The following is a 111,378-nucleotide window of genomic DNA, read 5'->3' on the forward strand; positions in this document are numbered from 1 at the left end:
CAGCCTTCAGCCAGGTCAATTACCATTCATATTTTTCCAGCCCCGCTCCCACCTCTGTCGAAAAGAAGGATGCAGGGAATCTGTGTGTCCAGTGCCCCGGCTGCAGCGAGGGCAGAGCATCCCTGCATCCCGCCCTTGGGCCACCCATAGCACCGTGCATTGGGGTTTTGATGGCAGCGGAGAGGCACAGTGTGCTTTCCAGGAACAGCTTTTACGGGAGCCATGTGTTTCGCAACCGCGCAGGTGCGATGGCAAGGTGAGAGGTGCTGGTGCGGCACATCCACCCACAGCGTGCAGCTCCGGGGAAATTTTGCCATTGGCTTCCAAGGGGAGCCCTCCCAGGCACCGATGCGTGTTTGGCAAAGGATGAGAGACTCAGACGACATCTCCCCAACAACTGGCGGGGAGCCAGCAAGCCACAGCAGGGCCAGAGCACAGCGGACGGGGTTAAAGAGAGACCAGCACGACCACTGGGTTACAGCGCCAGCAGGCAGCAGCGCATCGCTCTTGCCCAGTTTCCTACCACAGCACCCCATGGTCCTCCTCATTTCACAGGGGTCACTCCTGCTGTCCTCCTGACGCTCAGCCCTGTGTGGCTGGGAAAGCTCTGGGGACAGGCAGGGAGGAGGGAAGGGGCAGGTGTCTTTCATAAAATGTCTGTGGGGCATCTTGACCCTATCTCAGCCCAGCCCAGGGCCGTCAGTCCCTGCCCCAGCGATGCTGTGGGACGCCAGATCGCAGCTCTGCCACAGCCCTCCCCACCACGGGCACTGCGGAGCCAGGACAGACACGCAGGCCGATGTCCCATCCCATCCCTACAGATGCGTCCGATGCCCAGGGCTGCTCCAGTCCCTGGCTGGGGGCACCCAGCCCTCGCTCCCCAGCGTGCACCTCCAAACCTGAGACCCCATTCGGTAGCCCAGCAATGGGATGCAGCAGCCCCGTGCTGGAAACCCCTACATCCCCTGTGGGAGCCGGGCTGAAGCCAGCCAGCATCGGCTGCGTCACAACCCACCCGGTCCTCTCCCAAACAAGGGGCGAAGCTGGAGCTTTCCACCCCATTGCAGAACAAATCTGACACCAGGGCAATAAGGAGAGGTGGGTACACCACCCACCCCACGAACCCCAGCGCATTTGTCAGAGGGATTAAAATGGGGGCAACAACACGGGACCAGCCAGCCTGCTGTGGCAGAGCCTGGAGGCTTGTGGAAACATCACAGGTTTTTTTTTTTATACATCCGTGCCCAGTTTCAGACAAAACCTTCCTCGTTGCACTAAAGAGATGAGGGTGGGAGGGAAGAGAAGCAGGGCCATCGGCCAGGGGAGTTATCCAGGCTGCATTAGAAACACCATTTGCACTGACCTTGGGGATCCAGCATTCCCCCCCTCCTTAAACATCTTGGAGCTTTTGTGCATTGTTGGGCCGAAGGTAAGTTTTCGGCTGGCAAACAGCAAGCCCCGTCCCAAAGCATCACGTGTACACGCAACGGCCCGGCTAACGAGCAAGCCCACGTTACAAAGGCCAGCTTACTGCTTCGGCCGGTGGCCCAGCTGCCTTCTTGTGCCCCCCACTCCATTTGCATAACTATCCATGGGGGGAGCGGGGCAGCCCCGCAGCCGAACAGCTGGCCATTGGCAAAATGGATTATATCACCCTTTTGTCCCCACGTCTGGCTCGCTCCGCTTGCATATTCAAGCTTTTCCCCCCACTCCCGCATCTCCCGTGCTGGGGATCTGCAGCGGCACTCAAAGTGCTCCCAGTTCAGCCCCTCTCCAGCAGTTCGGTTCGCTCGGGAATACATGCGTCCCGGGAAAGAAAATGAAAACAGATCCTTTGGGGCAGAGCCCTTAGGGAGAGAGAAGTTTAAAGAAATGCAGGGAAACGAGGTTGGATGGTACCATTTGAAAGTGGGTTTAGGAACAGGTGTTGCACTGAACACTGGAGTGTGCGAAAATGCAGCATTAGACAAATTGGCTAGGGGGAAAAAAATAAATATATATATTTAGGAGTTGCTCCTTTCCTGGCTGAGAGCCTCTAGGGTCACTGCTACCGTTCTGAACGGCTCTTACTAGGCAAGATACACACATCTTCAGGAGTTCGAGGTCCAGATAGCTTTATGTATGCACATACAAGTCTTACAGCCCCGGTCCTTTCCTGCTTATGGGTTAAAATCACATTATTTTTTTCCTGAAGAGCAATGGTTTTAGGAAACTTCTTGGTGAGAACTCAAAGAGCCTGGTGCCTAAAGACTAGCCCAGCTGTTCCCACTAGCTCTAAGGTAAACTGACAGAAATGCCTTTAAATAATGGTCTCCTATATTAGATATTTTTTTTTCTATCCAAATGTCTCTTGTTCTGTTGATTTCTGTGTTTTTTCACTCTTTTTTTCTGTCCCCATTTTCTCATTTGCCCTAGACGGACACCAATATAACGACATTTGAAAGCAGAACATTCACAGTGGACAGGCAAGGCAGACACACTCACCTTGCCCTACATGATGGAGAAGAGCTCCCAAGATCAGGTCACCCAACATCTTCCATTACAAGATCCTGATTTTAGACTTGTTTCCAATGGCTTTAAGGTGTTCAGGCTGAAGTTCCTTTATCTCAGGTATTTGCTTTGGGTTGATTCCTTCCATTTATTAAAAAAAAAAGCTAAATTAGTTCAACATTTTTCATACAAAGATAAGGGAAAAAAATACTTCGCTTTTCTCAATTAAAAAAAAAAAAACCCACAAAAAAACCCCAACAAAAACCAACCAAACAAAAAACAACACAAAACCCCAAAACAAACCACCAATCATCTAGCTAAGTGACCTTAGCATCTATAGGGACTTTGTCAGGGTTATTGTGATCGTCACAAAGCTAGTGTCACAAATCAGCATTTGTGATTCCTGTAAAATTTCATCCAATTTTGACCTTGTTTTAAGGGCTCAAAACCACACCGGTTATAAACTCTTATTTGAGATTTGAGAGATCAGCATCTCAACTCTCTAAACATTTCATAAGTGCTGGGCACGCGCCTGCCATCCCAGCTGCCTGCTGCTGCCCGGATAACCCACACACCACCCAAACCCTTCCGACAAACCAGCTCTGGACATGATTTTCCAAGCTGAGAGAGGACGATGGATGTCACTGAGCAGCAAGGAGGGCAGAGCAGCTTGATGGGGAGGCATTAGGGATGCTAATGAGTCAGAGGGGAAAACCAGAACTAGATCATCTTGCAATAGCCAGACTTAAAAAATCCAGAGCAAAAGCCGTGCTCCCTAGGCACGGACATTGCTTTCTTGGTAAGTAAAACGCTATGAAGACATCTGCAAAACATGCATCTCAGTTCCCCTCTGGTGGATCCATGTTATCAGGCAATAAGCAAAGTAGCAGGCTGTTAGCTTGCACAGTGAGTGACTTTGTTGTGGGTCTTGCGATCATGACAATGCTGATGACCCAGACTGGAGAATTAATATATTTTCCTACTTTTTTTCAGTGGAGGAGTTGTATCACATAGTGTTTTTAAAACTGTGTGTTAGAGGGAGATGAAAATTGCTAAATCCCTCAGAATTAGCAAATGGCAGATGCAAAGCTGCCTACGCACTCGTAATTCGCTCTCGTGCACCTTTCCTTTCCGCATTATGAAAGATCCTCCATTCATGTGGCGATGTGCTCCGTCTTCCACAGGAACACGTCTCCTTCAGTGCGTGGAAAGAGCCATCGGGAGGATGAAGCAGGGTCACGCGGCACAATCATGTCGTCGTGTGCTGGACCGCAGCCTCATTAGCTGCAAAAAAAGCTAAAGCTGCAGACAGTACGGGGCCATCCTCCGTTTCTCTTTTTCCAAGATCTCCCTCCTCTTCTACCTAAGAATTGTATGGGAATGGATTTCGAGGAATATCCGCTTCCCTGAGACGCGAGCAGCCCTGCGTGTTGATGAGCGATCCCACTGCTGCTGCACGTCACAGGGGCCGCAGCACTGCCCTTCCCCTTGCTGTAGCCACCCCAGCCACGAGCCACAGCGCTGGCGCTTCCAGAAACTCATTCAGACGGGGTCTCAGACCCCCACCCGACGCGGAGCAGTTGTAAGATGAAGCAAGGAAGAGCAAAGGAAAAAAAAAAAAGGCAGCTGGGGCAGTTGAACATCACCCCAGCCCACAGCTGAGCGCTCCGGGGATCCGTTCTCAGCTCACGCTGCTGCAGGGAGGAGTTCAGCCAAGTCTGTTCTGGAAAGCGGGACACAAGTTTTGAGCGCTCAGCAGAAATAGCCCTCACTTTAAGTTCCCATCGTCGCTCACATCAGATGAGTTTACCTGAACGGGGACACCGCAGCTCTTTGACCAAACTGAGACATCATAAAACATTTCATCTTGTGGCTTGAGTTTTAAAGAGTCTAAGAAGTGGAGTGCTGAGCTATGGAATTTTTAAGTTTGTTTCATAGAGTTCATGCAATATTTCCGTAGTTCAAATCGCTCACAGCATAGATCTCTAAGTCGTTCTGCAGTAGCAAAAACCCCACAAAAGCGGTACTGCTGGATGGGTCTGAGACGCTGCAGATAGCGAAAGCACCCCCATTTTCCCCTAGTAAATACCAGCTTTGGGCATACCAGTGACTATTGTGCTGGCCAGATGGTGGTGGGAGCAGTAACTTGGATGATGTTAATTACACACAAACTCCAAAACAACTGATGTCAAAGCTCACTTTGAAAACACACCAGAATGGGCTGCTGAGCATATGGCAGCAATGCTCCTCTAAAACCGTATTTTGTGTGCGTTAAACAACTAACAAGCTCCACCAAGGGGTCCAAGGATAAGCAGCCACAGCAGCAGGGCCCCAGATCCCAACTATTTGACGCTTGTCCCTTTATAACGCTGAGGAAAAGGTAGAGAGACGCGGTAGAAGTGGCAGCCCACAGCTCCTGGACCAGGTCATTTGCAGGGTGAGCACACACAACACGTGCCACCCAGCCAGGTCACCTCTTTTAAGGACAAGCCCTTGAAGAAGACATCCCAGGTGATCCGCTGAGCAGCACTGGATGATTTCTAACGAGAGGATGAGCCTTGCTACGAAAGCTCACTGTGCAAGCACACTGATCTATACTCCAGAGCTTTTAAAAACGAACACTGTGAAGCTTGCAAAATAAACACAGGGAACAGATTGAGAAAAATCATTCCAGCGCCTGCCAACCACCAACCGAGGGCTTTCCAACAAACCCGTGTGTTTTGAGAGGTTCTGCAGAGGCTAGCTTTGCACCAGCGGGTAATCAGCATCTTTACCTACCATTTGAAAGCGAATGTAAATTCAGTAGGCACCTCCCCACCAGAATGGGCTTGTGTGCAGACAAATACATATTGATGTTTTTCAGAAAGATGATTTAGCCCAAGCGTGCAACATAGGGGCCCAACTCTGAATAGGATCTACAGATTACAGCTGAAGCGCGTGCTGGGAGCTCCTACCTCTGCTCCAGGGCGCTTGCCTTGCCACGCTATTCTCAACTCCTCTTCCTCCAGCCGTTATTTCAGTTGTTACTTTTAGGCTTGCTTGTAGATACAAGTCGCACAGATCCGAAGGAAAATGGGACGTGAAAGGACTGTGGGAAGTCAGCCAGCCTTTTCCCCTGCCCCAAAGCAAGCTGAGATGTAGCTACGGCTCCTGACAGATGCTTGCTCTTAACAGATCTCTGTTTGTGGAAGAGCTACTACCATCTCCCTGCACATCTGTTCAGCGATTCCCTGTCCTTTTTTTTTTTATATTTGGCCTTAGAAGAAACCATCACGCATCCTAGCTGCAATTTAAGCTCAGTCTCCCGTATGATTTCAAGCTCAGTTCTTTCACCGCATCCTCACAAGCGCGTTTTCCCACATTTTCAAGATCTCAGTTATGCCACTCTCCACTCTTAAGTGCAGGCTCTCAAGTTGTATGCTTACAGGTGCTCCTGTGAAGCACAGGATTATTTTGAGTCTCACCAAATACATCGCCATTTGTGAACTTTAGCCTGAAGCTTGCCGTTCTACCACCAGCAGGACAAACTGCCAGATCCCTTACTTGAAATAATGCTAAATAGCCGGCGTGACTATTGTGCAGTTGTTTAACCCCGTCTATATTTAGTACCTTGCTGAAAAGGATCTTGTCTTCCCCCACCATCTCCTCCTGGTCGCAACCATTTCTACATGTTGCCAAGATGACTTTGAATTCTAATGCTATCTTATCTTTCACATCTGTCCAGCTTCCTGTTGACTGCAAATTTAACGCGCGTACTACTTTTGTTAGCCAGGTTGCTAATAAAAATGAAAGATAAGTGACCCAGAGCAACTCCCACAACCCCATGCAGTACCGCCTTCCGTTCTGACGCTGGGTGCAAGACAGAAGGAAACCACTCCCAGAGCAGAGCTGCTTACAGCCTCGTTCAGCCCACTTCCAAATACAATTCAATCTCTGAAACCATGCTTTCCCTCTTTTTTTTTTTTTTTTTTTTTTTTTTTTGCAAACCACCATCTGTATTTGCCCAACAGCCACGACAGATTTTTATCCTATAACCAAGTGCAGCAAGGGTGCCAAATTCGTCATCTGCGAAATTTCTTTCGGAGTAGGACTTACAGATCTTGCAGGGGACGCAAAGCCAAAGCCTGCCCCATCTGAAGTAAGTTTTAAGCAATAATTCCTTTCACTCTTAGTTCTCAGGGGGGATTACATTAGCATCCGTAGACAAAGTGCACAGATTCCTTTCAGCAGATTTCTTCATTTACCAGTGTTACTGCACAGCTGTTCAACTACTTATTTTCCTGTCACCCACTAATAAGAGCCTAAACTAGATAATTACTACTCCCCATTTTCAGGAGACCTGTTCTTCAGTGTCTAAACCCACTCCTTTCTGTTTGTGTCCACAAAAGGGCTATTTAAACAGCTGGCTTACCAGGAGACCAAGTCCTGTGTTACCATAAGCACCTGTATCTGTACGTTCACTTGGGAAAGCCCTTCCTACCCTAAGTGTGTGGGTAGGAATGTGGCTTTGTGCTGACTGAAAACAGGACACCTACAGAAGGTGCTTACCTTTGCAGCTAGAGAAGTCAATTCATCAAGATCACAGCCAGACCATATTTCAGAGCTAGAATAAATATTATCCGGTCTGCTACTTTTGCCTTTACTCTATCACCATCTTATTAATAGCTTCAGTTCTTGTTCCTTCTTGGCAAAGCACGTCTTATCTCCTTTTACTCTTCTTCTACTTCTTCCAGGAGCTTGTCTTCCTTGGGGGAGGAAGAGCCAAATGGATTGCCACATTAGCCTTCTCATTCCATGCCATTACGCTTTTAACTAGAGTGCTTTCAAATAGGCAGATTAGCTTTTAAGTGATCCCAGTTGTACTATTGGCCTTTGCTACAATCCTGTATTAAAGTTGATTCAATTTTACTTACCTCTATCACTCAATTAAGAGGAATACACAGAGAGGAATGTAGTTCTGCAACCAGTAATTGCAGTCCAGGGGGGAGCTGGGTTGTTCCACTACCCACGATGACCGATGCCCGCACTACAGCGCATTGCCCACCTACCCACGAGGGGAACTGGCTGTACCTCACTTGCTACTTCTTGAAGTAGCTATTTCTTGAAGCAGCAGCAAGAATTGTGATCCTCAGTTGCGTAAGATTATCTCAAATAGCTTTGTGCATGCCGCTATCTGTATGTCCTGTACTACACCAGAGAAAATATCTGTGGAGTAAGACACACGTGGCGAGAACAGGAGCTTCTGAAGGAACTGAAGCCTTTGCTCCACGAGCAACTCCTTTATTTACTCATCTAGAAAAAGGAGAATGATTTCTGTCAACAGTGAGAAGCTTCAACTTTCTCCCACACAATATATATTACCGTATCAAAGAAGCCAGTAAGTCTTTGCAGTGTTTTTGCACCTCACTACGTGAGGTGCAGTAACCCAGGATCAATATCACAGATCATTACCACCTGTAGTTGTATGCACAGTAGGAGTCATAAAAGCAAGAAAAAAAGAAGAGTTTAGAACTTCTTACTGGGTACCTAAACTTTTAAAATTTTGTATAGATAGCATTATGTAAGCTGGTTCAGTAATTAAAGGCCAATTCTCTTTATGATCAAAGGCTGACCCTAATCATAAGGCTGGAGCCTTTGCCATATGCCTAAAGATATTTACTTCTTTCTAATATTTATTTTCTTTCAAAATACATACTTCTTCCTAATCACATTCCATTAGCTGACTTAAAATACATTGCTGGATTTTGGGTTTATGGCACAAGTTACAGTAGGAGTCGGCTCGTTTAAGCAGACTAACACAATGCACTGCGACATAACCTGAGCTTCCCCATTTTTATCCAGTTTAAAACCATTTTGAGATTAATTTCCCCCTTGTTCAGGAAAATCCTTATTGTAGCTCAACTAACAAAACAAGCGTGTGTTGCAATAGTCTGCAATGAATACAATATTACATTTGAGATGATCACAGTGTATGTAATCACTGAGACACACTTTTGGGATCCAGCACGAGTTACTCCCCAGCTCCCCAGACTAACTTGACATCACTTTCTTTTCAGATGACCAGAAATCTGCCCTCTCCCTCCACCCAGTTTTGCACATAAGCACCATTATTACAGAATCTGCCACAGGCTACGCGTTTTCCACCAGTGAAATTCATAAGCAGACACAAGTGCAAAGCAAAATGTCATTTTATTTAAGTCAAGGACTATTTTCCTTCTAGTATTGCTGAAGGGATCACCTCCTGGGGAATTGATCATTACAAAGTCCCTGTCTAAAAGTTCAAGTGCTCTTGTTGTACATTCTTTTGAACCACAGAAAACATAATGACCAAGTAGGTGGGCAGCTACTCGCAGTTTTATCCCACCTAAATTAGCATTGCTTCAGGCTAGAAAACAATTCAAGTAGTAAAATCATGGAAAATGTTAACCTTTAAGGTCACTACCATATTTTGATCAAAAAGTCCTGAATGTATGAAAAGAACATTTGTACATGTTATGAAGTTTTTTCAACCAGACACTGTCGAAGATGGCAGTTAAGTATTTTGGACCAGTTGTCAACCAAGTATTTAAGAGTTCTATCTGAAGGTTTATTACCAATTTCGTTATGCAATTCACTTTTCACATTAAGCTCTTTAACAAAAGCAACATATACCCGCACCAGAATCACTGTAGACAGATTTAGTTTTATAGAATGCCCTTCTGAAAATTCATTTCAAAATAGAGATGCTTTTTCTCCAGAACTGTAAAAGCCATAAAAATGCAAAATATCTGTTAGGAAATTTTTTAATCAAAATTATTCCTTAACGTTCAAAATAACATTTAACCTCCTACTTTTTTTTTTTTTGTTGTCATCCACATATTGATCAATAGACTAAACAGGTAACAATGGTTCACGTTTTTCCCCCACCTGAAACATTTCTTCTAACACAGGCCCAAGATAGGCAATACAGAGATTCAGGGACATGGATTATGCATGGCAAAGGTAATCCTCTATCATTTTAATTTAGAACAACTCTGATTCTAGCACACAACTTTGAGTCTCAGTTGTTTTCAATCTGCTCTAGGTCCAAGTCCCCACAGTCTAGAGGAAAGATGCCTTCTTCGGTGCTCTCACAATCACTCGTGTCCTCATCGCTTTCACATACTGCAGCTGCTTTCTTGTAATCCCTTGTTTTGAAGCTACCTTGGCATGACCCATGATGCCTTACTTCATCCAGCTGTTCTTTCATCGGACTGGAACCGGGGGTGATGATGTTCATAAGATCATTTGAGTCACATGGGGATGAAACAATTGTCTTCATTTGTGTGTCATCATCATCATCTTCATAGTCAAGGGAGCAAAGACTTTTGGAATTCTTTAAAGTCTGCAATTAAAAAAATACATTAGTATATTAACCATGACTGTACAGGAGGAGCAGAATAAATTCCTTAAATTTTTGAATGGATCAAAAGTATGTACTCAAAATTAGAGTGCCACGTATTATTAAATCCTGAAAACAACAAGGGGCAGGAAAACAGCCTTTACTTACAAGGTAATCTGGGCTTGTGCAGATATTTTGCCTATGTAGATTCCCATTAGTGAGAAAAACTTTTTTTATGGAGAAAGAACACAAAACCAAGCTTTAATCACCTAAATGAGAAACTACAAACACCAAGTTTGATGTATTAGCTTTCTGGTGAATGCAGAGCATAGCATTCGGTAACATCAGCATTTAGGTCAGACAGCTGCACTGCAGCCTAGTCAACAACTAATTTCTCAAAGTTCCCAAGCATGCAGACAATGAGCCCTCAGGCCTCACCTCAGAGACAACAAGAGTCCCCAAAGCAATTGGCACGTTTGGGAACCTCAAAACAGGAGAAAACCAAGCTTCAACTGGAAGCGTCTTGCTCCAGAGTCAGCTTAGCTCATCTTACATTTGGGTACCATTTGAACAAGAGCTCAGGAATTTCAGCAACTCTGTTTGAATTAAAGACATATTAAAAACAGAGGGGCACTCACCTTTATTTAGACAAAGGAAAAAGAAAACTCCAGTAAACTTGCTACCTCTGTCCCTCAGATAAAGGAATAAAACGCCTAAGCTCCTCACATAACTGTAAGGGACCACTGACTGCATCCAAAAACAACATTTAAGAAAAAACACAGAGCTATACAGACAGCAGAACTTAAGATTTTAATAGGTGAGAAACTTCTAAATTCTGCCTCATACAAGCACACAGCAAGAGGAGAGTGAAATAGTCAGGGCTTCTCTCAGAGGTGGCAAGAGCCAGGAGAATAAACTGGAGGCTTTCTGTATCTTACTGGTTAAGTGACTCCAGTCTCACATACACAATTGTTTTATTACAAGTAGATCCATCCACGGGGAACAAGACCAGCTTTCACACCCATTTTCAGCTTCTTGCCTCAATTTGTTGTTTCTTAAGTAGTTTAGATTTGTCGATATATTCAGATGAAATAGGAACATTGCAGTACTCCCAGTATGCTATATTCCAGATGCTCTTCTAGAGCACTGGATAGTCTTTTGACTTCACCACTGCACATCAGCAGCCACACAAGCAGCTTACCAATATCTCTGGGTGGTTTTTAAACAAAACTTCACAAGTTCATAAGAAATGCAAATGAGTCATCCTTGCCTGTATACAACTGGATGAAGGAGAGTGAGGAAACCTCACTGAGGTGAACCGATTTGCCTGACCCCTTAGGGTCAATGTTAGACATGGAACACCTTGCAGACGAAAGCCCACTGTCACTCTGCAAGTTCATGCAGTTCCTTGGAGATCCCTTCATCAAATCTACATAGAAAGTTTGAGGGAAAGCTTGCATAAATTAAAAAAGCAAACTACTTGAGTTTTGGAGCTCAATCACAGCACAACTAGGCAGAGGAGTGAAGAGCAGTACTGGTACGGGATGCTGGTATCTCTCCACAGGTAAGACCCTTGCAGCAGTATTCCCTGAGCCTGCACCAGATGAAAACACTTCAGTTGGATGCTCTTCACCATCAATCAGAGGTTTGTTATGCCTGTATTACCCTCTCCTCTTGCTCAGACAACTTTGATATGTTATAATATACATTAGATCATATCAAGTCACATGTTTCAGGCCAGAAGGTTCTCTAAGGGATAATCTAGTTTCACACAAGACTTGATTCAGGAGTTGATTTATGCAACTCCCAAGACCTGCATCCAAAGATCAACTTTCAGGAAAAAAAAAACACCACAAAACAAAAACACAAAAAGAGAGACTGCTGACCACAGTTCTGTCAGGAGTAATTTACCAAAGTCTGTTAGCCATGGTTAAAACCCACATCCAATTTTGCATGTGACTAGCATCAACAAAATTGATGACCTGCATGATCAAAAAGCTTTCTATTTCCATATTTCACTCCCTTACGAAAACAGTTTTGGTATAAAATACATTCCTGTTTTCAAAACATTTCTACATAGCTCACTTACAGCTTATTCAAGTACAAACATCTGAGCTCCTTTTTATGACTAAGAGGTGTGAATTTCTCTCATATTTACTTAAAAGTAAACCAGTATATTTTTGAAGTAGAAAATGTTAAAGGATATTCTATCTCGTTGCTTTGAAATGGCACACATTTCCTGTTGTGTATGTCCATATAGGGAACAATATTTTCAGTTCTGTAAGTCTTATAGTAGGCACTGGGAAGGAAAGGGATCAAATAAAGGAAAGCTTTGAAAGTTCTGCTTTCAGTGTTTTAGAAAGGAATTCCCGAGTCCTCCTTCAAAATATCTTTTATTCAATTTACTGCTAGAAATTAATCCAACCACACAGCTGTCTTTCTAGAAGGTTTGTGTACATAAATGGAAAATTGCCTGTTAGCTGTACTGCGCTGAAACCACTTGAATGGGAACTTTTAGCCCGTTTCAACACAACAGCAAGTGCATTCAACTGGTTCTTTGTTCACCCACTTGTCACAACCCCACCAAACTAAAAATAGGTGGATTTATTATCTCACAGCACAATCCCACTTCTTTCACAAAGCACAAGGTAGAAATTGCAATGCATTCAAGCCCTCTAAACTGCAGCTCTACATGTTACACTGGTACAGTACCACACCTTTCAAGCACAATTGTGGTCAGTGGGGAGCCTGCGAGTACTTGCTCAATGGTCCTCCTTTTATAAAGGATGCTGGACTAACAAGACAAAAGAGTCCACAGTTGGCAATGGATAGAACTCAATCAGCTAAAAGTATTCTTTTGTGTGATGGAGAAGAAAAAAAAAAGAAAGAAAAAAGAAACTCAGAGTTTTAAAAGAAGTGAGGCGATAAAATGTCTGAATATTAAGAAAAAACCCACTTTGTACGGAAAACAATGGCGGGGAAGGAAATAAAAGAAATCTCTCTAGACCCTTGCCATACAAAGCAAACAAGAAAGGCCCAGAGTAGCTTGAAAGGAAACTAATGTCTGTGCTCTTTACTAAACCTCCAGTTTAGAAACCCATAATACATCACCTTCCAAATATAAAAAGCAATAAAAAGGTTGGTTTTGTTTTACTAACAAAACTAGAGCATTTGCTACAGTAGTCAAGGGAAAAAATAAGTCACTTATGCACATGAAAACCTAGCGTATAATGGGAGCAGCAGTTCTCATGCGTCTTCCCCATGCCCCCATCATACACTGAGTCCACCCACTTTTCCCCCCTCAGTTTTGAATGGGGGTGGAAGATACAGCTGCTCTGAAGAGGTGCAGCTGCAGCAGCTGGCACAAAGCGAGGAGCAGAGGAAGCCTGAAACCACCAGAAGCCCCAAGCCCACCCTACTGCTTCTCAGCACTACTCATCGCAACAGGATGAGCTGCTCCCTGAAGCCATAGGCTTAAGAAGAGAGGGAATTCATCAGACTAATTAGACTAGCTCTCTGGCTTGCTTTCTGCCCCATCCTGAGACTTTTGCCTATGACTGCACAACACAAGAGATGCTGCTTAAGAGATACCAGCACACAGGGTTTCTTGACTGTTAAGGTCTCTACCAAGGATATGAAAGATGTGAGTCCTTATTATTAGGAGACCCTGGAATATCAGCAACCAATCCAATTGTTACACACTGAAGAGGCAAGGAGCAACACATGGCTGCTTCTATTGCTTCCCTGTACCTAGCCAGTCGATGGAGAAGGAGCAAGTTAGATGGGCAGCATTTCCCTTTGAGGGCTACACGGGTCCTTATGTCACTTCCTGGACTAATGTTTCCTATAGATTAGTCAGACTGGCTCAAAACCAAATGCCTTTACTGTTGGTAACTTATGCCACAGTGAGGTTTTAGATCAGAAGCACCACATACAGCATGATGTGTTTGTGTCTCAGACACTTACCTATCCCTAAGAGGTTACAGTTTAGACTCAGCAATAATGAAGTCCAACCATGCTACAAATTCATTACACTGACGACCCTTCATTTAATGAAGCTAGGAGGGAGATTTAAGGAAGGACTTTAAATTATAAGAACAAACTGTCACAAGAGACTAGTCTTCAACAGCTCATTGCATCACATTGAAAACTGCCTTCTGAACACACCACCACCTGACTGACATCACACATCTGACCACAAATAGATGCAAACAGTGTCTGTAAACTGCATTTTCCATTCACGCATCTAGTTACCTGCATTAATATCATTACCTGCGACAATTCCAAGTTGGAGACATGTACAGTGTTTACTGTAAATAATTAGAAATCTCAGCTGGTTCTATAGATTAAAGATATCCCACCACAGTCCTAATCCCTGCATTTTTACTATGCATAAAGTGAAAAATAGTAAGAAAAAGGCAGTGCTTATGTAACAAACTTAACCTTTCTGCAGAGTAAAGCTCTTGACATTTGACTCTAACTTTTCTGTCTGGAATAGCACTGAGCATTTTGTGAACACTTCAGTGTTCATTCACAGATAACCTTAGCTTTAAGAAGCTTGCTGCTGAGAAGAAATACTGCTTCATCGGTATGAAGTAGTGCTGACAGGAGGAAAACAATAGAGTATTCATCATATTATATGCTTGAAGCTTGCTAATACACTCTAAAAGCCAAAAAACAAAATTAAAATGGGAAAGAATTTTTCTCCCTGCTCAAATGAGAAATCAAAACTGTAGAAATACATTAAGTTTTTAAATTCAAGTCTCTAAAAAATACTGCAGGTCAAAAACCATTGTGGATTTTTAAACTATGCATTTGAAACAAACCAAAAGAAAAGTTGTGGGGTTTTTTTTTTCCTTGCCTTGAGCTCCAAACCAAATAGTTAACAAACACATTTCTGTTTATATATTTCGTGGAAACAGAATCAAGTCCCAAGAAAATTCCTGACATCTTCATGGGCAAAATCTAATCTCTGATCAAATTCACTTCGAGAACCAAACATGCCATTCACTTTTTGCAGCTCTGCAGTTATCACTAATTTTCCTGGAAATTTGGCATGTATATTTATATTAAAAGATGCAATGGTTATTTCATCATCTATTGGAAACAGAAAAAGCACAGAACACTGGATATGAATGAGAAAGGGCAAATAACCTCTACCATTTTGCCATGTAATAGGATACTTAACTATAATAACCATTCCTTACAGAGGTAAAATTACTGCTGCAGTTCTTGTAGTCAAATAAGGTAAACCCCATTTGCAAAGCCAAAGACCTAGTTAAAAATCAATACAAGCTGACATGCAGCAATATGGCTATGACTTGAAATGAAAGTTGTTCAGTACTTTGTCTCTGCTGTATCTTCAAAGGTTATTTTAATTTTTTAGATGTAGGTGCCCAGGAAGAGAAGTAAACTGACATCAACTCATCTCACATCAGATGCTAAACAGCATCATGAAGTAACAGCCTTTCATCTTCCACTACCCAGACTGTTCTAGATTTAAGCACACAGCTTTCTGGTGTAGTCTACCATGAAAGTTGATCTATTTATTGGCCTAGATTTTTATGCTTATATTCTAAATTGTGCCACAGTATCCTTCTAAGTTTTGTTTATGACCTGTAAGAACTTGTGATTTAATTTGGCTTTTTATTTAGTGCTATTAATTGAAAAAATACTATGGCTTAACGAAATAGGAATATGTCAGTGAAATGCTAAATTTGTCTAATTATACTCACATATGCAAGAATAACTGACAAACCAGTGGAACAGTTAATCTACAAATAAGAACAAAATGCAGAAAGACTTTGGGCGGGGGGGGGAGCAGCGCAGAACTGGGAGTCCAGTTCTCTGCCTGTCCACACACATTTGTCACCTGCACTGGTGGGGAGATTTTGGGAACAGACTCATGCTCTGCAGTCTTCAGACCTGTGCAGCAGCTTACCTGTTTCGCTAGGAAACTTTGTAAAACCCCATTAAAATCATTGCTATCACACCAAATTCCAAATGGTGACACGTGAAGTCACAGACAGGGAAGGCTGATCCCATATACAGCAAGGATTACAACTACCAGGGATTAAGTTCAACCTGAACCCCTGCTTCCCCCTTGCCACAAAGTCAGACATAAAAATTATTTGTGATAGGCACTCCACAAATGAAATCAAAATTCACATTCAAACTAAATATCCTGCCTGCATCTTTTCCTTGTAGATGTTTGCGAAGATCATCTAAACAATTGAGGAGAAAATCCCCAGGCCCCCTCCGAGCTATTAGTTTACCCCCCCACACACTCAGTGTGCACATGTGTTCAATTAAATTCAACATCAAGTGACATAAACTAAGGAATTTAAGCAGATTACAGAATAGGTGGTCAGTCTAAAGGTGTTTATCTCTAAACTGAACCTAAGCAGACAAACACTACTGCTGTTTATTCTTCATTCCTTTCTAAATTACATTTTGGTGGTATAAGGGCAGTTTAGTGCAGGAAAATCAGGTACTGGGGTTTAGCAGTTTCTCCAGGCCCAGGACCATTCATCACAGGGTTTAACTTGTTTGTTTGTTTGTAAAAGACAAATTGGAACCTAAGTGAGTTAATGCAGTATTTAATGTAAAACAGGCAAGAATATGATTCAACAGCAATACTAACATGAAGCAGGTGAACATATATGGCAATGGTCCCCTTATATAAAACCCAGGCCAACATTAAACTGCATTTTAAATAGTTTATAGTATGGAATTTTAATTAAGAAGTTGGCATCTTACATTTTCTAATTTGGTGATTTTGTGAACTGCAACTTTATACTTGCTGAAACAGGAAAGGTAAAAGTCATGCAATCTTTTATTATGAGTATGTGGAATTACATTCTACAAACATCAGGCTTAACTATTTCACCTGCATGTAATTAGGTAAAAAAGTTTCAATTATTGTTAGTACTAGTTAGCAAGCATAAATACCTACAGATGCTATGAATTATTCCATTAGCTAAACAAGAAGAGGCTCACACAGGGAATTTAACTGTTCTGAACTGGCTGATAATCAATATAGTGTCAAACAAAGTGCAACACAATGACATTTGCTTTGTTCAGCTGAATAACACAGTAGAAGACTTTGGCCGGGGAGAAAGAAGATTAAACCAACTAAGACAACAACTAGATACAGCAGCAGTGTTCACCTGAAATGCACCAATGCATTAGAACAGAGGTTTCCTCAAAGGGAAAGAAGCACCACAGCGAAAAGACTCAAAAAGGCATCAAAGCAGCAGGAATAGTGGCTGGTGAGATGGGTTCTAGCCCTGCTCTTGCTTAGGCAGCAGCTGCAGTCTGGGGTCTTATGCAGGAGCAAAGCAATTGCTCTGTCTTAAGGGAAACAACCGTCTTTGCAACTATCTAGTTTTTTTCTACTCCCTGCTTGATCCTAAGCACATCTCTAATATAGATGGTGGATCTATCCACCCTATGGATAAGCTGAAGAGCTGGACGATGTGGAATTGGGCTTCTGTTGTGCTTGAGCTGCACAAGCTCAGGAGGCTTCAATCTGGCAAATTCACATCACCCAACTGCCTTAGTGAGTGATGGTGTGACGAATAAACAGCTGCGCCATTTGCATTCATGCAGGGATGATGAACACATCTGGTTTTGTAGTAGGAGGGCACAAAGGGAAACAGTGTAAGCACATGCTCTCTCCCAACAGAATTGATTCATGTTTTGCCAGAGTTGTTCCATCTTTTCCGATTCAAGAACTTTTACCTTTCCTTTTAGAAAAGAAACACAGACCCTGGAAACAAGAAACAGCTTAAAGTGTGTATTACCAGCTTAACATTAAAAATGATTTTATAGAGACTTAGTTTAAATTATATCTAATTCATACAGATTTTAGAAAGATGCATCTAGTTTTCTGCATTTTAAAATAGGAAATAAGGAAGCACATTCACATCAGTACCATGAGCTACATGCACATCCCTTCACACAAACATGAACTACTTCACAGTTGCTCAGAACATTGATATCCCTGAACAGCACAAGAAAACCGCTTAACAATATTATGATTGCTTGCAGTATCATCTCTCAATATACTTGGGGATTCAGGATCCAAAAAACAAAAGACCACCCTGGGTAGCCAAAATGCATTATTCCTGCTAATGTATTATGCCTCTGACAGACGAATTAAGACTTACTTACTATAATCAGCTCTGAAACACCATTAACAGAAAAGTTACCTCCAAATTAGATTTCTAACTAGATGCATTCAAACAATAACAGAAAAAGCTGTAGCTGTGCTTCTACAAAACTCCTCATAGTCACATTTTGAAGTTCACTTTACCATGCCAAACTCTGTTCTCAAGTAACAGGGTTTAAGTTTGACCGATTATGCACTAGTGTAACACAGGACAGGATCTGACCCTTGAGGTTTCAAAACATGACCATATTGGCTTCATTTCCTGCCATTTATGTGTCATCTATTTTTATAGAGAACTTCTATTCCTGAGCAGTTTAGCCAAGGTCTTATTCCTTCATGACTTTGCTATGAGCTGCAAACAATTACTTTCACAACTGAATCACATATGCACTGATTTTTGCAGAGTACACCCATGTACCAACTTCTCTTAAAATTCTAGTGTCTTTTTTTATGTTTATCCTCAGGCCAAATATTAAGTTGATATGATGGGTCAAATTTATAAGAAATTAGAGAAGTAAACTCCAAGTCCTGATTCTGAGGCTGCCCTCATTAGTTACTGACAGACATCAGCCTCACCTATATTATTGGGTTATGCTGGCACTCCATCATAACTAGGATTTTAAGGGATTCTATAATTGGGCCATAAAGTTCACCTCTGCCAGGGAGGGGGGATGGGAGAAAAAGGGAAACACAACCTCAGCTTGGGAACAGTTCCCCCTTCTTCAGACCAATTTTCCACTACAGAAATACTTTTCCAAAACAAAGCCTTAAGACCTTGTTATACAAGTGCACACAGGCACACATGGGTATATGCATAGGCAGATGAAGCGCGAGTGCTGTTACGAATCTTTTGCTCAACTCAATGGCAAAAACCATAATTTAACAATCAATTCTTGTAGGAGCATTAATTCAAAGCGTAGGTGGACTCTCGCCACTAATTATTTCCAGAGACAAGTCGAAAACAACACATTTGTTTAGCAAGAACAGAATTAGCACTGTTCACCTTCAATCTCAAATACCTGTACCACGTTTTTCTAGCTTAGTACCTGATTTTGGATCATTTTGAACATTTCTGAAATTACAGGGCTCAGGAAGTGCTCGTGACATCAAGTGGCAAGCCTGCTATGGATTTTGTAATATTGAGTCAACTTGTGCTAAAACTTACATTTAGTAGATACAATTTGAACAAATTTGTTTATTGGTTCAAATACCAAAGCTGACAACACTTCAGCAGTTGATACTCAATATGTTTGTTTTTTTTTTAAAACAGTTAAGTCAGGAAACGACGTATGTGGTCCTTTATCCTTCAGCTACACTGAAAAACAACAATACACGTTGTAAAATACATCATACCAAGTCAGAAGAGAGGAAAACTATAAGCAACTTCTGTGTAAGACAGCCCACGTTCAAAATTCTAACGCACTGCAGTAACACTAAAACTAAGCTCAACTTCTCACTGTATGGCCAACTTCAGTTTTCCTCTATTTTGTAATAAAATCAGAGTTCGCATGAAAAGGCTGTAACATTCAAAAAGGTATACATTTAAGTATTACACACACTTTGTTTTAAAGACTCAAATTTGTTTATACTACCACAACTTGCAAGCTTCCTAGCATACCATAAACACCTTTTAAGTTTTAGTCACATGGTTACTACTATAATGAAAACTGAAATCAGGAAACTCATCAGAAGTCTCATTTATTTAAAATTCGGTTTCTGGTAATACTTAAGTTTTATTGCAGAAGCATGTGTCATCGTCAGCATATAAAGAACTGAGTACTTTCAAGTATATGAACAGATCGGCTATTTGATTATCTGCAGGCTAACCTTAACACCAAAGCATCACCTCCCAGATCACTTATGCAGAAAACATCTGCTTAGAACTCCATTAAAAGTTGTGTCTAACAACAACTTAAAAACCCCACAAGCTTCTCTTCAGTTTGTATATACTTGAAAAAGAACATGTAAACAAGTCAATATTTCCCAGCCTAATGGAAGAACAAATTGACATCACTAATCGATATAGATAAATTCAAATCAGTTCATTTTCACATGCTTGAGACATCTGTTTTGCTTTTATCACACCTAGGTAGTAGTATATATACATGCAGCAGGAACTGATGTATGCAATGCAAGACTAACAAAAGACAAAGTGACAGTTAAACTTAAGCCTTCCCAAAGTGGTTTTAATAAACCTCTCTGTAGAGAAAAAAATCTCAGGTGAATCAACTTGGTTTAGGTCTCAGAAGACAATGCATCAAGTCAGAAAGCGACTGCCAAAAAGCAAGGGAAGTTTCACAACAGGTAATACTCAGAGTATGGATGACCGAAGCCTAGTTTCAGAATGGAAAGTTTTTCTTCCAGTCTGGTACTATAAAGATGCACTAATCTATTAGTTTGAGTATCATGTCATTAGAAGAACAGTGAGTATTAAAGAGAACCCCTTCTCCCAAAATTACCCTAAGTTAAAGAGAAAACTATTTTTCTAATAAATTTTAAAAAAATTAAATTGGGATTTCATCTTTTGCCAAGAGAGATCTGGAAAAAACTTTTCACATCAATGACTAAACACTACTCAACTCTTCTGCTAGACACCATCTCTTGCAATTTAGAGCAAGGAAAAAACCTAATCCCCTGCCACCTGCCAAAACCCAGATGGGTAAAACCTGAGAAAAGCGCTCTCACCTCTCTTTAAACCCTCTGGTGCAGCTTAGGCACATTAACTGTAAGTACCATATATATAACACTGAACCATAGCTCTTAACTCAATATTGTATTGTATTCCAGACAACATCACCAATAATTTCAGCGTAATCCAATTTTATGACAGGCTAAGCAATAATTAAAAAAGAAAATACCCACAGCTGGCTGAAACCTGGCTTGTGAGTTAATAGATGGCCTCTTTTCTCATAATGTCAAATGCAGCTGGTCTGGTCCTCATTAGCTCTTTCAACAACAAATACTTACTTGTACATACAGGAACTTGCTAGAAGGGAAAAGCAAATCTGCAGCAGATATTAAACTGCCTCCTCCTCTTATTAGCACACTGCTTACAGAAAAGTACCATAAACATACAAAGCTAGTTTCAGGTCTGATAGAGCACCACAGTCCTGACCAGCTCTAAGAAGCTCCAGCTATTAGCAATACATTTGTTACAGAACACCATTTACAAGAGAGGGGAGAAAAAAAACCCAACTCTATCCTTAATGAGATTTCCTTTCCCTCAGTATCCTCAAGGCTTATACTCCCTCACTGTCAGAGCACAGGGAACCTCCAGCACAAGGGCTCACTTCATTACATGCCATTTCAGGCCTAATTTCACATTGTGACCCACTCTGCTGATGCAAAGAAAGCAAAACGCCAGATGCTCTCTGCTCCTGCTACCTCAGTAGTGTTTCATTCACTATTCCAAAAAACTTCCAGGCATCCATTCAAAATCAAGTACGCCCAGGCCGGTCTGTCCTGTCACAGGACAAAGTGCTGGCTTGTCTTCAGCTCACTTTTGATGCTTGCCTATCATCTCCCAGCCCAGCCTACTGGAATTTGAACTTTAAATGGACGCCCTCCATGGCAACAATAGATAAAAAAGGAGCCTTTGATTGTTCATGCGTTTCGGAAAAGAAAGGAGATTCATCCTGGCTGCGACCTAGCAGGAACTCATCAAGCACGGCTCCCCTTCCACTGCAATGGGATGCCTTAGCCTGTGGCTACTCATTCAAGCTCCCTGCGTCTACGTTTCCATTCAAAGAGGATGAATTCTTCAGGTTTCCCCCCCTTAAGGAATTAAACGTTGATCCTATGAATGGAGGATAACACCAAGCTTGGAAAGCAGCCAAAAGGTTCTGTAACACTCAGCAGCTTGGAGTTACTTCAATAGTTATCGATATCTAGCACGATTTATAGCTGCATTATTTATAAGGAAAAAAATCAGAGCCATATTTAGACCTTGGTAATAAACTATTTTTAGCACCATCTGTTTTTCTAGTTTGTTCCCTTGCTTAGGCAAGAGCATACTTTTACCCAGTTCCCACTTCTTTGCCCATTTAAAAGAATTCACAGAGCCTAAACCAAAGCACAAGTAAGGATTGTGTTGAATATTTATTGCACAGCAATCCTCCTAATCATGTTTTGGAAATCAAAATTGCTGACTAAGGATGGTCTTGGGCTGATGCAACAGTATATGCTGTCTTCAGTTACAAAACTGAGCAGATTTTTTTTAATGCAAGGGGCAATGTGTTTCCCACAAAGGTTACTATCTGGAAAGAAACAACTAATCATTAACTGCATTAAGCCATCTGAAAAGGGTTCACACTCCTGGCAGTGCTTTTCTGGGCAATAGTTGCCAAGTTTCACCCTCATTAAACCCATAGATATTTTGTCACAAGTACATTCTGCCAGGCTGCTGTTAAGAAGGGGAGACATGAAGCGTAGGCAGCTGCTGCAGGCACCTTGCCTCTAAGAGATGAGGTGTTTCAAGCAGCAGCTGCCACCCGCTCAAAAGCTCCCCCAAACCTCAAATTACCTCTTCAGACTTATATTTATATTCTGCTTTTAGTATAGGACATGACACTGGTGGCCTCCGCAGCATGACAAGAGGGACAGAGCGAAATGGTTGCCAGTTCCTCGAACTCTGAGTGAAGCAAGGCTTTAGGTATTTGCACACTGATTAAGTTCTCAGAAATGCATTTGATAGCAAGATATTCGTTGTAACCTCCTGACTCAAGAAAGTTTCCTTTTTACCCAAAATAGTAGCACAAGTATCTGAAAGCATTACTGTTAATCGTGTCAGATTAAGAAATCTACGGCAGAAAACGCATCTACAATATGAGCTCATGGAGTTCTTACCCTTTGCAAAGGGCAGTAGCAGTAAGGGTTGCAAGCTGGTTTACTAAGGCTTGCAGCACAAGTGGAGCATTCCTGGGAAGTAGAAGACATGCAGCAAAAAAACAGGAATAAGTCCCAGCATATAGCACATAGTTCACAATTAAATTCTACAAATGCATAACAGACAAACATGCAGCCATTTTCATGAGTTCCAATAAAGAGTCCTGAGGACTTTGAAATTTTCAGGCAATCAATATTATTGATTAATGTAACATTTGCTTGGCACTGGCATCGTGTGACAGTAATTTTAGAGCGTGAAGGAAGTAGCAGCCTTTGGGATGCTTCCTTTCACTCTCCCACTTTTTCCAGTGGAAAAAACCACGGCACAGCACTTTTAACAGCAAGTGCAATGAACGGCCAGGTCGACGGAAGGGCTTCTTGGCTGCGTGATACAGAGTCAGGCCACTCCCAGGATCAGAGCCAGGATGCTGAAGTCTGGTCCTGGTGAGAACCATCTCCATACGCCCTAGCAGCAACCGCTGCGCCCCATCTGCCAGACAAAGCTCAGTGGCTGCGACCAACTGATGTGCCGAGTGGTCTGTCCCTCTCAAGGGGAAAAAGCTCCAGATCTGTGCTACTTTGACAGGACACATTTCAAAGGACAGTCTGCCTCAACTGAGAGGAGTTCAATAAAAAACGTTCAAAGGAGAGAATCAAAGTCTGCATTACTTTCAGCAGCCATATAAAGCACATGGACAAAAGCCAACACATACAGTAACTGTCGCAGTAAATTTAAGAGCTATTGCCAAGTATGTTTAAGAGTAAAAAAAACTAAGCTTGCAACTCGTAGTTCAGTTCCCTAAGGCTGTTGCATAACCTTCAAATACATTACAACATAAGAACAAATTAATACTGGTGATTAACCAGGAATGTAATTGGAGGAACTGGAAGTGTTCAAATTGCAGTTCAGTGCAAGCATTGTACTGAAGCATCTAACTTTCCTGTGGGCAAGGATGCTTCACTTGTGTGCTCAGTATCAGTCTTAAATATAACCATGCACTTGTACACAGATTCGGAAGGTGTAGCCTACCTTACTCCTTTTACAAAGTTTACACCTTACTAGGTAGCACATAAGCTTATTGAGTATGATTCTGCATTAAGACACGGCTAGAGGGACACATGAATTACAGTCTCAGAACGCAACTGGAGAAGATGATGGCAAAGAGAGCCAGGATGAGGCTTGCTAGGATCTGCCCATCCACTCTTCCCTTACACACCAGATGGCAGTGGAAAGATGACAGTTATCTGTCCTTAAAAATCAGTGATCACAAAGAAAGGACTTTGTGATTAACTCTCAAGCCCATACCCTTTTGAGAGATGGCTGGATGCCAGCGAAGGGAACTGCTGCAAGTCAGAAGAGTCTGTACAAACTCCATTTATATTCAAATCCATACAGTAATCTCTCCCTTCCACCCCAGTGCCTGGAAGTGGTCTAAGCAAATGTGATCCACAACTCCAATGCTGAAACCTTTTCTCCCCCCATATTCTTACATAACAAGCCTATGTTAGAGTGACCTACACCTGGTTATAGCTGTATCAAATTACATACTGGCAAAAATCAGAAACCATTAGGAGATTTGCAATTTATCCTAGTTAAGGATAAGATGATGATGATAATTAGTAATAATCATCATAATCTGTAAGTGAAGTTTATCTTCAACGCTTCATTTTAAAAATAATGCTCGAAAAGCATCAAGGTAGTTTTAGCTAAGAAGGTGACTTTAAAAAGTCGTACAATAGAAGTGGTTTTTAACCTTAATAAGTTGTTATCACTACTTAGCATTTTGAACAATGTTACTTCAGTCCTTATGATGATCACCACTCAACAACATGCTTCCATGTCAAGGCCTCCAAAAGCAGAGCACAGGGGAAAGGTACAGAAAAGCCTATTTATATTTATATATACACACAAAAGCACAAATACATATATATATGTGCTCTTTAAACAGCTACAAACAAATGACTGTCTGTCTTGAAGCTAGTTAGAATACTTACAATAACTTGTTCAGTGTTAACTCCTAATTTGGAGTGGAATCACCCTTGATAAAACGCATCTGCGAGGAGCGTGACATGTACACAAACTTCTTTGACCATTTCCAACAGTTCACTGTTTTCTCCAGTTGCTGTATTTTCACAAGAACACGCTGGCTTATGTCTACTACAAATGTTTGGAGGCCATTTGAACAAGTTTGTATTATACTGTACTCAAGCTAAAGGTGGGATTCAAAGTCTTTAGTTGTTAAGAAGTGGATGCATGCTTCAGGTACTGCAAGTATGTATTTACATAAGGATTCGTCCTACCCCCCCTTAGACAGTCAAGAGTATGACATTCTTACTAGATCTAAACACACCCTAAAGTTTAACCAAATTGTTTTTGAATCAGACTGCATCACTACAAGATGCAACAAAAGCATTACACTCGACATCCAGGTACGCTGATGGCTTGAGGATTTCATTTATCTTAAAACAACTGAATTCCTTCTGCTGTCCACTCTTCCAGGGAGAGGACACCTCCCACAAAGCTCACACACCACAGTGAAGAGGTACGTTAGCCTGAGTTTGGAACCACTTTTTTCCCAGGGATAAGGTAGCAACCAAATAGTTTCGATCTCAATGAAGAATTTAATGGCTCCTCAAAAGATTGGGATCAATTGAGTTGTTTCCACTGTACTCAAGCCACTTCAGAGAATTAATCACTAAAGTGCCTAGAGCCTACGCTTTCTGCCATTAAAGTAGCTTGGGCTCAGTAACAGAGGGGACAGAAAATTCTTACTTCTCCACAGGGCTATTTGAACTCTCCAGGAGGTGTGTCCTCTCCCTAGGACAGGGTACAGCAGAAGGAATTCAGTTATTTTAGAATACAAATAGTAGAAGATAGTATTTTTCAACATAAAGTGTATATATTTTTTTAGTTATAAATTTGAGGCAAGTCTAGAAGTTAAACACACTCCACTGCAGAGTTAAGAATTTCTGTATCATATTAAGTCCCATTAAACCATTCGTACTCACCTGACCTAGTACACGAGTACAAAGTACTTAAATTTAACAAGCTTAAGAGCCATTTACCAACCCAAATGCACGCCTGCATGCCCTGAAAATACACCTTCCTGTGCCAACTACGTGAGCTTTACAAGATTTAAAAAAGCAATTTTTTTTTTCTCTGGGACATGGAAATTTAACAAGCCTTGGAAATTCAGCAAAATGACTTGTGGTTCTATAGTAACTTGGACATGTGTTACAAGGGCTACCCTACCCAAATAGTATTTTTAAATCACTAACACAATGAACACTATGCATTGAGCACTTACAGCAGTATATTATCACTTTGAAATCTTGAAGTCCACATCTTGATTCAGATAAGTATCCTTAAAACAAGTAGTGAATAACATTCTCAAAAAAAACTGCTTAGGCAAGCTATTATGCAAAAGTAAACTCTAACTAAAAGCTGAAAGGAGGGAAGAGAAAACCTACACACTAAGTTTGCATTTTAAAGATTTAGAGCACATCAGGAGTCTCAGACACTGGATTGATTTTACTATTATGCACTAATGAAGAATTTCCAGTGAGGCTCTATGTTGACTATGCTTCAAGCACATACGATTTCTGCCACTCTAAGCACACACTACAGCAGTTACAAGTAACCTTGAAACTCTACAAAATAGGACATGACAGTTAAGCCACAAGGCACCTGTCATACACGTTACGAGATCTTATTTAAGATCTTTCACACTACTTGTACATCGTAACACTACTTCATATCACTTAATTATTTGTAACCTATTTCAATCTAAATATCCTTAAAACGTGCATCTTTTTAAAAGGACAAGTTTTAACATACTAGCTGAAGTTGCCCAGCATTAGCTGAAGTTCAGAAAAGTTTTACTCTCGTTAAACAATACGCACCACAGTATTTCTGTTTGAATACTGCAAAGATCGCAAAGTTCTCCTGCTTCTTACTGTTAAGGTGCGTTAATCTAGAAGACAGCCAAAGTGCATACTGATCAGATTAAAACAGAACTGAAAGCTGAGATAGTTAAAATATAACTAGATGAAGGGGGAAAAAAAAGAAAGCAGCTTCATACAGTATCAACAACCTAGCCTGAAGAATACCTGGAATCTACAAAACCCTTTCCCAGAAGGACAGTACCTCTGCAGGGCTTAACTTGCTCAATCCTGGTCTTAAAGGCTCTTTATTAAAATCTGTATTCATGAAATATGTAAGTGCATTTCATGGCCCAAGCAATCATATATGGTGTTTTTGAGTTGTGACAAACTAGTCTACCTCTAGCATGAGAAAAGGGACCATGTACGCTGTATGCCTTCTAGTTTTATTGTTCAGATTCAGCTGAGGCAAGGCAGTTTCTTTAGCAGGCCAGAAGCTAGAAACAAACATTAATGAGTGTGGTATTGGAGCTTCCTGCGACATATATCCTTCCTGGGTAAGAACAAGGTGGATGGAGAAGAGACTCACACTGACAACCCGCAGCAGATACCAATGACTTCAGTGATAGACCATCCAGAAGAGGGGACACGCTGAGCCAGGCCCCAGTACTGATGCAGACCTGATTATCTACTGAAGTGCAAGGTCTACCATTCTTCCTTCCTCTTACACTGATGTGTACAGCATGTTCTTTTCCTATTGAATCGTGTCCTTTAGGAAATAAAAGAAAATCTAATCCTTTTTACTCATGAAGGCAGTTACACAAAAAGGCAATTACACACAAAAAATTCCACATGTAAAATCTCAGCACTCTGATATCTCTCATCAAGGCAAACAATGTAATGATACCTGGAGCGCTGGGGTACTGCAAATACTGAAAGAAGTTAAAAATTTTCAACAGGCCTCCAAAACATAACTCAACGTTTTATCCTGTTGAATCATGAAAACAAACAGACCCACTTTTGTGCTAGAGATACTTCACTATCAAACATTCTACTGATGTGAGCAAAGGACCCTTTTTTTTTTTGCTCCCCCCATGCTCCTTCTCCATTTTTAGAGGAAAATGGACATTACTAAGGGTTTGCATCTTCAGAGGAAGGACTGATCAAAATGGTTGAACTAGATAAAGGCACTAAGAGAACAGCGTTTGCATTCAGGCATTCTATATAGTCATCGTCCTTCAAAACTCATACCCCTCCTCACTTAGTAACTGTGCTACATAAGCAAGCCTCAACTCATTTGTATATATGTGGGACCTTGCTACAACTTGTCCACTTAAAATAATGGGCTGTCAAACTGACAGTATGATTAGGGAAAAAAAAAAATCATTTTTAAAGACCAAGTTTCCTTTGGTGATACTGCAAAACCATTCGCATGAAAGAATGTTAATCCTGTTTTCAAATTAAAACCAGAGGGTGTTTTCCTACTACAGGAGAAAGATGTTTGACAGTCTAAACATATCCTTTGTCAAATTGTCCTGTATACCTTGCATTAAACAAACACAATTCGATTAAACTCATCAGTTCAGGTAAGTTCGTGGCTTTCATGCAGCTGGAAGCAATGGTCCTAGGTCAGAGGAAGACAAGCTTGTTCAAGAAGCTGCAAAAAGTGAAATAAATTGATCCTTTCTCCTTTCCCCGTTCCTGAAGTATTCTGCATTTTCGCTTCCCCTATGATCCCTCTTTGTAATGCCCAGAAGAAAGAATTTTGGACCAAAAAAATAAAATTAACTGGCACAAAGATTAGCTCTAAAATGCTTTAGTTACATTTAACAAAATATTAATTGAAATTATGTTTTAGTTGAGATCAGTTTAACAGTTTTTATATATGAATTTGAGCACTTGAGTACTTAAGACATTTGGTTGAAGTTTACAAGCTTGCCACGTTAATAGTGGAGTTGTTAGCACACAGAACCCCAGTGCTGGCTGCTTAGTATGCAGCTGGAGCAAGCAGTACCAGCTCCATCTTAACAACTTAGAATGTCTTGGCTTTTTTCTCAAAGCTATGTGAAGGCAGTTAAAAATCTGGAAGCACTACTAAACAAGCGTCCACATTGACGGAACGGTCATTTCAAAGAGCACTGAAATGAGCAAAGTTAATTTTTTAATTACTGCAAGTTCAAGATTCTTAAAGGCTGTTCGGTGGATGAAGTGGGTCGTACCAGTCCTGCAACTTAAAAAAAAAAACCCAATGGAAAGTTACCTAGACTTGTTTCATACAGGGTGCTGCAGTTTAGACTCCAAAAAGCTTGGGCTAAGACAAGCTTGTCACATTTTTGCTGTTTTACTGCTACAAATCAAAGTACCAGTTTAGTCATTACAGGTTTATAAAAAACCACTGTCAGCAAGATACATCTTTTGACCTAGCAAAATTAAGTTTAATACAGAAAGATGTATCTACTTATCCTGTTGATGACTTCTACTAGAAATTATATTTCATCTCAGGCCACTTTCTACTGGACTTCAGCGTTAAGTAGTCCTGTTCACGAGCTGCATTTTGCTCTCCATCACTTCATTATTAAAAGAGACCTAATCTCCAAGGTACCATCCTATTTGCTAGTTAATGCAAATATTTACTTGAACTATTTAATTGCATTTTAAACTAGACAGGTGATGCCTGATCAAAGTTTTTTCCTGCAAGTCAGATACACAACGTAGCAGATGCATTCACGTGGCAAAGCAACCTCAAAATCTATGGTGCGATCTCCAGTACTGGGAACAGCACAGAGAAACTATAACCATGACAACAGCTAGTCACCTAGAAAAAAAGCTGCAACACCTCCTGGTACCAAAACAACACGTATGAGTCCTAACTTCACCCTCTGTTGCCCAAATACAAGCAGTATTTTTCACCCCAAACCAATACCTTTAATCTTAATCTTTAACAAGCAAGTTCAAAACCAGCTCCTTCTGCTACACACACACGAAAAGGCATCAGGTTAGAGAATTACTGAACTACTAAGAAAACCAAATACTCCAGGACCTAATGAAAAGCTTGTTGAAATAACTTGGTTTTTGGTCTCTGCTTGCACAGAACAGCGGACGATTCCCAACACCTAGATAGGAAGCAACTAGCAAGATTTGAAAGAACTTTAATCTCATTTACTCCTTTTCATTTTCTTTTATATAGACTTGCTTGGAAATGACCACAGTGAGTTCTGCCATGAAGAACTTTTTAATTTAACAAAAATTATTTCATTCTTTGCTTCTGAGCACCCGATTACTGGGAAATCCCCACATGGATTTCAGAAACACTCGAAATCCTAACCAATGGACTGCACGCTAGGACTGGGTGTCCTTCCTGCCGCTCTCTCCCTTCCACCACACCAAAGAAGCCCTCAAAACTTCAGAGGCCTTCTTGATATGGTCTACTCCCAGATAATTCTTCCACAATACTGAAGAGATTCCCCTTGCTTTTTGCAAACTTAAGCCCTTCTTATTTTAAAAATGGAAGCTCCCCTCCACACATATACACACAAGTCTTCATCCTTATAATTTTAGCAACAAAAACTCATTTCATATCAGGTCTGCAGCTGCATTTGTTGTAAACCAATTTTATTCTTTCACCAAAAATCCACAGCAGCCCACTCAAGCAGTCTTACAGATACAAGTTTGAAGCAAGTTATTTTCTCTAATATGTTTATATACCATGCTGAATTAAAAAAGTCTTTCTGAACATCAAAGACTCCACAAAAGATGAGTTTTCTGCACTAATCCAGCTAAAATCAAGGACCTCCTTTATCTTCTTTCTGTGTGTACTGATCTCACAGGAAGTTTCTTGGGTGGAGACTTGAAAGAGTTTGAAAAAGCCTCTGAACTGTATCTGAATTACTAATACTAGTTTGGTTTTCTTGCACATGCCCATTTCTGCTGTCCAAAGAAATAGACCTAAACCAGAACACCGTTCCAGAGAAAAACCTCAGCCCTGGCACATCTTCAGCCCTTTAGAGCTGAAGGGATCACACTCCCCAGGCAGCACAGCAATTAGTTGCAACTCTTAACATATTCTACTTACCCTTGTTGACATAATGAAGCAGATTAAAACACTTTTCCATAAGCAAGGCAGCTAAGTGACCGGACTTCAATCCAAGGGGGTCCATAACAACAGCATGACACAACTAGTCTTGAAGTTACGCCTTATCCCAAAAGGAAAAGGGTTAGTTCTTCAAAACCATGCTATGACATACAGCTTGGCATAAAAAGTCAAGATATAGTCCGTATTAAAAACGCTAGTAGCAACAAAATTGAGCTGCCTACAAAAAATAAACTACGCATTAAAGCTCAATTGCTTACACTACAAAAGTATATAGAAAAACATGTCCAGAGGAAAATAATTGTTTTTTAAATAGTCTCTTCAACATCCATTCCATGGTCATCATGATCAGATGGACCTATAAGAACTATAGCTCTTCTAGTTTTATGTACTTAACATTACTGGCACGTTTACCTGAAGTATGGCATGCAAACCTGCTCTCAACTCTTATGCTATCTACCTCAATGACCAGCTAAAACATCATACATTAGTTTTGCCAGACTTAGTACAGCAAAACAACAACCTCATATAAAAGTGAGACCTAATCAACACACAAAACCACTGCACAAAGATGGAAACGGCCATCTATAGACAATGCATCTGAAGACTCGTTAAAAGGGAAAAAATGCCCAAAAGAGTACATTACACTAACGCGCTACACTAGTTAAAGTTGAGTGGCATCAGCCACATAAGGGAAGGCTGGAATATTCAAGAACTTGATTGAAATGATATCATGGGCACATTTATAGAAAAGCACAAAGTCACACTATCAAACTTCATCATGAGGAATTCATCAGCTGGAAGGGTCAGAGCAGGACAAGAAAAACAAGTGACTAGTCACCAACACAATACAGCCGTAAAAGGAGACAGAATACAGCAAAAGCAGCCTCAAAGCAGGAAAAAAACTGCCGTGTTTCAAGGAGATGGAAGCGGGAAAGGTTCAAAGGAAGGCTACTTTAGAAGAGCCTGGTATACTTAGCATGAGGAAAAGAACAGACAACAGCAACTGTTCTCTAAACATGTGTCCTCTAGAGCGGTCAACTGGAAAGGCAGAGCTAAAGAACCAGCTCCAGAACGCACTCACACAAGGACAAGTGATATAACCAGCTATGAATAAGTTTGTGAGAGTGACCCCTTAACCTTGTTCTTCATGCTGGTTTTCTAATAGAAGCCAACCATGTTGGGAACAAAGAACAAAATTTAGTTTCAGTTAAAACCCATGTTAGCTGGTGCTCACATGCTAACCTTAAAGGAAAACAAGACACATCACCTTCTGCTTTATTCACTTGCCTTTTGCAGTAAGTTGAAGCCTAGAAACCACTGTAATCTCTTTGAACAGACTTAAACTTGGCTATACATCTGACAGCTATTACTTTTTGTATATTTTGATGTTTCTACAGCATTTAAGCCTAACCAAGAAGGCTGCGGAAGAGAAACTAGTGGGGTGGGGACTGTTACACAAGAACAAGCTTATCATAAATCTCAGAATGTATTTAAAGAGATCATAAAAATATTTTGAACACAAGTTGGTTAGTGAAGGGTGAAAGCAGCCTAGTACAAAATAAAATGTTCTGAGAGTTGTATCTTAAATATAGTAAAATAAGAAGGAAACAACATTTATACAGCCTTTATGACAGACTACTGCTCCTAGGCAAGATTTCTTTTGGGAAAAAAAAGAATAGAAACATTTATAGAGGAACATGTCCCAAGTTTCATTCAGCTGTATGGAGTACAGCAAGAAGAGAAAGCTAATAAATGAAATAACTAGAACTATTGTTTAGTAGATCAACAAGCTTCCTAAAGGAAACAAAACACACATTAAAACCAGAAAATACCAGTGGAGAAAAGGCATCACTAACAGTCATTCACACATACTCAACTCTGAGAAACAGTCCCAAATATCTTGCTTATTGGTTTTCAGGCTTCTAACACCTATAATTTAAATTGGAGAAGTAAAAAAACCAGACACTACAATATATATATTTTTTTTAAAACCCAACACTTAACTGAATTAGTGATACTCAGGTCCTTTACCTTACTTGTTAGGGAATCATATCATCTTATGCCTTACTCTATGTACACAAAGCCTTTTCAGATAGGGGGGGTAAAATTCAAGCAGGTATGAATCACATTAAAGAATTTAAATATCTAGATCTAGAATTGATGTGCAGAAGGGGAAGGAGCTTTAATTGAGAGGGAGTTAACAGCATTCATAGTTTGCTAACAGTTCTACTGAGGTTTGCTCTTACAGATTAGAGGTTATTACAAATATGACTGTTCCTAAAAATGCATTTCAACATCCTGCCATTCCTCTTCATTTCCTTCTCTGTAATCCTCCGTTTTACAAGTTTCCCAGCATGAACTTCAAGGATCAAGTTATTTCTTCTCGAACTTAAAGGTAAAACTACTAAGATGCATTACAAATTATATTATCATCACAAAACTGGACTTGACCCCCACTCTGAATGGATGTAGATCAAATGATCCCCCATGGAAGGCACAATATGAAATCTGTTTCGTAATAAGAGAAGGACTTTACCACAACGGGGCGGGGGGGGGAAGAAATAGTGAGTATGACAACAGCTAAAGCAGCCAAGGAGTACTGTTTGCAATATTTCCTGTAAATTATCAAAGCAAAAAAGGTCTTTGCAAAAAAAAAAATAGAAGAGAAATTCAAAGTGTCCCAAACCTGTCACTTGTTATGCTCTGCAGACAATATATTGTAGCACTAGTTTGAATCTCTTTCCTATTCAGGTCACAGTTCCTGCTACTCCCACAAGTTACTGTGGTGCTCTGTGACTGGGACAGAGAAACACCTCAAATTGCCACTATTAGTTGGAGTGAATGTGTCAGTTCATTGATTTTTGCTTTGTATGACTGGCAAGTGCTTTCGCCACTGCTCAGGAGAACAAGAGTCTGAACTGAAGCTATTTCACAGGTGCATGAGGAACTCCCAAGGTAGAAGATCCAGCATGTAGACTCTTACCTGAAGAGGAAATACTATTTATGCTTAAAGAGACATATGAAACCAAAGGCCATCTCAAGAATATCAGTTTTACAAGTAGTGCTGCTTGGGGAAATAATAATTGGAAGAGACAGGCATTGAGAGCTATTAATAGATCTAGAGTGTAAACTAAAAAGTCTGCAGAGAACAGATTCCTTCCTTCCCCCCTGAAATGCCAGTAACCCCTCCTGAAGTACAAAAGTATGCTTTTTTTAACCCATAGCTTTAAGGCATTAACTTCCAGACTGTCAAACTGCTGACAGTGGTAAAGGGAAAAAAAAACGATATCCCCAAATTCTGTTTGGGAACAGAATTTCTGTGAAGTTTTTACCCTTTTGCCACCATGATCTGGTTGCTGACTGCGCCAAACATCCTACTTATGAGACTTGCATGATGGCTCCCCAGAGGTCTTCATATTTTTTGAATATGCACTAAGACAGAAAAAGCCAGAACTATGCTAAGTGGGTTACAATTTAATATGGTAATGTTTAAGATTCAGAACCAGAGTCATTGTGAAAATGGGTTTACTGAAAAGTACAAGTACAAGCCGTAACGAGTGCAGTTTCAGTAAGTGATGATCACATTTCAATAGAAATAATCCCATTTGAGCTGATTTGGATACTGGAAGGATAACCCTTTTGTTACAACAGTAGTGTCCAGGAGGGAGGAATTTAAACCAAGTTTAAATAAAATACTATGGGTGGGGATGTTGAGGGAGTTCACATGGCTTCACAGATACCTGATATCTCACATCTGGCCCTCAACCATCCTATGGCCATACCTGAGCCATGCGTCAAACATCAGGGCAATTAGTTCAAGCCTAGCAAGTCAGGGAACATTTCAGTAATCTGCATAAGGCAGCTTCTACAGTGGCACAAGATCAGCTCTGTGTATTTATATAGGAACTGCAGATACTACCATCTGTTGGCCATGCCACCACACCAAAGAGGATCAAAGAGAACTCAATTCTACTGGATCTTTTCGGTAAGGATGTTTCTTACTGCCATGATGAAAATGGAGCAGGCTTTAGCTATGCTCAACGCCAGGAGGCACAGCTGGTTTTCTGGTCAGCTATTCTCTGCAAGGGAATCTAAACAGGATTTTGACACCAGCCCAAAAAACTTGAAAAATCCCTAAACAGAGAGCAGCAGAGCAAGGCAGAATAGCAAAGATAACTCAAGAGCAAAGCCAGAAGGGATTTGCAGAACAGTAATATGTAAGAAGCAGAACCTGAAGAGTGGCAAGCTGTGTAAACTACTTAATTCAGCACATGCCCTGGTCTCACACAGTAATATAAGAAGAATTACTCCTGCTTCCAACATTTACTTCTCCTGTCCTCCCTCCAAAGGAAAGAGAACTTACAGCAGCAAATAATAGCCCATAACTTCCTTATAAAACATAAGCACATGCAGACACACACACACACAGATCCAGTAATGGGGAAAGAAGTTGGCAACAATTCGTAGGGAAAAGAGTTTTTAGACCATGTGGAATTAGTCAGGAGACATCATGCTGGCCTTCCAATTTCCAATAAACACAGACATTATTTTGTAAGGATGCTTAACTGCCATTTGACAAAAAAAAAAAAAGTGTTGATTCCCAGTAGAACAGTTCCATACTTCAGGTTTGTACCATGTAAGATCTGTCCTCAAAGAAAAAGCCTTACATGCCTACAGAAAGGTTTTCTTTCTCAAGGCCTGTTACTGAAGGAGCTTTTCAAGTTCAAGTACCTACATTTTTTTTATTTTTTTTTTTTAGAATACAGCTGGGCAGAAGAGCATCCAAATTCAACAGTCAGAGAGGCAAAGACTAGAGGCTCTCCAAACCACGTGTCAAACCATCAGACTAACCCCTTCAGGCAACAATGTTCAAGGTAAGAAAAACAGTAATCTGTCTGAAAAATAACTAGGTCAAGGAAATGCTCTGCCACAGTTAGAAAAAACACAAGGCCACTTCTTAAACTTCATGACCTGTACAACTCTGGTTTGGAACGCAGTTATCAGTTACATTTCAGTACAGAAAACTTAAATCTGTTCTTGAGAGCAAGATCATTTAAGGTACAAGATTGAAAATAAATGTTCCCCTCTAGTATTGCTCAACCTAAAAAGCTATTTCTAACAAATTAAGGACTTCATTAATTAGCAATTAGAGCTATAAGTAGAGGAGCTTTTTCCCTCATAACAAAGAGGGGAATTACACAAGAACCAGATTATTCAAGCTCCAGTGCATCTGAAATGGAGCCCTAGATGGACGATAATTCCTCCTCCCTCTTTTTTTTTTTTTAGCTATCTAGGTAATTCTTGTTCATGGCAGGAAAAGGTAAAAGCATCAAATTTAAGACTTGCAGTATCTCCAACAACTTGGCAAACTGCAGATTCACCCCTGACGCCACAGTAAAACAAGTTTCAGTTACCTAGGTCTGTTTATTAAAACAGCACTAGAAAAACTAAGAGCAAGTTCAAATTCAAGCCTGGAAGAGGCTGAAGGTACTGAGACAGCACCTGATGGACCTGCCTGAAGTATCTGTCATTGATATCAACACTTGCTCCTGAAAGTCTGAGACTACACAACAAGCCTCAGATGCGCTCTGGAGCTCTTAGGAAAAGCTTTCCTGCTCCAAGACACCTAGACACCTGTTTTGAAAGGCCTTCCTCCTCAAAGTGGCTGTTCCTTAGAAAAGTTACCAAAATTAACAGCTTTGGTGTCAAAACATCTTTATCAGTAACAGAAGACCATCAAGGAATTTTACCAGTTTTATACCAACTGCAGAGCTATACATGAACATCAGGTGCACTGACACAGCATGGATTCAGAAGACCACTCATGTTGAGTAGAGCCATTAAGTGCTAGGGGCAAGGCTCTCCCACTCAATAGAAAGAGTGACCTCCAACAATTAAGCACTCCAGACTACTCAAAAGCAGCCCAATACTGCCAACTGCAAACTCCTAGCTTGCTGAAGTAATTATATGTAATACTTTTAAACTAAGCTAAAGCTACATAAAGTTAATTAACTCAAAAATAATTAGGTGACCCTAACTCTACTTCCAGTTTCAAATAATCTTTAATATATCAAGGATACTTCTCCTGCTCATCTAAATCAGATATGAAGCTAGTGTTACATGCACATCAATATAGGCAAAATATACCACTTGTCTCCCAAACTATAACGATGACTATTTTTTAAGAGATTAAACTTTAATATCTGCTGCCGTAGAATAAACTCAAAATAATTAAGTGAACAAAAACCACCAACAGGTAACCCTGTGAGAGCGATTCACATTGCTTTTGTACCACCATATAAGAAGCTGGCATTTAAAGGCTTCATATATCAGATCAAGTTATAAACTGTATAGAAAATGTTTCTCTAAACCATCCCACTAAGAGGCAAAATACCTGTCAGACACTAAAGCTTAGCAGGAGCTGGACACTAATCATCTATTACTCATTAGCCATCCCACAAATCTGTTATTGCGTCCTCATACGGAAAGTTCTTAAGGACTATCATATTCTGAAGCTTGGCAGCCAGAAGATGACTCACCTGCTTTGAGACAAAACATTATTACCAAAGTGTAATGCCTGTTTCATGCAGGCATTGTAATCACCATTGTATTTGACAGAGGAAAACAAGGAAAAGGAATTCAGCTTCCCTTCCTCTGAGCCCTCCTCATACAAAACTCAAACCACAGGGGTGGCAAGGGGAGGGGAGTGAGGAAGGGGAAAAAAAATATTGAAGTGGTTTCTATAACCAAAAACTCCATAGTTTCAAAGCAGACTAAATGACTGCACAACACTAATGTGCTACAGGGTGATCACAGGACAGCACAGCTTCAGAGAAGATAATGCATTATCACCAATGCCTTGTACACGGTGCTTAATCATTAAAATACCAACATAACAACTCAAGTATTTGGAGAACCCAAACTTAAGATTACAAGAGTGGATGTGAAGAGAATGAAGTGTTTTACAGTTAGCACATCTTCATCTACATAACAAAATAAACAGAAGTAAAAGGGAGTGATGAAAGAGGACCTGTAACTCAGAACAAGGAAAGATACAGTTTAACTTTTTTTATATATATAAATTTTTGGACAAAAAATTCATTCAAGTTCCCAATGAGCACTTGAATTGGGCAGGGGGTGTCTCAGTCTCAATTATATCCCAGATTCAAAAAGAATTTGGAGCAAGTTGACAAGAAGTAGTTTCATCTCATTTTGTACTTGATTAAGGATTGCCTTTTTTTCCAGCTGTATTCAACTGTGTAGCTATCTGAACTGTAAAGTTCAAGAAACCGACACAGCAAACATTACATTAATTGCTATTAGAGATACTTCTACTTTATGAGAGATCACTGTTTTTTGGTTTTGAATTTAAGTAGAAGAAGAAATACTGAAAGCCTCGAAAACCAGGCATCCTTCCCAGCTTAATTTTTTGGGCTCAATATGTATCATCAAGCAAAGAATATCCAAACTCACCAACCCAGTCTGCCACTAGACAGTCTCCTACATCTTGCTTTTGTAATAATTGCACTCTTAAGTTAGCATTGTTCTGCCAGGAAACTCTCAGCTGCATGTGCTGCAAGCATAAAGGTTCACACAGACTCTTCAAAAGAAAAGTAAATCCCACAGGGCAGTGTCTCTGACAATTAAATCCAGTGGTTTTCCCCCATTTTGAGCTCAGTTACACGTTACTTATATGCACTTGGATAAAGCCCACAAGTTTTATGTGAAAAGCTCAGAGAAGTCAGTTCAGTAGCTACGCAGCATATACACACGATTTGGTATCCTAAGCCTTATGAGATTGTCAAATTAAATTATAACCTGACCTGTCTACCTTACAGACCATTTTTGGAAACACTTACACAATGTTTACCTCCCCCTAAAAGAATAGTATAATGTTATATCTTACTTCATTTTAGGAACCTAAGCTCTTAAAACTTCCGCAAGAATTCATCACAGCACAGTGAAGAAATAAAAACCACGCTTAAATCTCTGCACCCTCACATCAACAATAACAGCTCCCAATGTTTGCTCCCCAACCTGCCCACTGAAGTTAGTCATGGCACAAAAGTGGTTTTTAGGCAATGCTGCTAACACACATCTTGGTGAAAGACTCAACTTTGTACAAGAGTATTTCTGATTTCACCTAGTACAGGGTTTAAACTTCTTAGAAGAAGTTAAAACTTAGTATTGTTATGTTGCTTTGTTTCTTTTTGGTTTTTTGGGTTTTTTTTGTGTTTGTTTGTTTTTTAATCTGGGTATTAGGCTTAATAACTAACTCAAGATTTTCACGCACTCACATTAAAACCCCTCTGGTTAGGGATGGGGTTAACCTTGCTTATAAAAAGTGAACAACATTTTTCAAACACCACAGTGATAATAAGGACTATGTAATTATAGATATGCCTTTTAACTGATGTTAAGAAAGTCACTCCTGAAATAGAAAAATTTTTAGACTTCTTATGTTACTTTCACACAACAGATGTGCAGTTCGAATCAGGTTTAGAAGTATGAAAGAGCCATACAACTGCTCCTGAAATGGCAAAATCCAGGCTCATAACTGATTGTCAGATAGTAACATGAAGCCCACTGGAAAATATGGATTTCTAACAAGGTTGAAAAGCTGTCTTTAAACTTAAGTGAACTACTTTTGCCACAAACGCATACTCTATAATAAACTAGTTTAATACCTCCCTGAAAATACTATTAATATTTAAGCAAATTCCTGTTCAAACAATGGACACAGCAAGAGACAAAGAAGTTTAGGAGAATGCTAACAAGTACAGGTTGTTACATGAATTACATAAGTTACATGAATTCAAATACAGGCACCAATTCCTAGTTCAACAGACCCAACATATCACACCCCCAGTGGAAACACAAAGGTAGCAGAGGCTACCTCTTTCCTCAAGTCAGCGATCAGCACTGGCTTTTCTGTATCAAGTTACTGCTCTTACCCCTTGGGAAATCTTGTTTGGGAAGGAAAGCACCATTTGAACTAGACACCTCCCCATATAACCTCCCCCCTACTGATTTATAACAGCACAGAATGAAGTTGTGTTGGTTTGGGTTTTATTTTGATTTTGGGTTTGTTTGGGTTTGGTTTTTTTTTTAAGTATGTTTGGAGTTTAACTCCACTTACTAGTTATGCATGTCTTCATTACAGATCAGAAGAATACAAGCTTTTTGTTCTGATGCAATACGGTTAAGGAACTATTTTTTGTCGCTTTTTGAAGTTTTGGGTTGTTTTTTTTTTTTAACATAAGAACTTCAACATAGGAAGCAGCATCTGTGTAACACTTCAGAAAGAAGAGTAAATAAAACTTAACATGACTGAAAAGGTTCATCACTTTCTACAAGGTAGTCATTTTGATTAACCTATTTTACTGGAGCACTTTGAAGCGCTTTAGATTAAGAGACACAGCTATTAGTGAAAGGACTGGAAATGGAGACTAACTGAATACTTTAGCTAGTTCTACTGAAGTCCTCAGAAAGCTCTGCAAGAAGCTGTAAGTCCTTGACTTATTTCTTACAGCAAAAACTACTGCTCATGTGTAATTCGTCTAACTCAAAAAAATCTTTCAGGTAAAAAGCACAATCATTCCTAACATTTTCAAAAATTAGAAATGTATAACTAGACACAGAGTCCTAGTCTTTAAACACCACACTAAATATCTGCTGTCCCTCCTCTCACTCCTGCAGAAGTTGCTTTCAAACAGAGACTGAGAGCTCATATGTTTTCATTAACCAGAGGACCAAGAAGCTTAATTTAAGGCTTTATTTCCATAAAATATTATCTGTTATCATGTCAGTAGGAAAGGGATCCAAAAACATATGGCACTATCTTAAGTGAGTTTGAACGAGTTTTATAGCATAAGCGAAACTGCCTTTGCTTCCCACAAAAGGTTCTTTATCTAAGGAAACCACATCCCTGGAGGCATTTAAAAGGCTATAGTGGATCCAATACTAGAAAAATATATATGTTGTGGGAACTAATCATGCATCAACAGAATTAAACAGGATGATTTAAAAACATCTTTCCTCACCCATAATTTCCACAATTGGTTTTTACAAGACTGATAGTAAGCCAAATGTAAATAGTCACCCACAGAAATTTCAATTCAAACTACTGTACATTATTTTTCATTTAATTTGAGGATATGGGAGGCATAATCACTACATGGTAGATGCATATTGCTCAACTTCGAAGAACTCAATTTAACCTACAGTCCCAGTCAAAATACTTGGAAGTTTACCAGACATCTGTTATCCAGGGACAGGTGCAAAGAGTTCAAGAATATCTGTGCAGTTTCACCCATGACAGTGGTGCTGGGACTGTCACTGGTCATCACTGATATTTGCTCAAAAAGTCTCTCCCTTTCATAAAGGCCAGAGGAGAATGGGTATCTGAGGAAACCGTTCCAACCTTCCACATCCCTGTTCCTCTCTAAAGAGAGGGGTCTCCCAATCTTGGCAATTCTTTAGCTTCTCAGCTCATTTGCAACGAATACATATATTAGCTAGACCAGTCTCTAGCAGACTGAAGTTGACTTTCGTTTCATTATTGAAAATCCTGCCAGCGTAGCAGTAGTTTGTTTTCACTCTGCTGGAGCTTAGAAGACCTACAAGTATCTTACTGAATCCATTTCCATTCAGATATTTGTCCTTGAAATCATAAAGTTGCCCTTAAAGAGAAGGCTTTGGAAATACTGAAGTCTTTGGCCTCTTGCACATCAGGATACATTGTATAGGCAAAGAGTAGAAACATTTTCCTTGAGGTCTATTGCTGACTATTTCTTTTCAGCTATAAATTAACGTTATACCTAGAATTACACGAAGTGGGTTTTAACCACTGATTTACTTAGCCGGACAATTCTGACACCTAGCTCTCTTCCTCTGAAGAAGACCACTTAAATTATTTCATGCCTTTTGAAATACAAATCATCTTATCTTTTGCTTTCTTGGTTTATGATCACTTATAGAAACTACTATTGCGAGAAAAAAAAAAAAAGACCCCAGAACTGTTTTTCAAAGCAAAGGTAGGCCAGGATTAGCTCTAGGGAAGCCTTTAAATTCACATTTGAAAAATATGAATAGGTATTAATTTTTCAAACAAGGACCAAAAATTCTGTCCCTGACTCAATCACTTCATTCACAGCTGTTCTTTTTGGTTCTTAATGCTATACAATGGGAAACTACTGGTAAATTAACTATGTTGCATATTTACACTTGCTACCATTTTATTGATCCCAATTAACACCAGTCCAGCCCTTTGCTACATATAGTTCATTTGTATTGTATTTTCCACAAACCATATTCCAAAAGCCAAGGGCATTAAGGGTGCCCTGAAGCAGAAGATACTCCCCTACAGTGCAAGGGCATCTACCATCTATTTAATCTGAGAAGCAGTCATGCATATCAATGCACCACTGAATTGTAAAGTGCCATCCACAGGTAGGAAAAAAAAATAAATCAGACCTATATTCTGTCCAAGAGCTGTTGTACTACTTCTTTTGCAAGAGTACCACAAAAGCTTAAGTGATTAAGACTTGCAATTGTATTAAATGTCTTCCCCAAATCACACTACAGAGGCATAGTGTGCTAGGCAGAGAACAGCCTTTGCTGACTTGATTGTATACACAAGCAGAAAATACATCTACCTCAAATAACCTGTTTGTTCCCACTTTGACAGGAGGCTATAAGTGACAAGCTTTACATAAGCATCTCAAACTATTTAAAGCAACATGCTTACTATTTAGAGAACACAATCTGAATGAACTTCATGAGCCAGTACTTAACCTACTTTAGCCAGTCCAGGCTTGACTCACACGGTACCCTGCTAGCATTGTACAGGACTCTTGATAACACTACTTTATCTTGCATATGTTAAAACAGCAGCCTGGGAGAAAGCCTAATGCAAGTGAGTGGCTACTTTACTGCACTACTCATGTGTACGATATTGCCTTTTCTATGTCTGTGCTTGAACTCTACTTATAGCAGTGACACTGCTTGTGTGGCTTGGAAACATTAATCCACTTTGTTGTAGCATAACCAAAGTGAACAAACGTGTTGTAACTATGCCTAAACAGGGCATACTTAGAAATTTTCTAGACAACGAAGAATCAAGGAGAATGCTTCTGAACTTATTTTGCTTAAACTTAGTGACGCCACAGTATGGCTAATTCATTTACCTGTCTGCATACTGACCATTATACTGACATCAAAGAGCAACAAAACAAAATGAATGCCTAATAGTTCTCAGATGGCAACCACAAGTTTTGTTACCCTGGTTTAGATACTTAACTAAAATAACCAGTATCACACATTACACCCTTGTATCTATTCACATTGGCTTCTGACAAACTGGCCCACACAAAGTAAAATTCAAGTAAGCGGACGCAGAGATTCCACAAAAGAGATCAGGAGTTACTAAGAAAGTCTCTGCAGGAAAAGTAGCTGTTATCTGATTTAAGTTTAGTCACAGCACTCCTCGTGTTCTGCCATTCATCAAATACTGACTCTTCATCACACCTTTCAGGGAAACACATCCACCCCCACCCACCATCCCTACCTTGTGCGCATTTTTAAAGTGCTGTGGAAAGTCACTATAAACTAGTCCCTCTGCTTATCCTCATACCTAAGTGATACTAGTCTTGCTGTTTTGGCCAGAGTTGACAAGTCTTTATGACTCAGCTGCTATCTTCTATGATAAGTGTTTCTTGCTATATAGATCCACAAAGCCACTATGTCAGTGTGACCTGAAGCAAAAAGTCAATAATCATAAAGCAGAGACAATTTAAGCTTAATTTACTTTAAGGATCAAAGTTATCCAAGTGTTTTGCTGATTCAAGACCTTAAACTCCAAGAAAGAAAATTAATCAAGCATTCAGGTTTTTGGAGGAGATGATGAATAGAGTTTATGAAAATTAAACTATTGTGGAGGTCCAAGATAATCTCTTTTTTAACCCTGTATCAACAGAAAATAGATCCATCTGTAGTTACCAGAGCGTGAACCACTGATGCACACTTCGAAGCCCCCAAGATGCACACTGGCAGAAGCCAGGCCATCATGCTGGAGGAAGTATCACATTGCACATTCATTGTTCCTAGTGCCTCAAATCAGCTGTTCTCCGTCAGGCCGGGTGCCAGGCTACAGAGAGCTTGGCCTGACCTGATGTGGCACTTGGGATCTCTCAGTACCAAGAAAATCCGCTCATATGAAGTCCAGACAACTTTAAAGCCTTTCTAGGAAGGCAGAAGCACCCTGTGCTAGGAAATCACAGCTTCACTCCCTGAGCTCTTTCACTGTTTAGAGACCCTTAGAACTTCTCATTGTGCTGTCTTCCTAGTCTCAAGATAACACATGAGACACCATAGCACTGAACAGCTGAAGTTACTCCTTACTTGGATAAAGCCAGCTATTTTTCATTAACTATTTAAACAGACTAAAGACCACTTCAGATAACATGTTAGTGAAGTCTGGGTTTGCTTTTTTTAAGCATTGATACCAAGATATTTTTATTTTTTGGCAACTCCATGCCACAGCATTGAGGGAGGAGTAGCACAAGAATGTTAAACACCAGAAAGACTTCAAACTCCAGCATGTTGTTTGATCTGAAACAGAATTAAATTTTACTGTCACAATAAAACTTGCTTACACACTGAAAAACATGTGCAACCTCTTGGCTGTGCTTTATTTGTCACACCTCAGGATCGACTGATGTAATTCATGTAGCAGAACATTTGAAAAAGCTCAGCAGTTTCCTGGGGTGGAAGAACTCTTCAGTAAAGAAACATTTCTAACCTCCTGCTGCAGTTACCAGTCTAAATGCCACCTTCACTTACTCTGTGGCAGCCTCTGTGATAGAGCTTATTAGCTACAGATGAGCACAAGTCCAAAGAGGCTGTTTGCCATGCACAGTCATCTTGAAATACCAGGGGGATGAGATTCCTGCCACAGTGAAGGAAGACCGACGCTCCTCACTGGAGACAGCTTCTCATTTGGGCTATTATGAATATATATCAAGTTGGTATAGATGCTGTGTTCTGCGGTTCTACAACTTACACAGCTACTCTTGCATACATAACTGAACAGAGAAAGTAATTGAGTCCTTAGTGGCTGAAAACTGCTATCAGATTTTGTTATCATTTACTACAGTCTCTTCCACTTGTTTTTACAGCTGTCTTCATATTCTAGAAGGTCTGAAGTTTCACAAGTTCATATTTTCAGTTTCAAGTCCAGAAAAAGATACCTTCAGAATTTAGCACTATGTGAGAGCTAAACCGTGGTGTGCAGCAGTCTGCCTGATGATTTCAATCTATTTCTACACACGTGAATTACTCATTTTACTGAAAATTAATGTAGTGTTTTCCATGCAAACTGAAGACACAGCATATTATTTTCCAAGAGGGCATAAAATCTAAAACAGAAGGGGAATACAGTGAAGTGTGAGGGTGTGTTGAAGAAATAATAAAAATAAAGCTATATAAAAAGAAACAGTTTTATGGTGTTAAAAGTTTTATAGTGTTGAGACCTGCTCAATTTCTTTTTTTTTTTTTAAATAGAAACACAAATTAGAATACTAAAGAGGCAACAGTGTAAGGAACAAGCCATGAACAAGTACAGAAACTAAGGTCATCTTGTAAGCGTAGATTAATAATCTTAATTTACTCACCTCTGACCTCTAAGATTAAGAAGCAATGATAATGGGGACTTTGCTTCCAGAATCAGACTTTTGATTTTCAAGCATCCCTATTTAGCAAATCAGTAGGGACTGAAGCAGGAACCACCAAGTAGATTTTCCAGAACTCAGACAGCAAAAAGCAGTGTCCAAATGGAAAAAAAAAATCAAATCAAAACCACCTTTCGTTTCCTTCTCCCTCTAATGCTTCAACCAACCACAGCTATTCAAGATCTTTATTCAGATACAACAGCACTTGCCTCAGGTTAAAGTAAATAAATCATTTAGTTCTGATAAATATTGATTTGAGAGAATTCCTAGCTAAGAAATCTTGAGCAACTCTGGCATGTGTTTCAACAATGACCTCTCCAGACTGCAGAGCACTGGCAGAAAGAGCTGCAGTTGTGGCTCCCGATATACCACCACAAAGTAAAGTTAAGAACTCTCCCTTCCCAGCATCTTCAGATCATAACATGGGTCAACTCCAACTTAAGTTCTCCACAAGCAATACTAACTACCTAATTACTGACCTGCTTTTGAGCAACTATTTGATAAGTTTAGCTTTTTAGGAAGATTTGAGGACATCAAAACATTTGCAATAAAGCTTAGAATAAAAATCCTTACAAGCAACTTGTTTTCAACACATTTTCTTTCATAAACTGACTTAGAAGTGAATTTGAAATCACAGAAAAAGTATTTTTGGAAACAATAAGGAGCCATCAAACTACATGAAAGAGAGGTCTTACTGAACTTCCCCTTATCGTAGTCCTGATCTTCACTGAGCTACATGCAGATGTAGGACACATCCACATCTCCTTGTATGACACTTCAAAACAGGTCTTCTGTAGTATTAGATTATAATATTTTGCACAGCGATAATTTTAATTAAGTCCAGAGAGAAATGTTTAAGACCACAATGTAAGTTTTAAAGAATATACATCTGCCAGGCTTTGGGGCACAGGGAGGTGGTAGGCTCCCACCAAAGAAATAGAAGGCTTCTAAGTAATGGGTAAGCAAGCTGCCATTCTAAAAATCCCCAACATTTCTTGAAAACTTAATTCAATTTTTACTTCAGGTGTTTTCAGTACATGTCTAGTTCTTAAACAGATGTTTTCATTAAAGTTCAGCACATCTGAAAGCTGATGTATTTCCAAGCTATACTTTGTGCCTTTGCTTAAATACACAGTAGTACCTTTATAGGAAGATTCTACTGAAACAGCTGAAAAAAAAAACCTATCAGGCCTTGACACCGTAGAATGAACTTTGTTGCATAAACTACTCAGCTTATCGAGAAAACAGCATTTCAAAATAAGTTTTACATGAAAAAGTGGTCAAGACTGGCTGAATATTAGTCCCATATACTCTTCAATTCAGCAGCAAATCTAAACAGCTAAAAAAACCTGTAGACATGGGCTGTATCAGATCTGCTCCATACACACAATATGGACTATTTAGAAGGTATAACACCTGATCAACAGAAATAATTCTGCCAGTCCAAAGTACTGCATCACACCTTTAGAGCTTGAAGAATGCAAGCAGCAAGTCTAGCTAAGAAAGGAGCAGGTTTTAAATTTTACATTCCATTTAAATAAGAAACCTGCAGTATACCACACAGGCAGTTGAAAGGCAAATCCACTAATATTTCTGGAGTAGATTAGTTTGCTAATCTCAGCAGCTATTAGCAACGAGAAACAGGGAGGATCTGATTAGCTAGCTAGTAAACTTGCATCTTAACCAAAACTCAGAACAGTGTCTAGTCCTATCTAGGACAGAACAGGTTACCAACCTCCTCAGAAAGGAAGTCACTCTGTATGGCTTGCCACCCAATTATCTACCCCACAACTCGATCGAAAAAGTCATATTTGTAAAGAGAATCCTTTAAGCTATAAGTACAGCTATAGCTATAAGCCTTACAAAGGTATAAGAGAAGGACAGATGCCATCATACAGACTTAGGTTACCTTAGTGGACATAAAGTTAACTCTGTGAATATCCCACAGCACACAGTTCAGTTCCATTATTCCACTAGTATTTTTCCTCATGCATTTCTATGTAAAGCCTACTAATACCTGGGTACTACAGGATTGGACATTTTAACCAGGATCCCATCCATTCAGCTTTTCTTTTGCACAGTACACCAAATGCAAGGGCACTGGTGCAGAACTATTTCCTTTCCTTACATTTTTTTATTGCTACTTACACAAACTGCCTCCTCCCCACTACTCATAACAGATCTACTCACACAAACCTCCTAAGTCTGGTATCTACTAAGGCAGTAGGTTTATATTCTCAAAAGAATAAAGTGTTCTCTGACCATAATGTAAGACACTATTTTCTATCTACAGAAACTACACGAGCATCTTCAGTTTTAAACTGTAGCCGTTGCCTCTGTGCACACAGCAGCTTTGAAAGAGTGAGCTGTGTCTATGCATTTGTATTACATGCAAAGTATAGGCAAGAACTGAAGTTTACTAGTTTTTAAATCAGCACCTTTACACTCATATGAGAAGGGAAGAAGAATTCTGAATAACTAGAGTAAAACACCCCTCCATTGAGCTGGAGCATCTGCAATTGCCATATTAGAACCCTATTTCTGACTGCTTATTAGCATTTTCTTTAGTTAATTCATTTATACAGGGGTTTACCTCCTCTTACTTAGCTTTACTGAATGACTCAAACTGTAAGGGGAGGCTCAACCGAGCAGAATTGCACCAAGATGACTTAGAAATCCTTGCATGCTCTTCTCAGGGAACATAGTGACATAACTTTTTTGCTACCCTGTCTACCCCCCTTCCCCATGGCTTCCTTGCATTTTAAAAACAAGCCATTTTTCTTTGACCTCTGCTTCAAGCGTCTTTTCATAGCTCTCTGTACTTTATATCAAGTAGACTTGAGTAGAGTAAGTTGCTACAGGGTATAGCACTGGCAAGTATAAGAAGCCTGCTGTACCGCTGAAGTTAATAAATCAGTACTAAAATACAAGCAAATCTGTAACAACTACAAATTAGTTCAGTTTATCTAGAAATAGCATTTCTGCAGTAGCTCCCCCTTCACACACTGAGGAAAGTAAAATCTCACCCGTGTCATTTTAAAAAAGTCTAACGATGGTCTGTTCCATCGTACGTCCTCCTCCCGTCTGCGCTTTAGCCGGCTTTTCTTTTCATTCAGAACACAAGGCTGAGAGCGGCATCTCAACAAGCCCTGACGCCGGCTGAGCTCAGGTGTGGAGGTGGGAGTGCTGTTGGCTGAAGGCAAGAGATTTCCTGTCTCGGTGATGTGCTCCTGGGAGAGGGAGAGGCGACGCCTTGGGTTAAAGTCACAAGGGCCTCCAGAATTCCAGCGGGTACTCGAGCTTGTGCTTCCCTCACTACTGTCCACAAACCCGCTGCTGGCAGAGGAAGGTCTGGGTACTGGTGATGTGTTGAAGCTGGTGATAGTGAAGACATTATTTAGCGACAGTATGTTTTGTGGCAGACTGATACTTGTGCTTCTCTGTAAGGTTGCACTTCCATGACTGTTGCAGCGTTGCAAGGTAGCACTACCGCCACTATTACACCGTCTCTTTGACACAGGAGTCCAAACTTTTGAATTGCCAGGCTTCCATGGTGACCGACAACGAGCCAGCTCATCTGGCTCAGAGAGGGACCTACAATGGCGTTTCGTTGGTGGGGCCAAGGGTTGACCCGAGTTTTCATTAAGGTTTAATTCACTTATCCATCCTGACACCATAGACGTACTGGAAGATTCCTGCTGCCACTGCAGACTACCATTACTGGCAGTGCCGGTGCTGAATGGGCACACTGGGAAAGGGTATGCTGAATTCCTGGTTGTGTCAATCTGGATTGGGCAACCCCCATTTAAAGCTTTCCAAGGACTCTCTTCTGAAAACAAAAAAAAGATAACGGTGAAAGATGCAATGGAAAAAGACAATTTGTTTTAAACCTAGTTTAATGTAAGACCATGAATCAAACTCAAGCTTAGAAAGATGAGCCACAAATATCCAGCTCATATCAAAATTTCACACTGTAGTTAAGATATTCATTTTTAAAAAGGTAGAAAATTCCAAAGACAAGACCACCAAAGTACTTCAGGAGCCAATCCAGGCATTCCAGTATGTATGTACCTTGTTAATTCTTCTTCCTGTATATTGAAAAACTACAGTTTCTTTGTTTTTGTGAGCAAGAGGGACAGCTTCCTTACTTGCTTCCTGGTGCATAGTATATACACCACAATTAAAACCTTTAACAGTGAACGGCTTAAAGTACAACCAAAATGGATTAACAAGTAATGTGAGAACCCACCAGGGAATATATTTTTTTTTTAAATAGAAGAGCAGGATAATCTCTTCATAGGCTGCTGTCCTTCATTTGGCTGTTACGCTCTTCTCTTAAGAATACCTTACTAAAGAAGTGTCTCAAAGAGATGGGCGTTCACATTCTGCAGTGTGAAAAACTTTACTTTAAATTAGAAACAGTATAAAGTTAAATCAGACTGCAAATCGTTTCCTTTTTTGCTTATATTCAGAGTGTAGGGAAAAAATTGCCTTAATTCAATGCATAAAATAAAGTGAGTATCCCTTAAGAACCTCCTGCAAGTTTTACTGTGAATACAGACGCAGCCCACAGTGCACAACTTCTCATCTGAAGTGGCAATGCTGGTTTAAAAGCAGTCTGCCAGTGAAGCCTCTCACTCTTTTGTAAAGCATTTCTTTGAGAACATTCTGCACATTTTACAGCTGTTCCTCCACATTATACAATGAAGTGTAAGAAGAACTACAGCAGACTTTGGATTTGCAAATTGAAAAGCAGCAAAACTGTTGGCCAGTTAACAGTGCTTCATGCTTGGTTAGAAAATTTGCTAATTTAAACCAATTAGCCAAGTTTCACTTATCCCAGCTTTAAAGAAAAAATATTTAAAATATCGAGTTTCTTTCCTACGCCTACTCTAAGAACCTAGATATAGCCTAAACATTAAATACTGGTATATTCTTATAGTTGGATGTCTAAACTAAGTTTTAGAGTAATCAGCAGATAAAAGATTTGCCAAGTAGCTTTAAAAATTGCAAACCCAAATAGTTGTACATGTTCCATGCCGAAAGTATGTCATGGATTATCCTGTTTATTTGGATCTTATTTAAAGAACACCCTATTGTCTCAAAATCATTTAACTGTGCAGACAGCTGGCCTATTCAAACAACATGTTTTATTAGAATTCCTCTGTCCTTCCTCCTCCATTCTTTCAGATGGGTACAACCACATACTGTGCTTTGCCTTAAGCATGTAAGCTCTTCAAGGCAGGGACCATCCATAATTCAATGCAAGTAAAATAGCCAACACAATGGGATCCAGATAATGTTTGAGACTCCTTGCATCTACTGTAGGACAGTTTGCCAGCTTGGACTAGGCTGATTTTTAAAAATCCTTAGGAAGCTTTCTCCCAGGCTGGGAAGTTGGTTTAAGCTTCACTGCAAAAAAAAGTCAAGAGTTGCACATGTGTTTTAATTGTTTACGTGTTAATGGTATTTAAAATAAAATACCACTTCCCTTTGAAACCTCACACAAACCAAGATTCACATTTTACAGGGAATCCTACTGAGCAAATAGAAGTCCTGCACGCCTAAAGACACGACAGACCATGCAAAATTTCAAGTCCTTCCCTTAATAAAGCAGTACAAAGTTTACATATCAATAACTAGCATTTTTATTTTCTGCTAGATACAATTTACTCCTATTCTAATAGGACCAAGGGGGGGGAAAAGCAAGTAACGTATGAAGGTACTGGAGTTCACCTTATGGCTTGCATCAAGCTGGATATTCTTTGTGGCAAAGCATGTAAGAAGGTGTGTAAAGATGTGAGAGCTTTCTGCTAGCTGAGGAACCTGAGATGTTTAGCATGAAAAACAGCATTGCTGTGCTGCTTTACACCATAGCAGATATTGAACCAAAAAAAAAATGCGTTACAAGGGCTTTTACTATGCAAAGCAGATCACAAGTACAAAACTAACAACCAGCTATTCCCAGTATTGTTCAAAGACCAGCTTAAACCAGCAGGCTCTACAACAGCATGCTCCATCCCCCTCACCTTATTTACAAAAGAAAGGCTGCTTGCTATACCAATTACCTCAGTAAAACACAGCTACGGTTTTCTGAAGAACTGAACTTACCGTTGATTTCGAAAGGGAACAAGCTGCCACTTTTGTTCAGCTTCTCAGATGAGTACTGAAATTAATCAGAAAAAGAGTTTTAACTGTGTGAAAGAGCATACACCTCAAGGAAACTGCATGTAGTTTTCTGTTTCCCTATACGTGCATTTAACGTCTTTAAAACGATGGGGTTTTGCTGGGTATCTTGAAGAAATTCCTGAACAGCTGATCTTTCTAAATAAAACCTCTGGCATTTAACTATTTGTAATGTTTTCTGATATATTGCTAAGCATCAAACTTTTTCAAGACTTGCAACATTGCCCCACGTAAATAAACTGCAAAATTCAGAGCAATAATTCACAGTTAATGAAAAGGCTTTGTTTTAATTCTCATTTCAGTGGAGAGAAAATAAGTCTGACAACTGGGTTTCCATTTTCAATCTTAAGGGTAAAAAGCTTGAACTAAGAGACAGGATTAGCTTTATCCCAATTAAATATACACACTCTTGAGGGTCCCCAGAATGAACACTGCCCAAATCAGGCTTTACTAATATTTTACATTTTCTTAGAATCAGTGTAGCAAAGTGTTGTCTTATTTATTAAAGTACAAAAGCCATTCAAAAATCCTTCCTATACAAAAATCACCTTCTGCAGACTAACAGCTTTTGAAATCAGTTTATTGGTGGTGGTTCACTACTCAAACAATGTAAAAGCCATGCTTAAAACAAGATTTCTGTCTAAAGGGCTTCAGGATTTATGATTAAGCTTCATCAGTAGCATCTGCACAGTAAGACAACTTTGTATGCAGGATGTTTTCCATTTTCTTAACTAATTTCACCTAGAAACTATTACTACGAAGGCATTCTTAAAGGTTTCTCAGACAAAGTACAAAGCTTGCTATCCAGCCTCCTATAAAGGAATTATAAATAAATGGCTTAAGGGGGCCCAGGGGTCATTATTTATTCCCTCATCACCACCTCAGGATGGAGAGGAAGACTGCATTAAAAAGAGAGCAACACACTTTATGTGAACATTGTTTTTTGTGTATAGCCAAAGAAGATAGCATTGTACATACACTTCCTTTCCAGATACAAAGTCAATTTTTAAACAAACATCCTCAGGCCACAAAGCTATTCTTTCTTGCTGTGTAGCAACGCACAGAGTGCTAAAGACAACTTTATATCCTTGAGCCTCACGTATAATATACAAATGCTAAACTACAGTAATATTCCCTTGATGCTATTGTTTTAGATGTAGGAAACAGTGGGACTGATGAAAGGACAGGACAGCAAGCAGATTTTTTAATCTTATATTTTAATCAACATCTGCATATGAGACAAGCCATTTGATTTTTACTTTAATTTGCATCTGTAGATACATTTATAAACTTCCTTTTAAAGAAGGCTACTTTAAGTAAACAGCAGAACCCCAGTTTTGACTCTCCATCGGATTTACAGTTAATAAGCCCTATTGAAGTCTACAACTTGACAGCAGGAACAGTTGTCACTTTTACTAGTTTGCTCTTCATAACCGCAGTTGCCAGTTATATAGTATACACATTTAAAAAGCTAGTATCAACAGAATATTCTAAACAACTACTAAGGTATCATATAGAACACAAGAGCACATTAAGATAACAGTAATAGTGACATTTCAGCTGTCTCTGAAGGAGAAACAAACAAATTGAAGAAACTTAGAGAGAAGGTTTTTCAGCAAATTAGTCCCTCTCCAGTTTTCCCCAAATGAAAGGCTATGCCAACCTACTCAGCTATCAGAAAACAGCTAAGGAAAATTCACTTTTGGAACAGAATTCCATGTCAAAAAGTCTTAAAGCTAACATATCTTGAACCACATGGAAAAGGGCAGTATGAAGGACTTAATCATAACATAATAGCATGATAGTTAGGGATGTTTAAGAGACTGTTCACTCAGGCTAAGATCTTGGATGCCAAGGACAATCCCATGTGGTAATTATTAGATTGATATTTAGTTGTTGGGGGGTTTTTTGGGTTTGTGGGGTTTTTTTTTGGTTTGGTTTGTTGTTTTTTTTTGTACACAGTTTTCAGCCAAGTGCATCTTTAGCAAGGTCCTCTTCATGAATGCCTGAGTTAATTACCTACATACACTTCAACCACCTCAAAAAGCCTTGTGTATCAGGTAGAGACTATACTACATCTTTGACAGCTGCAAAGCCCTGAAAGCATTTTTTTCAAAGGGGACATGGAAAGAGTGGGATCACATACACATAGAGTATCTGTACTACAGATAATACCAGCAATGTTCTCTAATACACTCACCAACCCCATCCTTATAGCTATTTCTGATCAGCTTCTAGTGAAGTCAGTGCTCAGTTGTACAAGAAAGCAGACATATTACAACTAAACTTGTTCTCTTAAGTGATTGTTTATACAGAAGCCTGTTAAGTTACTAAAAAGCGGTCATTCTTTGGAGACTGAGACCAAAAATCCTCACTAAGAATGTCACACCTGACATACACAGAAAAGGGACAGTAAACTGCACCATTTCCAGTAAGAGTTCAAGGCACTGAAATAAGGGGTGACTAGGGAAAGAATAAATAAAGAATCTCCCTTTATATATATACTTGTATTCTATAACCGAAACTACACTACCAGAGAACGTTCCCAAGTATTTTAATTATGTCTGAAAGTCCAACCTTGAGTAGACTCTATGAGGCTGTAAATTGTTTATAGACGGGAGGATTGTTTTATCTATACAGCAGATGGCACAAGTCCCACTAGATACTAGATAGAAAGAGCACTGAACCAGTTTATCAGCTCTCCTGGAATGGCTACGCTCTACCCTCCCCCTTTCATTCTGTGCTATGATTTACCTGAAGCTTCCTGAATGAAGAGCTATTCTTTTTTTATTACTATACTCAAGATTGCAATTGCTAAGAACCTTGACAAGGAAGTATGCTACCCTCTGTGTGAAGGAAGTTTTCCTTAGAATAAAGCCAAGTTATTCAACCAAATCATTTTCCTAAAGAGGAGACTCAAGATGTCATGCATGTCCATCTTCCAACTACTGCTTTTTGAATGGATGTTAAAAAAATACCATGATCTGATGCCTCGAGAGCTTTCCAGAAAAAAAAAAAAAAGCACAGTTAGATACAAAACAATGAAACAAAGGTTCCACCTAAGGTTGGAATTGTTTGCTTCATGCCAGAAGGTGAATCTATTTTGAAATACTTGTTCAAAAGTAGAACCTCTTCTATGCATCTGGACACATTATATTCAAAAGGGGCAGGATAGCATGGTATGACTTTTATGACAGTGCTGCAAGTTTTGCTTGGTCTACTGAGCCTTAACAGCTGTTCTTTTGTTAAAATATTCACTTAAAAAGGCATCTAGTCTTAAACTAAGTAAATGGAAGCAGCACAAAAGTGAGACTGACAGTGAATTATAATTTACATCACTAATTTAAAGAGTTGTTCTTTGCTAGCAGAAACCAACTGTAACAGAAGTGATTCTGGCTGTTCTTCCTCATGCACTCCAATCTACTACATTAAAAACTTCACGGCTTGTGCTACCTTCCTCATTATTTTCAGAATGACTTCTTGATCTTCATGATTTTAAAATTAATTTTGGTCATTTCAAGGCATTTTCTCCAGTTTCCAAGTGTATTTGAAACCCTGCAATTTATCAGCATTCTTCCCAAGCCATGGGAAAGCTAGAGTTTGAAAGCTAGAGTTTACTATTCAAGTACTAATTTAACTACCACTGTACAGATGTGACTTTCGTTGTTTGAATAGGCCATGCCAGACTTCCATCTCTCTACCAAATACCCTCTAAATATGACTAGATAGGCAGGAGCAAGCATTTGACCTTTTCCTCAGATTTTGAAAAAACTTAAGTCAAGTCACTTCTTAGTCCTCAAGTCTTTCAGATCATGGTTTTCCATCCAAGGAAGTCATCCCAATTCCAAGGTTGTGTTTTGTTGTTTTTTGTGGTTTTTTTTCAGTGAGAACCCATAAGCACAAAAGGGGCTTATAATAGAGCTTCTTCCTTCCACAAATGCTTGTCTGGAGATGCTCACATTCCCTTCTTAATACCACACCTTGAAATCTTACATCTCACACACTATTATTTCACAAACCAATATGAAGTTATACATGAATACCAAAAAAGCAGAAGCTTAGCCAGAATATACAGAAAACCCCTCAAGACTCTTAAGTTAAGATTCAAGAGTTCTATGTTTAAGGAAATAGAGACCAACTACTTGATTAACGATGCTGTCAACTCATGAAGGCCGTAATATGCTCGCAGAGCGTCTCACTGTTGTGGGTAGAGTCAACCAACCAGGGATACCACTCTACCTTGTGAGGTACACTGCCCACTTGACATAAAAGCCTGTGACAACCTTCCAGCTTCTACAGCAGGAAACCAAGTCATTTAAGGTTGTTTTCTTTTCCCCTGAAGGCAGGTGCAGCACAAGATTGTACAACATAACCGAGCACACACTGGCCAAACTGCATCAGCTTGGAAAATCAGCCTGTTGTTTAACAGAGCAGTAAGAGAAGCTACAGCCAGCATTTTAGAACATACTCAGGCAACAGGTACAGAAAACATACAGGTTACATGAATGAAGAAGCGTACTATGTCCTATACATGTTGTCTTTACGCCCAGCTTGGTTAGCTGGAAGGTGAATAGCTTTAAAAGAGCTATTCTTTCTTTCATAACCCTCATTTATGAGCTGTATTACAAAACAGTTTTTCCCCAGCTATTTCATCCACTTGTGCCAAAACAAGCACTTGTGCTGATGCATTGTGAAAGGGATCATGAAACTGATAAGGGTTAACATTAACCTGGGCAAGAAAGGTTAGTCTTAATCCTTGATCAGCTCACAATATGATTCACCACATGGTCCCCCAGAACTTTGTGCCAGGACAAGTAACAAAATGTGAAGGCAAGACCATTTTGGAATTGCTTGAAATTGTTGTTGCTATTAGAAGACACTACAGCACTAACCTGAACTTCTTGCCAAGAACTCTAAGTGCTCTACATCAGATTCAAGATCCCCACTAGCAGTCTTTTTCTGTTATTAAAATTTAGCGGTTATTTTCACTTGTGGAAAAAGTGTACTTTTTATCATCTTAGATTCACACTTTAATCAACCCATCTTTTGCTCCCATGAATCCATTTTAGTAGGGAGTAACCCAGTTGCACACTTTTATTCACACTTGCTTCTGCATTTCCACACCTCCCTTCATGATTTCCACATTTTTTCAAGCTGCCATTGTGTACAAACAGAACCTGTCCCTGTTTTCAGAACCCATTTTTGGCAATAACTAAAGCATATACAAAACCTTGTACTTGACAGATTAAAGGAGGAGAAGAGCAGAAGGGTGAGGATGAAACCACTGATGAGACATCATCTGCCATTTTCCACTCCCCTTATTCTTTTTCATGCTTTGTTGTAAGTACAGATAAGGACAGGAATAAAAAACATTCAACCTACACCACATTACAGCATGCCAACACACTCCTGTATAGACTCCACACAGTGTAAAAGTACTAATAAATCCTTCTATGCTCTTACAAGTCTCTGGTCCAAAACCTACAGTGACTATCAGTGAAAGGACAGCTCAATTTCCAAATTTATGCAAACTTTAGTGCCTCAAACTAGAAATTACAAGCTGCTACTATAAGTTTAGAGACAAGCACTACTTGGTCATCACTGGCCCAGAGTTTAATTACAAGTGATGAGCTCAACAGTTCAAGAATACAGAAGATCCCCCTACAAACTGCATATCTCAAGTGCTTCATCAAGACGCAAGCTGAGTAAGCACTTCTGTTTTAAGAGAGTGAACATCATTCCAAGACCTTATATACACCTTTCAAGAACAGCATGTATTTAAGGTGAAGACAATGAAAATAATTAAGTTATTAGAAGAACTCTAAAAACGGACCTGTTATAATTTAAAAAAAACATTTGATTAGCCTCTACTATTAGACATCCTTACTGGACAAAGTATTAGACAAAGGGTCATGCAGTTCGCATATGAGAATTGCGGGTGCTTGTGCACAAAGTCCACTGCGTTCAGGATACGCTTCACCTGGTTTGGGCTTGTGGAGTAAAGAAGGAAGCAGTTCAGCTACTTGAGTACAAGTTACAACAGAAGCAGAATCTTAACAGTTAAAGGAATCAAACACACTTCAGGTTCAACGCTTGCATTTTTTACTATTTAAAAAATAGCAGAACTAAAGTTGAACAATACTTTGACATTTAGTCAGAGTAGTTTTTTTGGTGTCCCATTGGTACCCTAAAGTTTGATCTACAGAAGGGTACCATTGCAACTAAAGTCAGTGAAACAAAGCTAACGCATTACATGAAGAATATGGTGTCAGGGTTCTCAGGGAGAAAACTGACTGGAGACTATTTTGCATTACTCACTCTGGTGTAGAGATAATATCTCATTTCGCAAGCGAGATAAAGAGAATAGATTCCTTAGTGTCTGAATAGCATGCTTGAACCACATAACAGGCCCACAGATTACACCAGCAGCAAATAACCCAGTAAATATTAAAAAACTTTTCAGAGCACTAGGCCTCTGACACAAAGCAAGGATCTACTAGCATCAACAACAGCGTAGTAGTCAGTAACCTGACTTTCGACTGTATTTACTTGATGACCTGTTCTTCTGCCCAGAGCTGATAGTTACTTACATGGCCGTCATTGATTTTTGTAACCAAATACTGTTGTCAGACATCAAGCACTTAGTTGTATGAAGAAAACTTCAACTCATACCAGTACTTGCTTTCTTTGTTAGGGAAAAAGGAATCCTGAGAAGTTGTGGTAGTTCTTTTCAGTCATTAGAACACTTTATAATGTGACAAAAACAGGCTTTTCTCTAATTATTTAAAATGAAGCTGTAAGGTTAAAGAGATCATTAAAATAAGAAAGCACCACTTCAAGAAGGATCATCACTGAAGTTACACTTTTTCCCCCCCTTACAACTCTCATCCACCTTGCAAACTAGTCTTAACTTAAATGGTTGAATTCTGGCTGATTTACATTCTTGAATTTGTTATGTAGCTTTAAGTTACTTTTAATCTACTTTGCATTTCACATTTACATGTTATTTTGGGAGGTACTTACCAGATTAATATTGTACGTTTTACACGTCAGATCATCCAGGCTCTGGTTCTGCAGCTTTTCTGTTATTAGTGTTACCATGGTAGTTGTTCCTTTTCCACGGCTCACACGGAAGTGTTGGAGGCTCTTCGGTCTCTTGTTTCAATACTCATGAGCCATTTCTTGTTTTAGTTCAAAGTCTTGCGATTTATGCTTCCATCTTATTGCCAAAGTTTATTTCCAAATGCTGTCAGTGTATCATGTCTGATTTTCTGTAAAATTGGGGCAGAAAAAGGAAAATCAGAAAAATTCTTGTGTACATCGCAATTAGTGTTGTAGTAACTGGACTCATTTGAACCATTCATTTGTGCAAGTATACCGCTCTGCAACCAATGCTACTGCCCACCTTTTCAGATTACATGTGCCCAATCATGAAAGAATACACCTGTTAAGATTTCATTGACTACAACTTCAGAAGGGAGACAAGACTCATATGTTTACTATTTGCACATTATTTGGCCATTTTCTACTACTAAACTGATTCCACCTAGGATTTTAACTAAGGCAGAAGGAAAGACAAATTTTCCCTCATTTAAACTACTACTGAATTATTAGCCAGGTATACTAGAACAGCATATGAAATATGCAGATGCTTACCATACTGTCCTGTACGTTGAATGCTATTTGCCATTTTAAGACATTCTACCATACAGTTTCATTGCTAAGCCCTTCTTAAAAGAAGAGTGGAATAGTGGGTAGCTCAAATGCTATATCCACTTTCCAAACCCTCAGCTATTTTTAATATATTCCCTGTGGGTTTTTTTTTTCCCCTTTTTTAAAGGTTATGTAATTGCTACCTGTCAGCAAACACCAGATCTTAAACTTGTAAGCAGGACAGATTACCACACATGCAAAAGCATTGCTGACAAAAGCTTAGATATCCTTATTCTGTAAGCAGTCATCCAAATCAAAAGCACTAGATTCACTGCCTGCCTCTTTCTATCCTAAGAATCCTCTACATAATTTCTTTGCCTCTCTCTTCCCTAAGCATCAGAAACCCTTAACTGCTGCAGTATCATTCCTCACTGTCTTCCAGAAGTCTTTATTAGCTGGTTATTTTTACCACGGCAAATGGACCTCTACGCTTTCCTCAATTCCACCTCATTCTTCCAGTTCTCAAGAAGAACCAGAACAAAACCACAGGACTTCAGCTTCTCCATTTTCCTTCTTCTACCATCAAGTCTTTCAGGCTCACCACAGTTCTCAAATTCACTTCCAGTTTTCAAATCCGAGTCCACATCAGTATTAATTGCAATTTCTTCACGCTACCTTCAACAAACTCAAACTTTTACCATAACTTTGCCCGACTGTGTTAACAAAAACATACTTCCTCAACTCATGCTGATGATCCATTAGTGACATGCATTAACCATTCTTGCTTATGATTTAAGTTGGTCAAGCATATTCAGTGACTGCTTACAAAATAAAAAATGGGAAGAGATCTACACACAGGTATTTCCCTATTGAAAAAAAGCAACATGCGCCTTGGGGAAGAAACACTGATGCTGCTAGGACCAGAAGGTCACTTCCATTCACTAGCTTTTAAGGTCTACAGTAAAAGAGCAATAGCAGAAAATAATAATTTTAAATGAATGTTTCCATAAAATATTGCCTATTTGCCACACTACTGCTTATCAGCCATTTAAATAACCAGTAGTAGCAAGAAAAAAAAGCCACTTGCGTCCATGACCCAAGTTAAACCCATTAAAACTAAGATATTAATAGTGTTTATGGTAATATTAGATTATCTTTTAAACCTGTTGCCTTTGAGTACATCCTGAAACACGATTTACATATGCTAACCATACACTATTTCACCTTCACAGAAGTCTGCTATGTAACAGCCTCCCTTAGCCTGAGAGCTGTCCCACAATCACACTATCTCTCCATCTTTTGGCCTCATTCTCCTATCTACTTTTATTTGCTATAAGGTGGGATGCTTACAAGTGCTCCTCAACCACAAGTAGTGCTACCCAGATATCTGGAGTTTCCACTAGGTTTGTTTTTCCTGAATGTATCCTATCTTTCAGGAAAGCACACAACAACTTGAAATATTTACTACATCTTGTTCTGAAATTACACCAAGTCAAATATCAAAACCATTCAAGTTCATACACTCACTGCTAAAAGTTGCATATACCCTTTTCGATGTACGTAAAGTGTGGTTCATGAAATGTTATGCAAGCTTAAGGGCAAGTGTGTGAACAGTGCAGTAATTAGAGTAGCATGATCAAACATTTTAATGTTCCTTTTAAACCTGGTGAAGTTTAAACTCAATCTAGAAATCCAGAATAGGAGTCAAAAGAAAGGCTAACTAGGGGTCAGAAACTGGCCACATACAGACTGAAAACATACTGAAGCTGAGGACCTTAGTAAGTGGCACAAAGACTTTCAGATTCATTTTAAGGATTAAGATTTCCACAACTAAGAGGCTACTACTAAGAACTAGCTGAAAAGTTCAGCAGGTGCTTAATTACTTTTCTGTTTGGAAAGGCCATGTAGGCATTTGTGTGGTTTTTCTCCTCAAGGAAAAAAGCAAATCCAATAAAACTACCAAAGACAGGGGAGGAACAAGGTTTTGATCTGTAATCAGTTAACTATAATGTAGTTATGTTTCACTTAGTTCTTTTAATCTTCAAATGTTTCACTGAATTTTTAAGTCAGCATAACACAAACTGGAATAAGGAAAGACCGGAGAGAAGGATATTAGTCTTTAGTTAATGAACCAATACACTCAGTTGTATGAAACGATAAAGGGGAGGCAAATGAAATCACAGAAGCATGGCACTTTCAGAATCAAGCTGAATTGTACAGTTATCCACTTTCTTAAATCCTACCAGATACTGAAAGTAATACTTGAGAACTGCAACCATTCACACCCTTTCTGACAGCATGGAACCCAATTGGTTCTGAAACACAAGCAAAGTGGAAATTAAAAATAAAGTTTCTCATTTTAGCAACTCACACTTACCAACAATACTTATTTTTTTTAAAGTGAGACATGCTCAATTGATAAAGATTTAGAAAAGATTTTTTAAAGTATGTGTTTAAAGGCTACAAGGGACAGGGGTGAAGGAGTGGTGTTAGCCAGACAAGCCTCCATCTGTCAGCTCCCAGTTTCTACAGCTCCCTTCCATCAGGAAGTTCCATTTCTCAACACCAAGCACAAACCTAAGAGTAGGAGTTTTAGTTCAGATCAGAAGCATGCTTTGGTACTGAATTCCCTTCTCATCCTCTTTTAATGTGCTTTATCTCACATTACGGACCAGTCTTGCCCAGAAGTAATCCACTCTGAAACAAAGCCAGAAGGTGCTTTACAGCTATCTTTAGGTGTTCAGCACACTGCAAGAGACTAACGCTGGTCCAAAGCAAGCCACCATGCTAGGCATACGCTCTGGTCACCCGTTATAACTGTTTTACACTACAAATCTGTTCCTACTGAGCAGTACTTTTTGATAACGATGACATAGTGAATGTTTAAGTGTAACAAATGTTACCAACATCATGCTTCTACCAAGGATAGCCAGTCTAGGTCGCAGTTTGATGTACCTCGGCTGCCATCGCAACTTTGCCAACATGCCAACACGTTTTCTTCTCTGGCTATTTGTTGCCTACAGCAATAGGCCAGCACAAGTGGTTTTGCTACTACAGAGAGAACTAGATCAAGCAATTTTTATATTTGGATAAAAACAAAACACTTCCTTTTGTTTCTGGGAAAAGTTGTTTTCCAGATGGATCAGTTCCTTAGTCCAGTTTGCCATGAACTGGACACAAATGCTTGTGTGGGCACACTGCGGGACGCTGACGCTGCTTATCAAGGTACCTGTCCAGCTACAGCTCCAGGGAAAAAATAAAATAAAAAAGCTATAAAGACAGACAGCGGACATTAGAATTTCCCACACTGAGACAGGCAGATTCTCCTATAATTGGTAATTAGATGTCCCCTTCCAAAGCATGGTTTGAGCATGTTTTGTTCCTATTTTTCTTTTCCAATTCATACTCCTTTGACTAGTCAAGCTAACAAGCTCAAACTGATCTGAAATCACCCCTGCAGCCTCAGCACCTTAACTCAGAGTGACCAAAGTCCTGGTTCACTCTAGTTGAACTATTTATACTCTACCAGGAATTGCTTCCCTCATCTTCGCCAACTAATATTTGCTGTTAGGAGACAAGGGATTCTTAAGAGTCACTCTAGCTTCATTAGGCTGTTGTCATTATAAAACTTCAATACGTATTTACAAGCTTTTGGTCCTCAATACCTCCTAGGAACAAGTTCCTTACACTACAGAAAACTCCTCATGGTATTTTCACATTTTGGGGTTTGGGTTTTTTTGTTTCAAGATCCTCTGCTGCGGTATGTATTTAATGTACCCAGAGATAATATTTATTTTTTTTTATACATACTTTTTCCACCATACTCTCTTTCCAGAGCTGGTTAAAGGCAGCTAACTTCTTTTCAGTCTCTCCTTATCATGCCTGTTATGCTTATCAAGTTGAATCCCTCTCAAACTGCTTGGCACTTCAAACTTATTAGATTTTCAGTAATAGGAACCATTTGACCATCCTTGTTAGGGCAATATGGATCCTCCTGAATTTGCATTTCTTCAGCTGCCTGCCAGCAACAGGTCTTAGCACAATCAAGTTCTGCCTACTATTGCAAATACATGCCCTGCTTTCTATACAACCTGTGAGCGTACCCCAAAGATAAACACCTCTGTGTCACCAAGTCTCTACAGGTAGCAGCTGAGCCAGGCGTGCAAGTTCAAACACTAAGATCCTCCAAGCCTTCAGGTAATAATAATAGCCCTTGGAGCTCCAAGTTGGATGAAGTCCTACAAGATTATGGCCATCGTTCCCTTGGCACACCATCCTTTATGGAGCCTGGTTAGGTAGAAGAGTGAGAAAGCTGAGCCATCCAAGACAAACATGCATAACAAAAGATGTTAGTCAGTCTCTGTCCTGGGAGACACTTAATCTTACTAGGATCTCCTTAAGCTTGGGATAGAGGCAAGGGAAAAAAAAGCTATTTTTACTGCTGAAAGGTAGACTAATGAAAAGGAATAACATAAATGGAATATAAAAATCAAACTCCAAAAGCAAGCCAAAGCTAACATTCCTCACAATTGGAGAATGAGCTGTGATGGAATCAGTATCACCATTATCTCAGACTTAAAGTTCTGTGACACATTCTGAAGTCTGAGAAAAGTAAAGATTTATTATTTTATCTCTATAGTACTACTAAGGAAGAGAGGTTTTATTTCTTTACAAGTTTAGCCACAAGCAGTAATGACTTGTAAAGTCTCTGCCAAAATAAAGGGTGGACATAGAAAAAAAAAGTGCTTGTGTCACAAATTCTGGATCTTCTCAGTGACATCACTAGGGTCTTTTTTGGGAAGACTACTAAAAATATGGACTACCCAACCCCCAGTCAATTAAAGGATGTCAGAGGCTCACCCAATTTGACAACCTACTTTCAAAGAGATGAAGAGTCCTGATGAAGAACATAAAGCCAATTCAAAAAATTCTCTTCTTGGCTCTAAGAAAGTAAGGCAGCCAGACTCATTTCCAACCCACTCCTCCTCCTCTGCATCCTGCAGGACAAAATGTTCCAGCAACAGCTCATCTCACTGGGAAAATTTACATTTGTTTGAAACACTTCAACAATTTCTCCTCTGTCTCTGGAAGTTCCATCTTGGATAAAGAAGAAAAGATCACAAGATTTTAGATGATTTCCCCATAACACAAATGTAGGTGTTTCTTGATGATTGCAATTCCATTTTTTCTGCCTATGGGACTAAAATTACCCACTGAGAACACAGAAGGCTGGTCCCTTTTTTCAGTTCCTTCACGTTATTTCCTACTCTTCGCTCAGAGAGCTACATAGAACCCGTATTACCAACAATCCCATAAAGATGTACTTAGCCAGCTCCCAGCAGAAGAAAAGGATTAGCTAGAGTCAAAATTCCAACTCGGATAAGTAGGTCCTTTAAAACATTATCTCTGCTTCAGCAAGCCAAAGCAGCTAATCACCCCAGCAGTACTAACTCCAGATCTAGATGATTTTGCTACTAAACTCTAGATGAAAGATGTTGCAATATTTTGCCTCCTGGCACTTTCTGCAGCATCCAAGAAGCATTTCAGAATTTAAACATCACACAGAACTGATCAAGTTTTAACAGAGCATTGTCTGTCCCATCCTAGTTATGCTTGAAGCAAGACTAAGTTGGAAGACCAGCTTTAGGAACTGCTAAACTAAGACTTCATGCCATCTGAAAAAAAGCTACACGTCTAGTTTCTTGCAATGCAAAATTCCGGCTTCCAAATGGAAAGAGAACATTCTACTCCAAAACCTACATTATTTACCACAGTGCTAAGAAGTTCGCAGGGAGGCTAAGCATTCCTTGTAACATAAGTCTTATTAATAACTTCTAGCCCAGAAAGGTTCTCGATAGCACACATTTAGAGAATTATTTGGACTTTATCCTCTTCACCACTAATCTACAGAGTGGTTATTCTGCAACCTTCCAAAATTCAACATCAAATCTAAAAATACATCAGAGTTTTAATTAGAAATTTTCCTGCAGCTATAGAATTATCCAGTGTTTTGAGGGATAGATACTAGAGGGGGACACCTCAGTTTCCAGCATGTTATACTTCAGGAATTCTCTCGATGCACCCCTTTATTTTCTGAGGTTCTCTACAAAAGGTTTAAGAACAGTTTCTGACCAAAAGGGACAAAGAAGAGTAGAGTTTATAACCCTAGTTTGTATTCTGTAGAAAGTGTTTTACAACCATCTAGCAAATCCTGTTTAAATAGTTTCTCTCCTTGAGGAGTTCAGATATGACAAAATAAGGTAAGGCTCAATGACACTCTCTACACATGCTGAACTCATAATGAAGCCAAAGAAGTTAGTTACAACATTTGCAATTCAGAGTTTCTTTTAAAGACTGAAGAGATATTTCTTGAGCTCCAGAATCTTTCAGCCTTCTCCATGCAGTGCTTTCATAAGCCAGTTTTTATTAGAAGGAAGCCTCAGTATTATGAGGTGTTCAAGCCTGGATTAAGGTTGCCACAACTTCAGCACAAAACTGCAAAAAGAGACAAGAAAAATACGCTAGAAGGCATCCTTTATGTTAACTGATGGCCACTGGAGTCAAGTTTCTCAGATATTCTACAGGCTCCAGAAGCACAAGCAATATTGGGAGCTCAGAACTGTCTGCTGAAGAACATACCTCACTTAACATGCAAGACAAAACTATACTATATACTATATCATTCTAAGGTTGAAAAACTAGGATTTGGGTTGTTATTGCCTGCAGGAGACAGACAAGAATAAATATTAGGTCCCCTTGCCTAAAATGCAGAAAATCACTATGGAGCCCAGAATTTCACTATTTTGACCTTAAAGCATCACCATTCTAACACCAACTGGTCACTGAGACAGCTGTGACAAAATATAAACCACTCCTAAAATAAGTCTGCCTCTTAACACACTCAGTTCTACTCCACCTCCCACACTTCAGATGCCAGAGCTCCTATGAGAAGGAAGCAAAGCTTCAACCATCACATGCCTTTGAACTCCGTTTTACTTAAAATGCAACACATTTTGGCAAATCCCTTGAACTCAAAGGGAACAAGTAGTACTCAGAGTTTTCTAATTGAAAAAACAGACCTTGTTCAAAGCCTCCCACATGAGATGGGGAAAACCTGCAAGCAGAAGCACCAGAAGTAAACTAAAGAGAAGATCTTGGCTTAAGATGGTGGTTTCCAGTTTGCAAAATTCACAGCCACATGATGTGCTGGAAAGAGGTTAAAGGTAATACTTTGGTGTACAGATTTCTCATTCTTCAGATGCAGAATTCATCTAGCTTGGCTGGGAAACACATACAAAACAAAGACCCAAAATTGTTTAGTAAAATTTGTATTAGAAACGGATGATTTTACTCTGTTAAATGAACTGTTGTCTGTAATAAATATACTACCCTGCTTTTCTCATGTGGTTTGGGTTTGTTTTTAAACCAAGAGAAAAGTTTCCTTCCAGAAAGATGAAGGAAGGGTGGAGACAGGGAATGTTAAGCCTTTGTCACAGTTTATAAAGTGTATTTCTCAAGGCAACAGAAAAAGTAAAGTAAGCTCAAGAGACTTTTCCAGGTCATACCTAATTAAAGCAGGGAACGTATCACCACAGAAAACTAGGGCTAAGAACTCAACCCAGCCAGAGGTTAAAGGATTTATTATTGCCAGCTCATATCAGTAAGAAGCCTCATCAGTCTCACAGGTTTAAACATGTCTTCCAGACTTGAGGAAGGCCTGACATTCACATCACAGAGATGTCATCCTTTTAAAGTACCTTTGTTAGACAGGACAACAGATGAGCTGTGCCTCCCATACAAAGATGCTTTTCCAAGATGCTTTTGCTACTTACATTCTCTTCCCCACCAATATTCGAGTGACAGGCAAGGATTTCATTAATTTTGCAGAAAGATATTTACACCTACTATCTTTGGAGTTCCATTTGAATTAGCCATCAGCATTGGCCCATGGCCCGTCATCTCCTTGAAACGTGCAGTTTGGGCTCTTTTTCCTCCCTCTTCTCTGCATTACTGCAGAAAGCACAGGACTACGTTGTACCATGCTGAGGAACAGGAAGTCTGGTCTACTGAGGCTTTCATACATGAACACCAAACCTTTACTTTTGCCATAATTATGAACTAAATGTGCTAACAGTCATTATTTGAAGAATATGCTAGCTCAAACTAAGAATTATTGCCTGTTTAAGCAGTTCAGAACAAAACCTAGTGAGCAATCACCACTTAAGAATATTACCATAACTTTCAGTCTATGATATTACTGAAAGCTTGGAGCTCAGGTCCTACACAAATTATTTCCACCTCCATATACTGTTTTTATAAATATTCTGTTTAAAACCCAATGGAAGTGTTTGTTTAGTATACAAAGCCTCCAATACAATACAAAATTCAGACTAGTTATAAATAATAATTTATACAGAGTATATTAGTGTTTGAAGACATACATACATCTAACAGTAAGACTGCCACACTCCCACTGAAGTGATTCAGATTATACAAGACCCACAAAATTTTATTTTACTCTAAGGTTTGTGGGGGAAAAAAAACCCAAACACATAGATGAAGATTAGCTGGCCCTACTACTGAGATATTTGCTTCACTCCACCAGTTAAGGAAGAAAAAAAATTAAGATAAAGTAGGTAGTGCTATGGCTTATCTTTGTGTTTGCCCTTAAAAAGGGGAGTCAAACAGGCACAGATACATGCTTTAAAAGTACAAAAGGGATGAAAAACACATAGCACTGCCCCTTAACTTGTATGGCAGTGACAGTGATTACTCCACACACAACCGGCTCCTCCATAACCAACTGAAACAATATCAGTTCTGAAGCACTGTTGTATTACCAAACCCTATGGGCTTGGAGCTGAGGGATTATACAAATCTCTTCCATACATCCTGCTCCCAAAACACACACAGCTAATAAACCTCCTCCTATTTGCCTTCAGCTTCATTCTGAAGAGTTTTAGACATCTGGTTGGCTTGTTTAAAATAAAAAGCCCAGCTAGTAGATTTGTTTTTATGATCCCAAGTGTGAAATGTTCTTGTTGGAGGCCTCAGGCCAGGTGAACAACACTTGTGTTAAGATGCTACTTCACAGCATTTCAGGGATCTAATGAGCTATATAATCTGCACACTGGGAAGTCTCCCTAACATTAGCTTGTGTACAACTATGGAAATTAAAAACAAGGAACCTATGGTAGTCCAAATATTTTCCAGTAATTAGTACAGCTGGTGAACTGCAGATACTGCTAAATTTAGAACTCAAGTGCTTCACAGTGTTCTGTAAATATCCATACATCTCAATGCTTACAGTAACATGAAATACACTTCTCTCCAAGCCTTACTGTCCTAATTCTTTAGACTACAAGTAATATTTCCCTCTCATGACAAAGTACTATGCCCAATTTAGTGGGGTAAGAAAAGCTTCAGTGTTTGTCTCAATTATAACTCTCCAGAAGATCATTGTGTAACTAACTAAGTGAGCACATGTATGTGCACATCCTTATTTTAGCAGTTTATGACAAATATAAATTTATATATTTTCATATAAAACCCAAGAGTCTAAAGCAGAAAGCAAATTACAGAAAGCGCTACGCAAGAGTAAACTTCTATGCAGGCTTGCATGCAGTAGCTAAAGCTTTCTGCTGTATTATCTATCTTGAAAGAGCATGGAAATGCATTGAGCAGATACGAGATATGGTGCGTAACAGACAACCAAGTTCTCTCTTGTGGTCCAAACTCGTTTTCAATCGTGGCTGACCATCTGCCATTTGTTACTCAAGCAACTTGAATTCATCTGTCAGGAGATACCACCTCAAGAGGTGGCACACTGGAAGACCTCAAGTTTTACAACACCCATATAGGTACGTGATCCATTAGAATTCAGAAAAAAAAGTCTAAACACCACACAGCTTTCAAGCAGCAAGAATTTTCTTTAACATAAAGAGGTCGCAGATATTTTACTACAGATATAAAAAATAAATGCTAATTTGAAGAATTTGTTGTTGTTGCACCTCACTTTGCTAAAATACAGTTCATATCAACTTAATTACTTGTTGGCTTCCAACTTCTGTTTTGCACATCCCATGAGTTTTCAAATGATAAAGTCCCTGAAAAGATCTGCACTACATATATACTGCTCTACGATACATGAGCCCTCAGTAACAGTCCACAAATGCTCCAAGTACAAGCAGACCACACATGAAAGTCCATTACAATAATGGAATGGACTACAAAGACAAAAGCAGTACATATGTCAATATTGGGTGTACTTTCAGCATTTGATTCAGATCTTACCTCAAGTGTCACCAGGGACACCCCTCTTGCCAGACTTAAGGTACTTCAATCAAAATTAGTTCCATTGAGCTCTGCAGCTTAAGCCTTCCTAGTTCACTAGACCATTCCAAAAGCAAGATAACTACTTTCTTTATCTATGCATTCCACCTTCAACAGCACACTGAACAGCTGGATTCAGGAAACCTCTAGGTCAAGACACCAACCAAAGGGTACACAATTGCAGTAGGTATTTAGAGAAAGCATTTATAACAATTACTTGAACTAAAAAAATCTCATGAGACAAGCAAAGCTACACCATGTAAGAGAAGATGACTATGTTAAGACAGGAAAAAACAGTGAACTCTTAACTAGAGCAGTGTTTGGGGTGTTTTTTTCTTTAAATACTGAAAGAAGACCTTCTGCTTCATGGAAAAGCTCACTATTTTCACTGTGTACTACCTCAACACTATCAGATGTTTAATGAATGAGTCATTAATTCTAAAAACAGGTTCTGTGGAGCAATTCATTTGCCAAAGTGGATTCATACAAGTCTCTAGGATTCCAAATCATAAAGTACAGGCTATGAAGCCTTAATGCAAAACCATGTTCCTGTATGGGAAGCAGGTGGACACAAGGTGCTGATCAGTACATAAGTCTTATGGACCACACTTCAGTTAGTATAAGCCAGAATAATTCAATTTTATTAGAGTCATAAAATGCCAGGTAAAAAGTGAAAGTTGAGGAAGGGGAAGAAACTTTAGTTTTAATCTTCACTGATCAGGACAGAAATTTAGCAGCTTTAAATGGTGGCGGGTGAGTCACTTGACTAGCAAGTCAAGCATCTAACATCTGCAGACAACAACAGTGCAAGCAAGAACAGGACCATGTGTGTTCAGAAGGGAAATCCGTGTCCTCCCACTTGGGCAATTATGTTTACAGATGACTGCATTCTGAGAAGATCAGCTTCTGGTAACCAAGCTGAAGGACAAAACAGTCAAGTTTTATCAGATAAAGTCAAGGAGATGCAAGCATGTGCTTTCAGCTCTTCACCTGTAAACTCTCAATCTTTCAAATGATCTTTCAATACTGATGAAAAGTGTGCTTTATCCAAACACACTTTAAGATAAGCCTCTGAAATTACATCTAGGTTTCTGGCATCTTCACTCATGCAAAGGTTAAGCATACTATAGTCTGCATAAAGCTGTAACATCTCTTCTGCTGAAGATCTAAAACAAACCACTGCATTGAGGGAAGTCACTGGCTGAGCACCTGGACCCAAGAAGTAATGAAGTGATAAACAAGCTTTTGACAGCTGCAGCCTCTTCTGCAGGTGCAAGAGGCATTTACTTCATTTCAGTTTAACAATTAGTTCAATAACTGGTTCAGAATTGAGAAATAGGTTTGGTTTTATTTGGCCCTCTCAGATCTTCTGCTAAACTGAGAAGAGGGTGAGGGGAAGGGAAGGTCCCCTTGAACCAGTTCCAAGGTTTAAGACTGTATATTTAACAGGACTATAAAGTTTAGTCTCAAGGATACATGGTATTTTGCAACTGATTATACTGCTAAAATTTGAGCATCACACTTAATATAGAAAAACCTCCCACAACCAAGTATTAACCCACCTTGAAAGAGGCTTTCTGAACACAGTTCCCTCTGTACCACCCTCAGCTGCAGTTCCCCCAGCCTAGCAGCATCACCAAAAGCAGGATGCACCTAACTCAACAAGCCCAAAAAAAGCATCCTATCAACAAAATCCCTATTTCAGTTGACTGTTAAGCAGCTTGGAACACTTAATTCAGCTGAAGGCATTAGAAGCTAAGCAAGTAAATAAATCCTACCCTGAATATCTAACCTGAGGGCAGGAACTGGGATATGCCTTGCTGTACAAGTGTGCACACAAATGCTGCACATGAGCAGCACAGCATTATTCCCCACTTTACACACACCCCCAATCCATGCCAGCTACCACATACATCTTGAAGGATAATATGGAGGTGGTGGAGGATAATTCTCAGTCCTACTATTCCAAAGAAAAAAAAAAAAATCAAAGTTTTGGGATAACAGCACATAGCTACTTATATTTTAACAGTTTGAAGAAGTGTAGTGATTTTATCACCTTATGCAAATATGTCAAAAGGCCCTTTTATTTTTTCATAACATTAAATAATCAGCTATACTTCATCTTCTGTATCAAAATACAAACAAGTATAACATCCTACGGTCCACTTAATACACATTTCACCATCCACACTGCCTTTAACTTCTGAACACCAGGAGATACTGCTTGGCAATATATTGTGGGTTAAAAGTGATCACAGAAGTAACCTCAGCTAGCAAACATTCAACATCTTTAGAGAAGGATGATCAGACTTTCTGAACCTCAGCTCAATTCAAGATCGCAGCATGATTTCAAAGGACAGATGTCAGTTTCCTTAGAGCACACAATGGAAAGAACGGTTAGAACACGAATTATTCCAGCTTGTAGCCAACTGCATCAAAACTTCAACCACACTCAAATATACCTGGATTATGAGAATAAACTGCTGCATATGTAGGGCTATAAACAGCGCACTGACTAGAGCAAGACTAAGGAAATTACTGGAAGGTGGAGATGCAAAGTAGTTTGAAAGTTTACAGGGAGAGATGCTGGAGAAGAAAGAATGAGGAGTATTTACAGAACTGTGTCAAACAATCCTAACAGAGACAGGGCTCAGAGCAAGATTCATTTCTATAAACTGCAAGATTCATTACATGAGTCAGGTTCATCAGGGGAGATATCATGAGAACTAAGGTTTCAAAGAGAAAGTTGCACCCATAGAGATATCAACAAATACTGCCAAATACAAACCCAATAAAAGTACCATAAAGAAAAGTTAGCCCCAAGAAGTGGGGCTTATTCTTCAATTCCTAACTTGCAATGCAAGAGAAATTCCATCTCAAGAATCAAGAGCTTAAAACAACCCTAAGTACAGATAACTGCAGTCACTCCACAACACCTGGAATCATTTGCAAGGCTGTTATCTGTTATATTTGAGTACAGACAGGAACAAGCCATGTTTTTTTTAAAGAAAAGTTCTGGGCATCAGTTTCTGAAGTTAGGCCTGCCTTCAGAAAAAGGTCAAAATTCATGCGACTGGCCTCCAACTCCCCACATTCCAGTAGAATCCCAGGGGAGGGAGGGAAGCCTTTTATGAACACTAAAAGGCAACAAGGAGGCAAGTAACACCTACCAGGTTCACTTTAGCATCAGAGTAACACGATTTAGGGACAGAAGAGAACTTATTGAGGTCATACACCTAGGTTTAAAGACTCCTGCTGTTGGAAGGTAAGCAAAGGCTGTACAGTGAATGCAACAGTTGGTGGATAACCATACCAGCAAGCAGTTATCAGTGGTGCACGGCAGAACACACCAAACAGGAACCCAGCTCAGTTCACCGATTTCTTGGTTTCCCTGTCATCTGTTGTTGGCAGAGTAGGCTTGTTACAAGGAGAAAGGCAGGAAGAACTGCAAGACAGCATTAAAATTCCACGTAACTCTAACAAATTGGAAAACTATTCTGCAGTTTTAAGATACAATTCAGTGCTGAACGATACACTCAGGCAGGATTAACTGAGCAAACAGGAAGGCGAGTTCTTCAGAAACAAGCTGTGGGCTATGTTGGATCAACAAGCTGACCCTGAAACAAGTGTTAAGCTGTTGTAAGAAAGTCAAACATATGGGGATGCATGAACAGGAATCAGCTCCAGAGCACATGAAACAGTCCTTTTACTCCACTCAGCACAGGAAAGCTTCAGCTGAAGTACAAAGTTGGGCTTTAAGCACCACACTCAAGACCAAGGTGAACTAACTTGAGCGAAGAACAAGAATGATTAGACCTGAAAAAAACGTGACTTCTCAGGATGAACTGAATACACTAGTTTTATTTAGGCCAAAAGTATCACAAGGCTGCAAGGTGGAGGGCAAGACACAAGGAAACAGGAACGTGACAAAGAACAGTTCAAATATTTTTAAAAGATCACTTACTACAGGGAAAAGAATAGCTGTTCCTCATGCCCGGTGAATTAGGCCATAAGCTTGACCTGCAGTAAGGAAGATATCTGGTTCCATCTTCAGAACAAGTTTTAATGCTGAGGACGGCAAAGTGCTGGACTGAGGAGAAAGTAAGAGCTGCTCCAGCTTCTTTTATGAATCACATTAGATGTGCAATACTGTTATGGGGCAGGGGACTCTCACAGCCAACCTACACTTTCAGCCCTACTTTTTTTTTTTTAAATGACAACATCAGTTTCAAGCCACTAAAATATCTTCACTTCTCCTACAGTGAACGTTCAGTTGCAATAGAAGTTATTTTTCTGAGTTTCAAATTAAAGCTTCAGGATTTGCATGTTCAGGTTGTTTTACTACACAGCAAAAGAACAGTCACACCTGCCTCATACTTTCTTCACACAGAAATAGATCAACTCCAGTCATGTCCCATGGCAGTATGCAAGTCTCATCCTTATTGCAGTATCCTGCTGTATTTTTCTCCTCCGACCAGCAGAAACCATAAGCCAATTACTTCAGAAAGATGTACACGTTTAGCCTTCTAACAACCTAGAACAGTGATGTAATACATTTCATCAACGTAGCATCACAAAGCACCATCACACAAACATATGCACACACCTTTTACTACAAGGATAGCCTTAGGCTTGGTTACGACTTTCCGAGGATGGAAAATGCTGCACGCAAACCAAATACTCCCAAAATAAAAAAATAAGATATACAGGATTTTACAGATGGGGAGTTGAAGCAGACAGCATTAGTTACAGCCAGTCAGGAGAAGTCTATGCCTGAAGTAAGTTACACATTCACAGCTAAACAGCAGAATCTAAAGTGAATCAAAGTCAGAATTAACTTAGAAGAGCTCAAGCACAAAGAGGACACCTAAAAAGCATACAACAAAGACCAAATACTATCCTTTTTCATCCTCTGTAACAGTTTCAGTACTACAAGTATTTATCCAGGTACTCACCTGCTTTGTTTAAATACCATCTTCCTGATTTGAGAAACATGAAATTGAGAGCAGCAACAGTCCATCTTACCCTCCAGGAGTTCAGCAATTTCTTATCAAATATTGAACCAGACAGGTCTGGTAAGGATAAAGTGCTAACGGAAGAAAATGAGACAAGCAAGCACACATGTAGCCAAGTCCAAGTGGACTACCATATGTACTGAGAAGTGAACAGGCTTCACACATGTTCCAGTGCCAGCAGTATCTTCTAACTAGAAACTCTGCTATTATATCTTAACCTTCAGTAGCCCCCTATGGCAGGCAACAGCACTTCAGAGTCCAAGTAACTCATGTTTCTCAAACTCATCAAGTTTCCAATTTGTTGTTCTATTTCATAACTCAAAAAATGAAAAGATGAAGTCCTAGGTGCCCACTCCTTTCCCCTTTTCCAGTAGAAGAAATATATACCATATTTTAGCCAGTTCAAGTAAATAGTTATTGAATGCTGTTTTCATTACTGCTCTCTCCTCCTCACTTACTAAATACTGCATCAAATTACACTCTGGAGCACAGCAGCAGTCTTGAGGCATGCTTACACACCACTCCACTCCAAACAGGACATAATGAATAATTATTTGCCACTACTATTTAACTGTGATAATTAAGCAAAAAGGTTGCTTTTTTTCCTAAACTAGGACTGTAATTCTGTCAGTTCATCAAAAAACTATAAAGCCATACAAATAAATCCTAGATATCTTAAAAACCATCACTTAAAAACCTCCACACCCTCAAACTGTCCATAGAACAGAAGTTTCCTATGTTACAAAACCAAAGATGGTTCATACCATGATACAAAAATCACCTTCAACCTCAGTGGCCATCTACATGTTGACTAAGAAATGCTGAGCTGCAAGAGACAGAACCCAGCAGATCCAGACCCATCCAGCCTCGAGCATGTTTCTACAACTCTCTGTTGATTCATAATCTATGTCACACCTGAGGCTCCAAACTTTAACCTTTTTCATATTCCGCATGCTGCTTTTGGACTGTGGAAGTTGATGAAGCAACGGGGTTTGGCAGATCCAAATGACAGACAGCTTTTGTCACTTGCATGCTTCCTTAAATATGGTAAATTTTCATCCCTCTAAAACCAGAACAGATCAAATCAATAGAAACCTTGAAGGAAGACACAAAAAAAGTGCATTTTTCATTGGAAAAGCAGAGGGAGTTAAAGGAAGCAGTACCTTTAAAACAAGGATTTTTCCCTATAAACAAACTTTGGAGGGTAGAATAAAGAACACAAACATCACACAGTATCAAGTAGTAACTGTATGAAATGAAGGAATATTTTACCACAACAAAATCTAAAGCCACAGTTCAGAAGGTGAAACACAATACATGTGAAAAGCACTGAAGGAATGATTCAGTGCCACTAAACACAAACTGCACAGAACAAAAATTAAACATGCTGCAATAATAATTTGAACTGCTCAATTAGGTTAAAAAAATACTTTTACCCTACAAATTAAAAAACCTCCTAAACCCCTCAAAGGCATTAAAGCTGTTCACAATGTTATTTGAGATGCAAATTAGAGACCTAAAGTTAATATAACACCAACAGAAGTTCCTATTATTCCCATTCATGGCTCAAGGGGAGGCGACAGTAGAAGAGAAGCCACAGCCTTGTTGTATGAGGTCTTACTAGTACAGTAGAGGTTTTTCCACCATTTTTTAAGTTAACCCACCTTAAGTTCAGTATAGAAATCGCCAAATTGTAAATGTGATCTTCCATAAAACCAGAAAACTTAAGCACATTAACCAACAACCAACAAGCCAGCTGCCAAGGCTGGCTGGCTGAGGGGGGTGTTAAGGAGAAACAAGTATTCTTCAGAAAAAAGGAATTCAGATCCTGTCTTCCAGCATCACAGATCTCGGCATGAGGCACAAAAGTAAAGGCACAGACACTGGTAGCTGCATTTCTTCAACTATTTCCTGTAGCAGCTGGGTCCCAATTTTAAAGTTCAGCAAATGCAGAAACCGCTTTCTTCCATCTCAAATGCCTTTCGCAGAATGACACGTAGGTCTTCGTACACTGAGTCAGTTTTGTAAATGACACTCCTAATGACAGCTCTAGGCAAAACATTGTTTTATTTCACACTCTTAGCTCTATCTATACAGACAGACTTAGACACACTGAAGAGCAATTGCCATCACTGGCACCACATGTTCAAAGCTCTAGGCCTGCAATTTGATATGCCATTGACAGTATTCTTCCCTGTACTTTACTAGAGTTTAATTTTCACAGGAACTTAAAGCAATGTTGCCACACCAAATTCAAGCAATGATGCTAACATTAGGTAATCAGAATCCTTGATTTTACTGTGAACACCCAACAAGCAAAACACAAGTGATGGCCTGCTTTTGAAGTTGGTTATATTTTAGTCAAAGAGTGGAAAGCCAATTATATTAGTTTTGTTTTTATAACTTGTAAAGTTTCCTAACTGAAACACTTCATATTTTCTAAAGCATGATATTCAACTGCTTGCTTAAAAAAAAAAAAAAAGCACTGTCAGTAAACTGAGAGCCATAACCCAGATAATGCATTTAGTAACAACCCTGCCTACTTCCTCACCTCAACCTAAAAATTAGCCAAAACACAGCCTTCAGAAGTCATTTGTGCCCACTACAAAACATTAGAAGTTAGCTGAGGAGTTTCTTGCTAGCTTGTTGATGACATTATTTCCCAAACTGACCAAACAGAGAAGCCAAAACAGCACAAAATGTAGAAACGGCAATATTAAAAAGCTGACAATTACCTCGACTTCTGGTTTTTCTATACTCAACAGTACAGCAACATCCTGTTGGGTCACAGACAAGTTTGTAAAACAGCCTAGAAAGGAGTTAAAAATATGCCTTTTTTATAGGCCTCCTTTTGAGAGGAAAAGAAAATCCTCAAAGAAAACCATTTTCTGAAAATATGACTGTCTCAATCCCCCTAGCAGAGTGTTTACAGTTAAGAGACACCAACAAAGCACAGATTATTTTTTTTATATACAGATTCTCTTTCATCACTGGATTGCAATATTTCACTGTCACTTAAGAGCTTGTTAACCACACAAACTTCATGACACACCAAAAAACATGTCGTCAACATAAACGGCTACCTCTCAGGTATACACAGTCAATAGATTAAAACAACTACCAAAAAAATATCAGCCACTATGCTGAGTTTAAGTAGCTGTTTTCCCAGCCATGAATTTCTTCCCTGGAAGTAATGAACAGGGCTGCTTTCTGCTCATTAACCCTTCCTTGAGGAACGCTTATAAAGCCCTTCACAGGTTTCTGTGTGCAGTTTCACTCCGCCAGTAAGCTTATGTTACTTACAATATCTAGAATAAAAGTTACAGCTACTTCCGCAATGGACAGGAATCTCTTACATGTTCTACCGTAATATATTTCAAAATTTAAGTTTATATGTAAATATGTAAGACTAAAGACAAGGTCCTATGAATATTTGCCTGCAAGATCATTAACATCAGATCTCAAGAATGTAGTAACCTAAACATAGTCCAACAAGTTTGTTTTGCAGAAATAAAAACGAAAGTTTAAAGCAAACTAAATACAGCACAAAACCTGTGAGTTTTGCAGGGGAGAAAGAAATTCACTGTTGGCAAAAGAACGAATTTCTGTTTATATTATGACCTTCAAAACACACTAGAAGAAGTGTAAATCACAATATAAGCACTAATATTTTCTAAAGGTTTAACAGGTCTTCTTATTACTGTTGAAGTAAACTCAAAGCACAACCAGAAAGGACAAATTCTTAGAACAAAACTCAAACCCAGCATCAAAAAAAGCGTAGATGCAAAGAAAGAATCATGTTTGGAAAGTTTTAAGTACACCATGTTTCTAAAGGGAATAATCTATCAAACCACAGGAGGTGACTAGAACTGCCATCATCACTGCTAACACAAAGGAATGTAGATTGGGGGGAGGCAACAGAGGAAGGGGGAGAAAGAACAGGCAAGGGAGAAGGAGAAGGAACTAAAAAAAGGGAGCTACAGTAATGGCTACCAGATTCTCAAGGAATTCCTATAGGAAAGAATAAATCCTTCATGCCATTTTAAAATAAAGCAATCCATGCAATAAATTGCAGTCATCCCAGTAATGTTAAGCTTTTGGTTTATCTGCCCACCATATTTTCATAAATATAGTTTTATACCATACACTAAAACTTCCAAAGCTCAAGACAATGGCTGCAAATACAAATAATATTTCTTCTTTCAGCCTCCTCATTCTTCTGAATCATAGTACCCTGCAGAAAAACAGCTTTTCAACAGGAAGTAGGAAAGTTAACTATGCCAAATTCAAAACATCCCTTTACAATTATTTAATCGACTTTAATTCTCAAGTTAAAGAAACAATAACTATGGGTTACACACTGGCAGGTAAAGGCCGCTAGAGGACAGCCAGATCACCACAGCGTGGAGCATCCTGAAAGGATATCATTAGGGGGATGATCTTGCAGATCAGTATTTTAAGTTTATGTCTAATAGGCAGCACATACTTCCATATAATGAAGAATAGAATCTTGTTACTGACAAAAAAACCCAGGGAGGATTAAAAATAACAGACATATTAACATGAACGGTATTTCCCAGAAATTCAAAATAAACAGGTAGTAAACCCATTTTCTAGTTAGGGGTTCCACCAGCTTACACAGAACTACTTGGAATGTATGTTTTAGCTCCCTACCCTACACATACTGACGTCCTGCCTCTGAATGCAATTCTTCCAGGCATTTTCAGAAGCACAATAACTGTAAGGATACAAGCTCTTTGGGCTCGATCATGTACACTGCATCTCCGATAGAACCAGATTCAAGTCACATGCTTCATTAGCAAAGTTTTTGCTATTCGGCAAACACTACTCCAGATTTCATAAGCCCGACTCAAAGCAAACAGACCATTCACAATTAGAATACATCCAGAAACATTTCAGCTTGCCACAAGATACACAAACTTACTGTTTCTTGCCAAAAATGGCTTTGATGAGAATATTTTCTAGCAGTCAGGCATATGAATGGGAGGCAACGTAACAGTAAAGGCTGTAATAACTGTTCTCGGGAGCTAATTTTAATGTAAGCACAGTGAACCAGAAAATAGATCTGACCAGCTGGCTCAACTCATCCCCAGGCCTAGAACTCGGCATGCACATTAAAAGCCAGTGTCTTATCTGGTCTGACTCACCAAGCCACTCTCAACCTGAAAGTTAAGAGTGCTACTACACAGCACCATTTCTGTAACGGCTGTTTGCAGGACGGTTATGAAGGATATTTCGTTTACCTAAAGAGAAAACGCCTTAACTTTCAGGTCTCTACCAGAAGAGTCCTGATAACTGACGCTAAACCAGAGGATCGTCTGCAACTGCCAACCTCTCTGCCTCACCAACCCCATGGCGACCTCCTTAAATAGCATCCCAAATTTCATGAACAAGTCTATTTAGCCTTCTTGCAGGCAAGATGACGTTTAATAACCCAAATAATCAGAACAAAGCCACGTTACTGCCTTTAGAAAAGCCCGAATAACACAAAGAGTCTATTCACTTGTCCGTCTCAGACTTTTGGTCCTTACACTTATAAGCCATAAATGAGAAATCAACTTTCTTATTACTGAGGGGGTAAAGAAAGGGTGGCGGGGGGAGAAAATAATCACGTTGTTCCCCCAGGAATCGCAGTGGGAGTTGTTGTGGAAAAACCGCACACCTCCCCTGACGTAACCCTACCCTTGAGCACCCGAGGTGGGGAATGGCCTGGAAGCCCCAGGGGATGAATGTGCCCCCGGACACATGTGCCCGGCGGGGCGGCGGCACAAAGGCGACACCGCGGGGCCCGGCCGGGCCCAGCACCTCCGCTGTCCCCCCACACACGCACACCCCGGCAAGGCCAGGGCCCTCGCCCGGAGCACGGAGACACGGCACCGCCGCGCAGCCAACCCAATCCCCGTCCCGAGAGGCAATTATTAATGCCAATAAGTTGGTTTTTGGGTTTTTTTTGCTTTTGTTTTTCGCCCTGGCAGGGCTGCGGGCAGCCGCCGCTTCGCTCCCACACGAAGTCTCCAGCTAACAGCCGAGCGAAGGGGAGGCAACCTTTACCTCCAGCTGGGATGAAGGAGCGCGGCCCCCCGCCTGAATACCAATAATTATTATAATATCTATATCTATTTATCCATCTATATAATTAAAGAGACAAGCAGCCCGCGGCTTTGGGGCAGCAGGAGGCCGCTGCCGCGGGGAAGGGCAGCGCCGGGGTGACACCGCCGCTCCGCAGATGCCCCCTCCACCGCCGGCCGAGCGCTGTCCGGTCCCCGCGGCCGCCGGGGCTCCGCCGAGGGGTGCAGGCCCGGCCGCCCCCCCACCGCGCTCCGCCCGGCACTGCCTCAACGGATACCCCCAGCCAGCTGCGCTCGCCCTCTGCCGCCGGGCGCTGCCCACCCCCCCCCGCGGCCTGTCCCGGCCTCCCTCACCGCACACCGGTACCTGCACCCGCCGGGGCCGCCTCCCTCCGTCTGTGGACCGGGCTCCCCAACGGCAATTGAACAAAACACAGCCGGCTCCGCCCCCTCCCGGCGACCGCCCGCTCCCATTGGCCGGCCGGCCCGCCCGCCGAACTTTGACCCGCTCGGCCATAGGGCGGTGTGGGGCGCTGGCCCCGCCCCACAGGGGGCGGGCCCGTTGCCGGCAGGGACGCGCCGCTGTGGTGCTGGGTGGGGCGGGGAGGACGGCGCCGGACTACATCCCCCAGGAGGCATTGCGGAGGGGGCGGCGCCCTTCTCCCATTGGCCGGCCGGGGAGCGTGCGGGGGGGCGCGGAAGCTGCGCTTTTTCGCCTGGAGGGGCGATTACGTCATCGCGTCCCCGGACGGAGCCGCAAGAAGGACGCGGGCGCGCGCGTGGCGCAGCGCGCGGGCGCAGCGCCACCCGGACGCACGGCGCGTGCGCAATGGCTGGCGGAGCGTGTGTGTGGCACCTCAGGAGGGCGGGAATGGAGGGTGGCCGTGGTGGTGCTCCTCAGGGCGGTGCGGCTGGGGCCTGCCCGGGTGGGGGTGCTGCCCCTCGCCCACAGCGGGGTCCAGGAATGCCCGTCAAGGACGTCCTACTAGGCCTGGGCCTGGTCCTTGGCCTTGTCAGTCTGTGGGTGACCTCTGTCAAGGCCTGGCCGGGCCCAGCTGATTGCACCCAGCATGTCAGCGGTGGCAGAGCCTCTCCGCAGAGCGGCTGAGGTGTAGGCATCTGGCTTGTGGCACTCCCAGAGGCAGCAGCAGTGGCACCAGGGACTTCCCCCAGAAGCCATTGCTGTGGCTTGCCCTAACCAGCCCCTGCTGCTTAAGTTACCTTCCTTCTTAGCTGGTTCTTCCCAGCTTGCTCTGCAGACCCGCGCTGTGTAGCGGTGTGGTTACACTGCCCTCTGCTTGCCTGCTCCCTGCCTCCCTCAGCTGGCAGCTTCCAGACCAACCTGCTGGAAATACCTCAGCTTCATCTCCCACAGCGGTCCCGAGTGGACCTGAACTGGTGCCACCTTCTCTTGTCTTTGAAAATGGAGGCCCCTGAAAAAAAAAAAAAGAAACACAAAACACACACAAAACAACCCCAAACCCAAATCCCAAGATCTGCTTCTTACTCTGCAAGAAATGTTCCTATGGGAGTTTTTCAAAAGCAGTTATGAGTCAGCCATAGTGAGGAAGTGGGATGTGTTTGGACAACAATTACATTATACACTTGTCAGGGCAGAGACTGCTTTATGTGGATGCATAATCCTTAACATCATGAGAAACCAAACCCTGATTTACTGTTGCCTACAGGCCTAACATTACTGAGGTACAGGTATTTTTTATTAATGGTAACTATTAGCAAGCTCTTCTCATCCCTTTAACAAGCATCTGTTATTTCAGCCTTCTGCAACCTGTTCTTCAGTGTTTGTGCATGGAGTTGTATTTCACTCCCTCACCTTTCCTTTGCCCCAGAAGTTTTTCATCTGACTTTGCCGTATTATCCTGTAAGATTTTTTCTGAATTACAGGAAAATGTTGCAGTAGATACCTGAGTTAGTTAACCTTGGAATGCAGAGCCCAAATCAAAACTCTGTTCCTGGGACATCCTTACTGCGCCTTGCTTATTTTACAGGCTTACAAATTTTAACCTTAGGAGACTGATAACTTAAAACCAATTTTAATTCAGGCAGCATTACCAGGTTTTGCTGCTTGTCCTTCATCACTGTCCTCTCAGCTTTTACACCCTGCAGTACCCAGTTCCTTGAAAAAGTTTGCATGTTTGTTTTATTTTGATAAGCCTTGGGCTGAAATCTTTTCAAATAGTTTTCTAAGATATCTTTCCCAAATTATACAATGAATATTTAAATTAGCGTACTACTTCTCTGTAAGATCAACACCCACCTCTCTTTAGAAAGATCTTGCAAGCGATTAAAGGTACACAGAGAAAAGTACACAGCTTTCTCCCATAGTTCAGTCCTGGCTCTTGAAATACTTTCTGGTTGTGCTCATTTTGCTCCTGGCCTTGTTGTGAATTCTAGTGCATGGGAAATTGTAGTTCATCTGCTTTCACGATCCTACCCATATCTTTGGCAGGGACTTGCCTCCATCCTGTAATCAGTTTCGTACACAGAATTCCCCATTGAAAACAAGTTATCCCTGAAGCATTTCATTGCTAAATCCTTATCCAAACCTAGAATTAACAATTTAGGTTTTTCAAAAAATGAAGTCATAATGTAATTTTATTTTTCACAACCATTATATCTAAGTATTGCACTGCAGTTTAGCAGCTCAGGTGTGAAATTTTGATGTAAAACTGGTTTTCCCTCACCTACAAGTTCAACAATTTTCATAGCTTTGAAACATTAATGTTTTTCTGAGTTCCGCCACAATACTTTCCTCCAACCTCCTGTGCTATTTCTGCTGCAAGTAAAGGTAAAACCAGGGGGAACTTTGTGTTTCTGAAACTGAACTGCCTCTCGATTGCAGCTGTTTAATTTCAGCCATGGCTACAGTGATGGGGGAGGTGTGTGGAAGAAGCTACAGCCACACTCCCACAGCAGTCAGTGCTTCTGCTCTCAACTTCCACAGGCACGGTATTTCCAACTAGGGTAAAAACTTCACAGTAATTAAATTATCTTAAGGATTAGATAACTCTTCAGTCTTCTTTCTCTTCTTCTGTAATGCTCCCCTGTGATTCCTCCCCTGACTTCTTTTATCACTTTCCATTCTTTTCTCCAGCTTTATCAGCATTTTTTCCATTGCGACAATGGCTGATACTCTCTTCTTTTGGGGTGGAGCTGCCTTCAACTGTCTGTAGTCCAAAAACAAGTGGGATGCTGAGCTCTAAACGTGTGATGTTACAGAGGTGGTACCTCCTGTGATCAGCTGGCTGCATCCCAAAACTTATCCCGTGGTCAAATCACATACAACGGTCAACAAAAACTAAGGGCCTGGAGTGGGAGATAGGAGTGAGCGATCATAGCTGAGACAGGGCAGGTGGCAGCTTTAATCGATGTTATTCAGTATTCAACCATCGTCTTCTTTTATTTTATACCCAAGAGTAAAGCTCTGGCAGGGATCCAGTTTATAATTCAGATCTTGGTAAACACAGACCTAAATTTCCCTCATGACAAGGTTCGATAGTAATTGTCTAGCACTTTAAATATCTAATTACAAACATGCTACCACGTGTTAAAGTGGTCGGTGTCTGCTCACTCAACTGTGTGTCTCCAGGAAGGGCCATCTGTTTCCAACAAAACAGTGAGACATGAATGTAGACAGGTTTCTAAATTAAAAAAAAAAAAAAAAAAAAAGACCAAAAAAAAGTCCTCAAGAGAGACACAAAGCTGTCTTTACAATAAAGCACAGGCTGAAATAAGTACAATCAGAATGAACCTCAGGAGAATGTTTTCACCTAGAGGAACTGATGCATGGCCTGATTGCCCTAAGATACCCTCCTGGGGATTATTTTATGCACCTAAACTACTGGAGTATGCATCTAGAAGTCTTCACTACATACACAGATGGTATGTTTGGTTTGGTCCGTCTTGACATGTATTTTCCATAAAGGAGTAGCAGTTCCTCTTGCATCCTGTCCCAACACCTAGCTCCTAGATCCAGTTATTCAAGAAAGGGAATGTTTTCCCCTCCTTAGTCAGAACAAGGCAGATAGGCGTGAGTGACATGCTGGCTTTGCCTCTCACGCAAAAACAACAAATAGACCTTCACGCTACGTGTGTGTTACTACTAAGTTGTTGCCAATTTAGGCAAATTACCACCTAAGATCAGGAAAGGAAACAGAGGAGACTATGCAACTCAGTTCTTTTTTTGTTATTATTTTCATACTGCTTGTAGATAAGGAGCCCAGCAGCTATTTGATGTAGTTAAAGAAATGAAGTGCAAAAATAGTTCAGACGCTCTGTAGCGTTCACAGCTGCTCATAAGGTTCAGATGAGCGTTTCCAACGCTATTTCAAATTGGTTGAAAGGTATTTTGCTGTGTACACTGATCACTTTTTACTTAGCACAGCATTAGTAAGCCAAAAGTTGTGTATTTACTATGTACTGTGGTCCTCTTACAGTAAGTTACAGAAGGAAGACAAGTAAGCGAGTTGGGATATTGATAGCAAGTCTCCAGTAAATTTACCCCAAATCATGGTATTTGTCTTCTTGTAGCAGTCATTGTTAGTCATTCATCTGTTTCCCCACAAAATACATATAATGGAAACGGGGCCTCTGTTTTAAAAGACAAATTTATGAAGGCCTGTCAGAAAGGTTCCAGAGCCAATAAAATCCTTCACTAATCCTGTTTCTCTCGGGGTCACTTTGTGCTCGCCCTCAGGAGCAAGGGGACAATGTGGATTCCATCTCCAGGCCCAGGCAGTCCCCGTGCAAGGGGGTGAAGAAAGAAACTGGACGGGCTTTGGAGTCCGACACAGAGCAGGTACAAGAAACACTGCTGAGGTATTGAGGGGTCCTGTGATATCCTGCGTGTTTTGCGGGCATGTTTGAGCATGGCTGAGCCTCATCAAAAATGTTTTTCACACTTCTCCATTCTCTCTGTTTAGTAGTTTCACAGCTGAGCATATGAGTTCTGGGCACAAGAGGAAGTTCTGCCACTAATTATATGTATCAGTTGTGGTTTTAATGTAAACCTTGCTGGGACTGCTCTGAGTACCTTATACAGGTGAGTTTTCTGTATAAGGTACTTATTTATCTTCAAGGGCTTGTTATAAATGAGATAAAGCAGTAAGAATGCTAAATAAATAAGCTGGAATTGAGAAGCAAAGCCATGTTCAGCATCAAAATCTGAAACACGCAGAGGGCTGACATCCTGGGATATTAGAGTCAGGGGTCTGTCATACACCACTACAAGTTGGCTAGACATTATGTACTTTGCGAACTCTTAAAAGGATTTTGAAAATGTTGAGTTAATCATGACCAGATCAGGTTTTATTGGATTTCATGGAAGGGTGACTCCGTCCCGTGCCTCCTGTACACAGCTGACTTTTCCTGCACCCAGCCTTTCACCTCCATTACCTGCTATTCTAGCTACGCAGTTGCCTGCTTCTTCTTAAATTGAGCCATCTGGCCAGGGTACACTTGATTTTTCAGGGTATGAATTAGCCACAGGATTTCAAAAAGGGCAAATCAAGTTCCAAGTGCTGAGCCAGTACAGCATTGTTCTGCTTTTCACTGCAGTCCCCTAGGAACAGTCCCACTCATGAGAACTCGAAATTGCTAAGAGTTCAGCCAAAGCATCTTCTGCCTACTCAAGTTTCCAGTCCTTCCTACATGCGTTTCCAAGTGCCTTGTTCTTTTTGCGATATACAGCGCTCCCTTCCTAGACCTTCCCTATGCTTGCCTGCTTTACAAAAAAATGGCTTATTCGCGTCCTGAGTGAGCCTTTTCTCAGCCCAGAACTTTTCCCCAACTTTTCTCTCCTTGAAAAAAACCAGGGATAGCAAAGGCACATCAGTTACCTGCATCCTGGTGCAGCCAGAAGGGCTGCTTGAATTCTCAAGTTCCCATTTTTTCTGCCAGTACAGGGCCTATAGAACTCTTGCAAATTCCTCTAGTGATTTGCAATACAAGGTATAGCGAGGACAGATCACTAAGAAATAAATTTGATTCATAAGCACTTAAAGCATGCTCTGCACAACGTATCACACCGGTTATGTTTCACCATCCTTAATACAGAATTTCTGTATGAGCCATTTCATCTGCTTCTCATTTTTTGAGTTGGGGGTTTGTCTGGTTTTCATTGGTTTTTTTTTCATTTTGTTTTGGTTTGGGGTTTTTTTGTTTTGTTTTGTTTTGTTGTTTTTTTTTGTTTTAAGGAGATAGTAATTAGCCCTGTTCTGTACTTACCTGTTATTACTTATCCAGAAATCTGAGGGAGCAAGAAAAAAATTAATTTTTCTGTGGAAACACACTGGATAAGTACTTTGTTAGTGTAAGAATTGTTTATACCTACATAGATATTATTTTCTTTTATTCTGCTGGTGAGAAGTGGTGGAAGATGTGCAGTGGGCAGTGGCATTATGTCAGACCTTAGTATCTTTTACCAGTTTCCAGGAAACAAAGATCTTTCAAACATGAAACTTTACTGGAAAACAAAAAGTGGTTGAAAAACAGAAATATCTGTATTTCATTTTGTCTCATTCCTAAATTGACTGTGGTTAGATAAAGAAGGAACTATTTTAATCATCAAATCAAAACAGGGATTTAAGGATGAATTTTCATTTGCATTTCAGCCAGGCAGAGTGATATATACCCAAGATTTTAAACATTAATTCTTCACATAGATTTGTGCATACTAATCATCAGGTATATTCATATATTGAAGGGTTTTCTTTTACATCTTGTATTTCTAGATAATTGCCCCTGCAGAAGGCAATTCAAATGCCATGTTTCTACTCATGCTCGCAGACCTGCCTCCTCTGCTCAAACTAAAATTGCAGCCTGCCTCTCAGAAATCCTGTCCCAGGTACGTAACTGACAGATCAAGCCCATTGTGACTCAAATAGAACTTTTAATTTTCTCTCAGTTTTCTCCTCAACTAATACAATCTCATCTCATTCATATCCATTCAAACCACTGCTGCAAAGGCTGTCTAGCCATGTCCTTTAGCCACACTAGCCTCCTCCTTCTAACGCTGCACTGGCTTTATTTTTGTTGTGTCAACCACTCTCTTCCTGTCTTTCCATTCAAAGCCCTTCGTAGCCTATTCCACCTCTATCTGCCTTTCACTAGAGCTTCTGCCTCTCGAGCCCCTCAGACACTCTGAACTGCACCATAAGATCACCTAGTGTGACCTGTGCTTACCCCAGGCCTTTACATTTAGCAAAGATACTCGTATATTAAGCCCAAAGGTTTCAATTAAACTAAAGCATTTTAGTTCTCAGGAGACTAACCTGTGTTTCACAAGCAGAAAACAAGAGTGATCACCATGGCCTGAGGCTTTTACGATGGCCCAAATGATTCAGGAGGTCAACTAAGCCGTTGGCTGTAGCGGAAGGGGATAAAAAAAGAAAAATGAACCTTCATGTCCCTGCTCCCCTGACTGGGAGGGAAATGTCTTCCTGACCCCTAATCAACCCTGTGCAAGAGACATCCATCAGTCCTGTAGAAAGAGAGGTTCCCTCATCATGTCAAAGTACCCACTTAAACTGTTCTGTGTTTTGAGCTATGAGACATCTAGAACATCTCTGAAGAAGGGTGGAGATAATATTTGAGCTTAATAAATTTTAAAAAATCTGTTTTGATGAAACCTGGTGTCTTTTGGATGTGTTTCAGGGCTGACTGACTAAGATGCAAGTCTTGACTGAATCTTTTTCTGTAGTTGGGGTAGGTGAAAGCCTCACAAATTTGTTGTTTTTTTTCCTCTGTTCTCTGTTGTCTAAGACTGCAGGGGCTGATTAAGTGGCTTTGTCTTCAGACACACTTGTAGGGTGTCTTCTATTCAGTTGACTACTTGCATAAATTGTGTGCAACCTCCAAAAGGCCTCTAAACCTTTACCAAATTAAGTTGAAGTTGTCCAACTGGTTTTAAGTGTATTACATCGTATACAGCTATGCACGGACAAGCATGGATGACGCGCACTGGTGGCTATGTGTTGGGAAAAGGAAAGTGGGGGAGCAATAATTTCTCCCTCATCTCTGATACTATTAGCTAAAGACAGGAGATTTGATTACAGCCACTATTTTAACACTGAACCGGGATTGTTACAAGTATGTCAAAGGCTGTGCACAAAGCCTTACTCCCAGAAAGAAGGAACCGAGCAGGAAGACTATGATACAGGTACTGGGTTCAGGAAGAACCAGTGAGACCCTCCAGCCCCTACCCTAGCACCCACAGAGGTTCCATGGTTTCTTCTTGAAGCTAATGAAGCCTCTCATGGTTTAGTTTAAATCAATGGCAAACGCAGTGCATTGCTAAGTAAGCAGCAATGCATATTTAAAATCACAATTTAAAAAGTGTATGTGATTTCAAACTGCAGTTTGAAACACAGTATCTAACACAATGAGGGCCACCAGAATCCATAATAAAGATCATCCATGGAACCCCTGTCTTATTAAACTACCAATGGACACCTCTTGGCTTTCTCCTGTGACAGTCTTCAGGCTTTGGAGAAGCTCGCTCTAGCTATCTGCAAGGTGATGTCGTTATCTCTTCTCATATTCCCTCACAAGGTCTGACTTTGCTCCGAGATCTACAGAAGCTTGACAAAACCTGCCAGTGGTGTGCTGAAGATGCTGCCAACCAGGCTGATCACCACGCACCCTCTTTTCCCGTAACTCTGGTGTCTGCCTGCTTCTCTCCTCTTGCCTCATCCTTCCTTTGGCAATTCTTCAGGCAAGGACTTGTATACTTGTTCTGTGTTGGTGCAGTGCCCAGCATAACAGGGACCTGGACCATCACTAGAGTTCCTAGGTACTTTGCGTAGATAAATAATAACGGTAATCTGCAAGCAAGAAATTGCTTCGAGCATTTGGCGGTGGAGTGGGGTGTTTTCTGTGAAGCAAAAATTGCAGTTTGCCTCCCCACAAATCAGTTAAAATATTCCGCATACAGATCTGCAGATCCCAGATGCAGAGAGGCCACTGTAAACAGCTAAAAGAATTTCCCTCCCCCCTGCCCCAAGAGCTATCATGAAATATGTTTTTTGAGGAAGAAGTGCAATCTCTGAGTGTATGTTTCCTGTTTCAGTTCATTTTTAATGTTCTAAAGCCAGTGGGTACTTCATTTATAACAAGCATCTCTAACTTTGTCATCAAGATAGCTGTTCTGATTTTTTTACAAGTGATGCATTTTTAAACATTATATATACGTATGCTAAAGCATACAGGCATACATATATGTAATGTTTAAAAATGCACCACTTGTAAAAAAAATAATTTTTTAACTAAAAAATTAAAAGCAAACTTCACAACAGCAATGCAAGGCTCTCCCTGTTTTTTTCCTGGTTACCAATCCTTGTACAAATTTAAAGCACATTAGCCACTTTGAAAATAAATCTGACTGCATTTCAACCTCTTCTCTTTGGAGTTTTAGTTTGAAGATAGCAGTGGCATTCCACTGGCTAAGCCACTTGAGTGAATTTCCTGATTTTGCTTGGTTGCTTAATTTCCTGTTGGGCTCACATTTTGCCTAATTCAAGACAAAAAGACCCCTATAAATGGGATGAATGATTGAAATTGCAGAGCTGGACATAGTAATTTGATTGCAGTTCAGCATGTGCCTCTGAACAGAGGTAGAATTTCTGAGACATGCATATAAGTAGCTCTAAAAATGTCTTTAATTCGGGATTTTCTCCCCTTATTGAATTACCCATCTATCCATCCAAATCTGTTATCAAAGGTCTTCTCCTTGTGTTCACGTTTTAATGTGTGTCCATGACAAGTTTCCCCCTGTTATGACATCACTCTTAAGTCTAAAACGGGACAAAATATAAAACAATAGGAAGTGCTGCAGTCTGTTATTCATAAAAGCTCTCTAACAGTACTTAGGAGTACATTTAAAGCAGATCTCCTTCTCTGCATAATGTTTTCCAGTGACAGGCTTTACATTCAACTTTTAAATACTCAGGATTGTGAATGGGACCAAATAATGCTTTAGGAAAAGCCTATAAATAATGGATGCATAATACATACAATTTAAATCTCTAACCTGATTGTTCCACACATCTTTCCTTTATATATTGCCTATCATGCTATACAAAACTACTAGCCTATAAAAGCTTAAAGTAAAACTGTTGGCTTTTTCCTGATGTTCCCTCCTCAGTGAAGAAGAATACCTATGTGGGTTTATTTCTCAGTTAGATCAGCGGAAGACTTTATGAATTAAAAGATGCACTTTGCAGTTTTATCTGAACACCATCAGCCTGGGCTCAGCCTGATCTTGTCTGGGAAGGATTTCCAGGGCAGGTCTGTGTGAGAACGCCGTCCTTCCACAGCACTAGCCATGGTCCAGGACCTACCCAGCTTGTCACCTATATGGAGCTGGAAGCTTTAAGGATTTAAACTCTGCATACATCAAGGCTAAACTTAAATCGTGACGACACCCCGTTATGAGGTCAGTTTCTGTAATATCTGTTATTCAAGTATCTTTTCTGTCAAGAACTTGCCGGTGGAATGGGTACCAAATTATTAATGTAGGCGAACTGCACACCTGTATTTGATAAACTAAAATGTTAGCTTGGCTTTGGATGCTTGGGCTTGATGATTCTGAAAGGGCTGTTGTGAACCACATTTCTAGCAGCTTCAGACGTGACAGACAGATCCTGCAGGAAATGAAAACGCTGTGTCTCCTGAAAATTATTATTATTATTATTATTATTATTATTATTATTATTAAGCATTACTCTTGTATGTGTCTTTTTTTTCAGATGGTCTGTCAGTGGCAGGGTTCTTGCTGTGTTGTACGTCTGGTTAATGGCCTAGAACATCATCATTGTTTACAGTTATTTCTAACAGGAACTGAGATCAAAGATCAAGTTAATGGAAGAAGGAGAAATGAAAGATGAGAGCCAGTCCTCTGTTAGGAGGGACTATATTCTGCCCTTGCAGAGCTTTATCTGATAAGTATTTTTCCATCTCTGACGACTATAAGCCAGATCCTGTGATCTTTATATTGACCAGCTTTGTATTCAAAACTACATCAATAAGACCGCATTTAATTTGGGCGCATTTTTATCCCACTGCCCTTTCACTTCCTGAAAAATCCATTTTACCAAGCAAGAGCTGTATGATACTGCCTCAGAAATACTGTGCTTAGGCATCTTTATGGCCATGAACCGAGCATATTAGCTTTTTCATGATTACAGACTGGATCTGAAGGTTGCATCATCTTCTGGGTTCTTGCAAATAGAGTAATAGAGGTTGACACAGGGAAAATATTTTTTCAGAAGAGCCAGGTACACATGGACCCAACAGCCTCTGGAAACCTTATAGAGGAGGTAGCTCTGACAGTGGGCTTCACATTTCCATCTCTATAGCAGCCAATTTAAAAACATGTACGTAACATCAACAGGGCCAAGATACTATGACTGATTTGGGTGGTTCTATTTTTATGTTACTTTATTTTTAAGCTAGCTAGGAGCAGCCATGGTTTAAATTAAACCCATCATTTCCACATAATTGAAGAGGGATTTACAGAAGATGCAGACGCTTTTCATGCCAAATGTTGTGCATGTACAGAATGAGAAGCAACAATTACAATTAATTTCTGAGCCCATGCTCTGTACCCAGGCAGCAGCAACGTGTCTCCTTATCACTACAAATGCATGGGGGAAGGGTTTTTGTAGGGGTTTTATGCATTTTTTTTTCAGTGCTGTTAGAACGGGGAAGTTGCGAAATGTCTCGGGTTTCTTTTGCATGTCATTTGTCCAGGCTGGCAAGAAGGTGCTCTATCTAGCAAGGTCTGCAGGCTGGGACGCCAAAGGGTCCGGCAGCATTTGAGAGCTTTTAACTAAAAGTTACCGCAGAGGAAAGTGGTGACTGTTGCATTCCACCTGTTATCTCTGGGAGTCAGCAGCACTGCCTTCCCCCTCCAGCTTCCCTGCAAGTCCTGGCAGCGCCGAGATAACATTTCATTCAAGAGCTGCTCATGCCAGGTTATCGATAAAGTTAGGAAAACGAATACCTTGAGGGAGGAAGGCTAGATTTTCAGTTTGCTTAATTTATGGGCCAAGTCTAGCCTGGTACAATGGAGGTCCAGCTGTCGGTGTTCTTTGTCGTCCTTTAGAGGATGCCATTTTGCAATGGCAGGACATGAAAGGGGGTTTGAAGAACACTTTGCAGCGATGGTGGCTGACTACTGTGTTTCTGGTTACAATTAACAGCACATTCTCACCAACTCTCTCTGATTCTTCTTGTTCACAGGCCCGGGGCAACCGGAATATCTTTCTTTTGTCCCACACTCCTTCATCACCATGGCAACAAATGGGCAAATATTATAAATAATTTTTTTTTTTTTTGCAAGTAGACTGGTAAGTTTTCAAGACCACACACACACACGCAGGGTACAGGTAGTTCAGACTCCGGGATTAGCACGTTAAAACCGTGGGTTTAACCAGTAACTTGGGCTGTGGCCCAGCTCCATGCCAATGCCCATGGGAAAACATCCTCACAAAGTCAGGTAGCGCACTGGTGACTACACAAGTACATGGGCAATGCCCAGTGCCAGCCTGTGGCTGTTGTCACCAGCAATTAAAGGGCGATTGAAGTCTTCTCCAGGACCACCCTGAGCTCATCCTAATTGTGCCACTGGTGGAAACAAAGGTCAGCCCTTGTGCAGCGATTTAGTAGTCCCAAGGGGACACTGTAACCCAGAGCCCTTAGGGACACTGTAACCCAGAGCCCTTAGGGACACTGCAGTCGCTAATCGCTGTGGCCTAGGAAGCAGAGTCACCATCCAATTTAATAAACACCGGCCCCCAAATGGAGGGGCAAAAGGGGCAACATCAGAAGCTCATCGTACACTGGGAATTGAGGGAGGGGATTCACCTCTGCCTTTGTTCAAGTCAGACCCCTTGCACCACCGAGAGCCCCACCGCGCGACGCTCCGCTGTGCAGCAGCAATTACAGCATGGGAGCTATAGACAAACATGGACTTCTAATTTTTGGTTCGGAGTCTGGGAAGAGATCCTTGCCAGCTGCAGCTGCTGGAAGGTACGGTGTCTTGGCATGGTCATTAGATTGATGGATCGTCTGGCATCGGACCTGAGGAAGCTTGAAGGCTCTCATCTGCAGCCTCTGGATCCAGAAGGTCTTGAGTATTTTCCTAACCTGCAATTCGTTAAGCACCCTGCAACATCTGCATCACTAGGGTATTTCATGGGAAAGTTTTCTTTTTGTTGGTTACATGTTACTGCTTGCACGTGTTTTTTTCCTCTGTATCTAGACCATCTATTCTTTTCAAGTGACAGATACTAAAAGTAGTAAGCTGTAAAAACATGTACCACCAGAGTTATAAAGAAAATCTCTTGGGAGATGGTAAAACAAACCCAGTCCCAACACCCTCCCCTTGCCCACGGTGCCAAACCACCTCCTTGTCTACAGCCCTGCCAACAGCTCAATTCTTCCACAATACCTACAGGGAGGGAGGTGGTAGCAGATTAAAAAGCCGGGTTCCTCCCTCCCCGAGGTTTCCCAGCACGTATTGCCGGCCTGGGGAATAAGGGGGAAGGGGAGAGGAAAGGCTGGCTCTGCCCTGCATAGGGCCAAGCAACTTTTCAGCTGTATAAAATATATTAAATTCCAATCTCGCTGGAGCCGGTGTTGAAAGATTTCAGCAAGGCCAACACTTGACCTTTAGCAGACAATAGCCCCGGCCCTAATTGGCAACAGCTCATTGTGCGTTTTCATGTGTTTTGAACAGGCGGGTTTCATGCTCATTCCCCTGTAGGCTCAGGTCTAGGGCTGCGAGCGGGAGGCGGCGAAGGTTTGGTGATTTCTGATTGTTCTATAATGCCACCTGCTGACTCGAGGGCGACAGTAGCCAGTGTATCAAAAGTCCTTTCACAGAGCCTTGCTTTTAACTTTAGTGCTATTTATATTAATGGGATCATTCAATGCATTTTGCTCGTGTTCTGATTTAGAGTCCAAGGACAGACCCGAGTTACAAATCCTAAGTGAACACCGCGAGATATATTGGACGCTAACTATACCGGCTTATTGTGCTTTGGTTGGGTTGCAACTACAAAATATAACGAGGAGATGATTGAAAAGGCCTTGATACTCAAAATATTAAAATGTCATGTTTATAAGTATGCTTTTTCACGACTGATGCAAGCTGGAAGCATTTGTATGCCAGCACTACAAGGCATCTTCACTAGGTGACCAAGATGATAGGAGGGGGGAAAACATAAGTGGCTACTTTACTTCCAAGGCAGGCCCAGATCTTACTCCTGCCACAAGGATGATTTCATCATCCATAGCAATTCATGCGCAGATGCATAGAATAGTAAAGAGGCCCCCATCCAGAAAAAGGCTCCAAATCATCTACTTTGCAAAGCCTGGGAAAGTTCAATCACAGATCTGGAGTGAGTGCCACACCGCTAATTTAATCTTTTAACAGACTGAAAAATCATGACCCTTTTATCTAACAAAATTCTCACTTCCTGGACTCATCCTATTATACAACTTCCCTGTCTTGACTGAAATCCCATTTTTCACACCCCATCTCTATCTGAGCCCTTTTTTTCAAAGTATCTCCCTTGCAGGGCTTACGTGCTGCCAGCACACCTCAGCTCTTCCTGCTGCTCTGCCCAAGCTCTGCTGGTCCCCTCGCGTCCTCTTGGGTTCTCTTTCCCTTAGCTCTCGTTCTGCTTTTGCTCCCGGCACTGACCTTATCCATCAGCTCTTTAAATAACTATTCATTCCGGTCTCTACTACCACCCCCAGCAAATCTTTGCATCGCTTATGAGTTCCAGGCAGATTCTCAGGGTACATTTTTCAGAGAGCTTCTGACATGGGCAGCTTGACACCCTCCAGCGCAGTGGAGACAGGCACTGCAAAGCCTTTGCACCGCTCTCCTCCTTCTGGCACCTTGATGGGGTCTAATTTTTGTGCTGGCCTCCCAAGCACTTAACAAAAGACGCACATTCAAGCAGGCTTTGTGCCCAGAACGCAATTAAGCATCCAACTGTCCGATCTGTGTGGCCAAATCCTCGGTGTTCCCGGGGGTTCTCAGGTGCAGGTTCACACTGGTTCATCAGGTTTCCGTAGGGGGGAGGAAATGTAATTTAGGTCTTTCAGTCTTAGTCATTGAAAATAAAAGAGGAGTAAGTGAAGCTTGTCTTTGGCTGTAGGAATGGCAAACAAACCAGGCATGATTCTTTATCTTAAAGTGAAATTTGCAAGTGAACAAGGCATTATAATTGATGCAGATTTAAAGATATAAGGTGAGGCTATTCTGTGTTTAGGTTTAAATGACAAACCTTATCTCACTTTTCCCATCCCCTCCCTTTTTCTTCCCTTGCACAGCAGAATGCTTAACAATAATTTCTTCAGACCCAACTGCAGTGATTTTTAGAGCAGCTGGAGATATTTAGCAACCTGAAAAATTCCCCCCCCATCAAACCTTTCTTTCAACACAAGCCGACCAAAGAAATGTCACAACACCCGAGACGAGCAGTTTTGCTGTGTGCTCTGGGTCATTCTGTGCCATTAACAAAAATATTGCACGTGATGAAGACAACCCAGAGCCATGACACAGAAAATAACCAGTGCGTCAGCCCACCTGAACGTGTGGAGGGATACAAAGTCTGCCTGACTGATGTAAAAATACATATACTGAAGACAGATCGCGTCTGTTTAATTCCAGAGCTGAATCAAACTCAGGCTCTGGACTATTAATTGTGCACCCTGCTAAACTGTCGGTACCTTTGCCCATATAGCTGTGTCCTGTGCCCATAAGTATCTCCCCAGGGAATGCTTGGCGTGGCTTGGGGGACAGCAGGCATTCCTAAAAGATAGTATGGACAGTCCAGAGCCAACTCTGGCTCCCTCCATGGTCCTCCAGCATTATCTCAGCAGGCTCTGCATCCTCCAGGATGTCTGGCCCCTCCTCATGCTGCACCCCAGGGCTCACCAAACATCCACACCCTCGCGTTCCTACCGTGAAGACACCATCTTGATGGGATGCAGCACGGCCGTTGTGTTGCTTTTGACACTTTGAACCTCAAAGTGTGATGTCTTAGGCCTACAAAGTCACCACATGGGCCCACCGAAGACCCCACAGCACCGTAGCCAGGCTGTGCCACTTTTCTTTGGGCCAGAAAACAACACCTGTTCCTGTTCTATTTAGCAGCACAGATGTCACCAAGGAAAGGAACATTTCCACCTCCTTGGACTTTCCAGGGGGTAAAAACTTATACTATAAACTCTGTTGTGAGTTTAAACCCGACTCTGAAACACTGAAAAACACCGTAGAAGACTTGGTCTCTTCTGTTTGTTTAGGCAGTGAGGACAAGGAGGTTAGAAGACCACAGGGAATGACAGATGCCAGAAAAATAGTCTGGGATGAATGGAGAAATAAAGAAAAAATATTTTATAATGGTGTTACTAAATGAAAGAGAGACAGTAGGACACTAATGCATCTCATACTTACTATTAGAGGGAGGATCTTCATCCATCCAGAGATGGATCCGTCTAGAGATGAATCATAATCTTTATCTATCTCTAATCACACTGGCTTCCTTTGCATGTAGTTGGGCATTGCATGGATTTTGTCCCTCAGCTGTAACTAAGTAGGGAAAGATAAAGTGCGCAAAGGAGTAAAAGTTGCAAAATCACCCAGACAAGCAAGATACCACAGGTCCTCACATTTTGATTTGCTTTTTTGCTCTATTACAGAGGATCTTGAAAAGGAGCCATCATCTGACTGAAGACAACACTGTCCACTGAAATATTTGACTGCACGGAGAGGCAGGTGACCTTTTGATGAGGTTTGAAAGAGGTCCACAAAGAAGGAAAGAACACATTGGAGAACAAATGGAAGCTAAGCACACCTTGGCATCCTGAGCTCTAGGGTTGGGGTTTTTTTTGCTTTGTTTGTTTTGCTCTGTTTGTTCGTTTTGTTTTTTTTTTCTTATAACTAAGAGTTGTTAAAATTGCTGCAGAACCATTGAAATTCCTGCAGGATTGTTCTGTTCTATATAGTAAAAGGAATACCTCAACAACTGAGTGGGTCAACCTTACTAGGTTACATACTCCTAAGAGCAAGAAGAACCTGAGTCACGCTGGGACAGGTTTTAAAACAAGGTATCTGAGAAAAGTGCTTATTTTTGGTTGGTGCCTTCAGTGAAAAACAGTTCCTACTGCACAAAAGTAGGAGGAGGTGGGAGCGAAAGGCAGTAAAACAATGAGGAAAGGGTGTTTCAGTATTGCACGGAAACGTTAATTAGCATTTCTTTGCAACCACCTTTGGCTCCATCCTCAATACTGCTGGATTCATGCAGGAAAAGAGAAAGATGTTGCCCTCCGAAGCTGACCTGCAGGAACCAGGATGAGGGGGGAGCAGTGAGGAGTTCTGCTGTAGCGTGTCTGATAGTGACAGAGGGCAGGGGTATTGGGAAGGCACTGCGTGTTGCTCAGATACGATGGCGTGGCTGTCCTCTGCCGGAGTCACCAGGCTGGACAGCAGTGACAGCGTGGACTCCTTGGTCTTTTCATGAATATTTATAAATGACAATTCTCTTTCCAGAGAAGATGAAGTGTTTGGTAAAAGGGGAACTGCCACCATTTTCCCATTTTTTAAAAGGCTGGCAGCCTCTGCAGGGACGCCCAGCAGCTGCACCCAGCTCCCCACTCTTTCTCCAGCCGGCAGTTTTCCAAATGACTGTCACCTTCCTCCTTGCCCCACAGTCCATGGCTGTTGGAAGCTCATACAGTCTTATTTTTCTACCCACACAAATATCCCTGCTGCCCCACCTTTTTGTTTTACCCAGAAATATCATAAACAGATCTTGTCTCCGCTCCTCTAAATCCTTAATAATACTGCCAAATAAACCAACTGCAGCACCCTCACTGACGGAAGCGATCAACCACCAAGCCTGGGAGTCTGAAGTGTTACAGGACAGTTACCCCGCATCAGAGTAGAACAGATATCCCATGCGGCTGTATGTTGTTCCGGCGGTAGGAATCTAACTCAGTTTCCATCTTCTCATGCCCTTTCCCAAGGCAGCCAGCCCTAAGGGTGGAACTGGCACTAAGTAGCTGGGCTTTTGCCTCCTCACATACCGGATTGAAATCACTAAGCTTTATCAGAAGCAGGCAAAAATGACAGATCCCAGCTCTGTGAGGTGGCGTGTGATCCCTGCTGCAAATAACAAGCGGTGAGGGTGTCTGATATTTTAAAGTGGCCATTAGGACTTCAATCATCTGGGCTGGACTTAACCTGGAGACTCATAGGTGAAGTGCTGAACCCTCACTCAAATGTTCCTCTTAATCTCTGGATCTAGCAAATGTTTATACTGTGGATAAGCCTGCAAGAAGCAAAAAAGTAAATAACAGACTGTAAAGATTTTAAGTAATTCATAAGCAAAACCTTACATTTTTAATCTCTGGTACACTTCTGTATAGCTGTTTAGTATTAATTGCCAATGTGCGCGATACATACTATGCAGGTACATTTACTTTAGTGGGCAGATCTCTTCTGAGCAAACCAGAAGGCTGTAGGTTTAATAAGGAGTTAATGTTTAATTCTATTTTTTTATTTTTTAGTTATATATTAATTATGTTTTCAGTGCTTGAGATAAGAAGGAGAGAAAATGTGAGAAAAAACTCATTCTGGGTGTTTACCCTGAAGAACCGTAAGTCTGAAAACACATTTTGAACAAACAGTTGCAGTTCTGCCCAGTCTTTTTGCTGCTTTCTAAGATTATTGGTGCAAATTAAAGCAATGCTGATATTTTCATTCCAGCTTGGGAAAAAAAGCCAAATGAGGAATCACATTAGAGGCCAAAAGTAACTACCTCCTATTTGCAGCAAACACTTGATGGGATATTTTTCAGACAAAAGGGGAAGCACCAGGAACCAGCCTGCTTACTGGCCTGGTTTAGAGCAATCTTAAGCCTTTGCACTTTGATAATCTTCCCAACCCAACTCCAGATGTTCAGTCTGGCTAGCTGGAGGGCGGAAGGGAAGATATGCAGAAGAAAATGCACCAGATATCCAAGATTAGAAGTTATGCAGTCTTAGGCATTTGTAAAAGATGGGAGCTCGCCAGCTCTTCCACATATGGGATGGAGGTTTGAAAGTGGAAAACAGCTGCTGTTGTCCTGTGCTACCTCCCAGGCCATGGAGGTTGTGCCACTGGCCCACCACAGCTAGAGATGGAGAAGGATCCTCAATAGGGAAATCCGGCTAGCTGGTGGAGTTAGAGGTGACATAAAACAATCTTGTCATGTCATCCAGGAGAAACATCACTGACTACCAGACTACAGCTGACCCTAATGACAGCTGGGCTCCTGCTACACCCACATCCTTCATCTGGAGCAAAGAGCAGGTCATGTAGTTAGAAACTTTGGGAAACAACCTTGAAAACAGTCAGCAGTGATGGACGAGGCACACAGAACCCATGCCAGAAAGGTTGTGCTCCCCATCAAATGTCAGCGGGGGCTCAATACTGTGCCCAAAGCCTGCTAAGAAGGAAACTCTAGGTACTGAGAAATGCTGCAGGGCTTCTCTCTCTGTAGCAGAAACTGGACTGCCTGCCTTGGAGGCTCACTTATACTTCTTCCATAGTGGACTGTTGAATTCATAGAACTGTAGAATCATAAAATGTTTGAGTTGGAAGGGACATTGAAGCTCATCTAGTTCCAACCCCCCCTGCCATGGGCAGGGACACCTCCCACCAGACCAGGCTGCTCAAAGCCCCATCCAGCCTTGCCTTAAAAACTTCCAGGGATGGGGCATCCACAACTTCCCTGGGCAACCTGTTCCAGCGTCTCACCACTCTCAGACTAAAGAATTTCTTCCTAATATCTAAATTAAATCTCCCCTCTTTCAGTTTAAAACCATTACCTCTCATCCTATCGCTACACTCCCTGATACAGAGCCCCTCTCCGTCTTTCCTGTAGGTCCCCTTCAGGACCTAGAAGGCTGCTAGAAGGTCTATAAGGTCTAATTCAGTGCCCCATGCTAAAGAAATAACCATTAACACTAAATTTTCAGGTCCTTGTACAAAGCTTCCACTAATTTTCCCTTGCAATTTATGTAATACAAATGTTAACTATGGGAAAGGGAAGAAATGTGGGGTGGAAATTACTGGCATAATTTATACCTATGGGGATGAAATGCCAGGATGGGAGAAAGAGGACCTTGCATTTAAGACTTCCACTGCCTTTCAGAGACCTGGGGCTACCAAAAATCACCCAGCTTCACCTCCTGAGTGACACGAGACACAGGGTTTCATATCGCCATTGTTGCTTTGATAAGAGACACTTTATTTTCATTTATAGACTCCAAGGAATTTAGCACGTATCTTGATAAACTACTGTCAGGGGTAGCCACCACTGTCACCAGTCTGTGCCTTAACTTTTAATTTGCTAATATCGCCCAGCTGTAGGGACCAATATATGGTTGGGGAAGTTCTGAAATAAACACCTTTACAGGGCATTGCGGACCACAGGAGGGAGGCGCTGCAGAAAAGCAACTTACGGTTAAAGTCAAGTCACGGGATCTCCGGGGTGAACAGAGAAAGGGGAATTTCTGCAGCCTCTGGTCTTCGGTACCATTTTTGCAAATGCCTTAGTTGCGTCCTATTTCAGTTATAATTCACGTTACACAAGACAGAGGGAAAACTGAAAAAAAGTTGTTTGTAGTTTGGATAGGCCAGCCAGAAGGCTGACAGATTCAATACTTTCTTGGACGACTGACTAAGAGCTCAGGAGAGAGACGGAGCAGGACGGGAAGGACAGTCTTATGTCAAACAATGGAGACATTGAGAGACTGAATATTTTGACTCCGCTGACAAAAAATTGCTGGCATTTGCCAATAAAATTGAGAAAACATTCACTGAAGAGCAAAATGCCTGTCTTTCAAGCCCTGTCTTAATACTGACTGATGCATTATTTGTTGATAGGGATAATTACTACAGGGCTTGCCTGAAAGCTCATAAGGCTGGAGAAGGTGAGTGAGTGAGACAGATAGCGTCTCCTTTCTGTGGACCCACCAGATAGTCGGTTCAGCTGCCATGGACATCTCCACGCCTTGGCACGGATGTTGACTTGCAGACCGAAGAGCCATGTTGAATTTGTCTTGTGGATTGTCCCCTAATAGCTGCAAGTGTTAGGTGCTTCCGATCAACAGGCGAGTAACCAAGGAGGATGAGCTAACACAACCGCAGATGTCTGTTCATTTACAAATATGAGATTTATATCTCCTTTAAATTAAGGATACAAGGCACTGAGAGCAGCAAAGTGAGCTAGTATTAACCTCCTCAGAGTGTTCCAGCCTTGCTCGATTTCCTTTTCTTAAGAAGAGTTTCCATTGCAGCACTGGCTAGACCTCAATAAGAGCTCCAAAAAAAACAAACCTTATATCCTGATATTATTTAACAGGGCTATGGACACCTGATGCTTCATCTTGTTTCTTCAGCTATCTTTAAAAGAAACGTTATCTGAAATGTTTCCCAGATGACTGGATTCATGAAAACAGACGTATTAGGAAGAGTCATTATAAATGCCCCATTGCAACATGAACTGCAAGGACAAAACCAACACTGCTTCAGCCACACCAGAACCACGTTGTTTACGTCTGGCAGAGAAAACAACCCTTGGTCTGTGGTGCAAGTTACATTTTTATTTTTTTTTTTAGTTATATTGTGGTATTAAAAAGAAGCCTCTGTATTAGTTAAATATTCACTGCCTAAAGCAGCAGGTCATTTTTGTCATATAGATGAAGTACAAGACTGAAGTGCAGCAAGGGGAGCAGTCCCTGCCGTGCCTCTAACCGCCTGTGCGACATGGGGCAAGTCCTCTCTCCTCTGTGCTTCGGCTTCCCCATCTGTAATTAGGGCTGATGTTAACCACCTTCCTGGGGAAGCACCGGTATGTAAAACCCATATTGGACCGTCTCACGTGCATTTTCTCTGTGCAGTAAGAGTTCCCTTGAATCGCTCCGTATGACTGATTACATCTTACGCTTCCCCAAACATCTTCAAAAGGAACGTGAGCCTCTGTCCGGCTGCGGTCCCATATCCCAGTTCATTTCACAGGCAGCTCAGGCTGTTCCTGTCTGCTACCCTGGGATGCTGAAATCTTGTACCACACGCTGCACTTTGATGTGGCATTGGCAGAGGGAGGATGTTCCCCTCCAGCAACGGGCAGAGTGAAACCACACAGTGAAACGCCGAGTCCAGGCAGGGTCGGGGCAGATTCCACGGCTCCTGTGCTGCCGCCGCTGCCTCCGCTTCACTTTTCCCTTCCTGTAGCAATTATTGCTCATCAGCACAGACGAACAATTGCACAAGCAAACCCTCGGAACAAATGAATTCAGGGCCAAGGGCCAACCTTAGGCGGTGGAGCTCTGCCACCGACTTTAAATGGGATTGGGGTTTAGCCCCGCAGCCTTCCCCTGTATTTCCTCTTTTCGCCCATTCCTGTGCTGCACATGTGCAGCTTGCTGGCAGCTCCCCCGGCTTTGGGATGAGCCACTCCCAGGTACCAGCTCCAAAAGTTGCACCCGTAACCTCCTGGCGTTTTTCTCCACCCACTCCCTGGCCCCGTCTTTCTGCTAAGAGTTGTTCCAGCCATTTCATGGTTTCTTTTAAAAGGTAGGAGAGTAAAGACAAAAATAGATCTCAGTTCATTCATACAGGTTTCTGTTGGGCTGTGAAGAATTTAAAGGTCCTTTCACCTCATCTCTTGTTTATCTAGTAGCCGCAGGCCTCATCTACATGAAAGAGTTGCACCCATTCAACTAGATGCTAATGTAACCAATTCATTAAACTAATACAAACCCCGGAGCGAGCGGAGGGATGGACGCTCCTGCACCGTATTAAAACCAGACTGCTATCGGTTTGCTTTAATCTGGTGAGAAACTAGACCAAAGTAAGGAGCGCCCATGGACAGGTTTGCTCTGGTTTTACGGAACGCATGGAAAAAAGCAATGCAAATCACACCAGGGAGTTCTCACTCAGCACAGCTCTGCTGTTCATTCACCTGCAGGGACCAAGCCCTGACTTGAAACGAATGCCTTCCACTCCAGCCCGTTGCCTCTGGTGCAAGACTTGCTCCCCTTTCTTGCAGAAGAGAAGCAGTCTGCCTCCATCTCAATGCTTTGGAGATGATTCTTCGGGGCATTCGGATAAACCCGCTTCAATGGACAAGCACCAGCAGATCTGAAAAGCGCTGCTGCTCCCCGCTGCCCACCCCAGCAGCTCCCGGCAGGCAGCACAGCTGCCGGAGAGCAGGCAGGGGGGAAACCGCCTCCTGGGCTGCTCGGGTCACAGCCCGGAGCCTTCCCACAAACTGCCAAGGACCGGGCGGGAACTGAGGTTGCGCAGGAAGTTGGTTGGAAAGTCGGCACACAAACTTTGCTGCAAGTGCCGTGACCTTCCGCACAACCAGCAGGCAAGTCAGGAGCAGAAGCTTCTCGTGCCACCCCAGCAAAGTTCATCAGATCTATCTGTGCCCTTGATCCTGGCCTCAAGCTCAGCTATTCGGCAGAGATCTGGAACCACAGAAAAAATGGCCAGGAGCCTCCAACATACGGTCTCTCTCTTGCATTGGAGAGCGTTGTGGAGGTCTCATACCTCTTACCCAACCCAGGGGCTCTGTTTCAGGTCTTGATTTCATGGCCAGTGTCCCTGCAGGTAGTAATAAAGTCATAATAGTGTTTCCAAACCACGGTAATGGGGGCTAAATAAGAAGCCAGGTAGAGTATAGCTCACCTGAAAAAAATGTGATGTCAGCAGGAGCCAAAAAAAAGGAAAGAAGTGCAAGGAACACCACCCCAAAGTCCCAAGCAAAGTCACTATTCAATGAAAACAATCCCAAAAATGAAAGAGGGGAGGGATAGGACCGGAGCATTTCTGCTATCCAGCTCTGCCCTTTTTTCAGTGGTTGGAAAGGACTAAAGCACCTGTTGTCAATATCTAATGAGGATCATAGGGAACATGAAGCCAGACTGCTCTTACAGGTGCCTAGTGAGAGGATGAGAGGCAATAGATCCAAGCTGCACCAATGAAATTCCAATAGATATTAAGAAAAAAATACTTCACAATGAGTGATTAAACACGAGGCCAGAGAGATGGTGATATCTCCATCCATGGAGATACTCAAAACTAAACCAGATGAGTCCCTGAACAACCTGATCTAATGTTGAAGCTATCCATCTTTTGAGTGAGGAGGAAGTGTGACGTGATGGTTTTTCTTACGTCCCTGCTGACCTAAATTATTCTGTTTTATTCAAGGAAAATAAGGCAGAAGTTGCGTGTCTGAAGCCAGCTTCCCCCATTCCAAGGACTGGGAATTTTACCCAGGTGTTTACTCTTCCTGAAGAGAGAAGGCAAAAAGACAATTAAGACAGCCAAGTGTCTGCAAAATGGTGCCAATCGCTGCAGTCCGATTCCATACAGTAACACAGATTTTCCATCAAGGTGCAAGTGGGAAAGTGGAAGGCTACAGTGAAAAGCTCCTCAGCAGCTACCTACCTGCTGAGCGGGCCACACTGAGATGTCTTGGCTCCGGGGGCCCCATCTAGGCCAGGGAAGTTGCTGAAATGTTTGCTGATAATATCAGTTGGCTTTGCCTTGCGTTGGTAGGCGCTGGGAGTCTGGGTGTAGGTGGCTGCTGGCTGGTTCTGGCACTTCAAAGCTATGCCAGCGAGACGCGCTCTGAGCAGCACCACACCACGGTGCATAGACCTCTAGCAGCGGCCACGGCTCCTGAATTCCCATCATCGCGAGCATCCAAGGCAGGAAGAGAAACAGGGTCACTGTGACTATGGGCATGCGTAGGTAGGGGCGACGTAAATATAACAAGGTTCTCATTATTTAAGGGGAAGAAGAGATAAAAGAAGGGATGGTTTTGCAAAAGATACATGGATTTTACCAATATTTGAATGGTTTTTCCTTTTTTGGTTTTGTTTCGAGATATATATACATATTTCAGGAAAAACACTTGAAACTTTTGTTTATACAAAATTTTCAGCATACTGGAGAAATCCTGGTGTTTTCTGCTAGATCTGTTCTTATATTACTATGGTTCTTTTCATCCAAGGATCTCAAATTATTATGCCAAGGTTTTCATGGATTCAAAGACACGATGAAATACATTTGCAGGAGCAAAGTATGCCAAGGGCCATGAAACACAAAAGCACGATCTCTAACTCAGGAAGCCTTTAAGCCACAGATAGCTGGAAGCTAGGAGAGCGTACCAGAGAAATCTCAGAATATACTTCTGTCCTTACCTTCTTTTGTAGCATCCAGCAGAGACAGGGTACTGGCTACGAGCTATCCTCACGTTCGTAACCAGCTCCGTACATCTTTGGTCAGAGGGAAGTGAAGATGGCTACCCTCAATTTCACGCATCCGCTCGCCCTAGGGATTGACTCTTGCAGTTTGTCCATATTGCAGAACCTTCAACTCACACAGACTGAGGGTACAACCTTCCCCTTTCTCCCCCCCACCCCTCCCTCACACTGACCCTCTGCTGCATTGATTCAGATCCCTTCGAGATGCAAACTCTCTTTCACTCCCCGTGTGGTTTTCTGCCTGCTTAATGAGTTGATTCAACGTGTGCCAGAGCTGGCCCAAGGGAGAGGAAGGGAAAGCACAGCTGGCAGCAGGAGGAAGAAGGCAAGATCTTCCCTCACCATGACAAGCTGTTAAATTTGCTTTTGCCGTAACAGAACTTCTGCCTTCAGGCACAGCTCCACCCGACCTGAAGATCTTCGGTGCATCTCCAGTCTACTTTCTCAGCCTCCTGGTCCGTCTAAATTTTTGCACTGGCCGTGGCTGGTTTTGTGACCTTCACTGAACTAAATCAACCGACTGGTCCACCAATTATTTGGCTTACAAAGGAGCCTGACAACTACAAGAGATGGTACAAAATAAGTAGCAGGACCATGTGGTTGGCTGGAGATAAAAGGAGAGGGGGAAGAGTAGGAGAAAACAAGGTCCTTCTTTTCACCAGCAGACCAAGTCTGGGACTGGGATTGGATCCAGCCGCACCTAGACTCCTCTCTGAGAAGGAGTTTAGAAAGCAACCGGGTCCTTTCTGAACCTCATGACTCCATGGGAGGGTCTCCCTGACAGCTCGTCTGACCCTGGCCTCTATGCAGTAAATAATCAAGTGTACCCTGGCATCGAATCTCGTAAAACACTGTCGCGTTCACTACTAACTTTGTTAAATCACTGTTTTATGTTAATAAGCATTTCACTACTTCTCTCCTACAAGTGAAGTTAATCGCTCCGCCCGCGACAATCGGTCTTTTGAGTATTTTCCTCTTACAAGGGCCAGGATCTTAGCACGACAGCCCCCAGATCCCTTACCATTAACAAAGCAGCACCAGTCTTTACCACAAAACTGCATCAGATCTTCCAGGCTTGAAAATTTCTCACACAAGCTGGAGAAGAGAGGCCACGTGTACCTCCTCCAGGCACAAGGCGGGTTTGAGTACCATTTAACACTTTCTCATTTGGTCCGGTTGGGGGAAGCTGTGCCACAGAAGAGATGACATGCACCACGGAGGGGCTGATGCCTCACAAATGGACATTAACTCATAGCAGCATTGCCAACCTTAATACTTTCGAACTGCTACACTTGCAAGAACCTAAGCCATGGCTCTGGCAAGAAAAGAAGAAAAACATTTCTTTGTATAATATTTACTGCACAGAGATTCCAAGGGGCAAAGCAGCAGAAATAGGTTATTAATAAATAGCTTGCAGACTTAACATGCAAAATCGTCTGTTTGGAGCATCTGTTAGATGAGTTCGTGGTCTCAGTACAACTCCCACACAGTAAGGAGCTTACAGTGTTTTCCAATGTTCCATGACCACGGTGGATTGAAGGAGAAGTAATTGGTTTAAAGTACCACAAGAAAAAAAAGCATCTTTAGTAAGAGCTTTCTTAATAGTAAAGATACTGAAGCACTGGAAATGATTCCCTGGAGAGGTTTCAGAATGTCAGTGATGCATCTGGGGTTAGGGAAAGTTCTGGCAATGTGATGGGTGAAGTTGGTCCTACCTTGGGCAAGGGCATTGTCTTGAGGTCTCTTCCAATCTTAAATGATGTTGGGCGTTTCCTAGACCTTGTTTCAGCTGCTGAATTTGACTCACCTTTTCCACCTCACTCCACAAAACAGATGTGGTTATAAATGATAGCCAGATTAGGAGGATCAGTAGAGTGTAAGAATGCAAGGACAACTAACAGATTTTAAACTCGGTTGGGTTGTGACTTATGTAAACAATTTTCAAGTGGCTGTGACCTTCAGCACAGCACAGTCCTAAGTGGCTGTGCAACATGAACAGAAAACGAGTCTGCTCTGATGCATTTCTTTGACAATACAATATCATAGAATGATAGAATCACAGGGTTGGAAGGGACCTCTGGAGATCATCTAGTCCAACCCCCCTGCCAGAGCAGGGTCACCTACAGCAGGTTGCACAGGAACGCGTCCAGGCGGGTTGTGAATGTCTCCAGAGATGGAGACTCCACCACCTCTCTGGGCAGCCTGTTCCAGTGCTCTGCCACCCTCAAAGTAAAGAAGTTCCTCCTCATGTTTAGGTGGAACTTCCTACATTCATTTGTGCCCGTTACCTCTTGCAAAGGATGGAGGAGCAAGTTCCCAGAGATCTCACAGGGCTTACCCTAATCTTGCCCCTAGCTGTTCATGGACGATGCTAAAGACAATCCATTTACAACTGTAGATGCAAGAATTCAAATCTGACCACCCAGATGGCCCAGCTGGGTGCCCGGTGAAGGCCCTACGTTCAGGAGCCATATTCAACAAGTCCGCAAGAAAAGAAGCCCAGCACAATTAACACACTGCTGTTGCCTAGAATAACAAATGAGATGGAAGCAGAAAACCTGATACAATACAACTTGAATTACTTCTCTGTCACAGGTGGTGCTTGTGGCCTTCCCAAACACCTCATCTGGGAGCCATTTGAAATCAGTGGGAGGTTTCCATTTACGGCAGCAGATCTTGTATCAAATTATCTGTAAAGCATTTATATATGAGTATCTTTCAGCCCCCGAAGTCCATTGAATTAGCTAGCTGCTCAAATTGGTACAAGTGCTGAAATTATTTTTTAGTATGAGGCCTAGGCGTAGTTGAGCAGAGAGGGTGCTTAGAGAAAGAATCTTCATGAAATTCTTTTATAAAGTATAAAAGTGATCCTCCTATTGCCAGGGAAACATCATGATTTTCATACTGCATTGGTCTGAAGGCCAGTTGCTATTTGCTCAGAAAGTGCTGCAGAAAGTTGACAGAGGCTTTAAGAAATTACACTGAAATGGGCAGCACAGTTGTCGCTGGGCTTGTCTTTTGTTTGGTTAAAGAGATTAGAACTCAGGCAGTGGTTAAGCTTTTGATGGTGAAGAGACACTTTTCTTCAGATTGCTACACACAAGAGACCTCTCAGTATTTTATGTCTGCTCCATTAAATATACCCACCCCAATACAAGAGATTAAATCTTTGGACACAGAAGATAAAATATTTTTTGATTGTATTTAACATATGGTGCAGTTATTGCATACTCACAGCTGTAAAATGAAGAAAACAAGTGAGAATATAAACAGTTTCTTCCAGTCAGCCTCCACATGCTGACAGAAGAAACAAGAACCTGTATCTCATCTTCTTTGGACAGCATGGGAAAGATGGGGGGGAACAGCCAGAGCAGCTGCAAATAACTATGTCTGTTTCAAATTCAGAACAAATCATCTTCTTGCTGTAATTCCTGACAAATAATTTTCTTGTCCAACAATTTTTAGGTTGATCCCGTAGGACTGCTGGGATAATCATCCTGACACTGCAGATAACAGGATTGTGATCATAAATCTTAAGATTCAAGTCCATTCACCATGGTTGAGTGACCACCAGCATTTTAAGAGAATGAGAATGTTTTTCCCCTGAAAAGACAACAGCACGAAGGGCGCGTATGCAGAAAGTGAAGCCTCTGAATTACAGAACAATGCATCAGTTTTATTTTCAATTTGCCACGCGCTCCTTATCATTTCACCCACATTCTGCCCACTAATCAAGGCAAGAAGGCTTGGCTGGTGCAACTGGTTCTGGGTACATCTGTTTGTGGCTGTTGCTATTGCAGCAACAGCAAAAAAACCTTTTCCGTAGAAGAATCTAGGCTCTGTCCCAGAATATAAGTGACTTATTCTGAGAACAGTAATTTTTGTCTATGGAGTGAAAGAACCTTTACTCCAGACTAGCCTTGTGTGGAGCTATTCCAGTCATGTATGCGTGAATGGTGAAGGGAAGCATGACGGTTCTCATTATTTGGCCCTGGTTGGTACAATTCTGCCTTTTCCCCATGGAAGGGGAGAAATCAGGTATTTAAACAATATTAATATTACAGAACTACGGAGCTGTTGTTTTCTTCCGGCACAGTGAATTTTTGCCTTTTGAAGCTGGTTTGTCTTCTGCAAGCAAAATGAGAAAAAACCCCAACAAAATAGCACTGGGTTGTTTATCAACATAAAACATTGAGCTGATGAGATGCACTAATCCACAGCCAAACCCTGATAATGGCCCAGCTGACTCATATGTAAGCCACCACCTTACTCCACGGGCTTTACATCTGAATGCATTCAAATCCTTGACGATACCTACAGTTTGAGCCAATTCTACAGTTAACCACAGTCCTACATATCCACGGTGATCAGAAAAATGATCACCTGCCAAAATGGGAGGAATTTGACATTAACAAAGGCACGCTACACCCTGCTAGGCAATATACCAACCTAGCAGACATGCCACGTTATATCACTTGCAAACTAGCAGCAGCGCAGGGCAAGCACATTAATTGAGATACTGCTGTCCAAAGGAGAAGCCTGGATTTACTTTCTACCCCAAGAACCTCTCCAGCAACCAGCATCTTCTCCTTAAATATCTGTCATGTATTGTGCATTACTCTCTTTTACTAGAAATACCTGGTAGGTCTTGCAATTTCTGTCCTAATGTTGCAAAGTGCTCTTCCCTTCTGCGCTCTGCGCTCTCCCATCGCCAGTTGTCATTCTCAAGCCACACAACATACTCTCTTTAAAAGAACACAAAGAGCAACGGAGCTAAAAACCAGAAGAGGTGGAAATAAATGACTCTGCAAAAAATAGAGCAAGGATGTATGTTGTACTGCGATCTCAGCCAACGGGGTCTAGCAAGGGGTCCCCTTTGCTTCCATGTTCCCTGTGCAGGCAGCCCGGTAAAGCAAACAGACCTCTACAAACAAAGCACCGCTGCTTCACAGGATGCCCAAGACTTTCCGGAAAAAAGTTGGTTAAGTCAACGAGTAAACAGTTTTGTTCAGATTGCAATGAAAGTGACTTGGAGTAGAGTGAAAGCTTCTTACCTTCTTTCTTTGCAATTGCAAAGCTCACGCAACAGGACCCTTATACTCTTGCTGCATGGTTTATATATTCCATGTG

At 41.1% G+C, this 111,378-nt stretch overlaps 1 protein-coding gene across 2 annotated transcripts; it reads right to left on the minus strand.

Moving 5' to 3' along the window:
- Positions 1-8,660: 8,660 nt before the first annotated feature.
- FAM53A (family with sequence similarity 53 member A) lies at positions 8,661-82,252 on the minus strand. Of its 2 annotated transcripts, none has more exons than XM_063336666.1 (5): positions 82,229-82,252; positions 58,821-59,068; positions 51,723-51,777; positions 48,638-49,437; positions 8,661-9,853 (listed from the first exon to the last, which is right to left on the minus strand). In XM_063336666.1, exons 2-5 carry the CDS (start codon positions 58,896-58,898, stop codon positions 9,530-9,532), a joined length of 1,257 nt encoding a protein of 418 aa, XP_063192736.1. In that variant the 5' UTR covers positions 58,899-59,068; positions 82,229-82,252; the 3' UTR covers positions 8,661-9,529. The 2 variants fall into 2 exon arrangements, with proteins under 2 accessions (XP_063192736.1, XP_063192735.1); XM_063336665.1 differs by lacking the exon at positions 82,229-82,252 and adding an exon at positions 81,254-81,350 and having other exon boundaries at positions 48,638-49,440.
- Positions 82,253-111,378: the final 29,126 nt, after the last annotated feature.

Source organism: Chroicocephalus ridibundus, chromosome 5 (assembly GCF_963924245.1).
Source record: "Chroicocephalus ridibundus chromosome 5, bChrRid1.1, whole genome shotgun sequence".
Taxonomy (NCBI): Eukaryota; Metazoa; Chordata; class Aves; order Charadriiformes; family Laridae; genus Chroicocephalus; species Chroicocephalus ridibundus.

What these genes read in the sequence shown, in the direction of transcription:
- FAM53A (XM_063336665.1), bottom strand. Translation starts at nt 58,898, where the DNA reads ATGGTAACACTAATAACAGAAAAGCTGCAGAACCAGAGCCTGGATGAT. An exon ending in AAACGTACAATATTAATCTG is followed by an intron (nt 51,778 to 58,820) that starts GTAAGTACCTCC and finishes GATTAATTTCAG; the next exon opens with TACTCATCTGAGAAGCTGAA. An exon ending in ACTTTTTTAAAATGACACGG is followed by an intron (nt 9,854 to 48,637) that starts GTGAGATTTTAC and finishes TTTTAATTGCAG; the next exon opens with ACTTTAAAGAATTCCAAAAG.